The sequence below is a fragment of the Thermobia domestica genome, chromosome 5, assembly GCF_964235325.1.
Source record: "Thermobia domestica chromosome 5, izTheDome1.hap1.1, whole genome shotgun sequence".
Classification (NCBI taxonomy): Eukaryota; Metazoa; Arthropoda; class Insecta; order Zygentoma; family Lepismatidae; genus Thermobia; species Thermobia domestica.
The window spans coordinates 126146521-126290699 of record NC_137458.1 but is presented as its reverse complement, the minus strand read 5'-3'; the positions used below and the strand labels follow the sequence as shown (position 1 = coordinate 126290699).

At 35.3% G+C, this 144179-nt stretch overlaps 1 protein-coding gene across 1 annotated transcript; it reads left to right on the top strand.

Annotated features, from left to right (window-relative positions):
• The first annotated feature begins 37946 nt into the window (after window positions 1–37946).
• LOC145685239 (uncharacterized) lies at window positions 37947–129454 on the top strand. The gene is made up of 5 exons (XM_081757600.1): window positions 37947–38062; window positions 72152–72215; window positions 120856–121045; window positions 124248–124577; window positions 124761–129454. The coding sequence occupies exons 1-5, from the start codon at window positions 37947–37949 to the stop codon at window positions 129452–129454; spliced, it is 5394 nt and encodes a 1797-aa protein (XP_081613726.1).
• Window positions 129455–144179: the final 14725 nt, after the last annotated feature.

Genomic DNA, 144179 nt, shown 5'->3' with positions numbered 1-144179 from the left:
ATTTATACCATATTTCTTATGGAAGTACATTGTGTAATGATTTATGTATGTTTAAAAGTTGACATGCTCGTGCAATTACTTATCAATTTAGTTTTTTTTTTTTTTAATTATGAATCATGTTAACACTAAAAGGATGTATGAGATCTAGTAAGAACAGTAGAATTGGGTAAACTATCGTTGCTCACTACACTCTACAAGTCTCTCGACTCGTCCCGATTCTTATGTTGGAAACTAGACAAGAATGGTCATGTTTCTAGACACGTCTTCTATTTGAAAATATACACTCAAAAATGATAGTCGCTTATCTATAACTGTCTTCTTCTAAGAATATAATTTGATAATGATTTTGCAGGGTATTTTTAATACTGATACTATGTGTATAATCGGGAAATGTATATTTGTGGTAAATTCTATAGAAAAAGAATTATAAATACGAAAATTAGAATGAGTAAAAGAAAATGTTGCTAAATGGACAAGAAAGTTTTGTTTTCGTTTTCTTGTTCTTATTTACTGTTCTTTTCACACGAAATTAGCCTAATATATGTCTTTGTCGATTATACACATACTTACATTATAAGAAATACCGGGCGAATTCGTTATCAAATTATATTTCTCCAACAACATGTTTACAGACATGCAACAATAATTTCCGACATGAGTGTATAAAGTATATCTAGTTTCGTGGGCAACATTATTTATCTTCGTCCTTGTGTCACTTTATCAATGATTGTAAGTATGATCAAGTTCGGTTTTAATTTATTAGAAATCACAGATACAGATTCAGATTTCAATTTTCTGAATATACTCCCAGCTAGAGTTAATCAGACCTCGCGTAACTTTACGGCACTGCATAAGTTAACGTCTTTCAATTGTGTTAGGAATAATTTTGGGAACGCTTTACACCTTACCAGTTAGTACTGGCAAACTTAGGTAAGTCACATACTAGTGAAAAGGACTATATAATATACATACCATCACTAAGATTTGATTTGATTTGATTTTTACTTTTAGAATCTCTTTCAGCAGTGAGGCTATATAAGACATGGACCTACAACTTGACGTGGAATCAGAACTACATGAGCTTTCGGCGGCAATTGAACCCGGGTCTCCTACGCCAACAAAAACTAAGACCTCATTAATAATGGGGAGACTGTAACCTCATATGTTTCTTATTTTCGTTCAATCTATAATAACAGCAACAATTTTAACAGTGGTAGTATTAAGAACCAAACTATGTGAGAAACTGAATAAACTGTCCATCTTGTAAATTAAAATGACTGAAATTGAATAGGTAATAGAACAATTAAGAGGAAAGTGGACGATGGAACTTAATGATATTCCATAATGAAGGAATATGAAGAACTTTGTTTACTTCTCATATACGATATTTTTAATCATGTAATTACAACTTATTTATCTATGTATATAAAAGAAAAAAATCCTCACTGACTGATTGACATGAGAACATTATTTAACGTATTTTGCAATATCACCAGAATAACACAGTTGCCCACTGAACTGAAAGTTACATATACACCCACACGTATTATAAGCTACATGTTTTTACTAGAAATGCACGTTTTCACAATTTGTAAATAAGTAGTGCCAGACGACACTACTACACTTTCGGGAAGAGACGAAGAGAGCACGAAGAACACGAAGAAATCCGACAACCCCTCCACAGGTTCTCTCTCCAAAGGATGACAATAAAAGAGGTCGTACGAACCAAGAAATTATCAGTGTTTTCACTTATCATTAGCCTACAATACCTTCTCCTGAGGCTGCCATGGGCTACTGAGACAACCTACAATACCTATTCCCAAGGCCGCCATGGGCTACGGAGTATAAACCTTTAATATCTGCTACCGGGGCCGCTATGGACTACGGAGATACCTATCCCGTCCGAGGTTACTTTGAGCTAAGACAACATCCTACCTACCCTACGCAAAATAGTATGCCGAAGTGGGTTATTCCTATCCTACACTAAAACCATTTATTTACAATGTTTATAGACTTGGAGAAAACTTATGGAAACTGTATGATACTTATATACGACATTTTTATAATAAAAAGGTGAAGGGCTGAAAATCCCGAATACATTATTGACTCCACCTACAGAATATTACACTATTTTCAAATGGCACTAACTAACTAACTAAGTCTATGGCCTATGGAACCTGCAGGTTCAATGCCGTGTTCACAAAAGCTCTACACTGACTTCTCTCCTTAGCCAACTGGATACAGTTTCTATTTTGTATTCCTATTTCTGCGAGATCCATCTTAATATTGTCCTCCCATCTGCCTAATGGTCGTTTACCGACAGGTCTTTCAGTCAAGACTTGGAAAGCGTTCCTACTTTCTTCCATCCTGGCTACGTGACCTGCCCACCTGAGCCTCCTAGACTTGATGACCCTAACAATGTTTGGTAAATCGTATAAATTATGTAGTTCCTTGTTATAAAATTTCCACCATTCCCCATTCCCGTTTCTCTTAGGTCCGAATATTCGTCTCAGGATTTTGTTCTCAAATACTTTCAATCTATGATTTCCCTTCCGAGTAAGTGATCATGTTTCGTAACCATTTTTCAAATAGCAATACATCAGATTATTACAAGTTTCATATCTGAAAACTCACAGTATTATATTATTCAGTGTTAATATGACAAACATTGAAATTTTGGATCCTACAACAGTAAAAATATATCTGAGACTTTCGGGGCAGTGCACGTCCAAAGTTTCTTTTGTCGAATATTATGATCATGATTCAACGTACTTTGAAAGAATAGAAATAATGTTACAAGGAATTTAAATTTTGCTATCTTTCTTTCAAAAGGCTTTACCTAAAAAAAAAAAAAAAAAAAAAAAAGGACTTAAATAACTATCATGTCTAATCTCCTAGGTCGTTTTCAAAAGACATAAAGATCATAATACCGTTTAGAGTAGGTATCACTAGATTTGAGATGTTCCAGCTGTTTCGTCTGTTTGAGTTATTAAGTGTTATTGTGCCGGTGCTTTAAGCGAGGGCAATAAAACACGTGCAAGGTAGTTCGATCACATCCTAAGTATCGAACAAAGAAGTTGCATACTGTAGAACGAGAAACATACCAAATCACAAAGCATGTTTGCATAACATATGGAAAGATGTATTTAATAATGATTTTACTTCATAATGTTAAGTTTTACAATCATATTTGATTAACATTTTTCAATCCCTTTTTTTTTTTTTGGCTGAAAATGTACTGCTTATTTATTCATTTATAACTGTAAACTTTATTAAGTAGAAAATGGAATTAAATAGAATCGTATTTTTGTACAAAATGTAGTAATGAAAAAGAAAAATTTTCAGGATTGATATATATACTTTATTTTAACATTTTTCATTATTTTATATATAATAATTTCTTGTAGTTTGTCAGATAAACGAAAGGGCACATGATAATTCTAAACATTATGTAGCATGAACACTTATATCGTTAAAGCTTAATAACGTAATAGAAGAAAATTGCACAGTTATGACCAGAGCCCGGATGTTGTTGACCTAAAATTTTCTAAAAAGTGATCTATAAAATGACACTAAAATTCCTGTAAAATGACCCTAAAAATCACAAAAATTGACCTTAAAACTTTCGTTTTCTTAAACGTTTATTTCGTTAAATATTGACATTTTTTTAATGTCCATTGGATTTTTAGTTAACATTTCTCACTCATATTCAAAAAGTATTGTTTCACTTGGTTGCAGTCCATTGATCATTTATTTCTATTGATCAGTCCATTGTACGGCATTGTAAGTATTGAAACCGTCAATTCACTCCCGAGTTAAAGCTAGGAAGTACTCTTAAACAATAAAAGTTAGCAAGTGTAGACTACATGAAAATAATAGATAGAAACATGTTTAAAATCATTGTACGCCTTCTAATCCATTTTTAGTTATTCACGTGATCACATCCTTTGTGGTCAACAACCCAAAACTATCTGTTTGGCCACCTACCAACCCCCACCTTTCGTTAACCAGCTACAGCTTAGTTTTCATTAGCTTGTTAAGAATGCAGTTTTTCCACCCCAATAGTCAGGAAGCAAGAAAAGAGATTATTCAACTTCGTCTTTCCCACATTCGTAAACCGTGTTCATGTAAAGGTTTCCTTATGTAGAAGAAAAGGAATAAAAAGACCATAAGTGACCTAAAAGTTACCTTAAAATATTAAAAAATGACCTGAAATTTCAAAATGGCAAAAAGTGACCAAAAGTTGACCCTAAAAAACTATATTTTTAGAACCTAGAGTTGATGGATAATGTTTTTATTTGAACTTGCCTTGTCCTATGCATAACAGAAAAAAGTTGACTTGTCAACAAGATCCGGGCCCTGGTTATGACTATTATTATTCTTAGACTTTCTCGCTGGTCCAGTGGTAATGTGTGTGCCTTTGATGACGAGGTACCGCCATCGATTGCCGATGCGAGCGCCTTAAAAACTTTGAATGCATTACGGTGGTTCGGAATCCACCTACTGCATATCCAAGTCTCGTATAACTTCGGTGCTAAAAAGAACGCTAAAGTCCAAAACAACCAATCAACAAACTTGCATAATTCTTCCATGCCATTCCTGGGGTTTACATTCTCATTCCCAGGAAGAAATGTTCCAAGATGGCATATCCATTAGAGCGATCATGTTATATTATAAGAAATAATTTGGAAGCTATTCTAAACCCCTACCTTGGTTGACTATTTAATATTTTTTATTAACATGTAAAAAAAATAAAGGGCGGGCCGATACGGAACAGCTCTAATAGAGTTGAGTTGAGTTGAATTTCAGTTTAGCGTCCTTTTCAGCAGCGAGGTTATGTGAGACGTGGACCTACTGATTAATGTGGAATCCGAACCACATGAGGTCCCTCCGGGAATCGAACCCGGGTCTCCCGCGCCAAGGGCGCGTATGCTAACCGCTAACAGCTCTAATAGACCCACGACTGGTTTGCAGATAAAGGTTCACACTAACTAACTAACTAACTCTATGGCCTATGGAACCCGGAGGTTCAATGCCGCGTTCACAAAAGCTCTCCACTGACTTCTATCCTTAGTCAATTGGATCCAGTTTCTACTTTGCATTCCAATCTCTGCGAGATCCATCTTAATATTGTCCTCCCATCTGCGCCTAGGTCTTCCTAATGGTCGTTTTCCGATTGGTCTTCCAGTCAAGACTTTGAAAGCGTTTCTACTTTCTTCCATTCTAGCTACATGACCCGCCCACCTAAGCCTCCTAGACTTGATGACCCTAACAATATTGGGTAGACCATATAAATTATGTAGTTCCTCGTTATGCAGTTTCCGCCATTCCCCATCCCCGTTCCTCTTGGGTCCGAATATTCGTCTCAGGATCTTGTTCTCAAATACTTTCAGTCTATGTTCTTCCCTCAGAGTAAGTGACCATGTTTCTCAGCCATACAGAACAACAGGCATAATTATCGTTTTGTATATTTTAAGCTTCAAATTCCTCGACAGAATTCGCGACGACAAGAGATTTTGAACCGAATAGTAACACGAATTCCCTGCTTTGAGTCGACATTTAATTTCTTCGTGAATATGATTTTCCTCTGTTAATATTGATCCTAGATATTTGAAACTATCCACTTTATCAAAAGTATTATTTAATATTTTAACGCATCCATAATTTGCTGTATTACGGTCCCGACGCACTTCCATGTATTTAATTTTCTCTGTATTTACTTCTAAACCCATGTCCCTGCAAGCGTTTAATAAGATCTCTGCATTTCTTTCTATTGTTCTCCTATCATCCCCTATTAAATTTACATCATCAGCATATGCCATAACCTGGTGAATACCGTTCAACTGTAGGCCCTGGTTGCTATCTTTGATTTTCCTTATAGCGTATTCCAAAACGAAGTTAAATAATAATGGCGACAACGCATTTCCTTGTTTCAGGCCATTTTCGACGTGAAAGCTCGTGGACAAAAATTTTCCTACCCGGACTTTACTTTGGGATTCATTTAAACATACCTTAATTAATCTAATTAGCTTTCTCGGTATTCCAAGTTCTGTAAGAACGTTGTATAATGTTTCTCTCCTAACCGAGTCGTACGCCTTTCTAAAATCAATAAATAATTGATGTACCGGGGTATTGTATTCCCACTTTTTTTCGAGTATTTGGCAAATGGTAAATATTTGGTCGATAGTTGATCGATTTCGTCTAAATCCGCACTGATAATCTCCAATAATTTCATCTGCGTATGGGGTCAGTCTTGCTAACAGAATATTTGAAAGGATTTTATAGGATGTTGACAGAAGAGAAATGCCTCGATAATTATTACAGACAGTTTTGTCGCCTTTCTTGTGAATCGGAACAATGATTGATTCTTTCCACTCTTGTGGCAATTCTTCCTTGTTCCAGATAAGGAGAATGAGTTTGTGTATCTTGTTCCACAATTTTTCGCCTCCAGCTAAAATTAACTCAGCCGGAATTTCATCTACACCCGGAGATTTGTGTTTCTTTAATTTCTTTATAGCGGTTTCTACTTCTATTCGGTTGGGTTCTGGAATATACGGTTCTCCGGTGTGTATCACCTTTTCTCCACGCACACTAGTTCTTGGTTGCGTGTTAAGCAAATCGTCAAAGAAATCTTTCCATCTATTTAAGATGCCATCCGTGTCAATGAGAACTGTACCGTCAGATTTCTTTAGTATATAAGCACGAGGTTGATACCCTTTCTTAAATTCGTTGATTCCCTTATACATGTCCAGGATGTTTTTATTTTTACTATTATCTTCAAGTTCCTTAATTTTAGCTTTCAGAAAATCGTGTTTCTTTGTTCTAAAAGTTTTAGAAGTTTCCCGCCTGATATCTGCGAACTTTTGTGTAGTTATTTCATTCGGATTTTGTAGCCAGCGTAATTTTGCCTGTTTTCTCTTCTCTGCTAGTTTTATGCATTCCTGGTCGAACCATGGTTTGTTCCTACGTATTTCCGCGTGTCCCAATTTTTCTTTTGTTGAAATTTTAATGCTATCTCTAATTTCAATCCAGGTATCCTCAACGCTAGTGCACTCCGAATCTTCTAAAGCCGAGAATCTATTCGAAACTTCAATCTGGTATTTCTCTCTTACCGGACTCTCTTCTAATTTCTTTAAATTGAATCTCTCCGTTTTCGGACAATGACTATTATCTTTATTCTACGATTACCTCTCTCGTATTATCGCTGCTACCAGGTAGTGGTCAGTGTCACAATCAGCCCCTCTAAACGACCGGACATCAATTATGCTAGATTGCCTTCTTCTATCTACTAAAACGTGATCGATTTGATTGTGTGTTTTTCCGTCTGGTGATGTCCAAGTGTATTTATGAACGTCGCGATGTGGGAATTTTGTACTCTTCACGATTAGGTTTTTGGATGTTGCAAAGTTCACGAGTCTAACACCGTTGTCATTACTTTCCTTATGCAGACTTTCGTTCCCTATAATCGGTTTGAAAATATCCTCTCGTCCTACCTTCGCATTGAAATCCCCTAATAGAATTTTCATATGGTATCGCGGGAGTTGGTCAAATATCCGTTCCACTTCTTCGTAAAAACTGTCTTTTATATCATCATCCTTATCTTCAGTTGGGGCATGTACATTTAAAACAATAATATCACACCACCGTCCCTTAAGAGTAATAACAGAAAGTCTATCAGTAACAAATTCAACCCGTTTAATTGCTGGTAATATACGTTTATGAACGAAAAACCCTGTTCCTAACTGGTGATTTTTATTTCCTTCCCCGTAAAAGAACGTAAAATTTCCAGAATTCTCAGATCCATTTCCTTCCCACCTAACTTCCTGAACTCCTACTATGTCCATTTTGTATTTCTCTAACTCACTCGTTACGGATTTTAACGCTCCTGCCCTATACAGACTCCTAATATTCCAAGTTTCAAATCTCATGTCCATTTTCTTTTGCTGAGGTCGTAAACCCAGGATAAAGGTTCACACACTTTTCTTTATTTTGGCTCATAGTGGAGGTGATGTAATCAGAACCATGCTCTGACCGCCTTAGTTACAAAGGCTGGGTTAACCTTAGAGTCGCACTGTGATGAGGGAAGGATGAGAAAAATTTCCAGTCTTCATCGGTGATCAAACCCAGGACCCTTAGCGACTATGCTACAGTGGCCCTTCACTTAACATAAGGCTATTTAAAAAGAAAAAGCAAATAATATCTATTTATATTTGAATTTAACGCCCAATTCTATAACTTGAAAATTTAACATTATATTTCTATTGTTATTCATTAGGTGTATTGCCAGTAATTTTAGTGAGTATGTAGGTGCAAAAATGATTTCTTAGAAATTGTTGTACAAACCTAAATTAATAACTTTTATATATTACTATTTTATTATTTTCTCTTTCAAATGAAATAAATATTCAAAAAATAATCACTCCTAACCTAATATAAAAAGAATCATTCAAACTATATTTGTAATATTATTCCTTGATTTTACGGTAGAATTCACTTAAAAGAAATCTGTAGTCTTCAATTTTGAAAAATGGAAATAAACTAAAGACACGTTGGAATGGAGCAACACGCGAATAAAACCAAGATTTATTCCTTGCTTTGCTCTTCTCTCATTCCATCTTATCACTTTATTTATTTATTTATTTATTTATTAAATGAAAATTTTCTACAATGAATATCAAGCTAAACTCAACAAATCTAAGCTTCTTGGCAACACAAATTCGGAGCAAGAGAAAAATTTTGTTAAATCAATCAGTCCGATGTCTAACCGCAGATTCAACACCGACAGAAAATGTAAAGATAATCTTTGGCGTCCATAAGCTGTAGAAATCCATGCCGCTGAAAAAAAACCGATCGGTACCCGCCAAGATGGATCAGAAAGGACATTACCAACCATCGGTGAACATCAACGTATAGGACGACAATTTTTCTCTGGACAATTCTAGCATGTTCTCTTTTTCGTAGATGCTTCTAAATCGACTTCAATTCAGGTTGTTTGAGAGATAATTTCCATTAAGACCTCCAGGATATTAGTAGACCTGGAATTGAATCTCGGAATTTGGACACCACTTTCTTGATGCTCAGGCCCTCAATCTACTTGCAGTGACGCCGAGACCTCTCGACACTACGACTCAATGACATGCTACGGAGAAGAACCGAGTGATCCACTTCAGTCCCTTTGCCGACGGTCTATACATAGATACCTAACTCTGCGAACACTCACAATGCTGCAGTGACTCAACTTCGGACTACTGTAACTTTGATTATGACAGTGTTCAGTGAATTTAGTGTCTTTGTGTGCTTTCAGTGTGATGACTGGACCAGAAAACAGGATATAGTGATACACGCGAGTAAGCAAAGGAACTTAATTCACATTGCACTGTCGTTTGTGGATTATCTATCTAAGTTCCCTAAACTATGAATGTGAGTTCTCTCGAAAACAATTGTTGAGTTTAGGCTAGCCATCTTAAAAATCGATTGGTATATTAAATTGCCTAATACTCGGGAGTTTTCCTCACACGCCTGCTTAACTCCTTCCAATAGGGTTTACTCGTTGAATACCTAATCATGTGTTATAGAGTAACTTGAGAGCTGTTTTGGTCGTACCAGCCCTTTGATCATTTAAAACCTCTTAGTCCGGAAATGAAAGCGGTTACTGATAGATTTTCGTTTGGGTATTACCTGGGCTCTCTCAACTTCTTCAAACTAGATGCATGATACTTGACGTTAAATTTCCTTAAGCAATCCCTTAGTGTTTGTCGACTTATTAAGCATGTACTAGTATTCCTGTCTTTTATGCAAATACAAATCCTCTCAAGAGGAGTTGAATGAATTTGGGACTGGTGATATGTGTTTTACATAAGCAATTCGCTCTACTCAAACTAATCGATATGATGGCACAAATATCAAAATGGAAACATTGACGTTACTTTGCTGGTTTGCTCATAGCAACATCTGGCTGCCTACATGAACGATTCGACTCATCAGTTTTTCGCAGAGTTCTGGAGGAGCATGGTATACAGCAATATGATATTACAAACCATTTCCAATATATATATATATATATATATATATATATATATATATATATATATATATATAAGAAAGCATTAGTAAGATTGTTTTACTGATTAAAATGACGTACCCAGGTATTTTCTGTACAGTATTAGAAGAAACAGATTGAGATATTAAATTGCTGTAAACGGCATTATGATCTTACGTTTATTGAACATAATCTACCTTATTAAATAAGATACTTATTTAAGCTGTTTTTCAAAATAATGTTCTGTGAAAAAAAAAACTAAATTTTCAATCTGTTGCATCTTTGATCCTATTTATTTCAAATACATCCCATTATGGTCATAGTATTTGATACTAAGGTTGTTTTGACGTGCATTACCTTGTCCGTCTGAGTTGAGTTATTACTGCCGTTTGAGCTTCCAAAATATGAATGTGATATTGTAGTTTCCTTAGTTTTAAACACTGAATAATAAAGGTAATATTGCAAGTTTTCACTTAACATATAGATGTTTAATATGTAATAATCTGACATAGAACCGCTTGAAAAATTATAACTTTATGTTAGGTTAACAACACTGTTAATCTGGTAGTATTGCAGAGTATGTCAATCAATGTCTTCCCCCCTCCCGTCAGTGGATAAAGCAGGTCCACTACTCAAATTGGCATTCGACTAATACAATGTGCATTTGTTTATATTCAAATTGGCAACGTGCGAAAAGGGTGGAATGTTTACCGTTGTAGAGCGAGGGAAATGAGCAATTATAATTGACTGAACGTGTTGTTGCAAGATTGTTATGACCACGAGTAGGAAGGAAAAAGCAGAGGAAAGCAACTTTCAGAAAGGACAAGTTGTTTCAAATGGACTAGTACAGTAGCAGAAATTTTTATCATTTGTGTGAAAATCAGGAAGAAAGTTTTTACACTTTCTATGTGCATTTATCAAATTCTATTTCACATTTCATTCCCAATTGTATCTTTATGTTAAAAACGAAGGTAAAACTTATCACAGTCTTGCAAAACTGATAAAATATCTGTAAATTTTTATCCACTTTTTCTTTTAGTCTTGGGGCCAGACCATGTCTGTTGGAAAAATTGCGTATACGGCATTTCTCTTTTGGAATAGTTTGTATGGTAGTAGTGGACTATTTATGGGTTGGTCACGTGATCGGGATAGTGCGCAATTGCTCCCAATATGGCCGTCAATATGGCCGACCAGCCAAAGTGCAACGTTTGTGAAAAAAGCATATATCTCCTAAACTAATAGTCTAATCTTCGTGATTTAAAAACCAAATGACGTAGAAGGTAACAGACTATAATAAATTATCTAAAGTGTTTGACTAATCATTGAAATAAACACCTATAAAAATAATTGTATATTAAAATTTGCATTTTTATGATAGGCATAACTCATATTTTTAAACATGACAAGTAAATAACTGGAATGATCGAGGAACACATTTTTTAACTTAAAAGAGTATTAAAATATCTTTCATTTGACACATACATCATTAAGATCGGTTAAGAAACAAAGAAGATACAACGAATTACTTGGGAGCATACATGGGATCTGTTGGAGAAAGTTGCGTATACGGCATTTCTCTTTTCGGATAATTTATGTGGTATTGATGGACTAATTATGGATTGGCCACATGGTCGGGATAGTGCATGTTTTGTATTAAAGAATAAATAGGCTCCGTAGGTTTTTGTGCCCACAGAGGAGGGGGTGATGACGCCATTATGTATATTGGAATACACACTTATAGAGCACCATTGTCGTTACTGCTGCATGGGATTATTTCCAGTTTGATCAAAAGATTTGATATGAACAGATTTAAAACTTGGAACTAAATATTTAAAACTAAAAGTTGCAATCTTAGGAGTTAGAAGAATTTGATAAATTCAAGCTTTTATTGACAATCTTTTCTCTGAATACTTATAATTTTTAATTAAGTATGTAATAACAATTGTTAGAGTTACAGAAATAATACGTAGTGTACATAGTACAAATAATGATATCATAGTAACTAGTCAACAAAAACAACAAAAAAATAAACATTATATTCGATGTTACAAAAGAATGACACAATGCAGTGTTATTATATGAACTTCGTTATTTGGTACTACAGCTTGCATATTAGTTATATGGATTATTACAACCATTCAGGCCGCATTTACAGAATTTCGAGCACGAAATCACTGCTAAACGACACGTGCAGACAGTGCTTTTGGCACATTTCTTGCATGTGCACTGTACAGGCAAATCCGGCGGAAGTCGTTCTTCTACTACAGATGGTAACCAATGACCGTCTTCTTCTACGAAACCATAGTCCGCTGGATTAAGTGGTGTGTAATTCTGAAGTATATTGTACTAACGATAACTTTGAAGATACGCTCTTTTTATGTGTAAGTGTGTTGATGATGATGTTGGTGGGAGCTTTGTAAAATCAATACGTTTCATTCTGTGATATTCCGTAACTCTGAGTTCATCCAGTGTGGTATAGTTTGCTTTTATGGTGCTTGCAAGGTATGACTCAGCTTGTTGAACCATTACATTGTTTAACTCATTCTTCCCTAAATGTTCCAAAATTTGGGGCGACTCCTTCGCGCGTTTAACAGCAACGTGTTTTGTCGAAAATTTGCTTGTGGTATCGCATCCAGACAACGCATGGATAGCTGGCAAAACGTTGATAAAAGGTTCTGAATGTAGTAAATAAGTGTGTGAACTGGTAAATATCTGGTTGTTGACCCTGTGCCACACAGAACCCACATTTCAAGAAGTCCTCACTTCTTAAATTCCAAGGCATAATAGTGCGTTGCACATACAAATGAATCAGCATCGGATGAAGTAAATACAACGCGTATCATTTCTGATGTCCTGATGGCGTGATTCACATTTAAAACAAGTCTTTCATCTGCTTCTTCAAGATGTGATGTTAAATCCTCTATTTCAGTAGACTCGCCATTCGAAATGCGTACACTCTTTTCCCCGTTGATTCCAAGACCGCCTATGTAGATGGAAATATTGTGCTGAGAACCATGTTCCATAATGTATTGAGCAAAGAACTGTTGAAAATTGTACTTGTTGTATGTAGACGCCCAAAACGAATTCATGTCTTTTGGTAGAGGTGTTTCCATGTTAGATATAGTAATTTCAACAGGATCACAAGCCATTCTTGTTCTTCTCTCTGACGACTTTATACTTTCTTCCAAGTAAACATCCATAACAATATCTACCCTCACAGATCCTTTTGATAAATGAAGTATTCTTTGAAACACGCTCTTTACTAGATCTCCAAGGGTTTGCAATGACTTTCCACCGGCTGCTGCTACCGTCCTAGCATGAAGCATGAAGTCAATCATGATGGCGGTTGGAAGAGTGGACCCAGGAAGTTGCTTCAGTACCATTCCGTCAGGTAAATCTTTCTCAAGTTCACAAACCATTTCTGACTTTTAAGATTTACGGAGAAATCCATCTCTCATCAAGTAAAAAGAACTAGATATGAGTTCCCAACATAGCAGACGATCGATTGAATAACCTCTTTCACGTGCTATATCTACAAGCCGCAAGGCGTCAATGTTTCCTTCTGAACATCAACTGATTTCTTTGGATCTGAATGAAACACATTGTTCTTCATCCGGTGTAAGGGTGAAAGCAGTTTCCTTGTTTTCTCAACGAAAACATCTTTCCTAAATTCCTGGTATTGCTTCTCTCCTATATCAGCACATTCTAGCTTAAATTTCTTTTCTTCTTCAGTGAAACGAAGACCTGCAATGATGTTCTGAAATCGTCTCAAGAAGTTTCTTAAATGCTTCTGAAACAACAGGACTCACTTCTTTTTCCTGGTTGTTGGTAGTCCATGTGTATTTTAACAAATACGTGCTCATACATTGGCGATGGTACATGATATCACTGGCAAAGACGCTATCTTCATTTGTTAAAGTGCTTGTCCTTGAGAACACATTATCTTGAAAGTATTGAGATGCTGAGAGAAATTGAGCAGTTCTGTCTTCTTTCACGAATCATGTACAATTTTTTGTCAGTTTTGTTTGATATCTGATCACACACAACGCACTGTTCCCTTATGGAAGTATTCTTCCGATTGCGCAAAACTCGATCTTTATCGTAGTTACCACTGTCACCATTAACACAAACATTTTCCACAGATCCTATTCGTTCTTGTTTCCGGTTCGCTTTTAACACGTGGGGTCTTTAACACTCAATGTAATAGTAAATTTCACTGAACTCCACTTTATCTAACAGGCCATCCTGGAGCTTCTGCGAAGAATATGAAATGTTTTCTCTACCACTGTCCGTCCCATAAACTCTTTTCCCTCGAGTCTGGATCTTGCACAAAATACATACTGGATTCGCATTGTTTTCTGTTTTCGATTTCTTTTTGATCGGAGATCGCACTAAAATTGTTCCCTCCATTTCAAATGATGTAGAAAAAAACATGTGAAATGATACAAAACAGAAGAAGGTATTATAAACAACCAATTCACTGTAATTCAATAATACATATGCAAGCAAGTGACGTAACTCTAAAAAAAATCTATATATACTACTGTCCGCAAAAGGTTCAAATTTGAACCAAAATTAAAAGGAACGCGTTGGTCATCTCGATCACGAGACCAACCCATAATTAGTCCATCAACATCACATATATCCGAAAAGAGAAAAGCCGTATACGCAACTTTCTCCAACAGATCCCAGGTATGCTCCTAAGTAATTCGTTGAATCTTCTTTGTTTCTGAACCGATCTTAATGATTTATGTGTCAAATGAAAGATATTTTAATACCCTTTTAAGTTAAAAATGTGTTCCTCGATCATTTCAGTTATTTACTTTTCACGTTTAAAAATATGAGTTATACCCATCATAAAAAATGCAAACTTTAATATACAATTATTTTTATAGGTGTTTATTTCAATGATTAGTGAAACACTTTAGATAATTTATTATAGTCTGTTACCTTCTACGTCATTTGGTTTTTAAATCATGAAGATTGGAATATTAGTTTAGGAGATATGTGCTTTTTTTCCACAAACATTGCACTTTGGCTGGTCGGCCATATTGGAAGCAATTGCGCACTATCCCGATCACGTGACCAACCCATAAATAGTCCACTACCACCATACAAACTATTTCAAAAGAGAAATGCCGTATACGCAACTTTTCCAACAGGTTCTATGTATGGCCCCAAGACTATTTCGTTTTTCTTAATCCTCCTTAAATCGTAAATGCCTTTAACTGTATCTAATGAATTAGTAGTAGAAGCAGAAGTGACAAGAACGTTGAAAGTCATTATTCTTTCTGTACCACTACTAATCATGTCAGTATGTATTTTTTCTTTTTTAAATAACTGGTAGGACTTCAATGATTTCAAATTTACTCACACTACTGATGTGAGAGAAATATAATAACATTGTAAAGTTAACATGTAAAGAGGAGTAATGATTTCAGGGGGAATGATCCAGGGGAAATTTTCTCCCTGAAGCTATTAATTCCCCTCGGGGCAAATCTAATATTTCATCCGCCTGCGTCTTGGAAATCCTCCCGAGAGAAATCATCTGAAATAATCACTGATCAAGGGTGTCCACCTATTCGCAGGAGGATTTAACCTAAAATAGTATTTCTTCAATGTCAATATAACTGAATAATTTTGCATCTAAATATGCAACTGCAGGATGTTTTATTCATCTTGAAAGGAATTCGGCATGTTCCTTAGCAAATAATTCTTGCCGCCCTTTTGTTTGTTTCGTTAAAGGTTTTAATACTCATTGCTATCAAAGTCAAGATTCATTCTTCTTACCATTACCATCTTTCGGATTTCGCCATTTTCCCTTTTCTCTTTTAATTTTCGTTGTATCTTATTATTCATTCTCAATTCAATATTCTAATTTATCCCTAACGACAATTTAAAGCTTAGTTTCTTCTTTTCATTTTTCCCATCCTCTACTCTACTGCATCATACTAGACCTTATTGTTTTTATTTTAAAAATCTTTGTATCATACTTCTACTATCCTTCCAACAACTCCACACTTCTCCACTTCTTCCTCTCCATCTTCCAGTTATCATTGTGGTCCTTGCTTACTGAACACGCAATTGCATGTTCGAAATCGTTCGCTGAAAATTCAAATTATTGAGTAATATACTGCTCTAATATTCATCTAATAAAAATATTCGAACAACATAAGCATTCGAATGACTGTTCCAGTAACTAATCATAATTCAATTAACATATAATTGTTCGTACACTGGACATATTTTGACAGCGGTATATATATATATATATATATATATATATATATATATATATATATATATATATATATATGGTAATTTGTTTAAGCGAAATGATTTACAGATTCAAATGTTATTTGTTTGACATCAATTTCGAACGCACTCGTATCCAAAATTTGGGAGAATACATAAGCTCTTGACACTGGATACCTACTTTCGGTAATTGACTGAAAAATTATAGATCGTTAATGATCTCGCTCAGAACAGTATCCTTTCACTATTCATTTGCTTAGCGTCAGTGGCACCCATTCAAATCATATAACAACCAGTTCTATGTTTAGTATAGTACCAAAATAATAATAATAATAATAATAATAATAATAATAATAATAATAATAATAATAATAATAAAAATAATAATAATAATAATAATAATAATAATAATAATAATTATTATTATTATTATTATTATTATTATTATTATTATTATTATTATTATTATTATTATTATTATTTGAACACACGAAACATAATACAACCCCTACTTTGTATTTGTTTGAGTCAGCACGACATAAAACTCCCGTTTCTGAAAGGAAACTAAAACCGTTATAGAAACGAGCTTCGTCTGCGTATAGGTAGAATCAAATTTCTCATTGATGAGATGCTGTAGAACAGTGGTTCTCAACCTAATTCCTATCATAATCCCTATCTTATAACATACTCTTGCCAGTGACCCCCTTATAACTTCTGGTTTGTAATAAGCTTGTGTGGGATTCTTAATATACCTATTGCGGAGATCTCACGATATCTATCTTTTCTATAATAGTAGAATCCATTTCTTGTATATAGTGGATACAGTAACTTTCCTAAAAGCGTATGGATTAAACACAAATTTAGTCAGTTCATTCATCTTCCGCTGTTTTTTTGCGAAACCCCATAAAACCTCCAGGTTGAGAAATCCCTGCTGTAGAAAATTAAAGTTTCATGTCTCAATTGCAACATGTTTTAATTGGCCTTTTAAAGCTTGAAAATAAAAAAAAACAGTATGTAGTAGATATTTAATAACACTAGAGATTTAATTACTTTCCCCGTTAGCACTGAATATAGAGATGGAGGGACAATTTTAACAACTAATTTGGACAAATCTGTTAAATGTCACAAATGATTCTTCACCATTCGTTTTATACAATTTCCTTTACTCTGGGGGAGAGAAGGTGTTTAAGTCGTAGAGCGCTTACCTTCTGTGCATAAGATCCCTCGTTCTATCTCCGGCCAAGTAAGTTTGCTATGGACAACATTTTCGGACTCGGGTCGAACCAAGGACCTCGTGAACCACAGGTGAACGCTCTACCACTGAGCCTCAAATAAATAAATATAAGGCTGTTCTGTTACATCATTTTACTTTAAGAGTCTTCATTCCGGCGAAATTAAAATACCGTTAATTTTACAGAAATTATGTGATATCTTCAAATAGATAAAATATAATCGAAATATGGAACAAGAGCGCCCTAGACAATATTATTTTACATGAGATACCGATATCATGACTCACTTATCTGCTTTCGATTTCGAGCCATTTTGAAAATCGGCATTTATTTTCGCGTTTCTAAACGGCTGAAAACATAAAGCCACTAGGTGACTTGTGGTAACGGCACCTCATGCAAAATAATATTGTCTAGGGCGCTCTTGTTCCATATTTCAATTATCTTTTATCTATTTGAAGATATCACATAATTACTGTAAAATTAGCGGTATTTTAATTTCGCCGGGATGAAGACTCTTAAGAGAAATATTGATATTGTAGTAATGTGGCTGTTTCAGAACATTTCATTTGAAATAAAACGATATACATATACCTCGTAATAAATATTTTTATAGTCTTATTTTTAATTTACATAAAAACGTATCTAATCACCTGTATCTATCAGTAAAAACACTTATTAGTACAAATCATGAAACAATTACAACCGAAAGGTCTCTTATTAGTATAAGCATGTCTATCTCTACATTTCATCTTAAACAGCTGTAACGAAAGCGACGTATAAACATTGCAGAGGTTATGACCTAGACGCATTGTGTCAGTAGGGAAGGAAAGAAAATGATAATGTAATGGAAGGAGGGGGCTACTAACACACAGAGTAAAATGATTCAGTTTAAAATACACTCTTTCTTAAAAGTTAAGTCTTCCTGAAATTTTCCCACTTATTGTATGAGCAAACAAGAAGCAACAGGGTGGGGTGGGGGGAAAAGTGCTCTACATACAATCAAATCATCAGTCTCTCCCCTCTTCCCCCCATCCTCTTACACACATCTAACATTTGCTTTCGCTCAAGCATTGTTCTGTCTCTCCGTCTTGCTCTCACGATAATCTTTGTTTTCCCCTTCTCCCATGGAAGAGGAGAAGGTCTCTGTCTGTAATATTCCGTTTGATTCATGTCCTTGACTCTGATTCTCACACATGAAGGTGATTCACCTTCAGGAATTTCTCAATGCTGTCAATAACACACATTATGTTACAAAGCGAGAACAAATATGTATAAATGGATAGTATCTGTTTACATTAAGATCAGTAACATTCACATTAAAAATTTAAAAAAAAAAAAAACTTTTATTAAAAATTTTCACCTACTTCAAAAAAAGCGCTACAAAGCAGAAGTAATTTAAAAAGCGCGAAAAAGAAGAAGCTAATTGTTAAAAACCCTTAAAATGTTGCTATTATCAATAAAAATAATTGAAGTCTGTGTTAAGCCAAACAAAGCATTATCTAATATAGAATTACAGTTCGAGTGAATATTATTTGTGCGAATAATACATTTGATACATTGCAAGAGACGTAACTTCTAATTATTCGTTTCAGTCAACGGTATCTGATTGTAAATAAATTCTAATGTGGAGCAGAAAAATCGCTTTACACCAAACAAATTTGAAGTAGCTTACAAAGTAATCGAGCGGTTTGGGTGGATAGTTTATTAATAGTGTGTTTCAATTCTGGAGTATGTCAATTGTTTTTAAACTCCTAACCCATCTGGACACTGAGATCATTTCTTTGAATAACCCATTATCAATTCTTTTCTTTTCAAATTCGATTAGGAAACAAAATTATATGAATTGTAAATGAATCATTCCATACCTGAGAACAGGGTATTAAGTAGCTTTACTATTCTATTATTAATCTCTCAAGCGCGAAGGACAGGGTTCGATTCTCGATAGAAGCCCATGTAGTTCAAATTCCACGTTGAGTTGTGGGTCCACGTATCAAATAAGCCCATTGCTAAAAGCGACACTAAACACTATTAAACTATTATAATCTAAGTCATATGATTGTCTTTTCATCTCACATGAAGGGACTAGTCTTACACGAAAGGCTTTCAACTACCTAACAGTTTTGTGCAAGAGTAAGCAATTGGTCGACGTAGGCAAGTAGTTATCGTATTTTTTGTACCAAGGTAACCCGAGTTCTAATCCCCTAGGTTCAAAATTTTTAACGTGCTTTAATTTCAATTTCAATCTATACTCTCTATGATATACAAAATCTTCTCGTGTGCAGAAAGAAAGAGGTGGTCGAATAATTAGAATGACTGGGAATTGGAGTGGATTCATGAATTTAGGCAAAGATTTACGAACTTATTTCTATCAATTGTTCCAAATTTGACGTTTTCAATTAATTTCAACAGTTTTCTAACTCATGTATTATCAGTATTTTTCTTTTTTCTCACTTGCAGAATGTATATTATGCACATAACGAATTATAATACACCACTCATTGAAAAACACGCTCCAAACAATACAGATTACTCAAAATGGAATAATTTCTTCGTACATAAAATCATAGCAGAAGCCTGCTTCAGTACTCCATAGGTTTTCCTGCTGTCGTCTCTTGGTTGAATGTTAGGTGTAAATTGGGTTGCATATATTCAGTCATTTATGAGCCAGAAAATGTACTGAACCCGGCATAATAAAGTGCAAGTTGTCAGGGGAGAAATGCGTTTGCTACTGACTGTACACTTCCCAAATTAAAATATCTACATATTATTCTGTAGTCTAATATCAACTTGTTCCTCCTAATAATTCAACTTTGTTGGAAGTGGCGCTTATCATTGTCTTTTCCCCGAACCGAACAACTTACTTTTAAGAACGTTTAGGACCTGCGCCATCTTAGTTTATTAGACCATTGATTTATATACGGAACTATTATCATTTTCTTTCTTTCCTTTTTTTTAAAAAAAGAATAAACTGGAACTACATTGCAGCTGTGGTTCAGTGATAAAGCGCTCATCTCTGGTGCGTGGAGTCTCTGTTCGATTCTAGCTCGCGTCAAATGGGCTTTGTGGTTGGCATTAATCGTGTGCGTGAGTTTTTTGAGTGTTCTTACGTTTCCTTCCACTTTCTTAGTCCAGCCGTTTCGTTCATTATCATCACCACCTTTTCTTTTATCCTCGGAGCATAATCGTAAGACGGAAAACATTTTTAGAAAGAGATAGATTTTTAATGTTTGATTTTACTGACTTCTTCTTCTGGTTACATTTCCGTTGCTTCCTTAAAATGAATTTGCATTTTATATAGCTACAACTTTACTATCAACTAAATTAAATTTAATGTCTAAATACAATTATTATGTACTAGCTGCAATCACTCGTGTTTGCCGAGTCCTTATTCTAAACCTGGATTAAATGAGAGAAAAGAAAAATGCCCTTATTTCATTGTCCGTGTATTTATCCTATGCTGTTAAATTAGCCAGCATAACCAAAATGTACAGCAGTCAGGGGGAGGCGTACTTAGTAACTATGAAAATCATGTATACATGTTAGAATATATCTTGATAATCTCCCCGAGCCAAAATTCGAAGAAACGCTTTCATATGCGATTGGTCCTGGTGAACACCTGTCTTTGAACACAATTTGGTGGTTCTAGGTAACCTCTTTTTATGTGATAAGCTGATGGCAGTCATATAGGTATTTATTATTATTATTATTATTATTATTATTATTATTATTATTATTATTATTATTATTATTATTATTATTATTATTATTATTATTATAACTTGCAAAATTTACTCATAATTTTTACAGAGTATAGTAGATTGAAATAGATTTGGAGTAGAAACCACATGAATCAAACAATTAATATCCCCGTTTGTTTCATATATAAAATACGAATGTTTTTTCATATAAAGCAATGGGCCGGGGAACCTAGTTGAAATAGGCCTTTTATCTTGATATATGTACTAATTAAAAGTTATTTTTTTAAAAAAACTGTTCCATAATATATTATACCAGCGTTTCCCAACCTTTTTCAACTTGCGGCACACTACAGGTGTAACTTGAATTCTCGTGGCACACTCATATAGATATTATTATTATTATTATTATTATTATTATTATTATTATTATTATTATTATTATTATTATTATTATTATTATTTGTAAATATAAAATACCGTGGTAATTTTTCTGTGATTACTGATATTTTTTTCACAGAGAAGAAAGTTCGATCATTTGTTTTCCTCCTTGGTAATTAAAAATACGCTTTCTTTTCCGAAAACTGTATCCAAACGTTCATTAAGAAGGAAGATCATTGAAGAACAAAGAAACAAATCACTTGTACTTTTAAAACACAAATGTAGGTAATTTGTATCCATGTTTGCCTTGTCGAAAGAATTGAATGATATTTTAAAATTTTGAAGTTACGAAATAATCTGCAACAATAAAGAAACAATAATGGTGATAACAATGATAACAAATACTTTTCTAACATTAAAAATGTACAGAATATTAACAGAATATGAAACTTAAAATTGTAGATTGATAGTAGAGGTTCATAGTAATGTGAAACACAGATATACATTTTTCCTCATAAATATAATGTGAGACTCAATGTCTTGCAATTTGATTCTAATAGAATTAATAAGTTTGTTTCGATTTCCTCGCGGCACACCAGCGGCCCATTCGCGGCACACCAGTGTGCCGCGGCACACCAGTTGGGAAACGCTGTATTATACTCTAATAAATTATTGTTATTGTAATTTTCAAGTAACAATCGCAATATCAACACTACAAATTTTTAAAAGAAGATAAGGCTAGTTTCACAACGATTCCTAGTACGTAATTATTCGACTTATTCTACTACTTCTGCTTGATCGGTTCTATAGGTAATATATTTGTGAGTAATACAAATATGGATATCAATTGCACTTGCTTCTCTACAGCAATGTTTCTCAAACTGTATCCCATTTACCAGAACTGGTCCTCGAAGCATACCCCTGTCTTCTTGGATTGAATATTAGTCTGAACAAGATTTTTTTTTAAAAAAACTAGCTCTACTAAAGACAATATAGAGGATCACGCGATTCCATGTATGTAATACGGATAGCCAGCGTTAAGGTCACCGTTATCCATGAAGCTGTTTACGGATTAACGGCCGAGATAATTGCAGTAAAAACAGCCACATATCCTTTTATTGTAGGCAACCAACATATCTTTGCTACTGTGCAAGTTGCATAGTTCATAGTCGAATTGACTCAATTAACAAACTCGATCCAGATTATTACTCTAGCAGGTCTATTGAGAAAAAACAGAATTCAAAATTCTATTTTGTTCAAGAGTTATCGTGAGGATAATCGGGTGCGTATATACGCATTAATATTCCTATTACCTTCTTAAAGGCCCACTATATAATTCCAATAAAATGCCAGTGGATGGTCTATCACACAGTTAAGAATCTTAGAAAGCTATAGATTATATAAACAATATATTATAGATTTTACAAATTCTAATACATAAGGAGATGCATTATTATAACGTATTCTTCATAGTCTAGAACTATTTAAAAGAAATTAACATGCATTTTCCTCTAATAATGCCATATAAAATCAAGTGAGTTTTAATTAATATTTTTAAAATACAGGTACACTGATATATGTTTAAAATGTTGTATATACATATATAAATTTGGTCTCGAAGAGAACAAGACTAGGGATGTTCGTACAATATTCTGACTAATAAAAGTGTTACCCATTTGAAAATAGTTTAGGAAACGTTGCTATACATAATTTGTCGAATTGCGTTCAGCAAAATCCTTTAGTTTTCAATCTAGGACGTTTCAAAAAGTGATTTTACAAACTTTCGGTAATTGTTAGTCCTGAAAAAAAAAGACAATTTCTTTTAAGCTGATATTCAGCAAAATAACTTCTTCAGGTTTGAATAGATTTTTCGGCAGTCAGTATCTTCCGGTCCTAGTCATGTCTTGCTTCTACATTCTCACATACAGTACACAGTAAAAAATGGTTGTGTTAATTCAACTCAAATTTAACACATTACAGTGGTTCCAGCGTGACTACCACTGTGCGGTGTTAATTCAACACATACCCCGCGGTGTTAGCGTTTAACACAGATGATGTGTTACGTTTTCAAAACACAACTGGTGTTGAGCGGTGTTAAATTCAGATCTGTGTTAGTATATTCGGTGTTGATTCGACACCATGTCAGGGTCGGTAGTGTGGGGAAAAGTGTGAGTGTTACTTGTTGCGGTGTTGCACCAACACGAAGAAAGTAACACAGTGTGTAGTGCGTTAATTATTTTGTGTTAATATTACACTATGTCAGGTATAACACAGTCCCTGTGTTATTTTAACATCATTTTCTCATCGTTTCAACACACAATCTGTGTCATAATTCAAGGTCAAAGTCGTATAAGTAATGGTAAGCCGTTTTGGTGTTAATTCAACACTCCCTCTGTTAAAATTCAAGGTCAGACCACCAGATTAACACCGTTTTGGTGTTAATTCGACTCCAGTTCTGTGTTACTACGACACCTATTTCGGTGTTGAAATAACTCCGTGTGCGGTGTATTTCTCTGTGTTAGAAAAGCTTGTGGTGTGCATGCTTACGATTACCGAAGATTCTACTTTTAAAATAAGAATAGTAAACTACAGAACACTTCATTTAGAAAATCTTCATAAACTTTTCTGTCGTCCTTCCCAACACTTATTGTGAAGTGTTTCTTGATGGTTTGAAACACAACCTTCACTAACAACTTGTTCAAAAATGATAAGAAATTCTTACCTACTACATCCTTAAAGTATGTTTGCCTCTTAATCGTGTTTCTACTGATGTTCCGCCATTTTTAAAATAGAGTCCCCGGTGTTGACTGGTGAGCTCTAGTGCAGTGTAGAAGTGACGCAGTAATGCAGTATTTCTCGCTGTTGTCGTATTTCTTCAGAAACATTATGTAAAACAATTGAGAACATATCACGTGGTTTGCACGTTGAAATTTTGCAAATACCTGGATTTGGTTAAGTATTTATTTCTACTATGTTTGACTGTAGCTTCAGTACATAAGCCTTTATAATTAGAGGACCAGCATATTTGCCAATTACGCAGAAAATCAACACCGAAGATTATATACTTGTGTTGATGTAACACACAGACTGTGTGTCATTTCAACTACCGGCATTTGAGACAGTACTCCAAATGGAGAATGAGTTGTTCTAACCACCTGTTTGTGTTATATTTTTAACACAATTGTGTTAACACATAGGCTTGTCGTTGAATAAACTACCGTAGACCTTAATGTCAAGTTAGGATATGTAAAATAAATTAAGTATTTTTTCCTATATTGGGAAAACTCAGTTTGTGTCTAATTACTGTTATTTCTTAGTTATATACAAACAAATCAAATTCCGCTTTTTAACGGTAACGTAAAGCAACGAATGAAGAAATTTTTCTCGGGGAAATTGTTCCTATAAAATAGATAACTAATAATTCATATGATTTAAAACACTTACGAATGGAAAAAAATTGGATTGACTCTTCGTGATTCCCGAGAGGCAAAAAGGGATAGTTATTGCAGTACATAGGTAGCTTAATTATCCCTTATCTTTTATGTATAGTAGAGATGCAAGGTAAACAGTTATATCTTCAGGACATGCGTAAAGAAAAGAGAAAATTTGTACTTGCTACATAATTTTCCATCATGGAAAGTACACAAATTATTTTTATCTTCTTGTTTAATTTCTATAAATATCCTCAATTTTCTCACGTTGCCAATTGGACAATTGAAACATTTTTCTTCTTTTTAACAATGTTAGAAGTAGTAGTCACGGATTACTTTTTTTCTTTTTTAAAAAATGCAGATTTAATGAAATAGATTATCATGAACAGTCAGGAAGAAGTTTGTATACACTTTATGTAATTCTATTGAAATTATAATGATGAAACTAGTAATAATGAATTGTTCCTGTTATATTTTGTTAATTTAACGAGCACATAATGAACCAATAATAGTTAATTATCTTCTTCTTCTTCTTCTTCTAAGCCTTTTTCACAATCTTGTGTCTGGTTTATTTACTGAGGTACAGCTCACAGATGACGAGAAGAACCCTAGTAGAAGTAGTGTGACGTAGGTATGGGCTCGCACGGAGGTTTCAAATGACACCACGGAATAGCACACAGATAACTACCCGGAGTAGCAGACGACATCTAAGTATAGACCACACCTCAAAAACCGAAAATGGACTTGACCGTATCATTGACCTTTCCCCGCTACCCCTGTTTTAGGGTTCTTCTCGTCATCTGTGAGCTGTACAGTGACTGGCGGGAATTAGCTTACATGTGTAACATAGAAACATTAAGAGATAATTATCGGCCTAAAATGTTACATGTTTTGTTGTTAGCTAGCACCAAACAATAGTAGAAAAGAAGTTGCTTAGGCTGTAGGTTTCATGTATATATGTTTAATAACCTTAAATCTAGATCAAGTTACGGTTATACAGGAATTACTTGTAGCGGTGGGAACCGGTAAATATAATATATCCTTCTGTTACCGATTCTTTCATACCCTGATGATAAAAACGAATTTTCTTCTCCAAGTTTGGATTATAATTCATCTTTATATTCGCACATTTCCATTGAATTGTTCATATACTATTTTTTGTATTTAGTTAACAGTAGTGTTGAACACAAGACGAGAAAGGGAGTACGGTAGCTCAGTGGCCGTCGCTTACCTCTTGTGCGTGGGATCTCTCGTTCGATTTCCAGCAAAGTAAATTTGTACTGGACAACATCGTGCTCAATGGGTTTTCTCCACAAATTTTCTCCACCAATTCCACCAATTTTTCCATCATCGTTCACTTGCTTTAATTATTGTCTCCCTTAGCCCGACAGGAATAATCGTGGGACAGGAATAAAAACACAAATATTACATTTTTTTACAAGACGAGAAATAAGGTTTTATCGTCCTGTCTTGTAAATTATATAGAAGTCTCATCTGGTCTCGATTATCAAAGAAATTTTCTCGTCTCATTTCGATTCTCCAAAAGGTCTTCTCCTCTGGTCAAGTTTTGTGAATTTATGCACAAAATTTATGTTCTGATGTTTCTCTTAATTTCATCTAGAAATTGCCAGATTTCCTCCAGTGTCAATATAGTTTAAAGAAGAATGTATTAAATAATATGACAACATTTAAACCATATTTGTAATTGAAGTATATTGTGATGACTTGTGTACCATTAACCGTTGTTAAATGCTCTTCATTATATTTGTACAATTCTTGTATGAATTTATAGTTTTCAGACTGTGTATTATGTAACACTAAAGCGGTGTTTTGAGATCTAAAACTTGGGTGAACTAGTATTGCCTTCAATACTAATGAAATTTTTCGTTTCGATTCTCCGTCTAGTCTCTAATTTTAAACGAGATATCTCGTCTCAACTCTAGTCTATTTTTTGAGAAGAGACTACAAAATGAGACTAGACATTTCAAGTCTCGTAAGCAACACTAGTTTACTGAGATTTTTTTTCTCACTAAATCTGAGGACAACATCTAGTGTGCAAAAAACCTGATGATTTCATTGTCGGAAAGGCCGTATCATTAAGTGAAACATAAACGTGTAATATATAAAGCAAAACCAGTTGAGAGTACAAACCCAGATTATGCTTGCTTAAGGGTGTTATGAGTAGTGATGTGAAATGGAAAATTTTCAACCATATTTTTTCGGAAAATTTTCCGTTCTAGATAAATATTCAGGGCCAAATATAACTCCACATAAAAGTATAAAATAGGTTCAATGAATGTATAGGAATGTTAAATAACAGTAAATTATAATTTATCAATAATAATGAAATGCATTTCAAAATTTTTCAGAAAAATTTCATCACTGTTTGTGAGTATTATAGGTAGAAATTGCTTCAGATATAGAAATGTACCCGTAAATAGTTGGGCCAAATAATATTTACGTTTGTGTTCTGTTTTCGTATAATGCTGTTAATGTATTGGTACATAAACAGGTGTCCTAATTTGAGAGATAATAAAAAGTTATTGCAGAGAGTTATTAATCACATCTTTATTGCATATGCAGGTCGTTTGGGTTTAGTTGTTCGATCTCCATATCTTGCAAGAAAATATTCGTAAGTAGTTATAATCTTATCATTGTTATGACTTGTAGATTTGGGAAACTTATTCGTAGAATGAAGAGGAAGGACCTCGAGAAAACCCACTGTGGCAAGCGCTTTACCACTCAGCGACCATCATTCCATAACTATAGCTTGAAATAATACCTTATTAAGCATCTACTGTACAGAATCAGTAAGATATTTCCTGGAAATTAGAACTACTTACAGTGATCTTGGAGCTAATGAAAGAAGAACATGAAGGAGATCAACCTGATGGCCGATTATACTATAGAAATATCTGTTAGAAGTCGCTCATTTAAACTAGTGTCACGCAAACCAAGATCTTTCTGACAATATGGTACTAAACCTCATTACAAATGCATAAAACCTGCCGCAAAGCTAAACCCAAGTACACCAATGAACACAATAGATGAGGCAACATCAACGGATGTGTTTTATTTACAATAGCTACTTTAAGCGCGATAACACACGGGCGGTAAAATACGCCGCCGGTGTTCGCGTGGTAGATTCTATTTGTCTTCATATGGAGCGGCAAGTGCCTCCTGAGCTCCCTGTGTGCGCCGCGCGGTTGCCGCGTCGATAAACAGGTGGTTCAGCACTGACACTGTTAATTTCTCGAAGGTGGAAAATAAAAAAAACAAAACAAAAAACAAAGAAAATGTCTCTGGGTGCGTTACATTATCTCCTATTATATTATAAACATAAAGGTATATATTAAATTTTATGGTCACAGTCAGAAGTAAACAGAAAAGTTCTATAACTTTACAAACCTGTCTGGAATATAGTTTATTGTGCTTCTAAGCGCCGTACGAGATTAATTAACTAAAAACACTAGAGACCGTATTTGTCCAGAAATATATACTCGAATTGTTACTGCACATATCAAAACATTTCAGGCGAAAATTTGATTGTATATATTTGGTTTAGGTCGGGAGGAAAACAATTTACTCCTTCTAATGTATTTATTTCTTAAAAATTCCTCATCCTAAAAAATCCTAATAAACTATATTCTGTGTAGATAGAGAATGTAGGAGCCACTCAAAAATATTTTGGTTTAATTATTTTATTTCAAATGATGCACTAATATGTTCTAGAGTGTCATTTTCTCGGAGCATGCGCAAATAATTACTTACATAATTGATAATATGCCGGCAAACGGATATGCCATGAAAACAGTTGTGTAAAGCGCCCCTCTAGGTACCTTTTAGACAGCCTTCAGTGCACTCTTTCCAACTATGTCTGTCAAGGAACAAACCCTTTCGTCAAAATGTACCTAGCAAAAGTGCACGCTAAATGTTGCAGAATTAGTATTAATGGCATCTCAGTCTCCCTCCTTAATGTAAATCTGCACTCTGTTCGTAATAGAGCCCAAGAAAATAACAATCCACGATTTCACCCCCTTTTAAATCCTTGTTCCCCAATCCAGCGTTTTTGGATAGTAATATTAATGACACCCTCAACTTCATCTGTGCCGAACAGATGTAATGTCATGTCGTCCAATGACACGATGAAGGATGATTATTAAAAGAAGTTTCATATTTGATCAATAATTTCTAGTAGCGCTCTTAAAAGAAACCTTCACATTACATGATTGCATTTGTATTTTAGCAATAAATAAAGTTGAAACCTAAAATAATTATAGTTTTATTCTATTTACTACTGAAACTGTATGTTGTAATCCCAAGCGGATCGTGCTATCTGTATGTGCAATGAACTTATCCATATTTTAGATTGTATTATATACATAATAGAAACTGGAAGCTTTGATGTAAAAGTATAAAATCAATCCTGTCCCTCTTCTGTATTAATTACTCATATATTTATTTAAAGGTTTGGTTGATTTACTATAACTCTTCCTCCTTGGCTCCTACGCGAAAAGATCACGCTAAAGTTTAAAGATCATTAATTTTCTCTGGAAGTTCGAGTTTGTTCTGGTAATGTGTAAAGTCTCAAAGGTGGTTTAATCATATATGAGACAATTTCTTCACGTCTCACGTGGGTTTTCTTTCCTGCGTATTGGCTCTCATTAAATATTATGAAACGTGTAGATTGACGTGGTATCTGGCCTCTTGTGCCGAGTGCGGCCACGGCTTCGCATGTTTTGCTCCATTATCATTGTATCATAGGTCGGATTCGGTTTCAATGCAGTATTTTGCCGCCTTGTATGCAATCACCGTAATACCACACCATAATTAGGCCAACCACATATTAACCAGAGGAAAGTCAGCCAAACTGAGGCAGATGGAAGTACGGAGAGGTTGGAAGAGAGAGATCTCAGTGCACTTACTCTGTGTCTGAATCACAACGTTAGAAAGGTATTTGTCTATCACGTGCTAGAATGAATATGCAGAATGAGACTTTGTTGCATTACTCACAGTACTGAACATAGTATCGGCTGTTGTATTTTCTGGTCAATATACAACCGGCTTACACGTAGTCATGCCTTTGTTTCAGGAGTCGATCAACACAAATCATTCGGGACTTAATCTGCAAACAAGTGACATCCTTACAAGTTACATGTAGTGTTTGCAGCAACTCTCGAGAATCAAGAAGCTCAGTTATCTCATGGATACTGTTCGAGTTTGTCATAAAGGAAAATGAAGCTGGTAGTTACCAGTAAAATTGGGTCCACATACGTTACATGTTCTTTTATCAATAAGTTTAGAATGATTGATAAATTATTATTCAATTTTCCTTTAACGTAGAGCTAGAGGCAAGGTACAGCACTGAACACTTTAATCCAATTCATTTCCTCAGATTAAACCATAGAGCAGTCTCGTGCGGCCTCGATGCTGAAAAGGGATGTTACATTACAGTGCAATTAATCAATCCATTAATGTGATTCAATTGGTAAACACTTTTGAGAAAATAAAATCAATAGTGTATATCCATTTTTATTTCACAAAGTGCAATAGGAACCTAGTTCTTGTTAGAATTAGATGAGCAGCAGCTGAGTTCAAGTGTGCGATAGCAGATGAAACTTCGCGAAAGAGGAGTTAAGAGGCCCCATCACGGCGAAATTAAAATACCTCTAATTTTACAGCAATTATGTGATATCTTCAAATAGATAAATGATAATCGAAATGTGGAACAAGAGCACCCTAGATAATATTATTTTGCGTGGGTTACCGTTATCACGAGTCACCTAATAGCTTTCCGTTTGCACCCATTTAGAAACGCGAAAATAAATACCGATTTTCTAAATGGCTGGAAATCGAAAGCAGATAAGTGAATACAGCAGTCGTAATAATGGTATATTATGTAAAATAATATTCTCTAGGGCGCTCTTGTTCCACTTTTCGATTATCGTTTATCTATTTGAAGATATCACATTATTATTGTAAAATTACCGGTAATTTAATTTCGCCGCGATGCTGCCTCTTAAGTGAGCATGTTTGAGTTTTAGTATTTTGCGTCTTTATATACCACCGAGGTTATGAACAGCGAGACCTGTTATTGCCGAGTTCGGGATTTAAATCCGGCGTAGATGGCGGGAAAGATCAACCCTCATTATATCATCATCACAGTATATCGTTAAATGAAGACGTATTGAAATTGATTTGATTTTGAGTTTAACGTCTCGTTCAGCAACGAGACTATATGAGACGTGGACCTACTGATTAACTTGGAATCCGAATCACATGAGCTCCCGTAGGGAATCGAACCCGGGTCTCCCAACACATTGAAGCAAAACAGCAATAGAGCTGATATGAATAAATCACGTTATCAGCCTTGTATAGGTTAATTAAGTTAACAGAAAAAGTGCATGAATATATTAAGAGAATTCCCTTTCCAAACTAATGTAATAGTCAGATTAATGCTCATTTGTTGAATGCGATTGATAAAATGTTCCTTGGAGGTTCCATGTTCGTGGTTCGTTTCTTTAGTTTCAATTTTTTAAGACGAAGCAGCGACTAGCAGAAATTGCGTATAGTACATGTATGTATATATAAAAAAGCAGAAGCAATGTTTCTCTAAAGGCATGATTATTACAAGTCTTTGCGAATATATACAAAAAGAAATTTATGACTTTCATAATATATATCCATGCATGTGAACAAAAAATACATGCGTGTGAAAACTCAAACCGATTTGAACTTGTAACATTTTGTTTTATGTCAGAGAACAGCTGCCATTTATTCTGAAAGCTATACTACAGGGAAATCATTCAAGACTGATTTTTTCCAATCATTTATATATATATATATATTAAAACATCTATAATAAAAGAAAAGAATAAGTATTTTAAAGAAAGCTATATGTTCTGCTTCATTTGATTGCTGTTTCGAGGTGGAAAAAGAAGTAGAAAAAATGGCAGCTTGTGGGTGGAAGGAGGGCGAAAAACAATAACAAGTATTTTGAAAGAAAGGAGCTTCTTGTTGGCGTGCGAGTAAAAGAACACGCGTGTCCCCAAGCTCATGCATTCCACCTCCGCACTCGCATGAAAGAAAATCCGTTCCCAGAAGACAAGACACTTTGACCGCATGGAGCAACAAAATTAAAATAAATAGCCCTCACAAAGGAATGCATATATAATTTTTCATCTCTTTTTTTCTTATTATTATCTCTTTTCTTTTTACTAATACGGAGACCGGTATGACTCATTTCTCATAAATTGGATAATTTAACTGTCTTCTTCAATTTACATGTCCTTAACTCAATCTTTAAAGTTCGAAGCGATGAATATATTACTGCAAATCATTTTAATGTTTGATAAACGATGTAAGTGAAAGGATAACCTTTTTGGTTTGTTATTGTGAGGTCTCTGACTCAGAAAGAAATAAAATGAAATCTTTGAGTTTTACATCCCACTGTTATGCCGTATGGACTAAAAGAGACGGTGATGATAAGAAATGAATGAAATTGCGGAATGAAGAAAGTGGAAGGAAACGGCCCAATCCCGAGAAAACCCTGCACACGGCGTTTGTCCACCACGAAGTCCATTTGGTGCGATCTAGGGTCGAACTCTGGACCCCACACATCAGACGTGAATGCTCTACCACTGAGCCCTAACTTTAAAAGAATGTATAGGAATTTTCCCTTAATTCCAGTAGATGAAATTCTTCCCCCTAAAACTGCCATATCACGGAAGTGGTTTGGAAAATTAATGAAGAAATAAGTGACTTACTTATTTTTGTGCTCTACTGTGACCCCTCGTAGCCACTTTTTTTTTTAAACTTAGAGTTTACTGTCCCTTTCAGCACCGAGGTTACAAGAGACGTGGAATTACAATTTAAGTTGGAATCTGAAATACTACAATGAATTTAAATTTTAGGGCTCTCCCAACGGGAAACGCACCTGGAGGCCGTACAGCAAAGACGCGCGCGCTACCCTTGTTAAGAGGAAGAAAAGAAAAAATGAAAAGTTACCAGGCTCTTGCAAAACTAGCACAAAAATTCCTAGGTTCCCATTTAACAGTGAGCATTCTTTAAAGTCGTCTGAATGTTCACTCTGTGAGTGTACGTAAAATAGTGAATAAATTTGAATTATTTATCTATTTCCACAATTAGGAGATAAGAAGAATGAGAACATGAAGTGCTATACTTTAGTGTGTTCTCAGAGTTCCATATTTGTACTTTTCTATAAGGCTGTATCCATTGGTACCAAATACGAATACGATTGCGAATACAAATACGAACTCGCTACCTTTAATTGATCTGAAAATTTGCTATTGCGAATTACATCAATGTGTCTCTTTTAAGGAGTGAATTTAAACTTTAAGATTGAAAATTTGTATCTTAAGCTTTTGAGACAATGGAAACAAAATATTAACACTTATCACTTAATTAGAAAAAAGTGATTATTTTTTCATATGTACCCATTATGTCTGAATAAATATAAGTATAAATATGAGAGCCACTATTTATATTTTGAGCCTTGGTAACGCTGATTGTAGTTAGGCGCCATTTTTTGTTTGCATAGAAACGTTTAACATTGTTGACCATAACGTACTTCAAATGTTTTAATAGCTTTATTTGTCTTGTTTACGTTAACTTGAAGATTGCGTGACAACAGAAAAATGGAATTAACTCGTGAAAATGTTCGTGCTATGATTTATTACGATTTTTGGCGTGTATTACCAAAACAAGAGTGCATGGGTCAACTTACTTCCACATTTGGCGATGAAGCCCAATCCTTTGCAACTGTGAAACGCTGGTATTACGATTTTACTCGTAGCCGCGATTCGCTCACTGACGAAATTCGCGAAAGTCGCCCTAGGCAAACCTAGGCATTAGTTCCACCAACATATATAAAATATTACGTGATCATTTAGTTGCGAGAAAGGTTTGTTCTCGTTGGATCCCACGTAATTTGACAAAATCTCAAAAAGAAGCTCGCGTCGATTGGTGCACACAAATCTCAAAAAATACAATGGGGGTGCTTTAAAAGACGTATATAAGACTGTAACAGGTGACGAATCATGGATATGTGCATATGAGCCGGCACGTAAACAGCAGTCGACTGTATGGGTGTTTCAACATGAATCAAATCCAACAAAAATTGTCCGCGCTCGAAGCACATCGAAAGAAATGGTCGCCTGTTTTTTTTTTGTTTTTTTTTTTTCGGGAAAACTGGTCAAGTGTGCCTTTAGAGGAACGTAGAACGGTCAACTCTGAATGGTACAGAACAATTTGTTTGCCAGAGGTCTTTGGTCAAATACGGAAAACAAACAAGCGCTGTCGGATCATGCTTCATCAAGACAATGTGAGCTCTCACACATCTCGTCTAACAACCGACTATTTGAACACCCAAAATATCGAATTGATGGGTCATCCGCCGTACAGTCCTGATTTGGCACCCAATGACTTTTCTTTTTGTTCCCGAATGTCAAGAATAAATTGCGTGGACAACGATTTTTGTCGGCGGAAGAAGTCGTTGATACTTTAAAAAAAAAAAACTATAATAGAGGTGTCTCAAGAAGATTGGAAAAAATGCTTTGGCAAATGGTTCGAACGAATGCAAAAGTGTATTGATCATAAAGGAGGATATTTCGAAAAACAATAAATCAATTCTCAATGACCAATTACTGTTTTTTCATTATTAGGCTCAAAATATAAATAGTGGCCATCGTATAAATTGGTTAAGGAATTTATAGTCCGTTTGTGAGGGGTTTATGTTTTCCTTAAAGAGCCATGGTGACGACAATGACAGCGAATATTGCTGAGCCGAACCTTTCCCTGACCGACCTTGGTCACCAAATATATTCATCTTTATTCCTTACAAGTACATTCGCGAAGTGTCCCAGAGGGATTCGTGTAAAATTGTTTACAATGAAAAGTTTTCTGCGGTCCAATGTGTATTGTATTGATTTTAGCGGCTCATACCGGTAATTTGCATATTTATGAGCCTTACTATATCCTCATTTCAATCACAAACTACTATAATGCTCAGACACAAAATTATTTTTAGTTTCTTTAGATGTAACTGGACATGAATGTGGGCATATGTAAAACAAATTGGATCAAGTACTCCTCCTTTGACACATGTTTCATTTAGGGTGGGCCGAAACTTTTTTTCGAATTTCGATTGGCCGGCTTTCGGAAAAGTTGCCTCATGTTAGTGGCAGTCAACACTGAAAAATTTGAATTTTTTGAGTCAACCCCTTCCTTTGCCTCATGGGAGTTGAATATTTTTATCCCAGCTCGCGCCGTGTGGACTTTGTGATGGAGAAACACCGTGCTCGTGGGTTTTCTCGGGGTTCTCCCGTTTCCTCCCACTTTCTTCATTCCACCATTTCATTCATTTCTCATCATCACCGTCTCTTTTAGCCTAACCGGCATAATCGTGGGACGTAAAACTCAACGATTTCATTTCATTTTTTAAAAAAATATTTTTATAACTGTGGCTATGCAACCCGTACGACACTATGAAGAAAATTGTGCTGCACAGCTATTTGTGTTTTGCATTTCGATTGCCCGGGTTGTGTAAAAGTTGTCTGTGTCATTGGTAGTCTACGCAGAAAATTTGGACTTTTTGGGGCATTCTTTCCTTGGCTTCATGGGAGTTGAATATTTTTATTGTTGCAGTTATGCAACCTGCACGACACTACGAAGAAAATTGTACTGTACAGCTATAACCTTTGGTTCTTTTTCATACTGAAGCATTCTGAGGATTAAAATAAGAGAAGAGTGAGATGCGATATTGTTCCTATGTAGTTAAAAATTGTAATCAATTAGACGAAGAAATTGTATTGATGTTTTCAAAACTCATTATGAATACACAGCAGGTCATGAAAAAATGATGATAAACCTTCCCTTACAGCTCTTAGCTCGTTTCGGCACATACACTTCGAAACTACTTAGAACTCACTTCGAGGAGGCGGCTGCAAATCGGGTTCCACCCCCCACCCACTTGGTTCCTTTTTTTGGGCACATTTACATTTGATATTACTGCTTGAAGTCAAAACTTTGCATTTTCTTTTTCGAGACTAATTTTGCCCAGATAAAGCCATCTCTTTGATTCACTTTACACGCTGACGCTGACGCTTCTATAACTACTTTCATAATCCTCTACACCGCTTGCGTATGGCACGGAAAACATCGAATTTCCTCAGAATCTGTAGCCGTCGTTCTAATATTTTATTCTATTTGTCTCGAAGAAACTTCTCTTGTTAATGGTGACTCGGTGACGTCCGTTGAGAACCAATCGATCAACTAATGATATTTATTTGCGTCTAAGTTTACTTTCGGAACATCGAATTCACGTAGACTGGATCTCTTTCTCTGCCGACACTTTTTTTATTCTTCTCCATCGTAAAACTTGGATGTTCTGGTTGCGAACAATGTTTTCCGGATGAGCGAAGTAACCGTTGGAATTAATCACAGTATATAATTCTTCTTAATTCCTCTTGAAGAAAGGATGCAAATCGAGAGAGTATCCACAAGCCTCGCGTCTCGTTGGTGAGAGAAGAATTTCGCTTTATTTCAAACGATACTCGTGCATATACTTTGTTGAAATACTATGCAAGCCAATGAAGTGATTCTTCGGGATTTTTGGTGCTAATATTAATCGGAAAATGCGAGAACCTGTCGTCAACCATCGTAGCATGACAATTGGTCCAGGCTTTTTCTTCAGAACGTCTGGCGGACACAAACCTGCTGAAACTACTCGTAAAATGTTCAAAAGGTATTGCTGATCGTTACTGGACTATGTATAAAATTACAATGTTTCCGACTTCTTATAAAACAACGCTTTACGTACTATTACTCTTGTACAATGTTGTAGGTAAATATATGTTTTCTACTATTGCACAGCCAATTTCAAAATTACTTTATATCGGATTACTTGATTAAAATTTTCTTTATAATATAAACGGGTCTAAAAGGAATTGTTCACGATATATTTGAAAAAAGCTGCAATGTAAGGTTGACAACTATATATGAAGAACATGAATTGAAACATAAAGATACAGTTTTACGTCTAATTGATTACAATTTTTAACCACATAGGAACAATTTCGCATCTCACTTTTCTCTTGCATTTTATTTCCAGACTGAGAATCCTCAGTGTGAAAAAGATCCAAAGGTTATAGCTGTACAGTACAATTTTCTTCGTAGTGTCAGGCGGGTTGCATAACTGCAACAATAAAAATATTCAAGTCCCATGAAGCAAAGGAAGGGGTTGTCCCAAAAAATCAAAATTTTCTGTGTAGACTACCAATGATGGGAGGCAACTTTTCCGCAACCCGGCCAATCGCAATTCAAGACACAAATAGCTGTGCAGCACAATTTTCTTCGTAGTGTCGTGCTGGTTGCATAGCCACAGCTATAAAAATATTCAACTCCCATGAGGCAAAGGAAGGGGTTGACTCAAAAAATCCAAATTTTCAGTGTTGACTACCACTAACATGAGACAACGTTTCCGCAACCCGGCCAACCGAAATTCGAAAAGAAAATGGCCCACCCTAATATATATCAAAACTTTCTATTTGATAAAATATTCGCAAAGTGACTGACATTTAACATGCAGTACCTTCCAAATGGTACAAGATACGGTAAACCTCACTACACCAGTGAATTTCCAAGAAAATTGTACATGAATTTAATGTATCACTTGCACCTATTCCCATTTGAAAAATCGAAAGCTAAATCCAATATGGCAGATCTAAGATGGCGGCCGGGTTCTGTAACATGTATCAGAAAAGCAATGCTTGATCCAATTTGTTTTGCGTATACCCACATTCATTTCCAATTACATCTAAAGAAACTAAAAGCCATTTTGTGTCCGAGCGATATAGTAGTTTAGATTGAATTCCGGATATGAAGACTCATAAATATGCCAATTACTGATATGGGCCGTGTCACCCATGATTCCATGATTCCCATCCATGATAGACCATCATTCCCATCCACTATATCGCAACACACTGATGTGTCTCACAGTCCAATGAGGTGAGTCGTGAGATTTTAGAATTTAAAAATAAGTTTGTGTCATGCAAATAATCTATAAATGATGGATCTTATTATTAGTATGAAGCCTTTAATAATAAGTTAAAATAAATTTTGAGCCATACTGTACCAGTCAACGGCAGTTCCACTTGCCGATGTTTAGGTAATAATGTATGCTTTTGGGGCGTGGTGGTTGATATATCAACCACTAAAAATTCCCGTTTGAAAGAACTGAGGTATATAATAGTGATATGAGTGACGTAGTATAAATACCACTAGAAAGTTATATCAATATAGATGCTGTATTATGTCACTTATATCTCTGTTATATACGTCAGTTCTTTCAAACGGAAATTTTAGTGGTCGATATGTCGACCATCAGGTCAAGTTTCAGGAATATATAGAAACTTATTTATTATATTATTATAATTTATATTAACATTTATATAATCTAATAAGTATGCCGAGATGTTGTGAAGATTCTGTAAAGTGTGCCGTTAGTACAAAAAAAATTTTGGGAATCACTGCCTTAGATGGGTTCCTTGCCCCAAAAATTTGGTTGAGATCTGGCCACTTGTTACTAAGAAATAAAGTCACATATAGGCTGAAGAATCACAGTATCTGTAAAATAATAATAATAATAATAATAATAATAATAATAATAATAATAATAATAATAATAATAATAATAAAATAAAATCTAAAAAAATTCGACCTAACGCATCTGATCTGAATCAAACTTAGGTAATAGGCCTTGATTTGTTGTACAAGTGTATGAAATACAGAATTATGATTTGCAGGCTTTTAGTTTCTAAGTAATACACAAAGCACTAAACCAATACATTGGGAAAATAAAAGCGTAATAAGTACCGTGTGACTGTTAATTATTCTTAAAAACACTATCTTTCTTTCTATAGTAATAACCATTCGTTGCCATACGAAAAAACCTTAACTTTTATATAATTTGCATTTCGGACTTCCATTCCAATTATGAGCAGTCGAGCAGGTCCGGATATCATGCGTGGAAGTAGATTCACAGCATTTAACAATCATAACAATAATAATACAGATTCCAAATCTCAGTTCCAAAATTTTAATGTTCCAAAACTTTAATGCTTATTTCAATTACCAGGATAGAAGAGCCATATTACAGCTGTCTGCTTTTAAACGATCCGGATTGTAGGATATACCAGTTATCTCACCACTTTACTTCCTACAGCCAGTACATATATTATTTCAAGACAATGACGTATTTCCACATGACTGCGAAGCTTTATAAACAATGGCTAAGAATACATATAAAACATCCGTAACATCCATCTCGTGTTAGTACATAGGCTGTAATATTAGCTTTCTAAATTCCGGAAAATCCATATTAATAAAATAATTATTGCATACAAAATCAAACTTAATAGTTTTACATTGGGAATCATCTGGAATAAGCAAGTAGGCGGGGCTAGGCTCTTAGCAATTCATATTATAACACATCTCAATGATATTGCTTGAACACATCTTACCATATATATTAATTTGCAGCACAAAAGAATATGATTGTCAATTCAATACAATAGTATTAAACTTAGACAACACCTAAAATTGTTTAGAAAACGTCATATTAATTCGTTTCTTACATTTATTAATTTTCTCTGTTTACGTAGACATTCTTTTGTATATCTTTCAATCGATCAATAATAAGAAAAAGATAAAAATGCATATATACAGAATTTAAATCACTTTCCGCCCAGTGATTCATTTAGTATCCCAGAAAATTATAATTCAAAGACTCGTTTTAATAAAATTTGAGTTGAAAATTGATAATAACATTTTAAAATTAGTAACAATAAGCTTAAAATTAAATGAACAAGTATTTAGAATAAAATAAAACAAGCAATAATCACAATGTAACCGAAACAAGAAGACTTGAAACGATCGGTTTTCAGATCGTTACAACCGTTCAAATAGTAATTATAGGTCAGTGTTGGACAAGAAAAAATCAAATGAAGTACGATTATGCATATTTACTTGTTTAAATATTTCTTTTAGCAAGGCAAAATCAGTACATATTAGGATTAACCTCAAAACAAATAATACATGTGGCTCCAACTAACGCTCTCGCCTTTGATGGGAGCGGTCCTGGGTGGGGATATTCGGTCGAAAAAGTGTAACAGCTTTCTCTGGACAGCCCTTTTGAGTGAGGTTTTTCCTAGGTTTCCCTCATTCACACCAGGCAAATACCGGGATGGTACCCACCATAATGGCCCCAGGCCGCTTCCTTCCTTCCCTTTCATCGGATAGTGTGCTCGCCGAGGGACGTCATCCTTCGTAGACGTGACGGGCTATAGAAGAACGACAGCACAGAAACTCTAGTCCCGTAATCCCCCTAAATAATAAGTGTCTGTATTTTATGTTAATTCAAATGCACTTATTTGTAAGTGGACATTTTCATTCCACTTACTTGACTTATGCTAATTGTATAAATATTTCTGGGTTATATATATATATATATATATATATATATATATATATATATATATATATATATATATATATATATATATATATATATATATATATATATATATATAATCTAATAATTTGAGGTTCATTAATTCCAGGCCTGGAAAATTATTTAAAGACATATATGTATATTTATCTATATATATAAAAGAGAACGTACAAATCCTTTGTCCGCTCATCACGCTAATACGGCTGAACCAATTTCTTTCATTTTTGGGGGGTTATTAGGATTTGGACCCTAGATGGTTTTTATCATATCACTTTAATTTTCAATTACCAGTGTCTTGAGATAATTGACCATTCAGGTGTCCACAAATCCTTTGTTAGTTCATCATAGGTAAAAATAAACGTATTTATATGCAACCCGCATGACCGTGTCACTCGGCGGGTTAACATAAATGACAGGCGATATACAGCGGAAAATAGCTTGAATCTTCTGTTTAAAATTTTTTAATTGATTTGCTTATTTTTACAGACACTTTTACAATATGCCAGCACCGGGATGACCGCAGCGAAGCGGGGCGGGTTAACATAAATGACAGGCGATATAATGTTAAGATTTACTGCAATCTTCTATGGTTTTTATCATATCACTTGAAAGCGAAAAAGTAAAAATTATCTAAGTAACAAAGTTTATTGCGTTCCGGGGTGACCGCAGCGAAGCGGGGTGAACGCTGCTAGTAGTTTATAAGGAATCCTAATATTTGTTTAATTTGTATATTTTATCTTTTTATTATTTGTATAATAATTTTCATTTTTTAATCTATCTTGCTTATAATCTTAAAGAAATTATTTCTTAAGTTTTTCTTCTTGGCTAGATACACTGTTCCATTTGTTTCTGTAGTTTAAGAACAGGATACGTGCTGATGAACTGAGAGAACTTCAAAGGGGGATTTTGGTAGGGTCGTTTTTTTGTTTTTTTTTTCAAATTAGTAACGAACTTTCTTTATTTTAGCTGGGGATCTTTACGTTCTTGGATGCTGCCACTTGTGAGCAGAATCCTATATAAACCGAGCTGGTTCGCTTGGCCGGTGTTCTTCTAACACTCTGGACCACATGGTTACATTCTTCCGAAGGTCCTAATGTCTGTTGGATCAACCTTTTTTTTTTTTTTTTTTTAGCTATGCTGTTTAAGGCTGGCAGAGTAGGATGGTCATTCGGAATGACCATGGATAGGGAATAGGAACTTTGATAGATAACTAAAGTAATCTTTTTTCTAGGGATAGTATTTTTTGTTTGTAAGGTTTTGATTTTTTTTCCGGGAACGTAGGGATATGCGTTCAGTAGGTTTTAATTTTTGAAATATGATTTATTCTATTTGATAGGTTTATTAAGAATTTCTATTTCGAACTCCAATGGTTTTGGATTCGTGGACCCTCTTGTTCGAGAACTTTGTTTCTCGGGTTATAAGTTGATTGTTTTTTGTTTTCCTGAGAATAATCCTATATTAGTGATTATCTCTTGGAAAAGAGATAAATTTCTGGTCTCTTTTAGAGCGAGACCATTATTAGAGCAAGGTCTAATTGTTGGTGGCCAGTTTATTGCCTCACAGAGAGAGACTTGGTTAGGACAAGGTCTACTTTACGGGCCAGTTTATAGTCTCAGGAAAGAGACTTGTTTTCCCCCACAACATAACCTCTCACCTTGTAGTGTTTTTTAGTCGGGTATCCTTTTCACAGGTTCTCTTGAGTTCTGGAGTCCTGTGGAGACAGGATAAACATTTTCCTATGAGTGAAAGAATTGCTTTTAAAGTGAAGGCTGAGTGGAGCTATGCTGCTAGCGAGGGCAGAGAAACTTATGCCACAGGACCCTTAAACCTAGAGCATACTTTAGCATGTTTTTGTATCTAGTTAGGAAGTGATGGGTTCTGAGTTCGATTCTTCACGATTATAGTTTTCTGAGTTTTAAACGAGAACTCGGACTCTTTTTCACTGAGAGATTTATTATACGTATGAACAATTTTCATCGTCTTCCCAAATATCAAAATTTTTGAATAAAATAATATAAAAGATCTAAATGATGTTTCATTCTTTAAAATAAAAATTTCCATGAACTCGGAAGTAGTAAGAATATTTAGATCCTTACCCCTAGACATTTAAGTTTTCGAGCGAAGCCAATAAAGAGGGATTAATTGAACATAATCTCGTACTCTATATTCTCCTGTGTATTTTTTTTATTTATGTAGTATGTTGTCAGTTGATTAATTCAGAAGACTAGGTGTGGGAGACAAAAATTTAAATTTTAATAGTAGTGCGGTATTAGACAGTGAGTCTCAAATCTCCTCGATCATATCTTTTTCGCGATATTATTTTTTTTAATACTACATATTATAGTACCAAGTAGTCAAACAAGAAATGGAAATAGAATACTTTGAAACTGGACACACGAGGACTCGAAGCCTAATACTCTGAGCAGCAGGTTGTTGCTATATTAACTAAATTATAAGCAATACAACTAATAGACCTATATTAATGTTTTGACGATTAATTTCTCAAAGCCTCAACCCAGATTTCTTCAATACTTTGGGATGAGTTGATTTTGAGTTTCACGTCCCTTTCTGCAGCGAGGCTATATGAGACGTGGACCTACTGATTAACACGGGATCCGAACCACATGAGCTACCGCCGGGAATCGAACCCGGGTCTCCCACACCAAAAGCATATACGCTAACCGCTTAGCCACGTTTGGTATGGGATAAGCGTCAACAATGCTTGTTTCCATTTTGATTATATATGAAGAAAAGAAACGCAGAAGTGATAGGTATTACATAGTTGGAAATTGAATGAGACACAAAATAATTTCTACTCTTACTTCTAATGCCATTCGAATGCTCGTGCATGGGGTCCCGGCTTTGATACCAGGTGAGGGAACCCTGAAATTTGAATGTATTACAGTGGCACGACTCATATAGCCTCGGAACGCTAAACGCCAATCTAATTAGCAACATCCGAATGCTATTCCCCTTTCATCATGTGTGCAAATTATCTGATGTAGATCTACTCCCTCTACATATAAAAAATACCAACACGGAAGGCATGCATCACGCTGGAATTCCAATCTTTTTTGTCTTTGTCACGAGGGGTGCAGACAATTCCAATTTTCGTAGTGCATATTGTCAAATGTCGGTATGGGCTACGACTTTGATCACTTCCAGCATCATGCAAGAGACTGAAAGAAAGGGGAAAGGGAAGAAAAATATGTCTTTGTAATAATCTTCGTAAGCGGACAATGGGGTGCATTGTTTGTAGATTCTCGTGCTAGCCTCCGGTAAGGTATTTCAGCCGCCGTGTCCCTGTCTGTCAAGGAAGAAACGAAAGTCTGACGGAAAAAAATCATGTCCTATAATTTTTTAAAAAATAGGAAGAAAAAACGGAAAATTGAGATTGAATTTTGTGGGAAAAAATTGAAATACTGAGAAAAATGTTAATGTACTCTTTATATCAGACCTATTTAAGGAATTCCACTTGATTTAGTAGTGATATATATCTGAAATGATTTTATGATTTTTCCCTTTTGCCATAAACACTAGTCAAATTTTACGTATTGCACTATTAACAACGTTTTAGACTTTTAAAATGTTATTCAAGTTCATTAAAATAAAATAATTAAGGGAAACGAGAAATAATTTTCACGATTTACTTAATCATTTTTTGCTGGCTTTTCCTATTATTATTATTATTATTATTATTATTATTATTATTATTATTATTATTATTATTATTATTATTATTATTATTATTATTATTATTATTATTATTATTATTATTATTATTATTATTAAGCTGTCAATGAAAAAATGAAATGAAATCTTTAAGTTTTATCTTTAATGGCCCACCGCTTGACAAGCTCAAAATAGACGAGCTAGTTATTTCTTGGTTGAAGGATTTACCACGAAAAAGTTCTGGAGGCCAACAGGAAAGAATCCCGATTTCAGATTTGTTTTAAGGAGGCTAATTACGAGTTATGGAAAATGAATACTTATATTAGTAATAGCTTATTTGTGTTATTCAACTTACTTTGTATCTATTTTCTAGTAAGTCTCTTCTTTGTTTTTTTTATAAACTATAAGCTAAACTACTTTGAATAAAAATTCATAATAATTGCAATTAGGCATATTTGTAACTTAAATTTAACGTGGTATTTTAGTGATTACACAAATTACAATTATGAGCATACTTTATGGAGATACTCTCACAGAGGGTACCCAAGCTCCTTTATACGCTATGAAAAACTGATTTTTCAAGTCTTTTGTCAGAAAAATACTGTGAACTGAGAAATTATAACCTTTTCCATATTTTCCTGTGAATAGAAGTTTCTTTTGGAATGCGTTGAGAAATTAACACTTGCAAGAATACTCTCCTAGTACAAGTATATTTTAGGCACACTCTAATTTCCCCCCACCTCGAAGTGCTTCAATTTCCACACTGACAAACACTTTACTATTTTATATCGTAAAGGTCAGATCCACCGTTATTGTAACAGAGTGGTGCTTGCGCGATTGACCGTAGAAATTCAAGCTCCGATTAGTGACAGTTTCACAGTCTTTCTTTATTACAAGTGTAATCTCCTTAGTCAGTAGAGAATAGGCCGTGGATCATGTATCAGAGTTGATGATGTATTTTGTTGAGTCAGAGTAGATCACAGTGAATGAGAGTGGTTCATGGTGGGTGGTGGTGGGTCAGAGTGGGCCACGGTGGGTAGTGGGTCATGGTGGGTCAAAGTGGGTCACGATGGGTGGTGGGTCAGTGAGTCGTGAGTCGAGTTTTCATTGACCCACGTCAACTCTGGTCACAACTGTAGCTTTCTTCCTTAAGGTGATCCTAAAGTTTGGAGAAGAGCCAAAAATTGCAGGGTGCAAAATCTCGACTATAGGCAGGATGAGACAATGAATCTACAACACTTTGCCAGTAGATGGGACAACTTTGAAGTTTTTGGGGAAGAGATGACATGTGGCGGTATTGCATCGACTGATGCTTCGTTTCTAGGTCTTAATGGTGTATCCACGGCTGGTCGCCAGCGATTAAAGTCGCTCGTCGTAGGTGGGCGCACAACCTTCCACAGTTAGAAATTCAATGACAGCCTACTGTTTCAAGCGGACATCACCACTGAATGCCATGGATTACTTCATTACCCTGGAACGAGAAAAGATAGGAAGGTAAAACAAATGGCATTCTATAGCTTAAACATCAGTGCGTCAATGATAAACAGTTCAGAATGTTTGCAGTACTATTGACCAACTAGTGAGCTTGGAGGAATTACCGTAAATACGCGCGTAATTTTCTCCCTCGCATAATTCTCGCATCCCAATTATGAAGGGCATTTTCTGTATAATTTTATTTTCCTCGCGGAAAGTTTTTGTGAAACAGCATTTTTCCGGGAATCAATTACGGTAGCTAATGAACAATTGGCAACGCAGCAAAGCCATTGTTGTAAGGTAAGAAACCACACGACTTCTTAATCAATTTTTTAATGTTATTTTTCTACAAATTTAGAATTAGTTGTTTGTTGTCAATTCTTGCTACAAAGAAAATGTGTACCGGTATTTTCGTGTTATTTTGACTGGGGAAAAATTAGATGATGTTCACTGATGTAGCTAATTTTTTTCCCCGCATAATTTACGCACCCTTGTTTCAAAACAACTTTTTTCGTCTAAAAAAATGCGAAAATTACGCGAGTAAATACGGTACTTCCTGAATCACCCACGTATATATGACATATATCTGAGAAGTGCACAACCGATTAGAAGTTAAAAACTTTCTTCTTGTTTTCGATTTTTTTAAATTTTGATATGGAGTTAAATAAAGTATTAAGCTTTATATATTAAAAACTTTACATTGTTTCACTTGAATAACAACAAAAAGAATTAGTTGTCAATATAAGTTAAAACAAGGTGACTGGATGCTTTGTCAGGGTCATTCTTCTCAATAAGTTAGAGATACCAAACATAAGGTGATAAAATAACAATATTTAAATAAACTCAAGAATACTTGTTTTATTTCCTAATCAACTTGAAGAATCAATGAACCATCTTGTTATTTTCTCTCCTTGTGAGATAACGATCTATGTAAATAGTCAAAAATATGCAAGTTTTAAATACATAATTATAGATGTCAAATTAAGCAACCAGGGTGGTATTATTATTATTATTATTTTGTATCTTCCTGAAATCCACTTACAAAACAAAGCACTTTGTTAGTTTTTATCTTTAGTATATAACGTATCACTAATTTCCACTTTAAAACAAAAAACAGGTACACAATACTGGTTTGGAGAACGACTCTTTGTGTATTTCCTTACATAATCTGAAAATTGGTGTGAAACCTGTTTAAACATAGAAGTTTTCTGCACCCGAAGGCTGAATGATTCCGAAGGTTGTCAAGATGATAACTGATTAATTGATTATGTCACAATTATTTATTTCGTGACATGATATCTACAAAAAAAATATGTACATTGTTTTGAAAACCTTTTGGAGACAATATGTAAATTTTCAACCTGTTTTAATATAATACAAAGGACAAACTCAAGGATATCCTTTGGATACGGATAACATATTCAAATAACAACATTTTCGCGTTAAACTTTTAAACTTTGTTGAATAATTTTTCATCAGAGACAATTTCATGTGAAAAATTTTGTTCATTGTTTAATTTAATGCCCCTTCTCAGAGTTAACGTTGTGTGAAACATGGAGCTTCAGTTTTTAATATGGAATCATACGATAATGATTCCCACCTGGAATCGAATGGAAAACACTTAGCCAAGAGGGAAACTTTTACCAGTATATAAACCAGATTTCTGAAAGGTGATTAGATGTCTAAAGTTCTAAAACGATACTTTGAATAATTATATAAATGACAATTGCGACCTGCGACAGTTGCGTTTATATGAAAACTATTAAGATCACTTTCTTTTAAGGGTCATTTGAAAACTATGCGCTATTGACAATTACGACCACGTTCTCAATCATATTATAAGTTTGCATGAATTTTAGAATTCACATTTGATATTGAAGCTAAAAACTGACCGAAAATTGTTGAGCGAGAGAATTACTCACATGAAGGTAATATGGCAAGTTGATACTAAGTTAAGAAGAATTTAAGAGCTGGAACAAGCAATTTCCACAAGTTTATACTATTCATGCTAACTTCGAGGGCACCATGGACGAAACGTATGTATTTTCAGGATGAATAACCAAGATGAAGGCTGGTTATTCATCAATTGTAACATGAGTTAGAAGAATTCTTGAGTTATTTTGTACAACAGTTGCTCGAAAAAGAAAATATTGCTCGAAGTCCGAATCAGTGACGGACTATAACACGGAAGAAGAATGAAATAATAAGATAAATTAACTGCTCAGCAGATCCAATGTAAAAGTTGATGACTTGATTTCATGCCTCAAGTCGGAAGCAAAAAACATGAACGTTTTGTTTATTAGAATGTAACTTACCCTAAAAGGGATTAACAAAAAGAAACTATACATACTTAGGTGGTATGTATAATCGTGAGAGACTATTGAAAAAATCTTTCAGAAGTACGAAGTTACTGGTGATTTCAGAAAAAGTCTCAAATATATGACCGATGTGGAGAATCTGAATTTATGTACTATCTCCTGTGAAAGCGACCCAGAAGGATACATGATTGCTCATATATGTTATACAACAACAGTACTACATAAAACAAATGTATGTATATATATATATATATATATATATATATATATATATATATATATATATATATATATATATATATATATATATATATATATATATTACAAAGTGAAGATCAACATTGGTTTTAAACACGCCCAAACAATTGTACATTAGATTGCGAATATAACTATTTTGCCAGTCTCAGACTTTAATCACTAATGTCGCTATGTGTATATTATAGTGGTATCTCAATATTTTGACACTTTCAGTTGATCGCAATTGTCATTGGCGTCTTCAAATTAAGACAGTATACTTCCTTTTCGATAGCAATTATCGCAAGTCGCAATTGTCACGAAACCGAGACTTTAGGGTGTGGGTATTCCACAAGGTAAGAAGCGCCCTGTGTAGGAATTGATTATATTCTTTTTAATGCCCTAAATTTGACCTAAAAATTCAACAAGTTTTACACTACACTAAACTGAAATATTGAAAAAAAATTACAATTTTATAGAAAAAGAGAAAAATGAAAAAGGAAAGAAAGAAAAATAAAACAAATGCAGTACTTAAAGAGTTTGGTTCATTGTCATCTGCAGTCATGAAAATAAAATTATATAAGTGTGTTAGATGCTGCTATTGAGGTTGTTCATACGAGATGAGAGACGAGGCAGATCCATGTGAAGTGAGACACGAGACGAGACGAGATTTCTCGTGAAATGTCTCGTCCCGTCTCTTGCCTCGAAAATGCAAACACAGTTTTTGAATTTGTTAAAAATTTATCAACTCCGAATAAATTATGTGCCTTCGAAATGTATACCAGCGTTTATTATTTCAAATTAGGACTATCCTATAGAGAAAGTAATAGGAGTATCCTATAGGAATACCTTAAATAATTTTTTAAAAAATGATTCTTACAAACAGCTTTAATTTCCATTTTTCAATCGACTTAATTTTAATTATTTTGTGATAGTGCTCCAGATTCAAATACAATGTTAAAGCATTCATCGAGATCAGTGTTTCAGAACATTTCATTCCGGGGGTTGGTGGGGACATCTATCTATAAAAATCCTATTATAGAAGTACAAGTTCTCTTAATGGCAGTTTTATCAGTAACTAACTATTGTTTCATGATATTTCTCGTTCCGAACAAAGACAGGAAAGTGTCAGCCTTTTTTCGGTACTGAGGTTTGAAAGGGTGCTGGGTTCAGGCCTGTAGCCAGCCCAAAAGTGTAGGGGGGCCGATGCAATCATATTATAGTTCATTTGCCAGGCTACCGTGAAAAGTTTAGGGGTCCGGACCCCCTAGACCCCCCTGGATACGGGCCTGGCTAGGTTTGACAATAAAATTTAGTTTTTTTATTGTTTTTTTATTCGAACCTAAGCCATTTTTGAAATCGGAAAGTCGCATAGGCCTCCTTATTTGTTGAAGTGACGCCAAAGGTTCTGAAAAAAGGATTTCAGAATAAATGGGGAAGGCTTGCCTTTCGAGTGTACCGACGGTATTGACAAAAAAAAATCTTGTCGTAGTAATTCTGACTGGTTCAGTCTAAGCAGTCGTTGTTGGAAGATTGTAGCAGTATTATGCGTTGTACTCTGTTAACCAAACCAAACTTGGTTAAAAGTTGCAATTTTAGCCAGTTGGAGTAACAGTTCTTTTTGTGGGCCTCAGCCGCTCTAGTGTTTCCACTAGACGAGATGAGACAACCTGAAGTCTCGTCTCGCGGCAACCCTAGCTGTAGTTTTCTTCTTATCTGTAAGACAGTCGCGTCACCGGCGACCATGTGGAACTATTAGATACAATTTACTATAAATCCAGCTGTAACTGTTCTTGGATGTAATGACTCTATGATTTTGGTCTTGAAAGACAAATATTCACACATATTCTGCAAGTTTGTTCCTACAGAGGAAGGAAGGACTTCTCTGAGCTTTTTATCGAAGTTCTTCGATACACATAAATTACTTTATTCCTGAATTTGAACACATTACACATAGTTTATTTAAATTTTGTCCATTATGAAAAAGAATTAACACAAAAGCAGTTACTCACAGAAGTGCATTCATGAATATGAATAAAATGATACAAAAGTGGAATTCAACACATCTACAAATACTTGTATCTGATTGGCCGAAACTCAATAATGTCAATGAATTCTCTGTTATAATTGGCTAAATGACCCATATAATTTGATTAAAACTATTGTGTAAATCAAGTCTGATGGTCTTATAACTAAACTAAACTCTCGTATAAAAATAATATCATTAAATTAACTGAGTTGATTTTTAAAACAATTTTTCAAACTCTACGTGACTATTGCAGAAAAACGAATGGCTTGTCCACGTTAAAAAAAATAATGGTTAGCTTTTGTTTGCACGCAACTTCTCAGCTATAGACATAATCCTCACATGTAACATCTATTTTTGTAGTTATTGTTAGCTTGCACTAGTTCCTATGATGAAATACTTTGATGACAACATAAATGATTTATGAATATTTTTCTTTTTTCATATTTTACTTTGTTCTCACAAATACCTTAACGTTGCAAATTCAAAAAATACATGTAAATATAATTATAGTTAATAGAGCAACTCATAGAAATATTTTGTATGATTAATTGCAACGTTATTAGCATTATATTTTCCCATTATTATATGTATTTGCATGAGACTTATTGTGGTCATGCAAATATAAGACCCCTTGGGATATTGTGATTTCCATAAATTTAGATCTATTAAATTCACAAGTTGTAACCATTAATAATCAACTAATTTCCCTGCCTTGTAGCGTAGGAATCGTGAAATCTTTCAAGTGAGAAACTTGTTTTCCACAATTCACTTAGAAAGAAGCTGCACATATTTGCATTAGAAAATTTGAAGATATAAAGTCAATGTTATTGGAATTAATGTCGCAGATACTAGTTTGTATTGTTCTGTTGAGGGAAAAAAGAAAAAAAATCTCTTAGCGTTAGCGTTAAATTGTTAAGACTTGCATCAAAACTCTGTAATGAAGTTTTGTTTCAGTGAGAGCTGCGAACGAAAGCAATCAGATTCATACAGTGTATATGCACATCTTGACTTCGCAGAAGGACCTTACTCTTGACTTTGCCCTTCGAGTGGCTGTAGATGCACAGTTAATTATAAGTTCGAGATCCTGAGATGCCAGGTTTGTGTCTCATCACTTACAATTCTTCAAGTGATATCCGCTTCGAATTTCGTTACTAACAACAATTGTTACATTTCTCTTTTCGATATTCATCAATACCATCAAGCGATTTAAAAATATAACGTTGGGGAACACACAATGGTTCAGTGGTAGAGCGCTTACCTCTGGTGCATGGGATCCCTGGTTCGATTCTGGGCTACGTAATTTTGTGGCAGACAACATCGTGTCCGTGAGTTTTCTCGGGTTTCTGCCCTTTTCTCCCACATTCCACCAATTATTCCATCATCATTCACTTCCTTTAATCATCCGTCTCCATTGGCCTAACAGATATATACGTGGGGCGTTAAACTAAAAGATTTTAAAACATAATGTTCATTGAAGTTTGTGCTTTTAAATGTGCCTAATAAATGATAATGATAATTAGTTCTATCTAACATTTCTTTCCATCTCGTTTTGTGCAAAGACTTCGTTGGCAAGGGAAACATACATACATACTAGTGTAAATACATACATACAAGTTGTGTACTGAGCTTAATTAATAAATATAACACCAACTTCAACTATTTAACATATTTACAATGTCATGTATTACAAGACCAAAAGTAATGTATTTAAAGAAAAACAGTTGTTCAACAAACTTTCATCTCCTCCGCAATCGCCTACAAGCTAGCGACATCTTTAGACAACAAGTAGGAGAGAGTGCAGCTAGTGACAACTATTAGCCTCACTGTGAACTATTAGGAATTAGCGCAACAGATACTGAGGGTCTTTCGTTTTTTAATAAGTATGAAAAATATCAAAATATTGCCACCTAAATGTTTATATAACTCGTAACTCTTAAATGTTTTGAAGTTTCCATATTAGCGTTACCCACAGGTTGATATGTTTTTGCATTATAAGTCGGATAAATTAGTAAGATAACTACTAATACTATATATTAAAGTGAAATTGTGGAGCTACCGCGATATGACTGGGGCATGCAGCAACATAATGGCAACACATAATAATGGGAGACTGTAACATCATGAACGCTATACTGTGTTTCATATTAGCTTGATCTATTAGAGTTTGGTTGTCAGAGTTTAACACCGAACCTGTATGAGACGGAATCTACTGCTTTAAGTTTATTATAATCATGTCTCGAGTTTAGATTCGAGGTAAATATCCCTACTGGACATTCAACTTGAGGCTCTAGTAGGGCTTCCAGACATTCCGGTTTAACCAGAATAGTCCCAAATTTATATCATCTGTCTTTCTCTTCCCGATCAAATTGCTTGGGACTCCGAATGTCCCAGTTTCCCTCTAAAACACAAGTTAATATTATTCATGCAATATTTAAACATATCCAGCTTTAATTAGTTGTCAGTAGTCAAGTGATAGGAATAATCCACTCTTTGTCGCATGCTTACCTCTCTTAACGTGGTCTATTATTTAATTAATTCTGACATTTTAGCAAGGAGCAAGTGTATAACTATTAATATACTTTAAATTTTCGTAGAAAATTCCTCTTCTTTTAGTCTAGAAGTATGGGCGTTCTAGGTACGAGGCCACGCAAGGTGAATTTGAGATGATAAGAAAGCTCAGGTCGCATCCTTTTGATTGGTTCAGGCTTTAGTACAGTGAGTACCTTATACATAGTCCCACCGCCAAGCTCAAAATGTTATATCTTTTTAAGAAGTTTTGTATTACAATTTCTAGTATTTTTAAACTTCGTTTTATGAGTCAGTGTTCGAAGTGGAGAAAAAGCAGAGGTGGTATGTTTTATTACGATTTTGACTCGACATACCACCCATCTAAATGTTGAAATACAGTGAAGGTATGTTGCCTAAAAGATTGCATTTCTATTTACATAATGACTCAAAATCATGGGAGAACTTTTAGTAGTTACGGGTGGCATGGAGAGGCTTTTTCTTCTCCCCAACTTTCTGAAAATGAAAAAGAATCCCCTTATGTTGTATTGTAGAAAATGCTGTAAAATCGATTTTTTGTATTAACAATTTTTAAACAATTTCCCGCGGGAAAACTCCCGGACTTCCCACTCGATTGAAGGGTATCCCAAACTTCCAGAAGGATATTATCACATTATTAGAAAGACGAAAAAAATAGTTTTAATGAAAGTATATAAGCTTCATCAATTTTATCTTCTTGACATATCACACAATGACCGAACACCTAAGAAAAACAACAGATTTTTTTGATTGCATAAACTATATTTTTTTCTCGTAAATACCGGACTCAGTTATACTAAGTATATTTCTTCATATTTCTTTTGTGTAGACACAAAAGAAATCCCGGAAAACTTATAACAATACTTTCTGATTTCAGTTTAAACGAGTCGCCTCAGTATATTTCATTGTTTGAATTGGGCCTATCATGTCATCTTTAACTGTAACCAACACGAGTTCTTTATAGGAGGAAGGTGTGAACTTTTTTTGTAGACATCTCATTTTAAAAACAAATCATAATATCATACATAGTAATTGACGAAGAGCTTCACACGTCAGAGATTTATTTCTTATGTAGAGATGATTTCTAAGTTGGCAACACCAACTTTTTCTTATATATGTGTGTGAAGCTCTTCGTCAATTACTGTGTATAAAATGGATTTATTAAAGGTATAGTAGTATCCACTTTCCAGTGATGGTATGTCTTTATCAGTGAACAATCAGAGGTGGTATGTCTTCATCATTGAAAAGCCAGAGGCAGTATCGTCAATTACTGTGTATGGCATACCACCGCATACCGTCTCACTTCGACCACTGTTTATGAGTTATTGGCAACAGTTTGGTATTTCACACATTTAAAGTGACGATAAAATAATGAATAAGTTATGTAGCGATTTTCCCAGCATACGGCGGATATTTCGCACTTTGTCTCATTTTAGTAATTTTAATATTATTTCATAAATATAATTAACACAATGTTTATTTTATGTTCCTCATAATCCATAGTGAGTACTTTTTGATAGTGTAAATTTTATCGTTCTCCTCAATTCGTTTAGAAAAAAAGTTCATTCTTCCGTGACTCTTCGTATTGCCCTTTATACCTGAAGATCGAGTATACAATCTTTTCTTTTTTAATTAGTACATTAAATTACCATCTACAACTAAAGCAGCAAAAATTACAGTGCAACGCCGCTAAGTATGGCAACGTTGAACACATCATTCAAGCATTTTAGTCCATAGTTTTGCTTATCTGTTTGAACTTCTACTCGATTTCAATGGAAATTGCGCTCATACTCACCAACTTCAATAGACCTCGAACTCGAAGAGTAAAAATGAGATTATCCAGTTCAGTAGAGAATGAGTTCTGAATTCTCGAACTCGAATACCTCGAGTCAAATCGCAGACTTAATAGCGAAAGAACTAGCGCATTGATCAAACATATCATCTACTATAAAAGTTATAAAATTAATTTTGCTATTCAATAAGCAGCAAGAAACTAGGAACAAAAGAAGGCATGGAAAAAATTAGGAATAGCTAGTGGATAATCCTCTGAGTGTAGTTTTACATAAAGGTGAAGAACATTCACACGTTAACAAGTCGTGAGGATTTGATGGTTTAAAAAATGACTGTTGGTGTAGAAAGAAAGAAAGGGAAGAAAATAATATAATAAAAAATTTCAGACAGTGTACACTATTCTGTACCCAGAGCTTTGTCCGAAGTCACGACTGCATTACTTTACTTTTGATTTTGAAAGAATTTACACGCATTCGAAAAAACAGATCAACAATGTCGAAAGCGTGACCTCTCACGGCTATCATGATTCGCAAACTGAGAAAGAATGCGAGACAAACTTTCCGCAACATTCCTTGTCGATAGGGTAATGTGCATGATGGAAGTCTCTCGTTATAGACATTACATACATCCTACACAACGTAGGACCTTCCAACCTCTCCATCGCAATTTAGTTTTCCAAGTTTAGCTTTCAGTGTCAAGGACAGGTTATCAGGATATTTTCAATAAATAGGAAGATGATTGACTTCTTTCAGTGGTTGTAATAAATCTTGGGACATGTATTATTACCTCCGCCAAGATCCCAACTTTTTTAAAAAGTCGGGTACAATGGATAAAAATAGCGCCACAATTATCTTTAGTCTTGTGATATGTATTAGATATATGTATTACCTCTGTTTGGAACCCGATTTATTGATATAAGAAGTAAGGTCCCTTACATCAAAAGAATATTAGTTGATATATCAGTGTACATACACAAACAGTAGCATAGTAAAATCACTATTATTTATTTTTAAAAAGTGCGAAGCCAAATAAATTAACACCTCATAAAACTATAACTGAGACTTTAATTTTATATTAGAATTAATTTGTTGGCTAGGCATAGGCTTCGTTTTTATTATGGATATTAGTAATAAAACTCAATAACTCGTTTATATAGGTTGAGGTATTTAAGTAGGTAGCTTTGTAAAGTCATTACGTTACATTGTAATAAATTAAATACATCTTATCTTATTAGAACAAATAATTAATTTCCACTTTTTTGTTATGCTAGTATTTTAAACAGGAACCTAAACTAAAAGTATATATAAGTAGTTATATTAAGTAGTTAATTTAGGAAAGGTTCATGAAATTAAACTAAAATTGATTAAAATAGATGCGTTTAAAATGGGTTTTGTGCGTAACTTCAGTTCGCAAATTTCCTGTTTGAAATGTATCATTAAACGTAAAAACTATAAAGTACATAATGTACTTCTTTCGTTCATCAACCTAAGTCATAATTATGTATTTGAAAAGAATATAGATGAATGATCCATATTTACACTTCTTAATCGCGAAGTCTCTGGTTCAAAGTTCTTTCCTTACTTTACAACCTACCAGTAACTATTTTTCCCCCTCAATCTCACTAGGCGAATGCCAGGGTAAATTTTCTGGTTTTACAACCTATGAATGACTTCGGTAAACATACGGCGTTTTATTGGGTGATATGTAGTCAGGACATCGGCTTTCAATACCGTTCTTTATGGCTTTCTAGATCAAACTTCGCTACATCTTAATTCAAGATCCCCAACAATTGCCTCACAACTCTAGAGCAATATCAAAAATTCATATGAATTAAATCCTGAAACTACCTTCAAGATTCGTAAGTATTGACAAACTTTTGAAAATTACTATTCATTTTCCATTTTAAAGGAGTTTGGTTTATTAGAAATTCCTTTACATATATACTGTGCCTGGTTCATGTGTCTGTCCGCGAGACACAAAATCGCTGGAGCTACTTGATGGATTACCAGCAATTTTGAAAAGAAAAGAAGTAGTGACATGAATTCTCGAATTGAAAGAATTTAGAGGGTCAAAAGTTGGGAATCAATAGTACATTGATGGACATGATAGATCTAGTTGATCTCGAGATAGGGAAAATCAAAAATTTTGTTCCGTATGTATTCCTATGGAAGTAATTATAAATATTAATCCTTGGGTGATAGATTACCCGCAATGCTGTCAAGGTTAGAGTTTATATAATGTTTAGGATGCAAAATACTAACCTGTCCATTATACAACGCTAAAATGAAACTAACTGACTTTTTACTATACAAATTTAAAGACAAATATTTTCTATTTTCAAATATTCATTCATACAAAAGCATACTTCTTTTAATTTGAGGTAAAATGCTTTGAGTGGGGATTGAAGAGAGGGCAAAAATGTAAAAAGTTCAAAATCCAATTTTCCTGTTATGTACAATGACAAACCAAACACCTTCACGTACAGTACTCTGTGACACTGTTATTTTCAAATGAAATGACATGAAATCTTTGGGTTTTACGTCCCACGGATATGCCGGTTAGGCTAAAGGAGACGGTGATGATGAGAAATGAATGGAATGGTGGAATGAAGAAAGCAGGATGAAACGGGAGAATCCTGAGAAAACTCACATACCCGCTGTTCATCCACCACAAAGTTCACTTGGCTCGAGCTAGGATCGAACCAAGGACCCCATGCACCAAAGGTGAACGCTCAATCACTGAGCCACCGTGTCCCCGCTGCTACTTTTGTATATCCTTTTCCAATCAGGATTTATCCACTGGTCTAGTGGCTAGGACACGCGCATCTGGTACACCGGATCATGGGGTTGGTTTCCAGTGAGAGAGCTTTAAAAATTTGTATACGTTACAGTGAGTTTGGATTATATGTCTAGGTCTCACATAGGCTCGGTGCTGAAAGGGATCCTAAACTCCAATCCAACCAAAATCTGCTGATCGTATATAAATCTCGGAAGAAACAAAGTAATTAAAATATATTTTTTATCACCTTCTGTCTTGTTCTTAAATAATGAAAAGAAAAGAAGTAGTGATATGAATGATCGAATTGAAAGGTATCACACTGTGGATCTTAAATTCTATTGAACACCAATACAAAAAAAAAAAAAAAATGCCTATACAAATATACGTATATTAGATGGCCTTCCCCCCAAAATGTTCACCCCTAACCTCTTTTGTGTGTGTATGTGTCGGGTGGCCGAGGGGCAATGGTAGCATTGCGTGGAGTTTCTCATTTCAAAGCACTGAGCACGAATCTTCGTGAGAATTTCAAGGTCAGTCAGGGATAATTGAACACATGCATTCGAATCCGAACGAAATAAAATAAAAGAAAAGGAAAATTATTTTTGTATGTGACTATGTATGTGTGTTGGTTCTTTCCCTCTCCCCACCACTTTTTTTTCTTTTCCTTCCAACTAACAACTTTGAAAAACAATTTTTGTCTGTCTTTTGTAGACCGGAAATAATCACTGAAAGTTTAGAGAACAAAAGTGACACATCTTGCACATTATTTCTACTGATTGTTAATAGCTTGATATTAGTATAATAGCACATATAAATACTAAATATTCTTACGTCTAGCAGATGTTATGGACAAAAAATATTATCTATACCCACAAGAAGGAACAACAACGACATGGATAAAGTTTAGAGCGCAATTTCTTCATTAATTCTTTATGTACAAACGTTTTAATGGCTGTACTAACAATAAAGCAAGTAAGTATTTAAAACGACAAATAATTTTCATAAGAGGGAAGTGAAAACAAAATTACGCGAGCCATATTCAGAAGAAAAGAGTTGTCTAAGAGGAATATCGGAAAATTACAGTAAATTGTCAATGTCACAATATTATTCATATTAATCTTTGCACTAGTCATTTCATTTCATATTTATTTACAACAGGGGGAAGGGGCTACTTTGTGGCCACCACAGCAAGGACGCCGATTTCTCTGTAAATTTGGGGGGGCATTCAGATGCAGAAGGTATACATATGAGAATTTTAAGACAAATTGCATTCAAATGATGCCAAATATTGTATATTCATAAATACAATAGGGGCCCAGAGCTTCTCCGTGGCTTAGCGGTTAGCGTACGCGCCTTTGGCGTGTGAGACCCGGGTTCGATTCCCGGCGGGAGCTCATGTGGTTCGGATTCCACGTTAATCAGTAGGTCCACGTCTCATATAGCCTCGCTGCTGAACGGGACGTTAAACTCAAAGTCAACTCAACTCAACAATAGGGGCCCACATGAGGTTTGGGGGCCCGGGCCCCCGGTCTCTCAGAATCGGTGCCCTTGCACCACAGTATGTTTTTGTAATTACTCTTCTAATTGTTTCTTTAAAATTGTAAAAAAAAATGTATGTTTCTATGTAAAAAAAAAATGTATGTTTCTGCTCAACATGTTAAGCGTATACCATACGGTGGTGCAAATTGAACATTAGTGTGACTCATAAATTGGCTATTTTAAATAGGTGGGCATAAAGTGCCCCCTTCCCGGTTGATAGGAGATGTGACTGACATTTAGAAGTATCACTCCTAGGTGGAAGAATAATAAATAGCTGTATCGTGCCTTTTCTGAATTTCGTGGGTAATCTTGTCCCGTGTACTGTTCACTTCAGTCACTGTGGGTTTTTTGTGTGAGTTCCACGTTAGTGTATCTCATAAATTTATTTTAGTTGGTGGGCACACAGTACCCGCCCTGTTGTTGGAGATGGGACTGACATTTAGAAGTGTCACTCCTAGATCGAGTATAATAAATAGTTGTTAGACTTAGCCTATGTACTGTTCACTTTGGTCACTGTAGATTTTTGTGGAAATTTCTAATTTGTCTCTTTTGCGAAATCTATCTAATCTTTAAAGGTGGGTACAGAATGATCTCCCTTGATAGTCTGCGTTGCAAAGAATATCTAGGTAGTGCGAGGGTTAAGATTGGATAGTGATACAAATGTTGTAATCAATTTTAACAATATTATTTAAGTATAATGGGGAAAATGTCCAAATTTAAAACATATACCAATAAATAGATCTCATTCAATTCAAGAAAATTAAATCATTGAGTATAAACTCTTACGTATAGTATTCGAAAAAAAAAATCAATATGAAAGTATTATTTCGTAAAATGAAACATTGATGGAGTATCGTTGCCATAACATCTATTAAGGTGAAACTTAAACTAAATTGTACCAGTATCAAGATTTTCAATACGAGACTAGCAAGACGACAGTACACAACATGAGTAATGAGATATTAATTCCTATAGACTTTTAATTTTTTTTAAATAATATTATCCAAAGACAAGAAACATCAATAGATAGTTCACACCATCTTGGACAAAATGACATGCTTGGGGGCGAATTCTCTTGCGCAGTTTATGAGAAGGTCGATAGAAACTAATTTTTAATGTGTTAAGAAGTATGACAATGACGTTTAATAATTGATTGTTTATATTCTGCATTAATAAATTGGTTATTTATTTATGACTATATAAAAAACCTGTTAAGTAAGCAGATTGTCTGTCTATTGTCGTTTATTTTCTCCCAACTAACCACATACTTCTAACCGTGACAGTATAATCCTAAAAGAACGCACATAATATCTGCAATAATAATAATAATAATAATAATAATAATAATAATAATAATAATAATAATAATAATAATAATAATAATAATAATGATAATAATAATAATAATAATAATAATAATAATAATAATAATAATAATAATAACACAGTATGCTACTCAGTAGTGCTACCAGTGAAAAAACAAACTTCTTATTGTGAGGGATGCTGATTCGATCCACATTCGCACCATAAGAAAAATGGAGATTTTCAAAATGTGGTATAAGTATAAAATGAATTTTGTCACTGAGAATTGTGTGTGTCAGAAGGAGGCGCATAAGATGTTTATTCTTGAGCTCACCGACAGATATTTAGGCGTAGTGTTCAGAAATAGAACGAAGTTGTGAAGAATATTTAATGTGTAAACTGATGGAATGGAAAATCTTGCCGATACCGACGGTAGGATCTACTGTATTATCATTTGGACTAAGAAATTAAAATATGAAAGTACACAAAATTATGATTTCGCCATTGTATCATGCTCTACGATGTGAAATTTAGGTTGGGAAATCTTAGAAAAAATTTTAAAGAAGTATTTGGCACATGAAGGAAACACAGTCTGATTTGAAAGTCTTATAAACACAGTCTGATAAACACAAAATTTTACGGTTATCAATTCAGTGAAATCATTACAAATGCTTACAATTTCACAATTTTAAATTTCTTTTCTGGATTTATGTAAGTTTCTCAAAGTACTTATAATACACACATTAAAATTTTTGTTTTCGTCCTTCATTTGACCTTTATATTAAAAATTCCATCGCAAAGATACTGCGATCGGTAAAACTCATTCAATCTTGACTAAATTCGGTATTGACGAGCTTAGTACACATTCGAGTTTAGTATGGAAGATTACAATATACAGAATTTAGGTTACCGAGTTGTTGACTATCAAAGCTGGGTTTGAGCTCAGTGGAATCAAGAAATTTCACTAAACCTCGATTGATGAAACTTATTTAGACTTAAATTCGGTAGGTGATGGAACTTGTAAAGTTTAGTACACATACGGAATATTATGATGTGCGCACCTTTGGTTCCTGAGTTATAGATCATCAAAATTGGGAACGAAAAAAATATCGCATGCTATCTGAGAAACTTGACCAAATTCAGCACTACGAGGTTATTATGCATATAAATATTATAGTGTTTTATTGTCCTATGGATCACCAAATTTCGATTCAGACTTAAAGAAACGAAGAAATTTCACTTATTTGCGAACAATAATTCTCATTCAATCTTGGCTAAAGTTGGCATGATGGTAGATGTTAATAAGCTTAATATACATTCGAGGTTAGTATGAAATACTATAGTATAGAAAGTTTCGATTTCCGAGTTATTGACGATAAAAATTAAGTTTGAATTAAGTGAAAACCCGATTAATGGAAATCATCCGACCTTGACCAAAATTGGGGCCCATTGTAGAACTTCAGAAGCGTAATATTATATTAAATATTACGGTGTGCAGGCTTTCGGTTCCCAAGTTATTGCATATCAAAGTAGAAGTTAAAATTATAAATAAAAACTCTGAGAAATTCCTCAACTGACCCCGAAGAAAGATATATTTTGAAGTTTATGGTAGGTCATTAAAAACTGTTGACTACAGTATTTCGTAATATTTTATTATATACAATTAGTACATTTTTTTCCTTTCTTGTAGAAAATATGTAATGTAGATCAAATATACAAAATGAAACAATAATTTTTGGTATAAAAAATAGCTGCCCCACCAAAAATGTCTCTGCCCTTCAGGCCCGCAACCAGCCACAGAGGTTTGGGGGGGCCATGAATATGTTAGAGGGGGCAAGTCATTAAACATTCTCTTACCAATAGATAAATTGTGTTTTATGTATTAATAATAGCATTTTGTGTTAAGGTCTGGAGGGGCCACGAAAAGTTTTGGAGGGATCAGGCTCCCCTAACACCCTCTGGTTGCAGGCCTGCTGCCCTTTCGCTCGCCCTCCTACGAAATTAAAGTTAGCGTTACCATTGCTATTGATACTTTGTTATTATTTTGTACCTGTTATCAGTATAAAAAACACGTACAAGTTTGATAACATCAATTGATATATGTAGATGTTCAAAAGTAAGGTATACACTAATTATAATTGTAGGTTATTATATCTCGTTAATCATAGTGGAGCTTCCTTGTAGCTATGTGGATAGCGTACACGCCTTTCGCATGGAAAACTCGGATTCGATTCCCGGTGGCAATTCATGTGGTTCGGATCTTTCGCTCATGAATGGGAAATTAAATTCAAATCCATTTCACTCGTTAATCGTAGTGTATCTTGTCATCTTGCTAGTATCACAATGAAAAGGTTGATTATGTTTGGTTTGGTATCAGTGTCACCTTAATAATTGGCGTGTTATGGAGTATGTAGTTATTGGCCATCATTGACACAGACATATGACCAGGGGACGGAAGTTGATGAAATGTCACCTTTTTTCTGGCATTGCGAACACAATACCCGTCAAATACACATATTACACTTCGTTCTGAAACAAAAACAAAAAAAGTATTTTTAAAATGTATTTTTTTTTTTTTTTACATTTTATCCATTTTAAGATTTTAAGTAATTCTTTTTCGACTTTAAGTCATTTTTTTTGTAATTTTTCCCAAGTTTCGGTGATTTTTCGTTTGGTATCTTTCGGTAATACCGTATTTAATTATTTTTTTCACTCTGATTTTGACAATATGCTCGAGACCCTACACCAAGGTGAACATATTTCCTTATAGGATAACAATTTACAAGGGAAAGAAAGATAATCTGAACTACAAAGTTTGTTTCTATGTTGTCAAGATAATGAAGGTGTACTCCAATCATACGCAAAGTAAGTGAAGAAACCTCGAGTTTTCATTTTTATTAAATATTTCCGAAATTAATTTGTGCGCGTGGGTAATATTTTAAAAATCATTTCCAATGTTTATATTTGTTACTTTTTCGACGATCTTTATCTTGGCGGAAGTAGGTAGCGTGTCTAGGCAGTCCCCCCTCCACTTTTCGATTTTTCAAATCCTATTTGTTAATTCTAAACAATAATTAGATTGTTTAGGTGGAGGAATTATTTCTTTACCTTTACAGTAGTTCAAGACATGAAAATACACCATGCTACATAGTACGGCGAGATGCGGGAAAGAAGTGCATTTTACGCTGAGTAATTTGCTGTATTTGTTTTAACCATCAAATTATTTAAATTTGTATTTTATTTGGTTTATTTTCATTTAAAATCAAACGTGCATATTTCAACTGAAGAAGATACCTTATTTCTTTTTCGGGTATCGCTGACACAATATCCATTATTTGGTGTTTGTTGTATTCTTTTAAAGTTACATTTACAAATTTAATTGTCATTTACACAGTTTTTATGCCATTTTTCCACGTTTTTAAGGGTGTTTTATAAATCATATATATCTATATTTTCAGGTGAAGAACCTCTGTCCCCTACACATGACATGAATATTCGTTTGTATCGATTTCCTCGAAAACTACACATAATAATTTAGTTTTACGCATGTCATGCTGTTAGTGTTGCCCACAAAACGATCAAAACATTTTGAATCTCGAGACGAGACGAGATACAAGTCTCACAGGTCAGTTCACCCAAGTCTAACATCACAATCTCAAACATTGTTGCAGTCTTGTATGGTTCATAGTATTAAAACCATAGATAGATTAAATGATAGCACGAACACAATGATGAGCTTTTATCAACGTTTAAAGATACTAAGCAATTATACAATATACTCCAATAATAAATACGGTTTAAATGTTGTTTTATTATATACGTATTTCATGGATTGCTCATGACATGGAAGAATTCTGGTAATTTCTAGATGAAATTTAAAAAAAAGAATCATAACATAAATTTACAAAACGAAACGAGATGGAAAAGCTATTGAGAAGCGTGAGGAGACGAGAAAAAATTACCTGAAAATCGAGACGAGACGAGACTTTTACAAAGAACTCACCATCATGCTACTAGTAGAAAGTGCCCATGATTGGATAAGGTTCTGATTGCTGTTTTTCTACTAATTTGAGGGATCTTGAAGCTAGTGAAACTATTTTTTAAATATATTTGTCCATGAGGTCACGAGGAAAATTACCTCAAAGTTTAGATTTTTAAATTTACGTTTATTCCAATGGTAAAAGTCCCTATCTTTGAATTTCCGCTTATTTCTATGGTAAAAGTGCCCATCTTTGAAGTTACGCTTATTAAAATGGTAAAAGTGCCCATCTTTGAAATTACTCTTATTTTACTGGTAAAAGTGCCTGTGTTTGAAGTTATGCTTATTCCAATGGTAAAAATGCCCATCTTTGAAATTCCATTTATTCCAGTGGTAAAAGTGCTCATCTTTGAAGTTACGTTTATTCTAATGTTAAAAGTGCCCATGATTGGACACATTTCAATTTGCACTTTTTATAATAATTTGAGAATGTTGAATCCAATGGAGCTATTTTTAAACATATCCATTCATGGGATCATGTTAAAAATGACCTCAAATTTGGGATTTTCGAAACACCGCTTGTTCTAAGACATATACAGGGTGTTTCAAAACAACACCGACAGCTTTTGGAAGGTGATTCCTGACTCCAAGATAAGACAAAAAGTATAGACCAACCTGGGTGCACAAATGGTTCCTTTCGGAGTTATAGGCTGCTTAAAACATGAAAAAATTAAATTTAAAGGCTCGTAGCTCTAAAACTATGGGACCTACCGTAGTCGGGTCAGGACTTCACATGAGAACTACTATGTGTCCTATGCAAATATCCAAGTTTCAGAATCCTGTGGCACTTCCGTAAAATGTTTATAGAAGTAGTTGGTAAGTACTTCAAATTATATGCCCCTATCCAAACTCCCTCTATGAAAGTTGATGCGTGACTACCTTAGGATAGTGAAACTTGGATATCTGGATAGGGCATACATTAGTTTCTAAGTGAAATCTTGATCCGATTACGGTAGGTCCCATAGTTTTGGAGCTATGGACCTTTGAAGTTCTTTTTTTTTTTAATGTTTTTGGCAGCCTATAGCTCCGAAAGGAAGCATTTATGCATCCAGGTTGGTCTATACTTTTTGTCTTCTCTTGGTGTGAGGAATCGCCTCATCCTCAGGTTTTGAAACACACTGTCTAACTGAAGCTTTTATGCTAATTTGAAGACGCTAAATGCAATAGAACTATTTTGTCATACCTGTCCATGAAGCTCATAGAAAAGTAATCCTCAAATTAGTATACAAAACACACTTAAAAATGTATCGATGCGTGGGCACTTTGTACTACCGGTATTGGCATAAGCGGTATTTCAAAGATCCCAACTTTGAGATCACTTTTCTTGTGACCTCCATGAACGGATATATTTATAGGAATGCAAATAAGCAACAAAATTTTACTCGCCCAAGAGAAAAGCTACTAGTCCACATCCCACAATAGAAATCATTTACTTACCTTCGCCATAATATTAAATACTCGCCCGCACCAATGAACCACTCGCCCCGGGCAAGTGGGCGAGTGGCTATTTGCATCCCTGGTTTAAAAATAGTTTTCTTGAATGTAGCATCCTCAAATTACTGTAAAAAGTGCAATTGAAACTTTATCCAAGCGTGGACTCTTTTACTACTGGCATGATCGTTAATTCTTTAAAAATGGGACTTTGAAACTTAAAACTTTATATCTCGTCTTGTCTCGTCTCGTGGGCTACACTGCATTTTGTTCAACTTAATAGAATCAATCGATTAATATGGAGGAGAGGTGTAAAATTCCCATATTGCATTTTGGGCACCAGCACTGTTTTCAAGTTACAAAATACATAAGTAAAGGGGAGATATCTCAGCGTTTCTTAAGTATTCCCAATTGTTAGTTCCAAACACGGCATAGAAATTCCCTATACGTGTTGGTGCAATAATTAGCTTTGTACGCAGTCATATTAACCCTAGGAACACCAAAGGGGGGGCCTCGGAGGCCCACAAATTATTTTTGTTATATTTTCTAACATTTCTAATTGCATAAAAAATCTGAAAAAAATTGATATTGTCAAGCTTCACCCCATTAATCAAAAAACGTACTTGCTTCTTAGTTTTTAGTGTTTTTTTAAATTTATAAATAAAGAAAGTGTTATGGGCCTCCTCCCCTTGGTAGTACTAAGGGGCTATTCACCGCATACAATAACTGTTATATTCCAGTGTTTTGGCTACTTATTTTACTTTCCTTTGAAACATTTTTGGTATTACAACATGCAGGGTCACTCTGAGCTATTATTATGGTGCAGTGTTGCCAACCGCACGTTATAAAAATTAGTAAATATATTTTTTCTGATTATTTTCTGGCACCTAAGTATTTTCTATTAGTTTATTCCTTCAAACCTGCTACATACATACATACAAACACACACACACACACACACATATATATATATATATATATATATATATATATATATATATATATATATATATATATATATATATATATATATATACAGGGGGTTGACAAAAAATCTAAAAACACTTCATACAGGACACGTAAGTTTGGCCCTCTTCTGTACAACGCGTGTTGCGGTTGCCGATGTTTTTTGTATTTTCAATGTATCATGTGGACCTTCCTCTTCCGTCAGCAATAACCCGTTCACCTGTGAGTGTCATGGTGAAGAGCGAGATAATAATATATATATATATATATATATATATATATATATATATATAAGAAAGAGAGAATCAAGTTTCAATAGTTTCAATAGTAATGGAAAGAAACTTTGCCTTGCAGTGAATCCGTTGTAATATTCATGATGCTGTAGTGGTGTTAGTTTACAAAACTGATAGACAAGTCGTAGCTTGTTTGCTTAGGTTTTACATGTTCATTCCATAGGTGCAAAAACCTGACGTTGTGCTACTAGAAAAATTATAACTTTTTGTTGGATTGGCAACACTGCTTCTCTATTGACATCCTTTATAGTGTCTAATGAACGTCCCTCACACTGTCCATCTTTTCGTGGAAACAAAATTTGAAAGAATTTCGCCATTCCAAGGATATCCGAGATGGAATTACACAAGATTAATCCTGAATTCATTAGGATACTGAAGTATACCTCACTCGTCCCCGTTATCCCGCACTTTACTGCACCACTACCAAAATGCTTTTAGAAGCCGCCTTTGTACACATACTACACTGTAGTAAGTTGGTATTGATCTGTTTGATAGTTTTTCTACACAAACAAATAAAATAAATAGGTCATAGTTACTGACATAAATAAAAAATGGTAACTTACACAATTACACACATATAGTTGGCAACACTGTACTTAGAAACCTAGTAGTAATAGAAAATAATAATATATGATGTCTTAGACACCCCAAGTTCATATCAAACAAGATAAATTATTTTCCGTGAGAAATAATGACCTTTAATCCGTGGGCCTCAGAGGCCCCTCGTTGGTGTTCCATGTAACCCAAAAATACCTTGGTGTTCCTTGGGTTAAGGAAACACAGTGTAGAATTAGCTCTGATCATTTATATTTCGAATAACAATTATGGGAAATTTGGTTCATACTTGCTCAAAAACGGGAGATTTAGGCATGCAGTTTTAGATTCAGAGAAAAGAAAAACAGGACAACCGTTGAAAGAAACGGACTACCCCGGCTAAAACGGGGATCTGGTCACCTTAAGCATGGTTATCATACAATATCAATTATTAGATTTACAGAAAACAAGTTTCTATCTCAAAAACTACTCATTAGGATTTAAACTCACTCGTATGATTTTGTTCAGTTAAAAGAGATATATCGGTTGGTATCTTTGGACTTCTCTTTTCGTTAAATGCTCATATTATTGTAGAATTTATGTTAGAATATTATTCGTTTATTCAATGAAATTGATGGACATCTACTCAAAGATTATTTTGTTCACATGTACGAGTGATAGACGGAATACAGCAAAAATACGATATTTGTGAGAAAATTATGTCTTCTTTAATAATAAAGATAAGTCGTTATAATAGGTGACCTTGACAATGAACCAATACTTCTCACCATCGAACGTAGAAGGTCAAAGTATTAAGAGAAGATTCTAAAGCTTGCGTAAGAATTGAAACAGTAATATAATGATAACCTTATTCGATATCCTCCCCCCTCCTCGTCTTCTCCTTAACCAAAACCATTAATCTGGAGAAGAAGAACAACGAAGCAAGTTGTGTGTTTGTGTGAACACTATGGCCTCTTCCTTTTGCATTTGCCAAGAACGAAGAAAATGACAAGGGGGGGCTTTGCGATGCGATTGAAGATTCCCTTAATGATCGGTGGCAACAAGTGTAATGATAAATCTCACGCAGTCACATAGGCAGGCCCAAAACTACAGAAATCAAATGCTGTGTGCGTTAAAAAATCAGAGAGAGAGAGAGAAAAAAGAAGACGAGAATTCAACCGTCATTATCCGTCCAGAAAGGTTTGTCGTCATCCCGTTATTTATATGCTTCACTACTACAATTGTGATTTAGTTTGTCGTAAATCATTGTTCTTTTCTTTTTGGTTGTATTTGGTGTATATAGCCATGGTCTCGTCCTCTTCTTCTGGTCTTGATTAAAGCCCACGAGAGGCAGGATCACTGTAATCGGAAGTTTCCATTTCATTTTGACTCTGAAGAGGTACCCATCTTTGAAACCAGTAATCAAACAGCAGAAGACGAGAATCCTTCCCTCTACAAATTAAAAGAAACGCAGCGGTTTTTTGGTTTTAGCTTATTGGTTTGTTTGTTGGTACGTTCCTGGGTTTGTAAACCTGCTAGTTCACATTTTTTTTACTGTATCCAAACATTTTTTCTTTCTTTCTTTGTATATAAAGACACACTCCACACCATAATCAAAACTGCTTACAATAACATTAATTTTCAGACAAGCTTCACTAAACATATCCATAGTAGTGCTTTACTAGCATTGTTTTTCCTCATCTCTTGTCCAATGATGAGTTGAATATTAAAAGCAGGCTGAAATAAGCTTCCTTGTATTCCCCCATGATTTTTTTTCTCTTTGGTGTACATACCCACTCATCATTGAGTTTTTATTCTCTTCCCTAGCCACGTCTACGCGTAGCTGATCAATTCTTTCAGGTAGCAAATTACATAGGAGTATGGTTTTAATTTGCTTCCAATCCAAAAAAGGGCGCTATTGTATTGTTGTGCTGATGCTACTCACAGAATTGGTCATTTATATTTATTTTTCCAGTGAGTAATTCCACCAAGGAAAGAACAATAAAAACTACTTCATTCTTGTAAATAAATAAATAAATTAGTCGACCAAAAAGGATTTAGCGTAATTCTACTTGCTACCTCACAGTATTCCGGAAATATCATGCGTGCTGCACTAAAACAGGTTCAGACAGGCTTATTCATTCTTCTTCCCTCTAGCGTCAAAAAATTGAACTTCGAAAGAAAACATGAAACGTGTAGTTTCATTATACAGGTATTTTCTATATTCACTTTCAATAAAGCAAAACTCTCGGGATTCTGTTCTTTTCTGTGTTGCCGGAATCTAGTAGCACTGATTACAACATCGTTAAGGAAATGAATAAAAGAAAAAAGAAGTAGAAATATTAAGGAGAAAAAAAAATACGTCACATTTTCTCCGTAGGCAAATTCAACACAGTAGCTGGTACCACTGCACACAATGTTGTCGCTGTAGGCTATGTCATGAGTTTATTTACCCATCATTTTGCCCCTGTCTGTCATCTATTTCTAATGCTTTTTTATGCAAAAACTATGCTGGCATGCAAGATTCCCGGGTTGATGGAACACACACGGAAATACAGTTAATCTAAGGCAGTGTTTCTCAACCTGAGGGTCGCGACCTCTAAGGGAGTCGCGAGAGGGTTTCATGGGATCTCAAAGATAAGCGGAAGAGATAAATATAAGTAGAATCTAATACCGGAAATATTTTTAAACATTATTCTACATTTTGTTCTGACAAACATATTTTTATTTTATACATACTATTAAGAAGAAAAAATAGGCCCACTAAACATTTTCAACAGGTGCAGAGTTGTTTAAAAATAAATTTAAATGAAAGAGGTACCATATGAAACTAATGAGAACTGCAGATTGAAACACCAGAAAAAATACAAATGCTACAAAACCTGCATATTGAAATCCAATTAAAATTGAAAGCTAATGAGATACCTGAGCATGTTGTGACTTCACTAGTCTGATTCAATGTCCGGTTCAATCTTCGTGACGTACATTATCAAGTCACTTGAAATACTCATTAACTTTTTTTTAACAAAATTAGAAATCACTTTATTTTTTAAGGAAGTTATGAAGTTTTAAAATATTTAAACGGCCTGCATTTTGAAACAGTATGATGGACCGGATTCGATATTTATAATATGAATGAGCTGATCAAATTTGGTTTTAATCCATTCGCTTTTAGGGAAGTTACTGCATCCACTATATATAAGCAATTGATTCTATTATTATAAAAATAGATGGATATCGTGAGATCTCCACAATACAAGTAAAAATCCCAGATAAGTTTATTACAAAGCAGAAATTATAAGTGAGTCGCTGGCAAAAGGATGTGATAAAATGGGGCCGTGGTAGGAATTAGGTTGAGAACCACTGATCTAAAGTATATTATTCTGGTAACAGCAATAGTTAACAATCTCCCACTGAAATCTTCGCCCTTCTATACTCATTGTTGTACTAAATATCAAATATTTGTGATCGGTGCTCAACGTAGAAAGAACAATATTAATTCAGAAAACGTGTTACATTAATAACTGGTATAAATCAATCTAGAAATGAAAATTAAACAAAGGTTGGCCACTAGACAGAACACTTCTAATAGAAACTTTCGAAGATGAATCATCACGTTCACAACATCTTTTCGAGAAGAGACAGCATAAATTCTCGTCTGGTAAGCAATCCTAGCTTCAATGTTTTGACCTTCCGATAGATTAATTAAAATAATCGGAAATTATTTTTTTTTTAACTTTCGCTTCAAAAATAATAATTAATATATGATACGATGGCCACGAAGAGAACATCAGCGATTTAATTAATTTTACAGAGAAAAACTAAAGAGGAGGAATTAGGTTAGCAATTACTTCCAGGCATAATTTAATATAACACTACCTTCGAGAATAATATCTTCGCAGTTCACACTCACCAAATAATCTTATTTTCGATTGTCAAAATTCCCTCTAATTTACGTTTATTTTACAATTTTATATTTATTTGTTTTGAATCTGTCATTTTTTACGCTTCTAGCGTCTAAAGTAAGCATTTGCGGATCTTCATATTATTATTATTATTATTATTATTATTATTATTAGTAGTAGTAGTAGTAGTAGTAGTAGTAGTAGTAGTAGTAGTAGTAGTAGTAGTAGTAGTAGCATTTTCAAATTTTGAATGCATACTGTCTGTTTCACATTCTGTGCTGCACTCCACAAGAGTATAGTAGTGGTGACTTAGTCGACGCATACATCTACCAGTTAATACAATAAGGTAAGGTAACAAAATATGAGCCACACAATCGACAAAGGAATGACAATAGAGAATTTTAAAAAAGATTGAGTCGTCATCTGAAGCTTAACTCCAGGCAAAGCGAAAACAACTTAAAACGCATCTGAGTAAAATGAGTGGTCTGCGATACCAGAAGCTGAGACTCTTGGAGTCTACGGAAATCCACCCAAAGAATGGAAGTTACAGAAAAAAACAAAAACAAAAAAAAAACAGAATAAATGCTATAAATAACCAGAACAAAATAGAAAATAATTTTACATAACAGGTAAACAATTTACACATATGTCGTGTTCTATTAAAGTTATTATACATAATAATAAACATGTAGTCTAAGTTATTTATATGTAATGACTAATTATTCATTTCTTTTTCAGATTAGTTCCAGTGAAGTCGAAGACGAAATTAGGTGATGTTATTCTCAACAAGAAGCTTCCCAAGGTAAGAATTAAACTGCTAAGATGGTGATCTAGGTACTTCAGGCAAATTGTAAAGTAAATTAGCAGTAGTGGTAGTATTAGGTATAAGCTATTGCATAGAGTTTTATTAGTTTTTAATATTAGTAAGAATAGGTTGTTGAATGGACTTACTTAGTTATGTTTATTGTTAAGTAGCATATACAAGGATGTATCAAAAACATAAGTGAATTTTCGATTTACTGAACAACATACAGAGATAAATATATGAAACTGTATCATGTTTGACACGTGGTATTACACTAGCATTCAACGTAGGAACCATTGTAGTCCAAACATGCTTTCAACATAACATCAAATCATCCATGCTCTTTGAAAAAAAAAAGTTGCTCCAGGTTCCTTAACCAGGTAACCGTAGCTTGTTGTGCTTCTTCCACTGTATCTAAATACTGCCCATGCAGGTGTTGACTCAGGTGTCCATACGGATATTGAGGTTTCATGGCCCATTGTGAATCGATGAAGGAATGAATTTCTTTCGTGGGCATATAGCGTGAGGTGGGTCAGAGGGATACCCATTCGAATTGGATTAGATTGGATTTTTGAGTTTAACGTCCCGTTCAGCAGCGAGGCTATATGAGACGTGGACCTACTGATTAACGTGGAATCATAACCACATGAGCTACCGCCTGGAATCGAACCCCGGTCTCCTACGCCAAAGGCGCGTACGCTAACCACTTAGCCACGAAGGAGCTCTGCCCATTCGAAGATGATTTTGTTCCTCATCCAGATGTTTTTGCATCCAGCGCACAAACAGTTTCCTGACGCCAATTTGGTCAAGGATGATACTCCTCACGTAACCATATGAGATATACAATGCATCTGCAATATCATACAACCTCATTCTTCTTTTTTCCACGAATCATTGCATCGACGTCACTCACATTTCTGTAGGTGATGGATGTTGCTGGTCTGTCACTTCTGTCATCATCTATCACACTCCTCCTACCATTTGCGAATGCATTGCACCACACATTCAATTGTTTCTGCAACATAACATTCTGTCTATAGACGTCCACCAATTCTCGATTAATGTCAACTGATGTTTGTCTCTTGGCCTATAAAAAACGAATAACATCGTGTACCTCCTTCTTAGAGTAATTTCAAGTCGTGCACTATCTTTATCTATCTTTATATTGGTCTAGGTACCAGACGAGTTGACGTAGAAAACAGTAATAACCCTCAGACTTACCTTACTTTGATATCTGCAAAATACAAAAAGATTAATTAGCTATACAAAAAAACTCTGGATCTTAGAGACAAATTCACCTTATATTTGATACCTTCGTAGATGGGCCTACAGTTACACTAGTACTACAGTTCACACTTTGATATATAAATATATATATATACATATTAGAGATGGCCAAAATTTTCCGGAATCCGGATTCCGGAAATTTTGTTTTCCGGAATCGGAAAATTTACTTTCCGGATTTCGGAAAAATTCCGGAATTCAGAAACAATCCGGAATTCGGAAAAATTCCGGATATCGGAAAAAATCCGGAATTGAGAAAAATTCCGGATTTCGGAAAAATCCGGATTTTGGAAAAATTCCGGAATTCAGAAAAATCCGGAATTCGGAAAAATTCCGGATTTCGGAAAAAACCGGAATTCGGAAAAATTCCGACATTCAGAAAAAATCCGGAATTTAGAAAAAATCGGAATTTATCCTAAATCCGGAATTTTTCCGATTTTACTTTCCGGATTCCGGAAAGTAAAAATTCTGGAATTGGCCATCCCTAGCTAGTAGCTGTTAAAAGAAAAACACAATAATGAATATATATACTGTATTAGTTTCTTGTAGTTGGATATGTCTTTATCACTTACGTAGACAATTGCTACTGCAGTTATTTACTGCTTTATGAGGAAGGTCTTATTTTCACACACAAAAAAGTCGCCGGTATGTCTCAAACATTATCGCGTTCCCACTTGCGGCTGCTCCAAAGCACTGCAAACTACTTTTTAACCAGACGAAAGCCAGTGAAGGAAAAGAAATCTCAACAAATCTATATATATAAAAGAGAACGCACAAAATCCTTTGTCCGCTCATCACGCTAATACGGCTGAACCGATTTCTTTCATTTTTGGGGGGTTGTTAGGATTTGGACCCTAGATGGTTTTTATCATATCACTTTAATTTTCAATTACCAGTGTCTTGAGATAATTGACCAATCAGGTGTCAATACGTACAAAAAATCCTTTGTCCGCTCATCACGCTAATACGGCTGAACCGATTTCTTTCATTTTTGGGGGGTTGTTAGGATGTGGACCCTAGATGGTTTTTATCATATCACTTTAATTTTCAATTACCAGTGTCTTGAGATAATTGACCATTCAGGTGTCCATACGTACAAATCCTTTGTTATTAGTTCATCATAGGTATAAAAATAAACGTATTTATATGCAACCCGCATGACCCTGTGACTCGGCGGGTTAACATAACTGACAGGCGCTATAAATCACTTGAAAGCGAAAAAGTAAAAATTATCTAAGTAACAAAGTTTATTGCGTTCGGGGATGACCGCAGCGAAGCGGGGCGGGTTGGGGTGACCGCAGCGAAGCGGGGCGGGTTAACATAAATGACAGGCGATATAATGTTAACATTAGTGCAATCTTCTATGGTTTTTATCATATCACTTGAAAGCGAAAAAGTAAAAATTATCTAAGTAACAAAGTTTATTGCGTTCCGGGGTGACCGCAGCGAAGCGGGGTGAACGCTGCTAGTATTCTAATAACATTCGCTTATTATCAACATACCTATGTACAGTAAATACAAATTTATAATTTTTGACTTTACGAAGTATACAATGTAATTGTTCAATAATTAACATAAGCAGGCATTCATTAATTTATATTAATATAATAATTAATAAAACTAATAAGCGGGTGATTGATGACTCAGTGGTAGATTTTTCATCTATGGTATTCTAACCCAAGGCATGTGGGTTTTCGATGGCTAATTTTGTGTTCGAAAATTTTCCCGGTGGTACTCTTGGTTCCCTTTCTTATATTTATTCCATCATCACTCATTAACGAATTTAGTTTATCAAAACTCTATAGCCATATATTCATTCTGTACGTCAGTGAATCAAACAGTCTCAAGAACTATCTGATGGATTACCATCAATTTTGGCCATGATGTACAGAGTCATTAGTTAAGAATCGAGTTCCATGATGAATGTAATATTCAAACCGGAAGCGGTACAAATAACCATTTCCGGTTTTAACGTTAATCATTATATAGTAAATATGGTAATAGATAGCGAGAAGTGGTTTCCAGTAATCGACATATATAACATTCATGTAGATAGAATGTTACCCAATTTGTGCATCTGCTGGAAATAATGAGCTTAGGTATTTAGAGAGCATTTTCCACTTTAGAAAATGTGTGCTTGGTAAAGAATGTAGAGAATTAGCTGAGTCAGGCACGTAACTAGAATATGGTAATAGGAAGGAGTGTCTGTCACGAAATACTGTGGTTATTTACCAGGGGCTCAATCATTCTAAACTATTTTATTGGCAACATATATTGGTTCGTTTAGCCAAGATTTCTAATGGGGGGATGATATGAAATACTATGGTTACATACCAGGAGCTCTTTCAATCTATATATTTTACTGACAACATACCCATATTGATTGGTTAGGGCAATAAAATGAGGATATGTTAGTAAGTATTTTAATAAGGAGCTATGAAAAAATCTCGAGTAAAAGAATATAAAAAAAGTATTGAAAAAGATATAGTCTTCCGAGGTCATTCGAACGGTGTCGAGAATTTTGCGCCTGGGCAATTTGCGCCCTACCTCAAGAATAGGGAAAATTGCGCCTGTGGTGTACCTCCACCGGGAAGTTTGAGCCCTGCGAAATAAAAGAATCTATTCGAGCTTACGCATTTGCTCGGAGGGGCTGACATTACAGCATAAACAATCTTCCCCCCACAGCCATACCATTTGTGATTTATTTTCATTGTGACTATATAAGGGGAGAATAATCTTCAATATAAGCCAAAAGAACACAACGGATCAACGCAATCACTGCTTCTTCCAGAGATGATTTTGGGGGAACACTGGCCTCCCCAGAGCTCTCAGAGTGTCCCCTCAGAGGAGACCAAAATAATACGTCTATAATATAATAATAAATAGAATAGTACCAGCAGTGACCCCCTCCGGAATACTAAGTGTGCCCCCCGGAACATTTTTTCTGAAAGAACGACTGAACGCAATTGTGTGTTTGAAGTGTAATTCCAGCAAGTAAACACACTGTACATAGTTTTCTTGATAATATTACTGACCTGATTTTACATTCACTTTACATTTTCTTTTCTATATTTTGTGTCCTGAAAAGCCAAACAACTCGCAAGGATTGTGAACAGAGGTATCTGGGTAGAGCCAAACAGCCTTTTGTAGATTAAGTTATACTCTTTGATTATATTAATAAATAATTATATATCAGTCATTTATACTTTTATTGTAAATTTTGTAGTATAATGAAAAATTGTATTTGTATGGATTGCCCTTTAGTGAACTAAAATTGTATTTTTTTCATTTGTTCGGAATATTATAACGGATGGAGTAACTCACTGAAACGATGAGAGGCATGCCTAGTTCAAGTGTGAGTGGAAGTTACTTTACACAATACAAAAATAAGTTGAATTGTAGGGTGCTAACATCCCAGTGCAAATATCTAGCCGGCGCATTTCCCCCTCTTTTTGGGGTAGGGCGCAAATTTCCCGGGCGCAAAATTCTCTCATTCAAGGAAAATATAATGTCCGTGAAGTTGACAAGCCACTTATGTCAGACCCCAGTTTCGACTTTAAACGTCGCTAGTGCTACGTTAGTGTTCGATAGTGACGCAAATCGTTAGTACTCCACAGATAACGTGTGCTTTTTAAATAATAGATATAAGTCTTCTAACTGCATGCCAACACGCCCACTTCTAAGAATCATCTCAAAAATGAGGTTAACCGTTAGAGCAAGTAAGTGCTTATTAGTGCCATTAACATTAACGTTAATGCCTCCATCGTACGGCCCTTTGAGTAATAATAACACCAGGCTCTTTGCTAGAGTCTCAATGCTCCCTATATTCTCGCGAACATAATGCGCAATGTGGATGTCCCCTGACGTGCCCAAGTTAGTTACTTTTTTTTTTGCAATTATTGTTTATCTGTTATAGTTTATTGTTTATTGCTAGTCTGCAGAGTAGCCCTTACATTAATATGCCATTGTCCTTGATAATCATTGCGTATTAGAAGATATCAAAAAACAAATAATAGGATTAAAAAAGAAAAAATAATTTTTCCGAATTCCGGAATTTTTCTGAATTACGGAATTTTTCCGAATTCCGGAATTTTTCCGAAATCCAGATTTTTCTGAATTCCGGATTTTTCCGAATTCCGGATTTTTTCTCAATTCCGGATTTTTTCCGAAATCCGGAATTTTTCCGAATTCCGGAATTTTCCGATTTTGCTTTCCGGATTCCGCTTTTACTATTACTAAAGTGCTCTCTGATATTGGTCATTTTCGATGATCTTTATATATCTTACCCCTTATCCTCCCCTGTTGCATGGCTGAATTTGGATTTAAATGACATCGGAAGTGTCACTGTTTATCTCAGCAACCCCAAAAACTGCGGGTTCGGCACTAATATGGGTCATTTTCGATGATTATATATATATATCTCCGAGACCCCGAAATATATGTATTCGACTCTAATATTGGTCATTTTAGATCATTTTTATATCTTTCCCCCAAGTTGCGGGGCTGAATTAGGATTCAAACACCATCAAAAGTGCCACTGTTCTTCTCAGCGACTCCGAAAACTATAGATTCGACACTAATATTGGTCATTTTCGATCATTTTTAAACATCTCCCCTTCCCCTAAATTGCACCTCCAAAGTGATATGATAAAAACCATGCCAGGTTCGAACCTCATCTATGTTAAAAATTTGATCATGATCGGTCGGGTGATTTAAGTGTGATGAAGTTACAAAACAGTCACTTTCATTTTCATTTCTTTATATATCTATCCCCTCCCCTGGTGGACAAACACCGTGTGCGTGGGTTTTCTCAGAGTTCTCCCGTTTCCTCCCACTTTCTTCATTCCACCATTTCATTCATTACTTATTATCACCGTCTCCTTTAGTCTAACCGGCATAACCGTGGGACGTAAAACTCAAAATTTCATTTCATTTTCAATACCACGTTCTTTCTTAATACAACTATTATAAGCAAGCAGACGACAGACATCGTCGTCATCATGAGGTCATGTAACAGAAGAGGGTATAAAACACAATAAAAGATCTCCGTTTACATCAGTTTCGGCTGGTAAAATCCCCTCTCTTAGTTTGCCTGGAGCTCTGAGGTGTCCTGCCCATTTTGCTTGCCTGGAGCTCTGAGGAGTCGTGCCCACTTTGCATGCCTGGAGCTCTGTGGGAACTCAATCCCACTCTTGCCTGGATCTCTGAGAGACCCTTAACCACAATCACGTACTTCCCTGGAGATCTGTGGTTTCCTACCCGCTTAGCTTGCCTGGAGCTCTACGAGACACCAATCTATCTTTGCTTCCTGGAGCACTGAGAATTCCCCAACCACTTCCACTTATCTCGGGTGGAGGTCTGTGGAATCCTTCCCTTAGCTGCATGGGCCTAGGGACATCTATTTAGCCAAAGTACATAGAAAATTTTGTATTGGTCTTCGGACCAAAGTCTTTTATGACTTTGTGTGTTATATTGTATATAACAGGAATTTTATAATTAAAAGATTGTAGGGAAAACCCGAATCCCGTGCAGTGACGACGCCAGAGGGGGGCAAGGGGGCGAGCGCCCCCCTAGTAGCTACTTCTGCCCCCCTAACTGCCACCTAGACTGCCCCCCAGACTCCTACAAGCTTTAAACATTCCATATGTAGTATTTTATATCCGTATCATAACCAATCTCATTGTCAAATTGTAGTCTACTTTCCATGCATTTACTAGGTAGCAGATTAGTCCTCAAGTTTTCTTGTTTGAGTGTCTGGGTATGCACGCATACTTCTGTTTTCTAATTTAGCGTCTTTTGAGGTAAATTTTAGTTATACTTCTTTCTTGTGATTTTTAATTATTGTGCCTAGCGAACAATAGTAGATTTGGTCGATCTGTTTTCTTCTCATTGGATCAACTTCGATTGGAAACAAAAGAAAGGTAAAACCAATTACATAACTTGTTTGTATTTATCAAGGTTTGAAGTTTTCAGTTTCATATTTTGTTTTATTTAAAGGTTCTATACTTCTTTTTTCTGACACATTATTCTCGGCTTTCAATATTCAGAGGATGTGCTTATAACAGCTTAGTTTGCAACTACCAGGGCTTAATTTTTTGAACGGGATAAAAAGAGTTGTGTTTTCCCTTCCTGCAAATGATAATAATAAATTTATAGAATTAAATTAATCCCCAATAAAATGTATTGTCAGAGTGCTGATCTTTAGTTAGTAATTGGTTTATACTAGTGCTCCCTTACTCATTTTGTTTCAAAGTATTGACGTGACGTTTACCATATTGACTAGGAACTGCTGAAAAATTCGTAGCCCAACCCGGAAGGAGTGCAGGTGGTGAAGTTTTACTTCTACACTTCCCCTGAGAGTCAATATATTACCTTGTACAATGCACCAGTTTTTACAGAAAAGTTAAAAAATCTGAAGATTTCCTCGCACCACTGTTCGTAGCACTACCCCTATCAGATCTAAAATGGCGTCCTTTTAAGTGTTATTTAAGTTTGGGAAATAAGTAGACGTAATAGTTAGACGGAGCTAAATCTGCGGAATAAGAGTGATGATCTAGACATTGAAATCCTAGATTATGCAATGTCAGTTGTGTTTGCAGGGGCTTGATGGATAGGTGTATTCTCCTGAAAAAACAGAATTCCTTTATTTTCATTTTCCCCGGCTTGAACTCCGAATTTATCTTTCAGTTTTGTAAGTAATGTAAAGATTCTGGATTAAATATCTGACCATAGCGGAGGTAGTCTGAGTACGACTCCATACTTATCCCAGAAGAATGTTGCAAACAGTTTATCAACCTTCTTCTGTGTCTTGAACTTCTTGGGGCGAGGGAGAAATGAGTGCTACTACTCCATTGACTGTTGTTTCGTTTCAGGATCATAGTGGTAGAACCATATTTCGTCCATGGTTACTATTCGTGAGCGAAATTGATCAGCATTTCGGTCAAATTGGAAGAAGACTTCTCTTAATGCTGTCACTCTTTTATTCTCGTGACAGATTTTTTGGGAACCCATTATGCCGAGAAGTTGCCCATACCCAAGCCATTCTGAATTATGCTACCAACGAGTTCCAAAGAAATGCCCAGAATCTCTGACACAAGTTTTGCTGAGAAGGTAAAAACTGAGAAAGCGGGGTGCAGCCAGACCTCAGACTTTAAGTATATCGTGAGTTTACTATACACTTTAAAAACTATATAAATAATAGCTTAAATTATTTTTTTTACTCAAAAACTGAGGTGAACTCCGGCCCCGGGCTATATCCACCACTGGCTGAAATGCTGCAATTTTCAAGAATAATACCACAAATTGCATCCTTGATTTCGGGAAGTCATTGCTTTTAATCATCCTGGATGTAAAGCATAATTTGTTGAGAAATCGCCACGTTTATACTAAGCCACCTACTTCTTCACCACTGTATATAACGGAGGGGAGTCCCGTGGTGTTTCACTGATTTTCCTAATTAATTTACTTCTGTGAGTTTTTTTGGTGGAACAAAAATGTTATAACAGTTAGGATCTGAATGTTTGTGAAATTATCTCTTTGGGGACACATAATCACTTCAGAGGCCTAAGAAACAATAAGAATTTCATTATTAATATGAAAATTTGTATTTCTATATACAGAGATATGTTTTTCTAAACTACGGTTTCATTTTTCCACCTAGTACCTACACTCCTTCTGGATTGGACTATGACATTTTCAGCAGCTCCTCGTAAATTCTCTCTCTCAATATATATAGGGAGAGAGAGAGAGAGAGATACGTAACATATAGTACTAGACGAATGTGTTACTTGTAGCATACGCGAAAGTAATTCAATTTATGTTTAGGCTTCAAAAGTTTCATTGAAAAACATTTCATGTGCAGACGTTACTTATTTGTTAGTTACAAATTTTACTTCAAATAAGTTTAATTTGTAACCGTATAGGTCTAATATGAAAACAGCTACGAAATATACAATATAATGTAAAATAAGTCAAACGTAATAAATACATCATTTTTGGTATGGCAAATAGCCGCCCCCCGAAAATGTATCTGCCCCTCCTTTGCCCCCCTAAGAACTTAAAGCTGGCGTCGTCACTGATCCCGTGTGCTAAGTTGCTCTATCAACTACCTCATCAAGATAATTTTTCTTCTTTCCTTTTGACCTCGAAACTAAAATTGATAAATGTAAACAATTAGTACTTTTAATTAAGCATAATTATAACATATAGTTTTCGGCGGGGTTTCGAGTGAAACAACTAATATTTAATAAAGATATGTGTAGCTTTTACCCTGCAAGCATCCTAATTTGTTACAAGAAATATAGATGAATCGAAATGACCTATCGTGTTGTTTCGTACGATGCAAATGATCTTGGTATTGCAAGGGTTAAAGGGGAAACTGAACTGAACTTGTGATTTGTAAAACTAATTTGAATCACGAACGTTAGTTGAAAACAACTCTAAGATAGCCAATACAGTTCCTTTTCTATTAAAATGAAAAATTTTAATGACGTTTTAAAATATTTTAATCTTAATATGAAATTTAATGGTTTCGTTCGCAGTCTAACAAGTATTGTCACACTCATAAAAGTCTCCAACTGGTAAAATATTTAAACAAATAAACGAAGAAAGTACGCCTAATTTTTGACTTTCTTAAAACGATCACTTTACATAATATTGTACCGGGTGATCCACTATTATGTCCGTACTTTTATTTTACTGCTATTATAACGAACGATGTAATATAAATAACTCTAAAGTTATATTATGCACTATTCTATGCCATCACGTGCCATTATGTAATTGTTATGTTATTGTTGTTTGTTACAGGTCTAATCACTAATCAAGTGAAGATGGCACAGAGATTGAACATTGCTGACCATGCTCGGATTGCAGCGAAAATGGAAATCTGACAGTTTCCTAAATGGTACAATGGTCGTGGAGACGGGAGAAGGGGAAACACGCGACTCTGGACCTGAAAACAATAAAGAGACTGCACGCGAATTTGTTGCGTACGGGTTCGGTTACTCACCAAAAGGGTGCTGGGCCCCCAAAGAGAGTTGTCACTAAAGAGGCTAAAGCCAACGCTGCTGCGGCGTTTGCGCAAAGTTCCACGAAGTTCCTGAGACAATATCATAGGGAATCTGGTTTATGATATTGTTCGGTCTAACGGCTAATGAAGGAGATCGACTGGAGACCATTGCCCAGCACCGGAAGACTATGATGATAGGATTTAGTTTGCTGAATCCACATTACAATGGATGGAAGAAGAACTAAATATCCTGAGTAACATTCTGTGGTCAGACGAAGCAGTGTTCCATGCGGGTGAATTCATAAATCGCCATAACTGTCATTACTGGGCACCTAGTAACAATAGTCGTGGAGCTACAATTGAAAATTTGCAGTCACGTCCTTCTCTGACCGTGTGGTGTGGAATTCGTGATGACACTCTTATCGGTCCTTACATTCTTCGTGAAACAATGAATGCCGAAAGGTATGTGCACATGCTATAAACGTTTCTTTATCCCATTGTTTCAACCTGAAAGTAGGAATATAATTGTTTAACACCCTGTATATAACAAATGTATTCATAGATAGTTTTACAGTACATTTATTCTTTATTTCTTTGCACGACATGACACTCGCACGCGTGAACTTGACTAGAATATGTTTATGGTCATTATTTGAACCCTTCCCTCGATAGATACGCAATTAAACTCGTGTCACTCCTATTATGTAGGCAACCAATATTGTTTTAAGTTATGAAGTGTTGCCTAATTTGTTAGGGGTTGTTAAATGCAACTCCTTTCCCCCTCACCTCTAGGGGAACTATGAGTGCCTTACCCCTATAGTATTTTTTTTCACATTATACCAAATTTGGTTGAAATTGCTCCACAAGTTTCAGTGATATGCTCCAACATACATACATTTTCATGAATGTTGAAGATTAATATCAAACATACAGGGAGCAATTTTTCTTTTACTTCTATGGCGTCCGTCATGCTGAGAATCATTTCATTAAGCCACTTAGTTGGGTTTTGACTTCCGAAAAAACAATATTTAGACGTGCAACTTCAGTTTTTTTAAAAGAATAAGAAAAAGAAGAGATATCATGCCTTTGCATAAGAATGTTTTATGAAATTGGATTAGTTTACACTTTCAGAATGTGAGAAAATGATTTAGATAGGTCTCGACTTCGGAAGAGGGTAATTTAAAGGCGGCTTTGAAGTAAATTTAAACCTTTAGAGGAAAGGAGGTCACTTTTGTTTTCTTTTTTTCTTTTTTTATTTTCTTCAAAGAATTTCCTGAACCAGAATTCAAAACTTTCCATTAAATTTTCCTCTTATGGGGGTGAAGAATGACCATTTCAATTAACATTAAATTAATAGGAAAAATGAACCAATCTACAATATCAATAGCACAACAACTTGTAATGTAGTGTCTACATCTGTATTTTAAAAACGAGAGCGCAGGAGAATGAAGAGATTGTATGTCATTTGATTATTGTGGACAACTAACTAAAAAGAATTGGAAATAGGAATTCCTTTGTTGGGCGTAGGGAATCCTCTCTCTCTCTCTCTCTCTCTCTCTCTCTTGTGACTCGTCAGGGAGTCGTTTCGTTTCAGTTAATCCAATCACGACGGGCGACGAGCCGCGACGGAGTAATGAAGCAAACTAAACAGAGAAAACGCCATGACCAGAAAAAGACCAGGAATGATGCGAATTATGTCCAGGTTCCCGTTACATCTCAACAATCAACAGCCTCCCACTAGAGAAGGAAGAAGAAGGTACCGCAATCCACTTCGTAAGAGAGAGAGAATGAAAATAATAGGAGGCAACCAGTACAAGAGAGGAAAAAAAGTAAAAGAAAACCAGCATTTTGTTAGTTGGATTTATCATTAAACAATTTTTAAACCACAATTGGCATGGAATTTAATCAAGCATTATAATATGAAAAAGGAAACATAGTGAAACGTGTACGTATACTAGCAAAACTTGCCCTTCAACAAATACTTAACACCTTTTTTAATGTTTACTTTCTACTAGAATATTCTACACGCTTTTTTAGTATATTGCTCCAAATGATTTTTGAAGAACGTTTGTCTTTAAAATGCTTTGCATTCTCTTTGACAATGTTAAGAACTGTTATAATTTTTTTCTTGTGTGTTTTTTTATGTTCAATAAGAACAGTATGATCTATACCAAGATGGATGTATTTGTAGGATCTTGCATATATGTAATTTCAGTGTTCATCAATTCTCTGGTTTGGTTTATGATATCAGAATGCAATTTTTTTTTTAATTTTCTGTAATTACCTAGTATTTTCTTATTGCTTTTTTTAAATTCGAGTATTAAATCATAAAAAATGTTGTATCTGTGGTTCTCAACATATATGTTGCGATACACTAGTGTGTCACGCTGTACTCTAAAGTGTGTTGCGAAATTTTAGAATTTAAAAATCCTGAAGAATTTAATAATAATTAGTTAAAATGGAGACAGACTGTACCAGTCAACACCTCCAGTGGCAACAATAATGCTCAGTGCTACATACGGTCATAAAATAATAGGTCATATTATAATATATATTATTTTTATTATTTATGATAAAATAAGAAACAAGTGAGTCGCGATGCCCTGGACGTTTGATAAAATGCGTCATCAGTCAAAAAGCTTGAGACCTACTGCGCAAAGACGTCTAAACCAACATATATAAATGACATCATTCCGAATCATACAGAGTGTGCTAGAATATGCTTAATAAATGGCAAAATGCCTACCGTAGAGGAAACATGACGATATTTTACGTTTGAGACCATCTCAAAGCTCTTGAATATTCATTGTCCGTCGAGGATGTTTACGATCTGGAGAAACGCATCGTTCGAGGCTGCGACGCCATTCAAGGAACGTTTGGTATTTCTGAAAATGTGAATGCATCCAAGATATGTCGTGTTCGCATGTTTTTCTGTATAGATCGTGGTCATTTTGAACAATCCTCTAACAACGCTGTACTCAGTATTAGACCATGGCCTATCTCCTCCTGAGAGGCGTGTGTCATTCCCAAGGTTCCATTAATTAAATATTGCTGCAGTGTTCGTATCATTATTTCAATTGCCCCGTAACTATGCCTATGGCACCCTTATTACTGTTCCCATTTTTCCCAGCATCTCAATGTGTTTCTCAGCGTCACTTACGGCCTGTTCACTTTTGCTTCCACACATGCGTGTGTCTGTTGGTTAACCCTGTATATTTTGGAAACGGAATGGTATCATGCATGTAATGATACAGAATTTCTCGTTGCCTATCCTAGGCGGAATCACCTGCTGGAGTTTAGATATACCTTAAAATAACACATCCTCATATATATACACACATTTATCATCATTACTTCTGTTAGTGATTTTATATATTCTAATGACACACATGTCTTTGTTATGTGATGTTTTGGTTTCCATTCCAAGTAGAGGTGCAAAATTTTCTGTGTCCACTCAATTGTGAGGCAATTGAGACTTCTTGAATAAATAGAGAGGGATTTCAAATCTAGAAAGCCGGAAATAACGATGGTAGTAGGAGGATACAAGTTTTTTGGACTGGTTTACTCATCCTGCGGGTTATAAAAGTGAAGATTCCTGCTTATTGTTATTTTCGTGAATAGATATGAATCATTATTTTTCGTCATAGAAGCAATGCCTACTCATAACACATACAACTTTGTTATATTTTTTTCTTTTCCAAATTTAGAATAATCTATCACGGAAAATACGAAATGTGTAATTGATCCCGGTATTTAAGAAACTATTGAAAAATAATACCTGATTAATTCTAATAATGCAAATATGGTATATTTTAGCTAATAATACAATATTGATGGATTTTAAGGACAAAGATTTGTAAATATGAACATAAAAGTTAGAATATTTTATAATCATTCAAATAAAACGTTCAACAATAAACTCAACGATTTTGGCATTTTTTTCGTAGAAACAACACCAGTAACATATTGAAGGAGTGGCAATAACACATTGATTTGTGAAATTTGAAAAATATATATATATATATATATATATATCAGGTAGTCTAAAAGTATTGAGCTTTTTTGCGCACTTCTTGGTGTTAGTATCCCAAATCTCTGAGGTATATGAGTCATAGCTTGTGAGGCCTAATGTTACTTGACAGTTAACAGTTGAAGCTAGTAGATGTGGAAAAAGTAATAAAATTCTGATAAAATCATACAGAAGGTATTGTGTCTTGAAGGAGAATGATCTTTCCGCAAAACTGCGCTAATTTTTACAATTTTATTTTGATAAAGGCTCAAATGCTGCGCAGGTCCATAAAGAAATTTGTGCTGTTTATAGAAAAGATACGTTATCAAAAGCAACAGTCAAAAGATGTTTCGGTCACCCTCGTTCTGGAAATTTGAATGCCTAAGGTGCTCGGTGCTCCTCGCAGTGGATGACCAATAACAGCAAAAGTGGATGATATTCTGGAAATAGTCGAGCAAGACGGGTATGTAAGCAACCATGACCTCGTCAATGACCTAAGCATCCATCACCAAATAGTATTAAACCATTTTGAGAAAGCTGACTAAAAAAAAAAAAAAAACGCTCAACGTTTGAGTGTCATTTGATCTGACTCAAAAGCATTTATTCGATCGAATTTCTATTTACGAATCTCTACTGAAATGTAACGAACTCGACACTTTTCTGAAGCTGTTGATCACGACTGATGAAAAGTGGATAACCTACAACAACAATATGAGAAAAAGATCGTGGTTGAAGCGAGGAGAAACTACACGGCATATGGCAAAAACCACACTGACACTTACGAAAGCTTTGCTGTGAGTTTGGTTGGATTGGAAGGAAATTTTGCATCATGAGCTGCTACCTCCGGACAGAGCGGCAGACTCGAGCTTGCAGTATTGGCAATTATCCCGAGCGCACCTAGCGATTCGAAAGAAACGGCCGGAACTGATCAACAGAAATGGTGCCGTCTACCACGCTGACAACTCCAGGCCCCATACATCTTTAACGACCCGTCAGAAAATGAGAGAACATAACTGAGAGGCTATAATGCATCCACCGAATAGCGCAAACCTGACATCGTCAGTTTGATCTTTGTGGAATTCTCTGAATTGTGTTAAATTAGTTTCAAAACATTCCTGTGAAAACCACATGTCACTTTTTTTTTTTTTTTTTTTTTTTTTACTAGTAACCATAGAAAGGTTGTGGCAACGGGACTATGGTATGGCCAGAAAATGACAGAAAAAATCTGTCAAAATTATGAAGTGGTTGTTTTTAAACCAATATAAATATATTCTATTTTGACCTCCAAAGGCTTAATATTTTTAGACGACCTGCTAGTTTAAACATAAATCCTATCAGTATTTATTCTTCAAAAAAATACGAAAATCAAACTTTATTCTTGGTAATGACATATTACATTTCGAAGTGAACGAAATGTCTGATATTGCTAGCGAAAATTTAATAAATAAAATCATATAAATAAATTACCATTTCTTAAAAAATCTTCTTGGAGAAATTAAACCATGGCCACTCGAAAAGATACCTGAATCAAAATCAAAAATTTCACATTTCACCTTGCATGATTCCAGGATCACTAAGACCATCAAATTTCACTCTGCTAAATTCAGCAGAGTCTTCAGAAGGAAATTCAATCCAAACTTATGAACGAAATGACATGATCTGAATGATGGCAAGTCTGTAATTTCTCTGATCGCAACCGAAAATGATTTGAAAGATTCAGAAGAACAATATTTAACAACAGTTCTTCTGAAAGTAATACACCAAACTCTGAATACCCTGTTACACCTACATGGTCTGCTTATAATTCAATTGTTAATAAAACCATTCATTTGTGGTGGACAAACACCGTGTGCGTGAGTTTCCTCGGGGTTCTCCCGTTTCCTCCCACTTCCTTCATTCCACCAGTTCATTCATTTCTCACCATCACCGTCTCCTTTAGCCTAGCCGGTATATACGTGGGACGTAAAACTCAAAGATTTCATTTCATTTTTTAAAAAATAAAACCTTCACAGAACGAGAGTTTGTCGACTGCCTCTGATTGATAGCAGTAAGAGTCAGTAATGGGACAAAGTTCAAAGAAAATGGTACACTTAATGTTGGTCTGTACAGATCTACTTTGAAGCTATCGATGACAGAGAAAGAAGAATTCAAAAAATGGATCTTATGACCTGTCGAGCCTCATATATTGATGATCATGCTACAAAGTATTGATTATTTTCGGGATCGAACTTTATTTGAAACAATTTTAAATGAACTTTACGATGAAAACGTGCTTTCTAATATTATTTCTAGTAAACACATGAGAAGAGCCGTTGACGTGATCCAACATTGAGAAAAGTTATTTTCAAACTGTTAGCAGATTGTTTTCCAAACTCATTTGGAAAGTAAAGCAGAAGTTAAACAGGAAATTGGTAACATCATAAAAGGTTTGCAGTTTTCGGATAACGAATTAGTGCAGAAAAGTCACAAAAAAGACAAAGAAATATTGGTTCATCTTCATATTGTTTTACATAAGAGAGTTTGCAGTTGCAAAGACGCATGTCAATCCAACGTTCAAGATTATGTGGCAATATATGGAGATGGTGGATCTTATGATTCTTTTCATTCGATCAACTGGTAATTGGTTGCTTCATCTTGAGGTATTAGAAAAAATCGTGTTGACATAGTCAATTAATGAAGCACAATATCTTGATACTTAGCCGAAGTGGAGCAGGTATGTACAATTGAAGCATCCAGATGCATTGACTGATTTTCTGAAAGGAAATTGGGTAGTTAATAAATCAGCAATTTTATTTTGTGTTTTAAGATCTGAGGCACTCGAACGTAAAAATAGAAGCATGAAAGCTTTGGGAGGCATAATGTAAACCAGAAAGAAAACGCATCGACAAGATGTTTTCATGATTGCTTCTGAACTGGCTAGAGTATTGGATGAAGACAAAACTATGTTGAATAGGAAAAGAGAATATACAAACAGACATAATCAGCTTTCAATTTCAAGATCGAAGAGATTATAGAATGATTTGAAACGAGAGTTCACAGCAGTATGGAATTCCACAAATCCCGTGATGTACGACGGCAATAAATTCATAAATGTTCACGCAAAGGCAGGTTTTGATTTTTTTTTTTTAATTGAGTACGATTATTGTTTAATAACTAAAAAAAGTACTTAAATTATTCAAGCAGGATCAAGAAGGATCACATCAGCCAACACAAATGTTTGGAATTACGTGGAAAAAAATGAGGTTGAAACTATACGTCCAAATTGGAAACAATGAAGACAGAGGTGTACGATACGACCTTGCAGCTTAAAACTGATTGTTCCCTATTTAGAAGAATTATTATTGCTTCAGGATCCCAGACAGAAATTGATCTAGAAGATGCCCTTATCATGTATGAATTTTCACCTTTTCTATTTTCACTATTTTAAATGAAAGGATCCATGGTTTTGGATCAAAATAAACGTGTTCATATTAAAACTTTTAGAGAATCCTAGGAAAGCTTTACAAGAGGACGGGAAACTTGCAGAAGATTTACTAGTAAAGGAAGATCATAATATCTTTTCAAAAAGTTAGAGAGATAAAAATTTGTTAAGTGAAAATGAGGAAAGAATGGAACTGGAAGCAATGATTTAATACAATCCGTATTTACTAGTATTGAAGCACCGATCTTACACAAGTTTGGTTATTCTTATTCTGTGGCTCTTCTTGATTGCATGGTGGAATTTCAAGTGTTGAGAAAGCCACATGTCTCGATTTATCTACAAGAGTCTGCAAGAGAATAGATTCAACACTTTTGAAGTACGATTAAACTCACCTTTCATACATTTTTTGATACGTACAGAACTAAGTTATCAAAGATCGCAATGTGAAAAAAAGAACACATCAATCGAATACAAAATATCTGACTGCCAACATAAAAAGAAATCAGAATGAAGAGTCAGTCTTCGGTCTCATCCAAAAATCGAAGGTGCATTAACTTCTTATCTTTCAGAAATAATCTCCCTTCTTGAAAGATAGTTGAGAAAACGATTAATTTCCAAGTAAGGACAAAAGCAAAATATTCAGAAGGAAAGGACATTAATGAGTTAAAGGACACTCATGAAGAAACACAGAAATAATACTTTACCGTCTTTATACAGAATCTCATGTGGCACAGACCATCCACATAATGTTCCAATATACTGATGTCCGTGTTCTATCTGAGTGGTGATCTAGTCACTTATCTGCGATTAAAAAAATAAAAACTTGTCACAGGAACTGGAGCTAATAAGAGGATGATAGATATTCACACTATCCGAACTTCTCTTGGACCTCTCAGAGCAGAAGCTGTACTTGGGCTTCATGCTATCTCAGAATGTGATAATATTGGACATTTTCAAGAAAGTAAAAGAAGATAGTTTAAAAAGCTTTTGATACCGTTCATCAATTGTATCACTCTTTGCCCTTCCTCGCTTTCCTACCCTTTCCTAGCACGTTCCTCATGATATAGTTTCTTTTTAGCCTATTTCAAAGCAGTTTCTCTTCCTCTTTTCAATAGTATTTAAAATTGTTCTTTCCCTCCCCCCAACATTTCTAACACCCTCTCATTCGTTTCCCACTCGACCAAAATAATTTTCTCCATTCTTCTTTACATCCATATTTCAAAAGCTTCCAGTAGTTTTTCATCACTTTTGCATAATGTTCATGTTTCTCACCCATACTGTACAATACTCCACACGAAGTATTTTACGAGTCTTTTTCTCAACTCTTTGTTCAAGGTCGCAGAAACAACATTTTCTTCCCCCTAAAAGCTTCTTTCACCTTTCCTATCCTTGCTTTTGTTTCACATTCAAACTTCATACCATCACTAATAATATTAGCAGGTATTGAAAACTAGTGACCTATTCTATTTTCTCCCCTTCTACTTCTACTATATTTGACACCAAACGCTTCGTTCCAATCATCATGGCTCTTGTCTTTCTAAAATTTATTTTCATCCCATATTCTTCACAGCTCTTCCTCAAATTTTCTAACATCTTATTGATTTTCTTTTTGAATTCCGCAACAAGGACCATATCATCAGACAACTGTAATCATTCTACCACCTACTGGAATGCCGCCTTCACTATGTAGCTTTTTTTTCACTATCTCTTCTAGATAGATATTAAATAATGTTGGCGAGACGCAACTTCCTGCCGAACTCCCCTTCTAATTTCACTCTCCTCTGTCATTTGCTACCCTATTCTAACTTTTACTTGTTGGTTTATATAAAAGTTTAGTTGGTTGTATAAAAGTTTCTTATGAATCTTCTATCTTTCCATTCCAGCTCAACTTTCCTTAGAACTTCCAACAACAATTTCTAATTCACACGGCCAAAAGCTTTTTCTAGATCAATAAATAGAATATGTATACAAAACCCCTTCCCTTTTTTCTATAAACCTTTCACTGATTACATCTCTTTTGTCTTTTCCTCTTCTGAACCTGAACTGTTTCTCCTCAACTTTGCATGTTCTTCCACACAACTTTCTGTTCAGTATTCGAAGAATATTTTTTGCTGCATGTGAAATGAGACTAATAATAGTTACATAATTCTCACATCTCTCTGAAATTGATTTCTTAGCCATCAGTATTATGATCGTCTTCAGAAAATCTTTTGGTTACTCTCCTGTTTCATGTATTTCGTTGCAGAGTCGGAACAATTCTTTCATGCTCTTGTCTCCCATATTTTTAATAAATTCGATTGGTATATTATGTATCACGGTTGCCTTTCCATTCCTAATCTCGGATATAGCTTTTTCAAACTCATCTCAAAGAATATTAAACCGTTTATCATCCTTACTCTATCCTTACCGTCTATCCTTGCTATCATACAAGTCCTCAACATATTATATGTCCCAAGACTTCACTCTTCTCGCTGATTACCTTCCCATTATTATTTCTACTGCCACTGCAATACCTTCTTGTTTCTTCCGAATTTCCATAGATGTAACCTTCTTTTACATTTCCCCCTATTTCCCAACTCTTTCTAATTCTTCTATGTTCTCGCATTTTCTTTTGTAAAACTCTTTCCTTGGTTTTTCTTCCTTTGTAATTCGTTGTTTAACTTCCTGTACACTTTTCTGCCATCTTGGGTATCAACCTGCTTCTACGTCCTACTTTCTCTTATTTTCTATTACATCTGCTCTGCAAACTATGGTTTCTTATCCGTTGTGTGGTCGCGGTAACCTACTACTTCTTCTGCAGTCTGCTTCATACAAAGTTTAATATTTCCCCACCTCGTATTACTATCGGCACCTATCCTTTTCTTGTTTGAGTATTTTTCTTCGAATTTTTCAATGAAAATATTTCTTCTTCATTTTTCAATTTTTCAGTATTCAACATCTTGTTGGCTACTTTCTTCTGTCTGCATTTTACAGTTAAATATTGTCGGGCATATGTCTGTATAACCACTAGTTGGAACTTTTATTGTATTAATATGTAGGCAGAAAAGAACATATGTAGAAGAGTTTAGCATTTACTTGGAATTTCCATCTTTCACAAAGTTTTAGACCGATCTGTCTATTCCTATATGAAAAGCCATAAAGTACTACACCTATCATTACATAAAATAGACTACACTCTGTGAAGTTGCGTTAATTTTAAAGATACAGTAACAGTGCACAACTCACTCAAAAGCTCTTGAATTGTTCAACAATGTTTATTTCAGGATAGTTTTGACTCAGTACGCAAATAATTTCTTAGTTATTTGACTTTAAACGTAAAGAAAAAGATCCATAACGCTTAATTAAGTTATTTATGGACGCCATATTTAAAATACGACATTGTAATGACAACGGATTGTTCTCAAGTACCATTTCTAATGTATTATCTAAACATTGAAGGAAGCACAACGTTTTCAGTTTAAAATTGGTTGAAGTTATAACAATTTAAAACTAGAGAGACGACTTTCTGCAGGTGCCCATATTGTTTTCTCATCTCCCGGGCCGTTGCCACATTTTTCGGGATTACACCTGATGCCACATGATTACTTGCCTTATCTGCAACATCCTTTTACGCAGAAACCCACAAACTTACATACTCCTTTGGCCAAAAGATTTTTTTTCTTTGAAGGAAGTTTGTTTAGAACATTAAAATAATCATGAACTAAGGGATCTAGTTCCAAATCTGGTTTCTTTATACTCTATAGTCGTATAGACAATGTATTAGAAAGAAATAATATACAGCCCTTTAAAATCTTATTTGTCTCACTAATTCATCGTCTAAGTTATTTTGGTTTTTTCTTCTACTTATTAAGGAGTGACAAGTAATCACATTATTATAACAAACATTATAAGACATACTTATCTACAATAATTATATATATATATATATATATATATATATATATATATATATATATATATATATATATATATATATATATACGCAACATACCGTACACGTATGCATGCTTTTGACATTTCACACCTGCAACTTTAGTTAACACGACTAAGAAGTAAGAGGGAAATCATTTCTACCTTGCAATATAATGTCTCTCAAACTTGCAAGAAAAATAATCTTCAAATCCACGAGAAGTCTGTATTAGATAGTGCACGGTAGTCTTGACATATCATTAGAGCCTTATAAAAATTTCTTTTCTTTCTATCTGCTCTTTTTTTAAATTTTAGTTATTACTTTGCTCTTTTTATGAGGCATCTTTTTTATATGTATGAAGACTTTGATGTTCGCTCTCGAAAGATAATGTCACTTAGGTGGCAGCACATGTCGTTTCAAAGATCTTTACATGCATCACAAACAGACTTGTCTTGCTACGAGTAGTATAACGTCCTCCACTGGAATAAATTATAAAAGAAGCAATGGTAGGAAAAATGTCTTTAACGAGTTTGATTTAGAAAAAAAAGAACTTATAAAAATAAATAATATAAATAAAGAAAAGAAAAATCTATTAGTCTCATTCTGTTGAGATGAAGTTGTGTATTTCTGTGACGTTTCGTATCTTAATTTTGAGAAGATTGGACATGACAGTCAAGTTCAGGTCTGGCGGAAATCCTCCTCCCCACTCCCTTTTTTTTTTCATTCTTCATCGCCTCCACACTATCTAAACTGACAGAACACTTCCCCAGCCACTGTTCGCCGATGTCTTCTCTTGAATTAATACTTCATATAACTGGCAGAGTAACAGTTTATGTTTTTCTTCATCCAAGAGGATTTAACTATAGGAACTTCGCTTTTTTCTTTTTCTTTTTCGGAAAGGCCAAAGGTTTTCTGGCCTATAGCCTACGTAGTACATGGTTAAGAAGAACTTGGGCTGACATACTAGATTGTCAACTTTTTCGGGATCTTCGTCTTTTCATTCTTCTCACCTCTCCTCTCCTCTCTCTCTCTCTTTCTTCTCATTCGACGTCTATTGTTGCTTTGTTATCCATTGTGCAAGTGCTTCTAAAAGCGAGTGTCATCTGCTAGGGAGCTGTCCAAACAAGGAAGTCCTTTTCATACCATCTATGATTAAGATTTCACGCGTCTCTGGTATTCTACAATACAAATCCACCATCAGACTACTAATCTTTTACCATTCAGAACCTGAGGTCCTCCGCGGAGGAAGGTGGCGTGTTTCTATCCTTTTGTATGTTTATCCGTTTTTTTTTTTAACTGAAAAAAAGAATAGATACAGGGAGAAACTCAGACAAAAGGCGTAAACTACAAATAAGATAATTACGGTAAAGAGAAATAAACAAGAAAAAAAGCTTGAAAAAGTACAAACAAACTTGTGTTTCAATCTTCGGAACGAAAGAATAATTACAAACTTTTGTATTTGGTACACTTCTGGTCACAGAAACCTAGACTGCCTTCCAGAACCTAAGGCCAAAGAGTTGAACCTAGATCTTTAGTTCTTCGGGTCTCCTTATAAGGGAAATCCAGTTTCCCTCCATTCTATTACAGAGTAACATGCGTATTCTTTAATAGAAATAGACCATTAGGACGTTGCCTCCAAGTAAATATACAAGTGACATGTTGAAAACAATCATAAAATATGGCAAAAGAACATAAAAGTAAAAAACTGGCATACTGCATGATATCATATTCAAGGCTGTAATGGTGCACCGTCAACACAAAGTAACAGAAATAAATGAAGCAAGTTCTATATACCGCAGTTATATATACCGCAAATGAAGTTATATATACCGCAGCTACGTAATGTAGTGCATTACAACATATGAATTATGTTTTAATATATATATTAAACAAAATCACAACTCCTTCTCCTTTTGCCTTTAACGTTTTCTCCTTACAGTCGAATTAATTAGGGTTCAACTCTTAAATTGAGCAATTATTCATATTATAGAAACCTGGAAAGCAATTCATTTTTAATTCAGAAAGCCGAAGTTATGAGCGGGAGGGTCTATTCATTTGTTTCAAAAGCTGAATTGTAGCAATCAGCTACTCTGACTGTCCCAAAGTTGTAAATACGATTTCCATTATTTATATAGTACCAAGCAGGAGGCCTGTGAAAGATAAGGACATTTAGGTAGGCCAAGAATAAGTAAGGAGGTTAACATAATACAAAATCTTAGAAATTTGTGTTCTAATCCAATCTAGTAGCTCTGCAGAATGCCATATAATGGTGAGGTTGTTTTTGTAACGACGAATTTTCATGTTTCATATACAAGTTATACCTTAGAAAAAACAGAATTTAAATATTTATAAAACAGATTATGTGGAGAAAATGGGTTAAACAATATTTAAAAAATGTTCGGTGATTCCCCTCCCTCTAAAAAAAAACGGTAATTCTCGAAATTTGATTCCAGTAGAATAACAATATTTAAAACACTTCTTCATGTCATTATATATCTGGAAAACACAATTATGATCACTTTATTTTCGCCTAACGATACGATCATATACAGATTGTAATGCACTTTGTAGAGATGTCCAAATTCACGAGTCCGGCTCTCGAGCTAATCAACCTCGAACTCGATAATTGAGCGCGAGAGCACGTTCGAGCATAAGCGCTAAATAAGTCGAGAGCGGACCAGAAGTCCGAGTAAACGCAAGCCCCAACGAGGATAGTGGGCGCGAGAACGAGTGAGTGCCATCCCGATTGATAGCGAGCCCAGCCCTTGGCGAACGCTAATCTTGTGAGATAGTGTACAACATCGGGCTATGATGAGCCTTACTACGACAAAGAGCCCGAGCTAGGGAGAATACGAGTATGAGGTCTGAATATAAGCCCCTTGAAGTATGTCCCTGTGTGTGAACTCATAGACAGACAGCCTAAACTTGAGCTAAAAGTTAATAGAAAACGTTAAATTTCTCTTGTAATTAATTTATTAGCCTAGGCATCAACTTCACAAAAGTGCTCTTCTTTTCGAGTTTAAGGGCAAATCATGTAACAATTTGGCATCCGATATTTTTTGAATATATACCCATCACTGACTACAAAAGTGCCGGATGCAAGAAAAAACATCTCACGGGAGGGGAGGGGGAGAAAGCCGAAATTCTAGCCGTTTCTGTTATCACTATATCTTCGTAACCATTGCGGTTAGAGCATCCAAACATTTTTCATTTTATTTGTCTAAGTGTCTTCTACATTCTAGTACATTTCTGAGCTAAAAATAATGTTTTTTCTTGTTATTTTCATTTTTACTCTGTATTGGTTGCGCGTGACTTCAGTTTTTAAGCCATTGATCTTTTACATGGTCGGATTCCATAAAATGTTTCCTCTAAAACTTTTTCGTCATTTGATGCTCTTTCAAAAAATGTATATTCATATTAGTGTAGGGCTAATCGTGCCTGAGCTATAAGCGATAAGCGACTTCATTCTGTCGTGTATGAAACTGACCACGGCGCAGTCCAAGAGTTACATTCCCACAAACGGTAGATATTAGCAGCTGACGATTATATATATATATATATATATATATATATATATATATATACAAGGGCGGATCCAAGGGGGGGCTATAGGGGCTATAGCCCCCCCCCTTGACCCTGAGGTATACACTGGATAAAATGGACTTCAATCCTGTTTTGCACTGGATAAAGCGGAAAATTATGGTTTAGCCCCTCCCTTGATCATATCCTGGATCTGCCACTGTATATATATATATATATATATATATATATATATATATATATATATATATATATATATATATATATATATATCGGGTGTTGCAAAATAAGTGTTACAACTCTTGGGAGGAGACTCCTGCCACTGAGACAAGAAAAAAAGTTCTCTTGAACTTTCGGCTATCGGACATAGTTTCGGATCTACAAGGTGCCGAAAGCGTGGGAAAATGACTTTCGGACGCCAATAGTTCGGAAACTATCCAACGTAAAGAGGGCGGGTAAAAAATTCACTGAAGAAGTCATACCTGCTGTATTGAATTTTGCATGTTTCATAATCCTACCATGCACGCGCAAGGGATTCCCCAAAGGAACGTAGGGAGTCCCGGATAATCTGCCAAATGAAAATTGGTCTAAATGGATATGAATTGGTAGGGTTTCTACTAGGTAACAATACTTCGTTTGTATTGAGTCGATATCTGGAACAAATACAAAATGGCGAACACCTTCATGCCCGTTGTGTGTGGTTGCATTATCGCCAGGTACGGATGCTGGCCAACAGTGATATTCTGAGTATTAAGTGTAGCGAATTTGCACTTAAATGTTCTAGAAAGACAAACAAAGAGGGACATTGATACAATCGTGTTCTAGTTACGTTCTACCGAAAACTGCACCAGATGTAATAGCAGAATGTACAACGTTACTTTCCTAGTTTTCGCACTGAGACGGTGAAAAAAAAATGAAATGAAATCTTTAAGTTTTACGTCCCACGGTTATGCCGGCTAGGTTAAAGGAGACGGTGATTATGAGAAATGAATGAAAGGGTGGAATGAAGAATGTGGGAGGAAACGGGAGAACCCCGAGAAAACTCACGCACACGGTGTTTGTCTACCACAAAGTTAGCTTGGCGGGGGCTGGGATTAAACCCGGGACCCCAAGCACCAGAGGTGAACGCTCTGCCACTGAGTCACCACGTAAGACGGTGTCCCAGCAGTAGTGAGACATGTTGACATTTGTCCATTAGCTACATGTTGATGTCAACACACACATTGGCCACATTTCAATATCGATCATGCGATCCCATTAGTGACATTCCTTTAGTTTACCCAGTTTCTTAGTGAGTCCCCTTGCACAATTTCAACTTGGCCTCAGTTGTTGCATCCTTATTGGTATGCAACCGTGCACACCATATTGCATCGGATTGATGGAATATTATTGGTAAATTGGCAATGCTTTTCATGTTCTTGATGCTATTCCTTACATTTCCGATGCTTTGAACTCACGTTTACTTACAAGTAACACTTCACATCGTTGCTGCCGGTCTGACGCTAAACTATACATTTTCGGAAAGCACTAGTCCTAAATAGGATAACTACACAGTGCGACGGTCAGACGTTGCCGCGTTCAGGACTTATGGAGCGTCAAACATTAACATGGGGTTTATGAGAGTTACAGGAAACGAAGAAGAACACAAGGTTTGTGACGTTTGAATCGACGTTGTCTGATTGAGCACTTGTTTGAGTAAGTTAAAGGGTACAATCAATGTGCAAATCGTCGAACAGAGCATGAGAGATGCAAAGAGTGCGCTCACAGTGTGCACACTTGACGAACGGTAGTTCGCCGCACGTGAAGCACACGTCACCTTCGTCGAGGGAGTCAAAGCAGTACTCGTGCGGAGAGATCCACATTCCCGGCTCCTCGTCCAGATAGCCAGCCTTGTGGAAAGCGTACCGGATCAGGTTCTTGAATCGGGGTGCGCTGAACTGGTAGAGTGAAAACGACTGTAGTGCCAGGAATCGATCGCGATGCCAGATATCCATGACACTGTCCATGGCCAGTGTGTCGGTCACAAAGCGTACAAAGGACTTGTACTGACGGAAGAAATGCACATCTAAAGGCTGAATCTTTCCAGTGCAACCACCAGGAATCAGTCTCTTGTGCAACGCAACGTCGGCAGGCTTCAGTGCGTTCGATAGATTGTCGTCCTTGTTCAGAGTCCACGAGTCCAATAGCAAAACGATCTTCTTCCGATCATCAGGCATGCTTGGCCAGAACACTTGCTCGTAGAAGTCCTTAAGGTCGTCCCTGTTCATGTTGGACGTTTTGCCAGCAAATGATTTGATGTTCGGTGGATCTGCAGGCTTGTTTCCCGGAAACTTTCCACTTGGTTCCGACACCAGTACATACATCGGCCGCAGAATCTCTCCGGCCATGGTGATCACGGGCATGATCATGTAGCTGTGGGTTGTTGCGCTCATGGATCCCACAACCGCTCGCACGACTGTTGTTCCTTTGGTACGGAGAGTGCGAGTACTCTGCAACAACTTCTTGAAGCTACTCTGATCTGCATTGGCAACCTGCGTTGGTGGGATGCTTTCGCTTGCAATGAGCTCGCGAGTCGCTAATACGAAAGCATCAGCCTGCTGCTGCAAGTCCAACTCTTTCAGTTGCCAGGTCCTGCCGACCCTGTGGGTGATTGCACGGTCCACGATGTTGTTGCGCTTCTTGAATCTGTACACCCACGACGGTGATGCCTTGAACTTGAGACTCTTGTTAGGGTCCAGTTCATTAGCTGTTTGCCTAGCCCAAATTCGCAACGTTCGATCGTGAATGATAGCAGTGTGCTGTTTCTCCGCGAACATGCCCCGAACTGCCTCATTGATCTCTGCCATCAGCGTCTTCTTGTCATCTTTGCCTTGTGTTGCCCCAAAGTGACGTAGCACGCCAATGTTCCGAATATACCTGAACTGATTATGCAGAGTCGAGTGGGTAGCACGACCGGTCTTTGTGTTCCAAGGCCTACCTGTTTTTGGATTTACCGTCCAGTAGGCATAGGCTTTTGCCTTGTACTCGCGCCACTGCTCTGGTGTCATTTTGGAGTCTTCTGGAGGCTGATCCTGGAACTTCGGCTTCTTCACAGGAGAGGGCAGGTATTCTGACGCTGATGAGCCAGATGCGGAAGACGTATGAGACTGCTGCGATGACGAAGGCATCTCTGCATCCTCCTGCTCTTGGTCTTCCTCGTCTCCAAAATCCATGTCTCCGTCCCCCTGGTCACCATCACTGTCACCGAAGCCGAGCGTACGAATCTCTTCAACGACTTCCATCCCGCTGGTCAAAAGAGACTTGATGTGTGCCACCATCCTTTGCTCTTCCAAATTTGGATTGCGCTCATTTGTCCCGATCTCGGCCACCAGAGCCCAAACGACCACTTTCGGATCCATCTTACAACGCATACCTAAAAAACACAAAAACAACACAAATGTTAGCACAGAGTACAAATGCAAGACGAATTAGCATGAAATAATACGACTGCTACAACACACATGTTAGCACAGAGTTCAAATGCAAGACGAATTAGCATGAAATAATACGACTGCTATGGTTACTCTCATAAACCCCATGTTAATGTTTGACGCTCCATAAGTCCTGAACGCGGCAACGTCTGACCGTCGCACTGTGTAGTTATCCTATTTAGGACTAGTGCTTTCCGAAAATGTATAGTTTAGCGTCAGACCGGCAGCAACGATGTGAAGTGTTACTTGTTAGTAATTTCCTTTTTTCTGGGTATTTTTTCTTAAGTGTTTTCACACATGTGAATCACCCTACTTCTCTGTTGTGCTCTACCAACACTCCAGATGTCTTTCTAGAGGATTTGAGTACAAATTCGCTACACTTAATACTCAGAACCTCACTGTTGGGCAGCATCCTTACCTGGCGATTATGCAACCACACACAACGGGCATGAAGGTGTCCGCCATTTTGTATTTGTTCCAGATATCGACTTAATACAAACGAATTATTGTTACCTAGTAGAAACCCTACCAATTCATATCCATTTAGACCAATTTTCATTTGGCAGAATATCCGGGACTCCCTACGTTCCTTTGGGAATCCCTTGCGCGTGAATGGTAGGATTGTGAAACATGCAAAATTCAATACAGCAGGTATGACTTCTTCAGTGAATTTTTTACCCGCCCTCTTTACGTTGGATAGTTTCCGAACTATTGGCGTCCGAAAGTCATTTTCCCACGCTTTCGGCACCTTGTAGATCCGAAACTATGTCCGATAGCCGAAAGTTCATTTCTTCTTTTTTTCTTGTCTCAGTGGCAGGAATCACCTCCCAAGAGTTGTAACACTTATTTTGCAACACCCGATATATATATATATATATATATATATATATATATATATATATATATATATATATATATATATATATACTGTATTCTCGCGTGTATAAGCCGCACTTTTTTCACGAAAAAGCAAACGAAATGTAGGGTGCGGCTTATACACGCGAATGATTTAAAATGGCTTAAAGATAATTACGGTATTATTTTCTTGCGTTTGTTGTACGGTATTTACCGTACATCACAAGAAACACGTATAGAAAACAAATCCACAAGGCCATAATCAGAAGAAACAACAATTCAACACGTTAACTCAAATACCGCTATTGTTGATTTGAATCAACAACTACGGTAAACGAACAAAAGATTCCTCTGCGATAACAATCCCGCACTCAAGAATTTTTTCTACGAGAAGGCTTATACATGAGCGCGGAGAATATGGTATATATAATCTTGTCTGCCTGCAAGTATATAATCCTGATGATTAAGTCTGTCTATAATCTAATTTGAAATATCTATTTTTTTAATATCAATTCAGGAGCTTTTCGGAAAATAACTCTTGTCAAAACACAAAATTTCTTTGAAGAATGAAAAGAGAGCTTTCTCTACTACATTGTATGAGAAATTCTGCAAATCTGTTCCTTTACACGTGTCTCTGATACCTTATAAAACATACACAAACATGCAGCTTTCTATTCATTTTTCTGAAAAAAAAAAATCTTGTTTCGACAAGGGTTGTTTTTGATGCACTACAATGATACTGAAATAGAGCAGAAACCTGATTTCAAATTGCCTTCAAGAGCGAATCATGAACAATTTGCCATTCACGTTTTCTATATACATTACCACCTTTCGCTCTTAATACTTACTGTAACGGTAAGAGAAAAAAAAGCAAAAAATAAAATATGCGTAACACATTTTATAAATGATTAGTTTTTAAACTGTTAAATCTTATTTACAGAAGAAGCACTTGCCTATTATTAAGATTGTGTACAGTTGCTATAATACAATAAATCTATGAATCTATAATAAGAAACGTAATAGAATGGATCCATATACTTAAGAAATCTCTACACAAGAGAACACATTATTTGATTTTTAGAATTAGTTCTCAATAATGTTATGCCACTCTTATATCCTAAAAAGATAAAGAAATTTGTGATATCTTTAATGCATCATTCAGTCTTCTTCATTATTTTGTCCATTAACTGGTGTTGATTTTTTATACTCGCTCGGACAATTACACATTGGAGTGTACAAGAAACCGCCATTCTTCTATTTACATTTCAACCTTTAATTTTCCTTAGGACAGATTCCTTTATCAGCTAGAGTTATTGAATCTGCAGAACTGGTTTTCACAAAGCTCCTCAAAATTAATGCGAAGATCTGTGATGAAGCTAGGGTCCTACTTTTAGGAATATGCAACCTGGAGGAATTACCTCCAACTAGTGATGCACTGAAGCAACATATAAAAAGTAAGTTTGAAATACAAGTGTAAGAATACAAGTTTCTTGTGCACTCCTGTCCGAGCGAGTCAAAAAAATTCAATACCAGTTAATGAACAGAGTGATGAAGACTGAATGATGCATTCAAGACATCACAAATTTCATCTTTTTCGAGATATAAAGCTAATCAAGAAAGTTCTGTCGTTTCTTTGTGGAGATCTGTGTTCAATTGGCCCTCACACCGTGAGTTAAATGTGAATGGAAATAAGTTGAAGGTCACTTGTTGGTGTGGGTATATCCAACATACTACATGGGACTTTCCCAGAGCGTCATAAGGGCGTGTATACTGTACGACATCAAACTGAAGTCAAAGGCGCTGCAACGGGGCGGAAGATATGCCAGGACTTTCGTGAGGGTGTCGTGACTACGCAGACAGTGCAATAGTGGTTTAACATGTTTAAAGACGGTGACGAGACACTCGAAATCACACTACGTGCCGGAAGACCTACATATGTACAAAATGAAGATCTTCAGGTAGCAATTGAGACGAACAGCGGTCAGACATGTGAGGAACTGGGACAATTCAGTGTGAGTGGAGAAACTATTCGGCACCATTTCTATCAACTTGGGAAGCACTACAAGTTGAGTCGATGGGTCCCACATGATTTGACTCCAGGCCAGAAGACATCGCGAGCAGACACCTGTCTTTCTTTGGATTCTCATCTGAGGAAGGAGACATTTCTGGATAGACTATAGACATGTGATGAGAAGTGGGTAATGTACGAAGGACAACGGCGCCGTCATCGGTTAGCATCCCATGAACCGGTTCCGAAACAGCCGAAACCAGCGCTGTACCAGAAGAAGGTCCTTCTGTGTGTTTGATGGACTGCTTGCGGCATCGTGCATCGGGAACTGCTATCAGCTGGTCAGAGCATTAATGCAATTGTGTACTGTCAGCAGTGGAGCCGTATTCAAGGAAAACTCAAAACTCTGGAGCCATCACTTCTGAATCGCAAAGGGCGTGTTGGGTCATGTTTGCGAAACGCAAGGTACCACAAAACCGAAGTTACATGAGCACAGCAGCCTATCACCCTAGCACCGGAATTGCACTGATAATACTATCCCAGGATATCAGCAATCATACTTTATCCGCCGAGTGTAGGTGCGGGAATCTGTGTGGCGAGATTAGATTTTAACACGAATGATATCATCGTCTTGCTGATTAAGAAAGAATTCATAGGCGCCTCCAGTGTTCACATCTCTCTAGTATAGCTTTTTACTTGTTTGAGCTTGTATACGCCGAGAGTTAGTTCACGCAGCATCTCTTCGGACAATACAGGAAAGTTCGGGAAATCTACCGCATCCATCGAAAACCTTTCATTTTGCTGTTCTTGCGGTCCCAACCTTTATTGTTTACCATTGGTTGGAGTTCGTTTTCTTTCTGAAGAATAGCCCCATCTTTCATGTAATATAGTCGTTGCGGGAGGTGTCAAGTATGAGTGGAGGCCGAAATATATTGCAAAGCGCACAAACAATTCGCACATAGTCCCCAATAAATGGAATTTGGGTATTAGGCATAATGTGTTCCAGGACCTTCCATCTCTTCATTCTGGAATTGGTGGATTCGACAACTCATCTTATTTTTGTTATCATACGAGACTGGTTGGCTTCCAGTGTTGTATGTTGCTTCTGTGTCTTTGGAAAGAAGCACGACATTTGACTATGGAATCCGATGTCTTCCAGTAGGTGCAGTGAGTTTATGAAACCCCGGCCTACGACGGATACATCGTCTTGTTTTAACCAGGCACATATTTCTTCAACATCGGCACGAAGCATTTTGTCCGTAATCACTGCATCGGAACTTTTAGCCCAGTAAGGGCCCAACATAGATAGCACATACCCGTCACTGCCGACGACCATCATAAGTCGCTTTTGCCTGAGCGGGAAGTACAATCAACTGTGAACTGTTTGGGCAAATAATGCATTTGTTGTGAGCAGAAGAGGTCCTCTTCAGGGAAGTGTTATCGTTGTTGGGCTTTTTACATACTTCTGATTTGCTCCTGGAACAAACTCTGGATCCTGATCCGTGTTTTTCATGAAACCTCGTTTGGTAAACAGTTTACTGTGACCTTCCGCTGGTTTGTCTCTGATCGGTGTTGAGGGTGGATCTGATGGTTGATCATAGGTTGGCGTTAAGGGTTGGCTTGATGGTTTGTCTTTGGCGTTGCGATACAGATTGATGGCTTCTTTTGGGTCGAGAATGCGAGCTAGTCGGACGTTGTGTCCTGCGTAGTAGTTTTAGTTGTTTTGGGTTTCTTTGGTATCTCCTTGTAACAGCAAAGGCACACAAATTCTTTCGTTCCACATCCCGCTGTATATGTTCGGGTAACATGTCTGCTTAGTGTCGCGTTCTTCACATGTTTACTGCACTAGACACATTTCACTGTCTTCGATTTTGGAGGCATTGTGTCTAACAGTATTATACCCACACACGTTGAATGACAACGTTAAGTGGTAGTTCCACTATCCACACTTCTACATTCCAACACACATTGACTTCGAAGGGGGTCTTTTATTGACTAGTATAGTCTATACAAAACAGAAATGAACAATATAATTGCTATTTACACTATCCACACTATATAATTAACTTTAGCACACGCTAGGCTATATTTTTATACAGTTACACTGACATTATCTGCCATTATTCCCATGTTCCTTTTGACTCCTGATTAGTACTAACAAGGAGAAGGCACACTTTGGTAAGTGAACTTCGAGGCCATTTTTGCGAGGTGGTAGTCCACATTTAAAGAGTTGTCACTTGATAAATTTGCGCGTCGAACAGTATATGTGGCGAGTAGAAAACTTTTGAAGACGGTTTTTCTCCCTTATTTTTGCCCATTGCGCTCTTCCAGTTTGTAATATTAAGTCTTTAAATGTGCACTACCTCCTCGCAAAAAATGGCCCCGAAGTTCACTTACCAAAGTCTGCCTTCTCCTTGTAAGACTAACTGACCACAACGACACCTAACTTGTATTCAACACACTCTGTTATATACCTCACGAGCACACTTGAAGTAACATTTTCACACCACAATTTTCTTAACAACAACAACTACCATTTATCGAAAGTTCCCTGTTTGTCATATTTATAATACTATTGTGAGCTTATTAGAAACAACGTCTCCTTCCTCCCAAAAGCACGAACAGGAAAGAATATCAAAGCGGCGTTATAGATGAATGGTGTTACGTCGAAGATGCCCAGAGTAAGGTGGATGATGACTGGACTGACTATGCAGAAGACGATTAAGCATTCTTCAGGATGATATTTAACTCCGATGTCTTCACATATTTTCCTTTGATAATTTATTGTTTGCAGAATTGACTATTTTTGCTTCACTGTGGATTAATATTATACATATACATGTAACTTAAAGTACAAAGTTTTTTTAATGCATAGCGGATTTCCAGAACAACCTGAGTTTGTAGTATGTTCAAGTAGATATATCAAACTACAGTTTAACATAGTTTTGGTGTTGTTCTACGTGTCCGCTCTGTTGCTAATACAACTCCGAAAATGAATATTGATGTGAAAATACAGGCTCAAGGAACAAGCTTTTTCCTAAACAAATTGCTCTCATAATGTAACAAATAAACCTGTGGTCTTGCTATTTGGTTATTTTATGTGCTTTTATCAATGGAACAAAACATTATTGCAAATTTTCCCGTCATGTTGCCGCTTTCCACGAAAATTCGTTTATCACGCACCCACCTCGAGTTTTCTAAGTTTGGAGTAAGGGGTAACTTCCGGATGCCCTAAAGGGACAACCTTAAATGATCTCAACATAATCTAAACGACCTTTCAGGCGGAATATGGTGTAGATTACAGGTATCAACTTTCATAATAATCCATTGATCAGAAAATAGCCCTTATCATGACCCATCCTTTCGGCTTTCTCCCCCTCCCCTCCCATCCTGTGAGGTGTTTTTTCTTGCCTCTGACATTTTTGTGAGCAGTGACGGGTATATATTCAAAAAATATCGGATGCTAAATCGTTACATGATTTGCCCTTAGAACTCAATTTTTAAACTCCGATGTTTAGACTATTTGTAGAATTTTTACCTTCATTAAACCTTTGAAGCATGATTTCTTCATAAATTCATAACGTAAGGCAATAATAAAATAATAATAGTTCCAGAAAGATTAATTATATTTTATCTTTCCACCAATATTACTGGAATTATATTACCATTTAAAATTTTTAAATCCAATATATCCACTCCTAGAGGAAGGTGAGTACGTAGGGTTGAATTTGAAGTTATCATTCAAAATAACAACTGACAGACTTCAGCACTTTCCAGGAATATAAGTTGACTCTGAAATTAGGATAAAAGTTTTTCGTATGGCACATTAAGTTGTAAGTGTTAACGCAAAGAAACCATGCTCTCAAGTTGTGTAGTTAAACTATGAACGACAAAAATAAAAAAAAAAATAAAAAGTAGTGTTTATCGTATTGAAAAGTTCAATTCATTCATTCATTCTGTAAGTCATTCATTCTTGACTTCCTTTCATCATAAATCATTCTCGGTACAGGAAAGTAGCCCACTTTTATTCTTATAAAAAAGGGAGAAATAACTTTTTGAATAAGATCTTTCCTTTTAATCTGATATATACTGATAATGTATCTATTTTTATTTTATTTTATTTTATTTTATTTTATTTGTTAATAACAGTTCATGATCAAGAATCCATTCAGCTTGTACGTACCAAAAACGTCAATCGCGTTCCTTTCTTTTTAAGTTTAGATTCCTCTTATCTCCCCTTTCTTTTCCTATTGTTTCTCTATACCCTTAATCTTTGATTCCATCTTGAATTATCATATGCTTTTTGTTCTTTTTATCAAAAGTCTTCCCTTCTCTTCTCAACGAAACAAGAATAACAAAAAGGAGAAGCTAGCAAAAAGAAAAAGGAGAAAACATAAATGCATATCAGATTCGTTAGGAGCAAATTAAAAGATCGGTTGTGGAAGCCCAAAGTGCACACACACACACACACACTCATACATACACATATACAATAAAGGTTCACCTCTAATTTCTCTATGGAAATAAAACAAGGCACTGTTGACCACATAGTAAAAAGATTGTGGCGAAGGAAATTGTTAAGAAATTGGCATAATTACAGCGTGTGGCGATCTACTTGACTGCGATGCTGTGTTTTTGGGGAGAGTTGTTGCAGGGTCATCTTCTAGTCCAGTGAAGGTCGGCGCAATTTGTGAGTGTGTGTTGCTGTGCGCGGCTATGTTATTAAAACAGAAGCTATCTTAAAAAGGGCCTCCTCTTTTTCCATTATATATAATGATTGTTCCTTCCATTACGGAGCTGAGGCCAAAGAGACATAGAGAGGAGGGAGGAGGAGGAGATAAAGCGACCGGATAAGAACATTTTTCAAGCTTGCTTTGCTTAGCAGCGGCCTTAGTATATTAGTACATCGTAAGCTCACACGAGCAGAGATTTTTTTTTTTTTTACTCAACTTACAGTTTGGAGTCAGGCGTAAAATTAATAATATAAGTACTTTTTAAGCCTTATTTCCTTTCTGAAGTAACAAAGCGTGATTATCGACATGCATAAGCAGGGGACATATTTCCTGTGCTTAGTGTCCTCAGATGTAAAGTGATGATTATTTTTTTAAAGCGTATTGTCTAAGTTTAATCTGTTGCCTCATAGAAGAATTTTCTTGTACTGTTCTTAAGATGTAGTTTTAAGGGCGAAAAGAAATAAATAAAGAAAAAAAACTTGGAATGCAGACATTGCACAAGGATAGACCCATGATGAGTACACACCTGCCATTCTAATTCCGAAATAATAATCATCTTCCGGTTCATCACCATCAGGTCATCAATTTTGTTACTATCTTCACTCTATATCATAATTTCTTTTTACTATAATCAAAGTACCATTTCTGCACTTTTTAAAAATAAATAAATACGTTATGTGCAACTCGTTTATTTTGACCTTCGTAATTCTACATAAAATAGTCTCTTGTATATACAAATGTGGCCAATTAACAAAATAGAAAGTGACCCTTACCAATCTAATGTTGGGAGATGTGTTAATAGAATTCCTGCAAAAGTTACAAATACTTATGCGAGAACTTACTTATTAAGGACAATGGGCTTTTGTTGGATTGATTGGTTGTAGTTACGCGTCCCTTTTCAGCAATGAGGCTAAATAGAACGTGGACCTACAGTTCAAGATGAAATCCGAACCAGCGTAATTTAATTAAAATTTCAATGCTCTCCGACCGGGAATAGAACTCAGGGCCCAATGTATCAAAGCCTCGCATTTTATCCCCTATGTCAGCAGGGAGAACTCTTAATGTTGAAGAATGCCCTGCTAGACATTAAAGGGTTGGGTTCTTTCTTCGGCAGTGTTGCAAAAATTATTTCATGGATCTAAGTGCGTTAATATCAATAATAATTTATAAAGAATGAATTCAAGAAAACAGTGCCAAGACACAGTTAAAGTAGCAGAGTAGGAGATACAGTTATGTATGAATACGGTATTTAGGAATAGATTAAGGTGGTGCTCCAAATCTGTAGAATGAATATATTTATTTTGTTTTTCTATTTTAATTCTTCAAAATTTAAAACTTTATTATTATTATTATTATTATTATTATTATTATTATTATTATTATTATTATTATTATTATTATTATTATTATTATTATTATTATTAATGTAAACTTGGTAAAGATATATTGGTACATCTGAAAATACTGAATTGTACAATATCAATCCACTAGAATTCGGTCACAGAACTACAGTATCACAGTAACCAATTTCGACAATGTCTAGATCAATGGTTTTCAACCGACGTGTCACGGCACACTGGTATGTCACGCAGTCCCCTATGGTGTCTTGCTAAATTTTAGAACATAAAAATCATAAAGAATTTAATAATAATTAGTTAAAATCGAGACAAACCATACCAGTCAACTCCTCCAGCACTAGCAATAATGCTCAGTGCTATATAGAGTCATTATAAAAACTAATTGGTTTCACAATAGATATTATTATTATTATTTATAACAAAAATACCAAACAAGTGTATCATGATGTGAACTTTCAGTAAAGTGTGTCGTCAGTCAAATAAGGTTGAGAAACACTGATCTGGATTACTCTTTATCCGGCTTAATCGCAACTAGGATATAGTCACAATCCTGAACTTTACATGAATCTTTTCGAACATCACTTCGCTTCAAAATGAAGTCTTCAACGATTACAATCTAATCCCCCAAATTATCTTAATCACGAATTATCTTTAGCTTTAGATTAATGTAGACTCAAAATTGCTTTCACAGAATCAACTACAACTTTTACAGTAAAGTATGTACCTTGTTCCTCAACCACTTCCCATAGTATTTGACTACTACGCCATCTAACTCATACCTTCAACAATTATTAAGAAGGTATTTTCAAAAGTTCCCGGCTTGACACTGAATTATTACGCCATTGGTAACAAATTGTTCATGGCATACAGTGCCACCTATGAAAGAAATAATGTATTAGAGTAAACTGTCCATCAGCGTCAGTTCGTCGGAGGCACTCATTTGAACCAATCGCTATACGTTGAGCTCACTTACTGAATGACAATGCTTCAGTACACATGACTGTTGTTGCCAAGGCTTAGTGCTAAATCTGAGCTGTACGGTGGAAGCTGAATCTCCTCGAAGCCATAGTCTTGCACTGCAGTCTCTCGAACAGCAGTGTGAACTGGAGCATTGTAATGCAGTAAGCGAGTTCAACTATATGCCATGAACATTTTATCAGTGCAATGGTACTTTATTCACTCCGAATCAGACCGAAAATTTTTGGAAATACCCTCGTATTAATGAAATACTTGTACAATGGAGTACTTGAATGAAAAATATTCAGGGGAGACTTTAAGCTTATGAAAAACAGTGGATATGATCCACTAATTCTTTAACATTTCATGTACAATTGTGGATAATTATATGACCAAAATTACTCATGATGATAAATAAGGAAGACAATGTAATATGAACAATCAGGAGTTAAATGTGCGAAGTGTAAGTCCAGTAAGTATAGTAAGGGACTGGTAGATTGCCACAAGCTATATAAAAATGAATACGAAATCATGATCTAGGAAACGTTAATTTTTATAACTTTCTTCCGAGTTTATTCTAGGTAATGTAATTTCATCGTATTACAACGCTAACGTTGTATGTTTCATTGGCAATCTGTGCCTATTTTCAGAAAGGGGATCAGAGGCGAATTATGTGAACATTATAATGTATAAAAGAGAAAGAAAGATATATAGAGATTATTTATGTAATCAGTAACAAAAATAAGTGTTGATGTTTCTATAGTAACGACATAAATAATTGTACTAATACGTAGACATCTTGTGTAGAAAAGTCCATTATGTACGCTTACAAGTGATCAAATATTAAACGACAGTTAAGAAAGTGATACAAGGCGTGTAAATTATTATGAAGATTAACTTTTAAGATAAAACGAACCAGTGACCTCTTACAGTATTGGAACCATGTAGGATTCGATGCTCGAATGCGAATAGGCTATTCGGAGAGGGTGCTTTTCAGCAACATTAGCTTATTATAAAATTTGCCAGGAACTGAGATTCAGATTTAGTATCTATATAAATATCACCTGAAGTGTATATGTTCAACAAACGCCATCACAACTCCACCACCCCGTAACTACATCACAAGTCTCCTAATTGGGAACAGTTAAATAGACACAGACTCTCATATACATGTTACATAAACACAATTACATATACTGTGTATAAATCCGAAAAGATTACTTTATTTCACTTGCTACGAACAGCCTCTAGTTGAACTCTCCCCAAGATAGATTCCTGCCCACACCAGAGACAGCCAGAGCCGTTAAAGAGTGTAATACTATTTATTTATCTTTTTCCATGTACGAGTGCTCAAACAAGTCTCAAACTTTTCTTTCCTTGAAATATAATAATTAACTTATTTTTAACTCAGATTCCAATTATTATTATTATTTGCCTGTTTCATGTTTTATTGTTCACTTCACTAAACTGACAGAAAATATTTTAATAGTTAACTTTTTTTTACTTTCTTTATTCCTTCTTTGTTAAAAGAAAAGTATATAATTCTGGGTAAATGCTAGAATTAGTCTCATTAGTCACGTTCTGAAAAATTATAAATCTTTATTGTTTTTGTGGTTACCTTTAATTGCCTGATGTATGAACGACTTTTTTCGTGCATTTGCTTCAAATTCTTTTTGTGAATAAAAAAAAGAGCCTCATCTTCTCTTTCTTTCTTTGTTCAAGAAAAGAAAAATAGAATAACACCAGGACCAATTTATTAGTTACTTTTAACAAAATATATGGCAAAATAAGTATTATATATGTGTCTATAAATAAAGGAGAATAGGAAATGTGCCTTATTTATTATTTACGTAGTTGACTCATTTTATATTTTTATTTTCGAGGGACATAGAAGACAAGAAAGTGTGGTGATCGTGCAAAAAAGAAACTGAAATTTCATCTCATTTAAACTTTTCTGCCTACATGCAGAGAAAGGATTTGAGTATGTCCGTCCTTTCGTCCTGATATATCTTCACTCGCCTAGAGGCTATATTGTTCAACGTATCAAGACCAAATTTTCAACATTTTTTTTTCTGTTAATAATTACGGTTCTCCAGAGGTTTTGTTTCATATTTAATTCCTACCATTAAAAATTACAGAGCTTGAAGGAGGATAATAATCAGAACTTGTTATTTGCTCGAAAATGGGCTTAAACAATTTTGTTTATCTATCTATTTACTTATATCCATATCTATATCTATCTATGTATCTATCTATCCATATATACAAATGAAAGTCACTATAGTGCTTATATGCTTAGTTGGCAACATTGATTGATAGATGGAAATCCTGGTTGCGGTTTTCGATAATGCCTTTAGTGGGTATTAAGTTGGTTAACTTTCATTTTGATCATTTAAATTGTTTTCAAGCTATTACGTCATTTTTTCCTATGTTTCTATGTATGTTGGACTTCGGAGACTCCTAAGTTTACAACAAAATATAAGCGAATCGAACGACACCCTAGCACCCGTATGAGGTGGGAGGGAGTAACATGTAAAAGTAATCGTAAGGGAGAGATGTTAGAGTAGAATTCATAGTTTTCGGGGTCGCTGAGATGAGTTGACACTCGATACCATTTGAATCCAAGTTCAGCTCACATCGACATGGAAAGCAGAAAGGGTGAAAAATAAAATGTTCAAAATAACCGAAATTAGTATCGAATCCATATTTTTCGTAGTTGCTAATCCGATTGACAACAGTCCTTATGACATTTAACTCTATACAGTACGGGTGTGTCTGGAAGACCCCTACTTATTTCTATGATTTCCAATAGTTTCTGAATGTCAATTACTTTACAGAGATGAAAAGTCACGAGTGCATAACATCTTGCCTCCACGGGAGCCCATGCGCAGTCTAGGTAAATCTTTGCTAGGATAAGATCCCATACACACTGTCTAGGGTTAAGCCTAAGTTTAGTGAAGAACGTACATGTCACCTGGGCCGAGTTATTTATTCCACTCAGCTCTTTATTTTGAAATATTGTGCATAAACATTGTCCGTCCCGTGCGAGATCACACACTTCTGCTAGCCCCTATGAAAGAATGGATGTATGTGTGTGTTTCTGCGTGGGACACTCTATATATTTTGAGATGTCACGAAACTAGAGGAGTGAGAGCAGGCAACACTGCATTTTTAAAAACTACCGTCCTTCAGGAGTAAAGGAATTACATCAGTTGAGTCGTTGCTGTCACAGAGTACACATGGTACAGACGAGTTCTTAGCGAAACATGGAGTTGTCCAGAGAACATGTGAGCGCGATGATCTACTACGATTTCAAAATCGGTTTAAATGAACAAAAAGTCTTGAACGGTTGCAACGCGCATTTGGAGATGAAAGTTTATCACGGGCAACTATATTTCGGTGCACGGGCAACTGTATTTCAGTGGTATAGTGAATTTAAAAGAGGATGGATATCGCTTGGTGATGAGGTACGTGCTGGTAGGTCCTGTTCGTCAATGACTGTTGACAATATTGAGCGAGTGCGACATATGATCAAAAAAGATCCAAGGTGCACCTATCAAGTGATTGAGGCAACCGTTGGTGTTGAACTTGCAACAGTCAATATTCAGTTTTACATGATCATCTCCATATGAAAAAAAAAATGTTAGTCGTTTGATATCCCATACACTGAACAATTTCCAAAAGGCAGAGCGAGTAAGAATTGCGCGGGAAACATTAGAAATGTTAAATAATGGTGGTCATCGTATTCTGTCTAAATTTGTGACAGGTGATGAAACATATATTCCATATTTCAATGTTCCTACCCGCCAGGAGATCCGTGTGTGGGTTCTCGAAGATGACCCAACTCCAACAATGGCGAAGAAAGTTATGAATGCAGTTTTCCTTCGTAATACAGACTTAGTGAAAGCAGTTAAGCTTGAAGAGCAACGTACAGTTACAGCCACCTAGTACACCACAAACTGTTTACCTGCAGTGCTTGAGTCAGTCAGGATTCGTCGATTAATGTTGCATCACGACATTGCATCGTCGCACACGGAATAGCAAACAGTTGACTTTTTACGTCAAAATAAAGTGAAAGTCATTCTATATCCGCCCTACTCGCCGGATTTGGCCATATGTGATTTCTGGTTGTTCTTTAATCTTTAAAAAAATTGTACGTGGTCGACATTTCACGACGGAAAAAGAGATCGATGAGGCAATTCATTACTTTTTGAGAGCATTCCCAAAGGTGACTGCTTCGTCTTTCAGTTGTGGAAGCTTCGGTTACAAAAGTGCATTGATATCGGTGGGGATTACATTGAACATAAATAAACCTATTTGCTTCACACGCCTTGTAGTTTTCTTATATCTCAAAATATATAGCATGACCGTCGTATATGTTTATAGGGAAAAGGTGCCAGAGTGTTCCAAAATTTATAACAAAATTAGAGTATGTTAAGGATTTGTATCATGATATTTCATTGAAATGCACATCCTAACGGAGATAGGGATTCAAAAATTTCCATAAACCGAAGAACAAGCACTTTACTTACACGAGACTATTCCGATTTAGTTAATTCAATTGCTGAAAATGATTGCTAGCACTGGACTCAGCACCAAAAGAAACAGAGAAAAGGGGGTGTTTAGTGGAAGACGTATACAGGGTGGGAGATAAATGAGGACAAAGTGCGAAGATAGAACGTAGAAAATGTCTAGATGTGCCATGTTTATTTTAAAACTAGTAGAGGGATTGAGACCAATTGTTGAATATGAGAAAGGCATACAGTGCTCCACTGAAGAGGCGTAATGTGAATCATGAGGAGCATCTGTAAAGCAGCCATATTGGAATTAGCACAAAAAGAACATACGGGAAAGGGGTCATGTGACATGGCTTTTGTGACACTCCATCTATTGAAAACAATAGTGGCAATACAATTTGAGACCTCTGTATACAACTGTTATGGATCTTCAGAATGATTATGTGGTTGATACAAAAGTGGAAACAACAGTGGGCACATTTGAAAAATGATAAAGATGGACAATCGGGCTTGTCACAGTTATCGCCGGTATTGAAATTGAATCGGTAGTAGACAGGTATTGTAAATGCGCCAGATGCTGTTTGAAAATAGCATATCTAACCATAGCTTGAAACCTTGGTGCTGTAAACTGGAAGTGGGTGAATGATTGCAAGTTAATAAACTTGTCTCGTTGCCATATATGAAGTCAGATGACGGAAGAACGGTGTCTGTTATATATTTTTCGAAAATATTATCCGGACAGAAAAGTACATCCAGTGGTTGAGTGACGACAACCATCAGGGATAAGGAGTCGGTTAAGTTCAACATTGGTCTCTTTCTGTACCAACTCTTCATCTTTATTGGTTCTCCATGAATCAACGAGGAGCAGCAGTTTTGTCTGATCTATAGAATTCCAGGAAACGCCAATCATGAACTCTTTCAGGTTGTCCTTGGTCTCAAATTGTATTGACCACTATTGATTTCAATAGACGGTGTGCGTCAAGAGCCCTATGTCACATGACATCTTTCCCATATATTTTTCTTGAGCTAAGTTCAACATGGCGACTTTTCAGATGTCCCCCATGGTTCACATTACGCGTATTCAGTGGAGCACTATATCCATTTCTCATATCCAACATTTGATCTCAATCCCTCTACTCGTTTCAAAATTAACGTGGCATTTCTATACATTTTCCACGTTCTATCTTCCCACTTTGGTCTCATTTATCTCCCACCCTGTATACGGTCTGCCACTAAACACCTTCTTTTTTCCTGTTTCTTTTGGAGTTGAATCCAGTGCTAGCAATCACTTTCAGCTATTGAATTAACTAAATTGGAATGGTCCCTTGTGAGTTATTTATAAACATGGAAAGTTCAATTATATTTTAAAAATAAATACGCATATGTATAGGTCGAATTAAGTAGTACTTAGATTGAACATAGCATCTGTATTGTTCTCCCAAATTTCGAACCACTCTCCCACCGGTCTAGTGGCTAGCGCGGGCGCGTGGTCCCGGGTTTTCATTTCCTGTGGAAGAGGAGAGCAGTAAAATTTGGAACCCATTACGGTAGTTCAGATTCTACCTTAAACTGTAGGTCTAAATCTTATACAGCTTCGATCATCCTTGTTCGGCGCTTGTGATAAAGTTATTTATATTTCTTAAATAGGTAAAAATATGTCTTTAACATTTAAAGCGCGACGAACCCATTTTTTTTTAACTTTCCGATCTTCATGACAAAATACAGAAGGTTCTCATGCCTAAACCTTTCTTTATATATACTACGTATAGTGAGGAAAATGTAGTGTCACTTGCGGCCATGGACAAAATTCCTTTTCAAGAGCATTAGATGCGGCCATGTATCTGGAAAAAAAAAAACTTGAAACAGATGAGTTATTTGCAGCCATTACAACTATTAGGTTCAATTTGATTTCATTCGATTCATTATGAATACACAAAAATTTGATACATTTTCCTGTAACAAGAATGCAAAACATAATAATAATAATAATAATAATAATAATAATAATAATAATAATAATAATAATAATAATAATAATAATAATAATAATAATAATAATAGGTATTTTGCCATTATTGCGGTCATTTGCCGCAACTTAGGACCTCCCATGCCCCACGATCTTCAGATAACCTCTTCACATACGATTTTTCTGTTTTGATATCGTCCATAAATTGCACCGTTCACAAATTTTCTGTAAAATTATAGGAAAGTAATACGTCGTTCCTTACTTGGTAAGAACATCAAACAAACCGTATGATAACATTTGAATGTTTAAAAATAGAAACTAATACAAATTATCAATATCAGCTATTTAGATATTTACGATATTCTTGCAAGACAATAAATCATGATTTTAGAGCTGCTGTGATTCTTTTTCTAAGTACTTCTTCTTAACAAATAAAAGGATTGGTCACTCAGTGACAAATAAATAAAATTATACTTATTAGTACCTCAATGGTTTTTATTTACTATGTTGTTTCACTAGGGTGATACATTGCAGGATATGTATTAAAGAACGTCGTGGCGCTGTTCCTATTTACACGTTCCTTCGTTCATTTAACTAGCTTTTCTAACAACACCGGAGTATTATTTGAAAACTATATGATTAACACTTTCTTATTTAACTCCGCTGAATCAAACTGGTAACTACAGGCCTGTGTTAACCGTAACATCGGACCCTAGCATGCTTGATTTGCGATGTAGCGTCTCTTTCAGCATTGAAGCTATACGAGACATGGATACGAACCACATGAACTCCCATTGGGAATAGAATCCGCCGAATTCGCGTACACTAGCCATATGGCCACGAGGGAACTCTCTGGTCCTTTGGAGTTGGCATAACATGCTAAAGAAGTAATCATGCTGAAACCACTGACATGTGTTAAAATTGAGTCTATTAACATCATCATTGTTTCACTGTGTAGAACAAGGGGAAAATTCAAAAGAAGAATTGCTAGAACATTGAATATCCCATTCCGAGAGTATTAGGCGGATTTGGAATAGGGCAAACAGGAATTCCTGTTCGCTAACATCTACTATACTGAAATAAATTGGTGACAGAGCTTTAGACAAAAGAGGTATAGGCCAAACAAGAAGACACCTCTTCAACGTACTGTATTGAGAAACCGATTGGACATGATTGATATTTCAATACAATTGTGACCAATTATTTTTGTATGGAAGTTCGAAGTGACTATGTGAAAAGAGTTCAATGAAACTTCTATTGCTCTCACTCAAGATAAATGATAAGATTGATTTTTGTTACTCACTTATTAATCCATTACTTCGTCGTTCGATTCTTTGTTCAGGTAGATAATTCCTTAGAATTTATAATGAAGTGGACATTTCCTTGTCTATATCTGCAAAGCCACTAAAGTGAAGCAGTAAATTACATATACGCTAGTATACATTTTATCAGATCATCTTAGTCTTTTTGAAATGTATGTAACAATTTTTTAAAAGTCTGAAAATGCTTCTCATGCACTTAGTACTTCAATGTGGCTTCTCATAATCTTTAATTTTGCTGTGACAACCACCATTAAGCACAGTCTGTGAAAAATAGTGACGAGTGAGATTTAACAGATATTTTAACCAAAAAACGATGATGTTATTAGTACTGTTCTCTTAGGTTGTACGGCTATGCAATGGCCTGTTTTTAACCGACTTCGAAAAATAATTAAATAAATAAATAAATAAATAAAAGTAAAGAAAGAATGAATGAAAGAAAAGATTCTCAATTCAGCCCGTTTATATAGTATACTGTATGTTTCTGGTATTTCAAGCTTAACTTCAGTACGTGTGTGGATTTTGATGTTTTTAAGGAAGAAACCTAGGGATCTTATATAAATTTCTTTAGAATTTGATGGAGGTAATCTTTGGAACTAGACTATGAAACACCTTAACAGATGCTCGGTTAATTACGGCAAAGTATCATGTTTATAGGCAACCATAAGTTCTCTAAAGTGGTGATGGTTGCATAACTGCCTACGGTTGTACTGCAAAGTTGCAGAACACTTCATAGTACATTATACTGTCTTTGTTGTTTGTAATTTTCTGAACAGAAGGTTACGTGTGAAAAATTGGTTAAAATTTTTAGGAAAAAATATAGTTATTTAGCCTCAAACAAAATTTTTGTAGTCTTAGAGTAGTGTTTGAGTAAAATTCAAACATTGCACTTCATTACAAAACAATATTGATGGATCTTTCAAGAATTCATATTTCAAAGAACTTAAAGAAAAAGAGCGGTTTACATTGCTAACGAATCCATTCTTGGAGTTACCTTCTAAGAGGGGTGCTATTTAAGTAAGTACCGTTTTGAAATTCGTCTATTGCAGCGCTGCGGTCAGCATTGCAAGCATGCACGCTGTGTACCTACACCTGCTGACGAGCCACAGGCGCCACTACGGAAACATTAGACGGTGTTTTTTTTTTTAGTAGTAGTAGTAGTAGTTGAAATGTCTTTACCGGTTGAGAATTCCAGTGACTGTGAAGTATGCGCTGTGATTCCTTTTCCTAGTACTAAAGACATGAAAACAGCTGAAATTTATTCACAGATTAGTGAAGTGTATGGAGAAAACATTGTGAGCGATAGATTAGTACGGAAATGAGTTAGATCTCTTAAACCGCACAGATGTTAATGATGAGAAATGAAATGGGTGGCCTTCTGTCATCACTGAAGACTTGGTGCAGAAAGTTTAGAAAATATTAAAGAGAGCAGACGCTTTATGACTTTCTCATTATCTCATAAGTTTTCTCAAGTTTCAAGAAGTCTTCTCGATTAAATTATGACTCAACGCTAGGGGTGTTCGGAATTGAGATTTTAATTCCGGAATTCGGAATGTCGATAATTCCGAAATTTTTTGGAATTCCGTTTTTCAGAATCTCGGAATTTTGGAATTTTCGGAATCTCGGAATTCCGGAATTTCGAAATTCCTAGATCCTGGAATTCCGAGATTCCGAAAATTCCGGAATTCCGATCTACCGAAATTTCCGATGGAGTTTTGAGATTCCGGAATTCCGATCTTTCGAAGTTTCAGATCTTGTTTCGAGATTCTGATCTTCCGAAATTTCGGATCGTGTTCCAAGATTTCGGGATTCCGAACTTCCGAAATTTGCGATGAAGTTCCGGAATTCCGATTTTCCGAAATCAAATCTATTAGAGGCTTTAAATGTTAGTATAGATATGTGGGAAATACCAACTGAAAATGTTCGTTGTGTAACAACAGTAGTGCTAATATTGTAAATGCCATTGTTGACTTGAGCGATTTCCAACATTTGAGCTGTTTCGGCCATACTTTGAATATTAGAGTAAACAAACTACAGGGACCCTGCAGCCCTTGAGCTACAGGGACCTTCGGAAACAGACAAATTATGAGTCAAAGCAGGAAAATGAGACATGCTCTGCAAGAAGAGTAAGATGCATTAGGCCTCCTGCGTAAAATACTTCCGTCATGCGCGCCAACAAGATGATTGTTTACTCTCCCTTTGATGCTGGTAGTTTTAACACACCAAGAAGAAATAGCAAAAGTTCTGTCTCAAATAATACATAAAAATCTTATCCTTCAGAACGAAGAAACAGAATTATTAACTATGATTATGTCTCTATTATCGTCCTTACAAATGCTTTGTGACAGTATGTCAGCAGAAACATCTGTTACAGCGTCGGACATATGGTCGTCATATGAACAAATTTCAAAAGATTTTCAAGTCGAAGAATCTCAACAGATGGACGATATATCAGAACAAGATAAAGCAAGTACGCAGGAAACACATTTTTCACTGTATGGCTCTTTGACTGAAGAGAGAGGTAGTGAACAGATCTTAGAAGCAGCACTCAAAGATGAAAGAAGCATGAGAATGGAAATTTTATCTCCTCTGAAATTCGAGAAGGATGAAGGAACCAGAATTATGTTGAAAATTTGTGCTTTCTTAGATCTCAGGTTTAAAGAAGATAATTTTGGTACAAATATTGAGATAACAAAAGGTAGAGTACTGTATAAGTTGAGACTTATTCCAGCAGGAACTCCTAAAAATATAATCGAAGGAATATTGGTACTAAAAGATTAGGCAGTTGCCTAAAACGAAGGAAATTTGGTGACAGGATAAAGAAGGCAGTCAAATAGAATAATTGAACCTGTAACTAAGCCTTAGGGGTGCAGATTTGGAGGAAGAGCCACTACTTTGGTGGAATAATCATTCCCACCATCTTTCAAGATTAACAAAATTAGGGAGAAAATATTTGTGTACACAAATAATCTTACCGCTGAGCATGCTGGACAGTTAATAGTTTTGTCCATGAACAAAGCTATTGTTCCAAAAACATTTTAAAATACTATTGAATATAAGCTAAATTTTCTCATTGTTTCACATCTCTGGCTTAGTACAACAGGGGATTCATAAATCAACACGAAGTACAGAGTCCAACATAATTATTCTAACATAAACATGTTTACTAAGTTTATCATTTCTATAGATGTGCAAAGAAAGTAGACAAAACTACAACTGCTACAAAATAAAGTTGAGTCTTCTACTAAATATATAAACTCATGAAAAGCATCGGATACTTATTTCCACTACCAGAAAGGATGAAAATAGTTTGTTTACATCTGGATATCAGCATTCAACAGAGAACAGCTAGTAATTAGTTATGTTCCCCTTTCTATGGATTACTACGATAATTTTTTTTGAACATGACTGTATTTTTTTGTGGTGACTGAAGAGTTCATATTTCTCCACTCTGAAGAAGTTCTTTCAGATGGTCCTTACTTCTAATGTGATGTTTCCTAACACGATCTTCGAGCTCGTTCCAGACGTTCTCTATAGGATTTAAATCTGGTGATTGGGTCGGTATCTTTAAAGTGTGAGGAGTGTTATACATCATCCAAAGCCTCATAATTTCCGCAGTATACTTTGGATCATTGTCCTGATGGAAGTAATAACCATTTCCCAATTCTAGCTTCTGTGCACCCCTCTTAAGATTGTTTTCAAGAATCCTCTTGTATTCAAACTTGTCCATGATTCCATCTATGAGCACCAGTTCCCCAACGCCATGAAGCCATAAAGCAGCATACCATCACACTGTTGCCTCCATGTTTCACTGTAGCTACCATGTTCTTAGCTGTATTTGGTAGCCTCCACACTGTAACACGTCCATCATCCTTGTATAAGTAGAATTTGTTTTTATCCGACCAGAGAACGTGATCTCAGAATTCTGTTGGCTTCCCCTATACAGGTTAATACATTTTAGACCCTTTTTCTGATTCAAACAATTGACATATGGTTTCCTCCTAGGAACACTGGCATTGTAACCGGCACTATGTAAAACCCGTTCAACTGTTCTTGTGTGCATCACAGTGCCAGAATTTTGTTCAAGGCTTCCTCTAATCTCAGATGCCGGATTCTGCTTGTTTGGCTCCTGTCTCTAGTAGTAAGTTTAGAAGGAGCGGCATATCTCAGCTTATTCACAACACTATTAGTCTGTTTGAAGCGCTGCATGATGGAGAACACCGTGATGTTGCTTCTGTTGACTGTACTATCAATTTCGGAGAGGGGTTTGTGTTGTTTGTAAGATTAATTACAACATTTCTCTCTTTGACTGTTGTCTCCTTACCTTTACACTCCACGTCACTTGTAAATGTTTAACTCTACACCACAATTGCGAGCTGCTGTTGCGAGTATGAATGCAACGATTGTGTGATGGGGGTATAAAACATGCATCCAGTCATGTGTCTACTAGTTTGGAGACGTTATGTCGTCCTATAAGTGAGACCGCGTGTTAAATACATGCATTATGATATTTTAAAATATAGTTTCGAAGACACACAATGGTAACGTTTATATGTTTACAAATTCAACACTACTAAGTAAATATGATGTATGTTGTTTATAATACATACAATGTAAACAAAGTATTAATTATATTATTACAATACTTCTGTCGGTCTCTGTATCTATTTTTTCTTATTTTCAAAGGTACGGTAAATTTAAGCTATTGAGAAGTGTATAGTTATCACTGCATTAGTCATTATCACTGCATAGATGTATCTGTATATTATTCAAATAACATTTTCTTAGATTTCATAATGTTAATACATTATTTGAATATAATATTTCAATTAATATATTTCTTAAGTTTCATAATATTTCGTATTTAAAACGTTGTTTGTACAGTATAACATTTTCTTAGTTTTCTAGTGTTACGCATTAAATATGCGTAATATATATTGTTATTATGTTATTTGTATAACATTTCCTTATGTTTCATCATGATAAGTACTTTTTATTTTAATTTGTAGTTAATGTGCATTTCTATTCTGTCTTTTATATATGTCTTAGTGTTAAGTCTTATATTATGTAGTAATATTTTTAAGAACTGGAAACACTGTTTTTACGAAATTTAGATTTCATTTGTTATTCAAGATGGAAAGTGTTGAAGAGAGAAGGTGCATAAGGCACGAGGCACGAACATTTCTTCCAGAATTGTAAAGTTAAGTTTGTTATTTAAGTGCAATGAACACAGTGAAGTTATTATATGTACTTTGTGGTTTATTTTAAGTGTTAGTTGAAAACCAGCGATTACTAAGGTACAATAAAAACTAAAAACAAGTATTGGAAGTTTCCATTGTTAGAAGACAGTCCATTACCAGTTAAGTAAATGGCGAACATTTAAGAACGTAAGCATAAAGAGTTTTTTTGGTCCTCCAGTGCCGAATGGAGGAAGTGTTGTGCCAAGAAAAATAATAAGTGAATCATTCAAACATTCATATTGACTATGTGTGTGTAAAGACAGTGAGTGTTAAGAATCAGAAGCAAAATTGACCTAGTGGACTTATCACGTACGCGCCTACGCATTCAGCTGTGCATTGCAATCTGAAGAAAACAAAGGCGCAATGTAGCAGTCACGTAGCTAAGTATATTTTTTTGTTTCTTTTACTTGTGTAAAGGTCTGTTGTTATAAGGACTTCAGGTAGATATATCACAAGCAATGGATTCAAATACTAATTCTCTTATAAAGGCAAGAGGCCTAGCTAAAGCGTCCCTTACAAGAATGAAAACATTTGTTGAACAATTTGGAGCAGACGGTGATGTAATGCAAATTAAAGTTAGGTGTGCACGTTTACCCAATATATTCAAAGAATATGATGAAGTGCAAAAACAGCTTGAATTAAAGGACGAAAACGATGAATACACACAGGATAGAGAGCTGTTTGAAGCTACTTACTACGATACTCTTGCAAAGATGACGTCAATTGTTGAAACAGCTGAGAAGGCTAGTAGTAGCAATAGAAGTTCGTCAGATGATTCAACCGCGAATACAGGGTGTCTAAAATTACCAGTCATAAAGCTACCAACATTTAAAGGTCAAGTTATAGATTTCAGACATTTTCATGATACTTTCAGTAGTTTGGTTGTAAACAATCAGAGTTTAGATGATATTCAAAGATTTCATTATTTGTTGTCCTCATTATCAGGTGAAGCAAGCAAATTAGTTGAGAATATACCAGTAACAGGTGAAAATTTCAAACTTGCTTGGGAAATGATATGCAAAAGGTATAATAATCCAAAGCTAATAGCAACTGCTCATGTAAAGGCATTGTTTTCATTACCGACTGTCAGTAAAGATTCAGTGGCGGACTTAAGGACATTATTAAATCAAACTACAAGTAACGTAAATGCACTTAAGGCGTTACAGTTAGATACTCCTTTGGAGGATATATTGTTATCACACCTAGTTTTGGAAAAGCTAGATGAACAAACACGTAAAGACTTCGAAAATCAAACAAATAGGGAACAGTTTGCTAGTTTAGAAGAACTTCATGTATTTTTAGAAAATAAATGCCAGGCCTTAGAATTGGTAAAATCTACGCAATCAAAGTCGCATTTCAGTAAATCCAATGTTGTCAAGGAAGTAAAAAATGCTAGACAATCTTATGTAAGTACTAATGTTTTGTGTTCGTTCTGTCAACAAAGTCATGCGTTGCACAAGTGTAATGAGTTTCAGAAATTAAGTGTATCCAAAAGATTAAGTTTTGCGAAACAGAACAAGCTTTGTTTTAATTGTTTGAAAGTTGTCAACCATGTAGCGAAAGATTGTTCGCTAAGTGCATGCAAAATATGTAATCTCAAGCATCACACGTTATTGCATAGTGATTTTAAGAAATCAAAGCCTAATCATGCTGTAAGTGTTGAAAATGATTCTGTTACGGAACCTGTAGGTGAAAAGTCAATGTCTCGAGGACAGGAAGTTATTAATACTAGTACTTATTGCTCTGTGAAGCCTAAAAGTAATGTGCGTGTTTTACTTTCAACTGCAGTTGTTCAAGTTAAAGATTGCAATGGTAAATTACATATGGTTAGGGCTTTGCTTGATAGTTGTTCCCAATCTCATTTTGCAACAGAATCTCTCATTCAAAGGTTAAAATTAAAGAAATTTCCTATCAATGTTCCTGTACAAGGTATTAATAATGTAAGTTGCAACGTTAAATACGGAAGTAAGTTACAAGTATTCTCTGCTGTAAGTGATTTTAGTGTAGATGTTGAGTGTTTTGTATTGCCCAAAATAGCGGGAAATTTACCTGATGCTGATATTGACATTAAAGAATGGAACTTTCCACTGAATTTACAGTTAGCGGATCCTAATTTCAACAAGTCTGGTAAGATTGATTTGTTGTTAGGTGCTGGAATTTTCTTTAGTCTACTCAAAGCAGGACAACAGGTGCGTCCAGGAGCATTTCCAGTTCTCCAAAATACAGAGTTAGGATGGATAGTTTCAGGACAATATCAGACGCCAAAGCACAACAACTTCACGCCAGAACATCGAACATTCTTTTTGCACAACAACGATGATTTAAGCCATCAGCTGCAGAAGTTTTGGAAAATAGAAGATATTCAAGAAACTCCTTTATCCAAAGAAGAAAGGGAGTGCGAAGAACATTTTATCGCAAACACCAGAAGACATTCAACAGGACGCTTTATAGTGAGACTGCCATTCAAACAAGAAGTGACCCAGTTAGGTGATTCTTATAAGACAGCTGTTCAGCGTTTACAACAACTAGAAAAAAGGTTAAATAGATGCCCCAAGTTACGCACAGATTATGTGGCATTCCTTGAAGAGTATGAAGCTTTGGAACATATGAAGGAAGTAGAAGGCAACTCTAATATTACTCAAGGATATTACTTGCCTCATCATCCATTTATTAAGGAAGCTAGTACTACTACGAAGACTAGAGTAGTATTTGATGCATCCGCATGCTCAACTAGTGGCATTTCACTCAACGATGTTCTCAAAGTTGGTCCAACTGTGCAAGACGATTTGCAGTCAATTATATTAAGATTTCGCACCTACCCTACAGCTTTTACTGCAGATATAGAGAAGATGTATCGACAGATTTTGATTGATGAGCGTGACTGTAAATTCCAGAAGATCTTGTGGAGAAGATCAGAAGAAGAACCCATTAAGGTATATGAGTTAAAGACTGTCACATACGGAACAGCCTCAGCACCTTTCCTTGCTACTCGCTGTCTCCAGCAATTAAGTGCAAAAGAAGCTTGTGAACATCCGAAGGCAGCTCAAATTCTCAAGAATGACTTCTATATTGACGATTGTATTTCAGGGGTCGAAAGTTTGGAGGAAGCTTTAAAGATAAAGAACGAATTAATACAAATGCTACAAAAGGGTGGTTTTTTGCTAAGAAAGTGGTGTTCCAACAGTACTGAGTTATTGGAATCCATCTCTGAAGAATTGAGAGAAACACAACTTCCATTACGCTTAGACGATAAGGGTCAAATCAAAACATTAGGATTACTTTGGCATCCAGCAACTGATCAACTTCAAGTGATGAATGGATTCACTCTAAATCAAAGGTCGAATAATAATTTAACAAAACGCAAGATGTTGGGTATTATTGCTTCAATCTTTGATCCGTTGGGAATTGTTAGTCCAATAACAATCGTATGTAAGATAATTCTTCAAGATCTGTGGCAAGCAGGATTGGAGTGGGATGAAACACTTCCTAAAGAACTACAGCAAAGATGCAAGACAGTACTTGAATTCATTCCTTCATTATCAGATATCAGTGTAGACAGAATGGTTCTTCAGTTGGGTACCTTGATAGACATTCAAGTTCACGCTTTCTCAGACGCTTCAGAAAAGGCTTATGGGACATGTGTGTATTTAAGATCCGTCAGCAAGGATGGTCAAGTTACTTCGAAGTTATTATGTGCTAAGTCCAAAGTGGCGCCCATAAAGAAGATTTCCCTGCCTCGCTTAGAGTTATGTGCGGCAGTGTTATCAGCAAAACTTGTCAAAAAGGTAACTAAGGCATTAAAACAACGAATATCCCAGGTGTATATGTGGACAGATTCTATGGTGGTCTTAGCATGGTTAAGAGCAAGTCCAAATAGATGGAAAACATTTGTTGGCAATCGAGTTGCTGAGGTACAAGAAGTGGGAGGAGAATGGAGACACGTCGCTTCAAGTGAAAATCCTGCAGATATTATATCAAGGGGAACAAGTCCTGATAAGTTAATACATAATAATTTGTGGTGGAACGGTCCTCAGTGGTTACAGTGTTCTTCACTTGATTGGCCTAAGACGGAGCCTGCCCCACTCAGAGAGATTCCTGAACAGAAGAAATTAAAATCAAGTTACTTAGTGACAACTCAAGATAATAGTATGATCGAAAGATTCTCTACTTCGAACAAACTTCAGAGAGTCTTGGCTTATTGCATGCGGTTTTTCAAGAATGCTAAAGTAGAAGCATCGAGAAGAAATGTAGACGCTCTTACTTTGGAAGAAATTGAAGAAGTTTTAATCAGACTAATACGAGAAGTTCAAAGTTCAGTTTATGCTAAGGAAATGGCTGATCTTAAAGAAAGTGGAAGAGTTAGCAATAAGAGCAAACTCTTGTCTCTCAATCCTTTCATATGTGATCAACAATTACTAAGAGTTGGTGGAAGATTAAAAATGTCTGAACTTGAATTTGACGCTAAACATCAAATTATTCTACCACCAGATCATCACCTAACAAGACTAATTATGGAACATGAACATAGGCGATTGCTACATTCTGGATGTCAGTTAATGCTAGCATCACTAAGGCAAAGGTATTGGATACCTAATGGTAAAAATGCCATCAAGAAAGTTATTAGAAGGTGTATTACATGTCAAAGATTAAAGGCGTCTGGACCAGAACAATTAATGGGACAACTACCAAAACATAGAGTAGAACTAACAAGACCTTTCACAAATTCTGGAATTGACTTTGCCGGTCCTATTTACATTAAAACTGGTACCAGAAGGTCAAAAACAAAGGTGAAGTGCTACATTGCAGTGTTTGTGTGTTTAGCAACAAAGGCTATCCATCTCGAAGTTGTGAGTGATCTTACTAGTCAGGCATTTTTAGCTGCTTTGAGAAGATTCATATCTCGTCGAGGTAAATGCAAGCATATCTATAGCGACAATGGAACTACGTTCATTGGTGCCAACAAGGAACTTCAAGAAGTCGAAAAGTTGTTGCATACAGCTGACCATCAAGAAAGGATTAAGAATTTTGCAACTACTGAAGGAATCCAATGGCATTTTATTCCGCCATATTCGCCCAACTTCGGTGGTCTTTGGGAGGCTGCAGTTAAGTCCTTTAAATACCACTTAAGAAGAGTCATGGGAATGTCATATCTCACGTTTGAAGAGTTAACAACATTAACCACACAAATAGAAGCTTGCTTAAATTCGAGACCTCTTGTAGCATTATCCAATGATCCTAATGATCCAGTAGCATTAACTCCTGGTCATTTTCTTATTGGTCAACCATTGACAGCGCTACCAGAACGAGACTTACATCACGAGAAGATTAGTTCAATTCAAAGATGGCAAAGGATCCAACAACAATTTCAACAGTTTTGGAGAAGATGGTATATGGAATATTTGTCACAACTACAAGGAAGAAATAAGTGGAAGAGAAGCTGTGCAAACATACAGCCAGGTCAATTGGTGGTTCTCAAAGAAGATAAGCTACCTCCTCTATCGTGGAAATTGGGAGTCATCACTGAAGTGCATTCTGGACCTGACGGTTTGGTTCGAGTGGCTACTGTTAGAACTTCCAATGGTTTATATAAACGCTCAATTAGAGGACTTTGTGTTTTACCAAATAATGATGAATCGTAATGTCATTCATGTTAAAGTATATTTATTTCCTGTTTTAGTCTATTTTATTTGTTGTTATGTAAAGTTTGTTTTCTTTTCTTTTTTTAAAAAAAAAGGTCTCTAGCCCTTTTTTGGCGGGCGGCATGTTAAGTCTTATATTATGTAGTAATATTTTTAAGAACTGGAAACACTGTTTTTACGAAATTTAGATTTCATTTGTTATTCAAGATGGAAAGTGTTGAAGAGAGAAGGTGCATAAGGCACGAGGCACGAACATTTCTTCCAGAATTGTAAAGTTAAGTTTGTTATTTAAGTGCAATGAACACAGTGAAGTTATTATATGTACTTTGTGGTTTATTTTAAGTGTTAGTTGAAAACCAGCGATTACTAAGGTACAATAAAAACTAAAAACAAGTATTGGAAGTTTCCATTGTTAGAAGACAGTCCATTACCAGTTAAGTAAATGGCGAACATTTAAGAACGTAAGCATAAACACTTAGTAAAATTAACCAGACTGAAAACGCTATGAAAGGATAAAAGAATTTTCAAAAGTAAAATTTTGTAGTAGAAATAATTTACATATACAATCAGGTTTAATGGCATCCATCAAATATATAGGATATTATTTCTAATTTTTAAAACATTTATTCTTTTGAAAATTGTCGCGAACATAACTATCCTCTCACGAGTCGGGATCGAAGAACTGATTTTATACATCAGAGTCCGACGATATAAAGGTTGTTCTATCACCGAGTACAGTTTTCAGAAAAGTATTAAAATGTTGTACAATGATAGTATTGGATTTGAGGTAATGTGTATTTTTTTTAGTTTTTGTAAATTAATTGTAATAATGTATATTCTAATCTATGAAAATTTATACGAAATTTATATTGCATTAACCAACATCTTTAAACACAATAATGTAAAATATTTTTTTGTTTGTTTATTTTATTGATCTTATGAACAGGTAGCCTAAGTTATAAGAGTAAGAATCCGTTATTATGTAAAGCTCTGCTAAAAAAATTTACGTCAAAAACTAAAATTATAGGTTTCCTTTAAATTAAAGAAATATGAGAGGATTAACATTCTATTGATATGACATTGCATTATTACTTTGCGTTGAAGTCTAGATTGATTGTATATTTCTCTACTGTTTTTACAAATATTAAATATAGTTATTATAAATATAGTTATTATAAATCTATTACATTGTATTTCCAATTTTCCGCAGTTCAGATCTATCATATTGTTATTTCTTCTTTATATTAACGCAAAATACATTTGTCATTAACGAAAGTTTTCATTTTGTGTAACTATTAAAAAAGATATCATAGTATAATTGAATTAATTTTTGTGCCATACTATCTAAAAAATTACATAATTATGGTACAGCGTTATGCAAAACCTACGTTATGAAAACTATTTGCTATCAGCTAGTTACGGGACCAACTACGTATGTGAACTCCGAACCTCATGTTTTCGTTGAAAAGTTGTTTTCCTAATACAAGAAATTAAAAACTAAGAAAATTATGAGGGAGAAGAGCTGTGTTTTGTCATAAAAATGGATGTATGTTTGTTCCAGCATAATTCTGGAACACCTGAAGCAATTTCAACCAAACTTGGTACACATATGACCACAACTTGGAAACAAATTGTGACTGTAAGACCCCTAAGCTCCACAAGGAGGTAGATTGAAAGAGGGTGACATGTAAAAATAGTTAGAAACGACTGCTATTAATTCGGAATTCATAGTTTTTTTCGGCCGCTGAGATGAACACTGACACTCTCGATTCCATTTAAGTTGAAGTTTAGCTCTTAAGACCCCCTAGCACCTATGATTGGAGTGGGAAGAGGTGGCATGTAACAATAATTGGAAACTATCGATATTAGTGTCGAATCCGTAGTTTTCGAGATAAACCGTGAAATCAATCGTTGAAATGTGTATCTTAAGGGGAGTTGGGGGTTCAAATATTTTTGATAAACTTAATCTCCCCGTACGCAGAACGAGCATTTCAGCTACGTGTCCAGAACCTGGCTTCTAAACATTAAGGAGTAAGAGGGTGGAATAATAGCAGAGGAATATCGGCTCAAGTGTGCAAGTAGGTAATGAATATATGAATTATGTAGGTAATGAATACAAAACTAGCAATCTATGGCTTCGCCCTGGTTCTAAATTTTTCATTTTCTATACGTCATTTTGAAGCCACGCAGGGAAGAAACTGGTTGATACTCGATCCGTATTGCACTAGTGGCCCAGCTAGTAACGATGTATAAACATGTTAGAGCCTGCCCTTGGGTAGAACATTAGAACAAGACAACAACAAGTAAATGAAGTCTTTATGGCATACTGAGTAAGGGAATAGTTTTGCTTCATGACAATGCCCGTCTACACGATTCAACTCAAACTCAAAATTTCATCGCATTATTTGGCTGGGAACAACTTGATCATCCTCCATACAGTCCCAATCACTCGGCCCCCAGTGACTACCACATGTTCCTACATTTGAAGGAGAATGTTTGTGGTCACTGCCACAGTGACGATGGTGAAGTCAAAACAATCCTGTTGCAATGGTTATCAAATCAGGTGGCAGATTTCTACGAGGATAGTATTTAAAAGCTTGTTGTACGATACGATAAGTGCCTTATTATTGGTGGAAACTACGTACAAAAGTAGGTTAAGGTAGAGGCTTTCATGTATCAATAAAATTGTTACGAAAAGTGTATATTTTTGTTTTAAATTTCAAAACAATACTTACATAAGAAACACGCTTCGTATCTGTTAACATGGAAAGGGACATGTATACCGGCATCACCACTATCTTTTAGTATTGTCAATAAAGCAGGTGTAGTCCAGTTAGCAACCACTACTAGTCTACTTCCATAATAGTTACAGATTTCCACATTAAGTAGTTCTTGAACCAATTTTTTAAATTCCTTGTAGGACATTTTGAATTCTTCCCCGAAGGACTATTAATGAAAGGGAGATTAAATGGTTGAGAAACACACTTCTCAAAAACAAATATAATATGAACGTGACGGTAATACATACAATTGAATTGGAATTATTTTCGAGAGGGTAGAGAGAGAAGAGAAAGAGTATAATTTAAAATGTTGCGATTTTGTTTTGTAAAGTTAAATACAGTATAATAATTTTTGGCTTCATTTTATTACAAGTGTGCCTGGTAAATGTGGTAGTGCTTTCAAATCCGTAAATGAAGTAGACAATATGTAATAATTAAAACGTACTTTAAGCTTTACAATACATGCCATATTTTATTTTACTAATGTGTTATAAAGATCACTGTGGAAATTTTGTGTAGAAATATCTTTTCAATTTGACGTCGAGCAGCAATTGTTCATTATATTTGAAGGTAAATAGTAACTGAATATTTTAGCAATAAAATAGAGAATAAGATATTTATTGCCCTATTTTTTTAAATATTGAAATTACACTGGAGAAATATTGAAATTAAATGCGCGCCGTGTGCCTGCACATCCCTTTAGTATTACATCTCCTGCTTGAACAGGCCATGTACCACTATTGCCTTACAATACTTTTCACGTTTTAAAGAACTGAAATAAAACAATCGTATTGTAACGCCAAAATCTGAATGTAAATCAGCATCATTCACGTTCAATCTTAGATTTTGAGGAAACTTTTGTACAATATGTAACACGAAATATTAATATCTGACAGCCTTAAGCCATCCTAATACTTACTCAACCAGAATGTGTGAGTTTATGTTGTAAGACTTGTGAAAATTCTTTAAATATTTTATTTTCATTCGATTTTGTAAGATCTAAACGTGAGGTAAGTGTATTCACTACATAACATTTTCTTTCTAGCACAGGTGCTGCTATAGTCAATGTTTGAAAACTCTACATTTCTTTTTCTTTTCTTCCAATTTCGCTACCGTCAATTCTACTGTTTAACACATACGGATGAGCCTCTTTGTTTGATTCTTTGAAGCACGAACTCGTCTGATTACCTTGTGCAGTTGGTTTACCAACTTCACGTAGTGCGTTTGTTGATAATCACGTAGGATTCATCCTCAAGGTGGAGCCTGGGTATAAATACAGAGTGAAAAAAATAACCCAACAGACGTAAGTGCAACATTCGTTCTGATGTTTCATAAAGGACCTAAGCAATAATTACACACAAACAAAGAAACAAGGAAGAAGAAAGAAATATCCATAGACTTTTCAAAATGAAGAGTGATTTATTATTGAAATTCTTTGTTGCAGGTGGTTGTTTGGGAGTCTAACAGAGGTCTCTACTTACTATGGCACTGATGTATCTTGGGTCTTCTTTTCTTTTCGTAGAAGCTCGTAATTAGAACGATTGCTTCACCAATGACTTATTTTAAACAATATTTCAATAATTGCTAAGCTTGCTCGATTCTGGAGATGTTAATTTTCTGTGGCCGAAACAACCAAGCGCTTAATATGTAGTTCAGCTTATCACATTTTTAGTCAAAGGCGGAACTTGGCTTTCACTCATTGGCGCTAGAGTGCAGAGCCTGACCGCAACACTGAACTTGCCACGGTATTGAAGTAATTTGTGGTACACGAAGGTTAATATCAGACCACTGCATATTTTTTTTTCTTTCTTTAGTACTTGGTGGGAGAGGGGGAAATGCTTCTTCTTTTCTTTAATATATATGTTGCTTCCTATCTTGGATTCTTTTTCTCGTGCTTCGTAAATACACGTTGAGGTTGAAGATTGAGTCCACTACAGTATTTTGTGATATAAGCTCTGAAAGTTTGTACAGATACATGAACCCGATGACAATACCATTTGAATATAATTTTTGCACACTATTTGCACATTAATGCAATCAATTCGAGCTCCTGTAGTTTATGCAAATAAAACTCAGATTCATGTGTTGGTTGCAGACGATTAATGTGTTATATCGACAAGTTTGAAACTTTATTTCATAATAAGAACACAGAGGCTAATGCGTTCCACAATGCAATTTAAAATATGGGATAAAGTCTAAAAAGTATTTAAAAGAGAGTACTAACCGCGAAAAACTTCTAAAACTAAAGCTTTTATAAAATATGCTAAAAATGATAAGTTTTATAAGAGGAGGGAGATAAATAACTGTTATTGCCTTACTTAAAAAGAAATTGCTCTAAAAAGGAGATATCCATAAAAACTTTAGCCCTCACCGCCGAATGCTTTTAGTGGTAGTCCGTTTTCCTCATTTTAACCTCACCAAAGAAAAATATTAAGACAATACACTGATTTATTATCTTTTCAGTAGACTTGAAGCATTGTTTTTGAAAGCTTTTAATATTGTGATTAGATTTACTATACTACCGTTTCTAAAACTCTTTTCTCAGACATACACTACGATTTTTTTTTTGGGGGGGGGTCTTGATAAACTATATTTTTAATTTAACGTTCCATGTAATGCTCCAAGGCTAAGGGAGAAGGTGTTAGTGATAATGTTAATGAATTGAAATAGTGGAATAAAGAAAGTAGAAAGAAATGAGAGAACCCCGAAAACAGACACACACACACACACACAATAGTTGTCTTTAAAAAATACACAAGTTTGAGAAGTGTTTTACTAGTCAATAACTGCTAAGTTTCGTGTGCAAGGTTCCTCAAGGTGCTGTTTCGGCAACAGACAGTCAGATCGTTGCAATGTGTATGGACTCTATATAGATCCGTAAATGGCGACCCCTCTTAACCTATCCTCCTTTAATAGAAAATACCCTAAATAGATTCCTGGTGATAGGCAAGTCATGAAAACTACGAAATGTGCTAATTCCGAATCTGAAGACCATTTGTGGATATAATAAAGTCCATGTGTCCTCCCTGTTTACCTTCACACTGTTCATGAGCCACATTGTGGTCCCGAGTAGAACGTTTTTACTTTTATTTTACGGAAAATATGCGGAATATATTGATTTCAACCGTGAAAATGTAATTTGATTTTAAAATTTTCATTAATTTAATTTAAAATTTTAACGGAAACAACACTTTTTGATTTTAAACCTTTCCTTTAAAATATTTTTATTTTAAACCTTTATGTTAAAAAGTGGTTTTGAACCATTACGTGAAAATGTTCTTTTATTAAAGTTTTGAACCTTTACGTAAAAATATTTTTTTTAATTTAAAGCTTTATGCAAAGAAAAAAATGAGTTTAACCTGTATGCAAAATATATTATGTTTTATTTTATTTTTTAGTATATTTTATTTTAAACCTTTACGTAAAAAATAATTTTTAATTTTAAACTTTTACAGTAAAAAACATTTTTGTTAAATTATAAACGCTGGTAACCAAATTACCCATTACTATTGTGAAGAATGCGTATTATAACACAGAATTTGTATTTTAAACTAATAAAGTTGAGGTATCCGCAAGAAGGTACCGCGGCAGAAGCCACTTCAAGAAGGTACCGTGGCAGAGGCCACTGCAGTAAACTGTGGCAATCCCACTAAAATTTGAGAATACGTGTACCTTTGCTCCCTCTGATATGAAAACTTAACTGCAGCTCGTAGACACGACAATTGGTGTACAATTTTTCATGGACTTAAGAGTGTCAAGGCACGTTGAAGTAGTGGACGCAATAACTTCCAGGAGATCAGGAGTTGTCTGAAAACGATCACATCTCATTTTTTAAAAAAATTGTTGTAGTGTATAAGTAATGTTTAAACTCTTGTGGAATTATACTTGGGTATATGTTTACCTATTGATCTTAATGTACGTAATTGATAGTATAAAGCTTGAGTTAAGAACAATTTGTTTATTAATAAGAAATCAATAAGAATAAGAATAATATTTTATCCATTAGCGTTCGTATAGACAGCAGAGTGAAACTCAAGTCCTCCTGTAGCTATAACGCAATATGGACAGGTTGATGCAGAATTTCATTCAATATTCCCATAGCTGATTGCAAAAGAAATCTTTAGTCCCCTTTAGATCTTGATAGACGGTTGATACATTCGTTTGGCTCTCTGAATGGACACTCTTGATTTTAATCGGTGTCGCGACAGTTACCACTTGCGTCAATTGCGATTAACTGAAAGTGTCAAAATATTTGTTATTGAAATCCCATTATTTGGAAAGTATTATTACTATTAGCCAGGCCCGTAGCCAGCCTCCAAATTTAGGGGGGGCTAAATGTAAATTAGGGTGGGCACAGACAGAGAGAGACACAGACATTATACAATATATATATATATATATATATATATATATATATATATATATATATATATATATATATATATATATATATATATATATATAATGTCTGTCTCTGTGTGTGATGATGAATAATTTCTTATGCTCTTAAAACTAAAACTACAGCGTGAAGGAATTATTATTAAAATTTTCCCCTATAGCGTTAGCACAACTGTACCTGAAAGCTAGAATGCTATGTGTCTCCTTTTTATTTTATTTGTTATGGCAACAAAATATTTCTTTCGTTTTCTCATCTTCAAGGAAATAAAAAAATATATTTGTTAAAAAAATAGTTGGCCGAACGAACCAATCATTAAAATTTCCAAAGAATTAGTACAGGAAATACGTTTTTTAATTTTTGATGACTGAAAAAATATTTGTAAAACTTGAAAACATCTAGAGAGTAATGAGATTTAATACTATCTTCAAAGAGATTCTACAGAGAAGGGTCTCAGAATCTTAAAACAATATTTTGAAATACATGTGGCCTAAACAAATATATGCATATTGGAAAAGAGAAATTAACATTTTACCTGTATTATTATTTACATCTCCTTAGATATGAAACTTTATATTTCTTTAAATATCACGCGCTTTATTTTACACTTGTACTTCTAAACATTTTTTGATCTTTTTTTTATGGTGATGTTCGAAAAGTTTTCTGTTTTGAAATGCTTTGGCAGGAGTTATTGCGAGAAGGTTGCTGACCGATTTGAAACCCCTTTCTGTACGTATTTTAACGGAATGCTTGATTAAAGTGTGTCTCTACACCTTTCACTATTAGGGGAGCTAATTTATAGTGAGCCCCTTTTGTCTCACTATCCGAAACGCACTTTAATCAAGCATCCCATTAAAATACGTACAGAAAGGGGTTTCAAATCGGTCAGCAACCTTCTCGCAATAACCCCAGCTAACTGATTGTTCTTGCCTAACTACAGAACATTTCAAACCAGAAGACTTTTTGTAATTGTAATCACCATATTGGATTCGCCATTTTGAATTTTGTAATTTTGACGTCAGATTCTGCATCAGCTGTTCTGAAACCCCCTGGCAGTATGTTTTCTTCTATATTAAATTATTGTTTTCTGTCTATGTTGGAGAGCACTCCTACCGTTCAAAGTGTGGTTTCTACCCTTAAACCCGCACCATTGCCGAAATAAACAAAAAATACATATCGATTATTTTTCGATGTTCTACAAGCATGCAAAGTTTTATTCAAATCGGTGAGTGACACTTCCGTAAGTCTCCTTGAGAGCAATACCTTTGTTTTATTATTCCACGCATCTGTAGTATTATTATTCCTGTATCTCCGGTCCGCTGGTAGTAAATCCATATATCCATACTAGTATGTTAGTTTTCCAGCCACTCAAGTAGAAAATAATCCAAGATTCTTTTAACTGCCCATTAGCAGGAGCTTCACCATGGATGAATAACTGGCCTACATCCACATTCTGTGTTTTAAAAAACTAGAGCTGCACACGTTTGAATTGTCAACCTCATTTCAATATCACTATCACTTTTTACTTCCACTCGCAATTGTCAAATATTCTTTATATCATAAATTCTCTTCTCATAATGTGCCAAAAGATAATTGTTGAATTTTATTATTTGTACTAGGGAAGAAGAGGCAGAGATATAATTGTTTTATATCTATAGGGCGTTCTGATCTGATTTCTTTTCTAAAGTATGTGAAGGGTATACTACGGTATGTACTTCAATATCCCAATAGGTTTCAGTAATTTTGAAGTGTACAGGACATTACTATGTGTTATACTCCGACATCTTAATGTACACTAGATCTCATAAGCTTCAATCAACATATTGGTCACGTAATTAATTGATTATGCTAGAGCTACAAACATCTCGACATCTTAATACTCCAATAACTGTAGCCTCACATTATTCACCTAACCACTGTTGATCCAATTATTTAGACATACATAGATCACAAAGTCCAATCTCCTTTTGTTTCTTCTAAAACATTTGAACGTCTACTGAATTGGTTGACCTACCTCAGAACAGAGTATGTAACTAATCCCAAAACCTTTTGGCTTTCGTCCTAATAACCATTAGCTCTAACAAATATCTCGCCTAAACTTACCTTACCAAAAGGCAAATATTTTGTTGAAACAGTTTGAGTAATTCTTAATCTTTGCAGAATTGATATAGTCCCAATTCACGAAACCTGTGAATATGTCCTGACAATTTACTAAGAATATTATTTTTAAGTTGGTACAAATAGGTGACGATGAAATTCTGACATTTAATACACTTTTATCTGTTTTCTTGGTATGGATTTTGTATTCTTCAATTTGTTATTATGTATGAAAGCTTTACAAAGTTGCTTTGATGCAGTTAATTTGCCTATCAAGCGAAAATTAAATCACGAAATGGAAGTTAATACCACAATATCCAGTTACAAGAACACATAACTCTAGATGTTCATGATATCTCTGGGGTTTACGTGGTAAAATAAACTTTATAATCTCGCACAGATATTATATACTTTCGTTCTTTTATGCTATCTTTCATTTTGAAGTGTAAATATTATTACCATATCTCAGTACGAATTGAAGTTAATAACAGTTTCTTCCAATAAACTTAGTGGTTGTTGGGTAAATGCCAAGCAGGTTTCTTTTATTTAAGAAGAGAACACTATAATACATATAAATAAATGAAAAACAAAGTTCTTCTCATAGCATGCGATTTTTATGAGACTAATTCTCAGGAAGCAATTATTTTTTTAAGGTGAAAAAAAGAGAATACCGAAGTAAATAATCGTCTTGGAGTCATAGCTTTCTTTAGATCTTTACATGTTTAAGAGCCCTGGTACTTGTACCTTACTTCCCACGATCCTAACGAAAATTTTGCTTTTGTAGACACGCATGTTCTCTATGTTGCATGTGAGAGTAATTTTGAAAGAAAACTGAACATGCCAGAGATGATAGGGGAGAAAAAAGTAGAAGAAAGAAAATGAGGAGGGGGAAGCAGTAGCCACTTGAAGAGAGGAAGATGATTTGTAATTAGCTCACAAGCAAAATAGCGTATAGCACTTTTTTTCATTCTTGTCCTCCAGTTCTTAAGAGCCTGTGTTCTCCTGGTCACGGCGATGCCGTGTCTTGATGGTTTCTGGACACGAATGCTGGGTCTTCTGATCACCATCCGGCAATTAAAGTTGCTGCTGGGCATAATCACACGGTCGCTCCTTTCCATAGCTCCCCTCGCTCCTCGACCTTAGTCCCCCCCTCATTCTATGAAGCCCCAACATTTCTTTCTTCCACCTTTTTCTTGTCCTTACGGAACAACGAAATTCCTGTCCAGTCACAGAACCCGTTTTTAGTATGTTCATTCAGGATCCTCTCTCTCTCTCTCTCACACACACACACAGTAATATATATTACATATGTATATATAAAGAGAGAGGTCACTTTCGCTTAAACGCATGTCATTGATAAAAGACAGCAAAGCAAGAAGCTGTTTTCCATGTTACGTTACATGTCATCTTCATTCATAATACGTTTTTATTGTTGTTGGTTGTTGCTGTGGTTCCTCATAATGATTGTATGACCATCAATGTACCGAGTTGCTACAGGGTATATCCAAGAGGTATAATTTTAAGGCATTTGGAATACTTTTTTTTTTTTTTTAATTTTGTTAATGTTTTAAGCCGAAAGCATTAGTTATTTGTTGTTCCCCTCCCGTCCCCCTGGCTGGTTAATGTGTTCCTTGCTATCATCGTACTCCACGAATTGATAAATACCATCATCTGGTCACGATTGAAGATTGTACGTACAACTTCTTCCAGCAGAACATACTTGATGTTGCCTTTATTATTAGATACGCAATCTTATAATATTGACTTCCGCTTAAAATTTCATTCAAACAAAAGAAAGTCCAAGCATAATTATAAAGTATATCTCATAATACGAACATATATTAGAACTAAAACTGGACTAGTACGTATACGAAATATTTCCTTGAGGAATCTCAGTGGCCATAATTTACATGTTATAACTACTTTCACTAAGAGGCATGTTTTGAGATTCATTCATTCATTCATCGAATTATCTCAGCAATGTGTAATTCACATTTCTTTCATCATAACATCTTTACTATCCTTCCCATTCATTAACATTCGTTTTCCTTTTTACAATAAACTATGTTAGAGCATGCTTTATTAGTCATTCAATAGATCAGTTAAATCAAAGTACGTATAAAATCATTATATGTTCGAATAACTTATTATAACAAAAGAAACATATATTAAAACTACAAACTACACCACTGCTGCTTACGAATATTGTACACGAATAGAAGTTATAGGAATACGTCTACACTCATAGGATTTGTGTGGCAGAGTTTGACGTACGAACGATTGCAAAGGGCATTTCCTAGCAACATTATAAAATCGATCTTTGATCCAAATTGGGTGATTATTGACCCAAAATGTTAGTTTTGACCTAAAGCCACCTCCACAAATTTTCGACCCCTTACCGAATTATCGTATCATACGTGCTCAAAATTTAATATTTTTTTAAAAACTTCTGCTGGGCGTGATCCAAATAATTTCACAGATTGTAAATACTATATAGATGTGAATGTAAAAAAAAAGTCGATGCGTATTGAAAATTTCAAAAAGTCGCAAAAAAAATGAGGGGGATAGGTCGCTGATTTTTGTTCAAAATGTAATACCTTTAAATACAGCATATATTTTTCTCAGGGTTTGAAAGTGAGAAAACATTGTCAAAAATAAAATAAAATAAAATAAAATAAAATAAAATAAAAAAACTGAAAAAACTTGTTTTCATCTTTTTTTTACTATTTTAGGACCCTCAAGGCCAGAACTTCGAATATTTGTTCAGGATTTTCCTTTCTCTTTCGTCATTAGCTTATTTAAAATACGCTGTAAAGTTAACTGGTGTGAATGAGAAAAGCCCAGGAAAATCTCACTCAGGATGACTGGCCTGAAAAAGCTTTTACACATTCTAGACCGAGTGTCTCCACTGGGAATCGAACCCAATCAGTACTTGACTGATCAGTACTGAATATCATACTTTTCACATGTATTTAATAGTGTGTAATATTGTTGATAAGTCTATAAACTTACTTTCTTTCAATTAACAGCGTCTAATGTTCAACTTATATAACACCATCTCAATAATGTAATAGCTTATATTTCTATTAATAACAGCATATCCTATCCGATTTTTCAATTCCAGGAGTTCCTCAAGGCTCAGCATTATCTTTACTTTAATGTTGTATATACATCTTATATATAAGTTACTTCTATCTTGACTTTTACTTTTCCGAATGGTACTTTTTGAATGTTTTTCTAGCTTCTGATACATCAATACAAGCATGCAACGTGTAATAGACCTATTTTCTAATTGGAGTAGTTGTTGGAAGCTTTAGACCAACTCTAATAATTCAACTACTAAAGAGTCGAAATTGTGTACAAGTAACCAATCAGTTTTCAATAAGGTCCAAAGAGTTCAGGTTGCCCAAACTTTAATGTAAATTTTTTTGTCGTTAAGTTTGATTAGAAACTTGACTGGAAACTTCACCTTCATGGTATTGTATACAACATAAGTAAAAGACTGAATCAATTGAAGAGCTTCGGTGTAACTTTTGAGACGTAACGCCAGAAAACCACATTGAAATTTACAAGGCATTTTTGGTACATGCTTAACACACAGCCATACAGCTTAGGCTAGTGTATGCACCGGCTTTTTTTTTTTTTTAAAAAGATATTTCAAATTTAAGAACGTCATGCTTTATGACTCGCATGTTGCATTAAATTCCCCATTCAACATTTTGAAAATTACGAACCACCTTTGTTAACAAAAATTGATCGGAGAAACATCGTGCTCACATCTCCACAATGACCATGGAACCCAAAACTTACTGAATATCATTATAGCTCGATACAACATCTTATCACATCTTATCATCTTATCACGTATGACACAACCCTGATCGTCACACGTTTCAGTTTTCCAAACTTCAACATATCCATCATTTACAGCACAAGTACAGGGTGTCCGAGAAGTCCTTCCCTGATTACAGAAATTGATAACTCAGGCTAGAAGTAAGATAGAAATATGAAACTGGTGTTGAATTGTTTACAAACTATAAAAGTTTTTGTCTGTGTTAGGTTTGTTCTGTTTTACCAAGTCTCAATTTTGTTTGTTTTAGGTTTGTAGGACGTAAGTAAGAAGCCCAAGAAGCCATGCCAACCAACCAGGAGAAGGCACAGTGTGTCCTGTGGTACCATGAGATACGATCACCAACCACGGTGCAGAGACAGTTCCAGACAACATTTGGGAGGACTCCACCTGATGTCAAGAGCATTAAAGCCTGGTATGAGAAGTTCAAGAACACAGGGTCGGTTGCTGACCTTCCGAGGTCTGGTCGACCAAGAACCTCAGCAGACACGGCCTAGATGTGCTACGTGCTACCAAGGGTGCTCATGTGGAAGTGTACTGATGTGACCAAAACTTTTATAGTTTGTAAACAATTCAACACCAGTTTCATATTTCTATCTTATTTCTAGCCTGAGTTATCAATTTCTGTAATCAAGGAAGGACTTCTCGGACACCCTGTATTTCCATCAACGTTGACTTTCCCATAATTACCGTATTAACTTTGTGGAATTGCAAAACGAAAATGAAATGAATGAAATCTTTGAGTTTTACGTCTCACGGTTAAGCCGGTTAGGCTAAAGGAGACGGTGATGATGAGTAATGAAATGGTGGAATGAAGAAAGTGGTAGGAAACGGGAGAACTCCTAGAAAACCCAAGCACACGGTGGTTGTCCACCACAAAGTTTACTTGGCGGGGGCTGGGATCGAACCCGAGACCCCAAGCACCAGAGATGAACGCTCTACCACTGAGCCACCGCAGCCCCTGAGCTGCAAACCGAGCGCGCGTATGTGTAAATTCAAACATCATACTATGACAGTTACACTCTGCACATAACATCTATTTCTCGATGGTTCTTGTTCCAGTTGAACTTTCCCTTTCACATACACTGCAAAAATAAGCTCTGGCAACCATTATCATAATCATTATCAACTCTGGCAAAATAGACCATTATCAGACATGTCATTAAATAAAAGATGGCCTTATAAATCGATGGTGATGACTAAGAATCTGGAGGTTGTTTTTTGATAGATCTTTTCATTCTCAAGATACAGGATGTATACTATGTTGGAAAAATATAAATATATAACTGTCCTTTCTTATAAAGTCTCTAAAAATAAAAGAAACTTAATTAAAGAGTTGCAAACCGTTACACAATGATTATGGTATCTATAAAAGAATCCGAAAGTTCATCGTAGCAGAAACAAAACATATCTTATGTAAAGCAAATTATTCTGGACTAGCATCATTCTCCTTTTCACACTTTCTTCTTAGTTTCCGAGGTTTCCCAAGGTTTACGAACGAACTATTGATGGACTTTTCGACTGTAATTCTCTAAATGCCACTCATGAATATTATTCAAGCAAGCAATGTGACATTTTAGGAAAAAAAAATAGCTTAATTTG

Coding starts and splice junctions, on each gene's coding strand:
- LOC145685239 (XM_081757600.1), top strand. CDS start 37,947: ATGCCAATTACTGATATGGGCCGTGTCACCCATGATTCCATGATTCCC. Junction 38,063..72,151: donor GTGTCTCACAGTCCAATGAG/GTGAGTCGTGAG, acceptor TTTCTTTTTCAG/ATTAGTTCCAGTGAAGTCGA. Junction 124,578..124,760: donor GGCTAGTAGTAGCAATAGAA/GTTCGTCAGATG, acceptor CCTCATTATCAG/GTGAAGCAAGCAAATTAGTT.